Genomic DNA, 142,117 nt, shown 5'->3' on the forward strand with positions numbered 1-142,117 from the left:
CCAAAAATAATAAAATAAATAAATTTCAAGCAGCTTGCTAGGCTTAAAAAAACTCCTGCCTCCTCCCCAGTTACTCCCAACTTCTAGTAAAATTCTCTTACAAGTTCTGCCTTATGTTAGGAATGTTTTGGGGAATTTTAAAGAAAAGTCAGAACCATTGCACCTGTCACTTCTTCCAGGAAGCCTTCCTGGACTCTCCCTGTCCCCTAAGTCTGGTTTAGGTATCCCCTTTGTATAGGTCAACAAGAAGACAAAAAAGAACTGAGTCGAAATTAGATTGAGAGAGGGCTGGCCCGTGGCTCACTTGGGAGAGTGTGGTGCTGGTAACACCAAGTCAAGGGTTAAGATCCCCTTACCGGTCATCTTTTGGAAAAAAAAAAAAATGATTGAGAGAGAAGAGGAAACCAGAATGAGGGGGAATCAGGATAATGTCAGGTCTTGGCAATCAGGAATCTTGGAGAAAATGTGATGTGGAACCATTTTTATCTGAATACAAAAAAGTGTGACTCCAAAATCTTTAAAAGGACATCAAGACAGCATTTGGGTTACTGAGAATTAAGTTAAATGCCTCGTTCCAGCCAGCTGCCAAAATTGAATGAATGAATGAATAAATAAATAAATAAGCACAATGTCCCTAAATCTCCTAGCCCCAGGCCCAAGACAGGAAACTCTTAGAAATTTGGGAGTTACTATTTTTAAAAAAACATTATAATGTCCCATTTTATAGTTAACAAGGATGAGAAATCTCATCAGAGGCAAGGGGGACACACACCTATAGGAGCAGCTACAGCGTGGCTCCTTGTATCTTCCCTGGGCACCCAGTCCCCCTAATGGGGACACCCAGCTGCTGGTGACACTGTCCAAGCTAGGACAATCTGACCATATCTAGAAATGTCCATTTTTTTGTTATTTTCAGCTACTCTTATTTATTTAATTTTCTTTATTTTTTGACTAGTAAGGGGATTGCAACCCATGGCACGGTGTCGTCCGCACCACGCTCAGCCAGTGAGCGCACTGGCCATCCCTATATAGGATCCGAACCTGCGGCCTCGGCACTAACAGCACCGCACTCACCCGAGTGAGCCACGGGGCCGGCCCAGCTACTCTTATTTTTAATAACCCTGTTCTTCTTCCTCTGTGTTCCCAGATTACCTTCTGTCTGCCTCCACTCATCAGTCGTTGAGTGCCCATCTTGAATTACTATTTTTCTATTTAGATGTAAGAAATCTGGCTGATTTTCCCATGTGGCTTATGGAAATAGAATTACTACTTTTTGGTTCCATCATGTAGTCTGTCTTCCTTCTTCCAATTTTACTGTGAGGTCTTTGAGTCAGAAATCCAATGGACCATTCTCCTTGGGTTCCCGTGTCTTACACACGGTGGTGGCTCACACACGTCTGTGCTGCTGTGGGTGTTAATTCCACCCCTGGCTGGGTCCTGATTGCCCACACCTGAGCAGAAGGAGGCAGAGGTTGGCCCAGAAGCTCCTGTTCTGTCTTTGCCTGTGTCTTCAGTCAGTCTCTTGGCACAGTCTAAGCTGCCCAGATGTGGAGATGGAGAGAAGACACGGAAGGGGTTTTTGAGAGAGAGAAGGGTGAGTAGTGTCAAACCGAGGGACAGTGCTGGGGCACCGGAGTGAATTCAGCTAGTCACAAAGCCTACCTCATGAGAGCTGAACAAGAGACTTGGTCCCTTCTTGAGGACATGTGTATACCTGCAAGCTGCCCAGAATTATTGAAGTGTGGAAGATTGGCATCTTCTGGACTGGGACGGACTTCAGGTTTATCACACTTGACTTGAACCACTGCAAGAGTCTCCACTTACACCACTGGCAGGTTTTATTCAGGCTTTGCTTGAATGCCTCCAATGGTGGAGAGTTCACTACCGTTAGAGCAGGAACCTTTGGTCACATAATCATTCTTTTTTCCTTCCTAACTCAGAATCTGATTTTAATCAAGTACCCACCCTCCTCCATGTGCCAAGGGGAGAAGCATAACTGGTCTAAGGGGTTGTGGCGAGCCCATTTCCCTTCCCAGTGAGTGATCTAGGCCAGGGCATGCGCATGTGATACAACTCTAGCTAATGGGGTGAAGGTGAAGTCTGCTGGGGACTACTGGAGAAGGTTTTTTAAAAAGACACAAGAAGAACTGCCCCCCTCTTCTGTCAGAAATTTGAACCTAGATGTGAAGTCTGGAACTGTGGCAGCTGTCTTGTGACCTTGATGGTAGCTAACCTGAGGGCAAATTGGACAGGCTGAGGCTGACAGAACAGAAATGTGTGAAAACAAAACAAAATAAATAAGCAGGCTAGCAAGCAAATAAACAGACAAACTGGGGGCATTGATGTAGTCATTGAACAGCCAAGTGAACCAGCTCTGGGGCTGCATCTACCATTTTAAGCAAACCCAAAAAGCTGTTAATTCATTTTAAACATGTAGTCCATGAAATAGTTTACATGAAATGCAACTAAACCAGGAATCTATAATCCTAAATGTGTGTGGCCGAGTTTTGAACATAAATAAAATACTTTATTTTCATCTCTGTTACATTTTATTATCTGATGTTGATCTAACCTTCCATCTTTTATAAAGGTCTTTTTTTCTTTTTTTCCCTTGCCTATATAGATCTTTTGAATTACCAATTGAACTATATAGAATAGTCCTAATTCCTCTCAACTCTGTCTTTTTTACCCATAATGTTTCAATAAGCACAATTTCTTCATTTGGGGAAATAAGAAAGTTGAAAAGGACCAGGCCAAAGAGACAGAGCTCAGTAACACCACACTAGGAACTTCACAGCACCCATGGACATGCACTTCGAGTCCACCTAGCTGCATCACAAAGCCCAAGTTTCTCTGTCTTGTCCGCATTTGGACAGATGCCTTGCTGAAATCAGAGTATAGTGACTCTGATTGACTCTGACTGACCTATCCGTCCTTATAAAAGATGGAGCTAAAGTTGCAGTTCTAGGCTGGGTCTATTTGTCCCCAGGGTTATGACCTCGCTCGCATGTGGGGAGGGATGGTCAGTTTGGGCTTCCCCACACCTTTCATGCTGGGACATTGCTGTGGCTTGGGGATCAGGACTGAGCTCAGGTTGGCAGGGGACAGGGCTAGAGGCTGGGAAGGTGGCTGGAAGTTCAGATGACAGCATGAGCTTTTCTCGTCAAAGGACAGAGGATGCATCAGCCCTATCAGGCCTGGTTCCGTCTTCAACCTCCTCCCCTCCATGCTCCCTTCCGCTGTCCTGGCCTCCCTCAATTCCCCTTTCTCCTCCAGAGCTTCCTGACCCTCTGTCAGGGTAGAGCTCAATCTCTTATTGATCCCAAAAATAGATCTCGAGGGGCTTTTGAGAAGAGAAGTGTGTGTGTGGGTGGGTAGGGGTGTGTGTGTGTGTGCACGCGTGTGTGTGTACAGGTCCCCTCAAAGCCTCTTCAGCCCATGGGGATCTGTCTAGGACTAGGAATTTGGGAGAGGAAATCTGTCCTATCTAGGAGATGGAGGCTCCCTGAGCTGCCCTGAGGGGGCCCCATTCCTGCTCCCTACCCCTCACTGCCCACACGAGCAGGTCTGGTCTCCTCCCTGCATCCTTTGACCCCTCATTGACCCAGGAGAAAGGAGAGGACTGGACTCCTAGTCCAGTGCTCTGGTCACTGTGACTGCCAGGCCCCGTTGTCCCCTCCCAGCCCACAGGGCCTGCCAGCATGTGGGCAGGTGTGAGGTAGTGAGGACAGACAGCAGCACTTGTGCCAGAACTGTGGGCTCAGGGCTGCTGGAAGGTGGCAGTCTCTCTCTATGGCTTCCTGGGTTGGCTCTCTCTCAGCTGTAGAAGAGCCAGGTTGAAAAAGGACTGGCCTTGAAACTTCATAACCCCCAGTAGGAGGAGGAGCCCCCAGAACTCCTGGACCTCCTCAGCCCTGATGGTGGGCAAAGGATCTTGGCCGGATAGAGGCATCCCGGGCTCTGAGTGGCCAGCAGAGGCTGTGGTCTTGTCTGAGCTGCTTGGCCCATTTAGGAGATTTGCCCAGGATGCCTGAGATGGTGGGAAGGAGAAGGAAGGACCTTGGCATTTGAGTGTGGAGGTGATCTGGGGGGTGCTGGAAAGCTGGGGGAGCTGCCTCATGGGGCCTACTGCTTCTTCCTAATGACTCAGCTTCCCGGCTGGACAGGAAAGGCAGGGGTCTCAAGCCTGGCACCCTGGGCTGGTGCTGAGCTGGGAGGCCGAGGGGGAGTCTGGAAGCTTCAGAGAGAGGATGAGAGTGTGTGGGAGTGTGTGCACCTGCACACGCTCAGGAACCCCACTCCCTCTGCCACCCAGACCTCACATTGGCCTGGGAGAGGCACACTCTCATTCACTCACAGTTCACCTGCGTGTGCAGTCTGAGGGCTCTGGAGGTCTGGGTGGAGGGAACTGGGATGAGGCTTCTGTCCTGGGCTGGCCTAGACGCAGCAGGTGGCGGCAGGGTGTGTGTGTGGTGGGGACAGTGTTCTCTACAGGGACGCTGTTAGAGGGAGGGGCAGAGCCCAGGGAGGCCAATGAAAAGAGGCTGGAGGAAGTGGTCCCAGGCGACAGGTGGGCAGCCAGCTCCAGGTAGTTGTCCAGATGTCAGGGTAGCTCTGAGGTCCTGAGGGATGCTGGTTCTCATCCGGACATCTAGGGAAAAAGAGAGGGAGGTGAGGGCAGGGGAAGAGAGCTATGGGATGATGGATGCCTGCCATGAGCCTGCGCTACAAGCCACGCTACAAGCCACGGTACTTCTCACTCCGCCCAGCCCGTCCTCTTGACCATGCTGGGAGTGGGTCATTACTCTCCTCTGATGGGCTCAGAGAAGTTAACCCCCTCAACCAAGGTCACACACAAGGAAGTGGCGGGGTAGGGTTTGAACTCAGGTCTGCCACTCCAAAGCCCATGACCAATCTCTCCCCTGCACCAGAGGTGGGGTTCAGAGGAATTGGGCAGGGGCGGGGGTGCTGAGAAGGGCACCTCTGTGAGGAGGGGCATGAGTGGCAATGGGTTGGTGAGGTCATTCCTACCTAGGTCCTGAACTGACCGTCACTGGGTTCCCCACCACGCAAAGCCGTAGAAGGGATGTCTCCAGGTCCTAGTCACTCTATCCTGTCTCCCATCTCCCACCTGAAGTTCCAGGGACACTGCCCAGGGAGCTCACCTTGGGAAGGGGCTTCCAGCCCTCAATGTGTGGAGGCTGGGGCACATTTTCTGGGATGCCCAGCAGGGGGAGCCCTGCCCCCTAGTCGCTGTTCCCCAGGGCCTGGCAGGGCTGGAGGGCTAAGGCAATCAGCCTCTGCTCTACCCTCTGAAGACAGGTGAGGCCAGAGTTCCTCAATCTAGTTACTGGACAAGCCTGGCTGGCTTTGCAGAAGGCCTCCCGGCCCTCTCTGCCCCTGACCTGCCTAGCCTGCATAATTCCTGACCTCACATGGAGTTGGACATAAGATCCCAAGCCCCTTGCTTGGGTGAGCCTGGGCCCTCTCACCTCCTTCAGGTCTGGAGAGAAAGAAGAACATGTGAGATGGCGGAGGGGTCCCTGGAGCAAAGGCCACCCTCAGGAAGGGAAGGAAACACCGTCAAAGCTCTGGGAAGGGCTCAGGCTTGCGGGGCTCCCAGTCTGCGTACCATGACTCAGGTGTTTGCTGGGTAAGGTGGCCACTGGCTTCTCAGGGCAGCATCTTCCTCCCCCACACTTGCCCACCCCACCCTGTGCCTGGCCACCTCTGGGCAATGGGCCATTCGGGGCTTTATGGAGGAGGCTGCCCTGGGCTGGGGAATTCAAGAAGCAAGAATTTTTCTTGCCCACTTCACCACCCAATATATTCCATGGTCCTGCTTCAAAAGTATCTGTCTCTGGGCTGGCTTGTTCGCTCGGTTGGTCAGAGCGTGGTGTTACAACATCAAGGTCAAGGTTTTGAATCCGCTTACCAACCAGCCACCCAAAAAAAAAAAAAAAAAGTATCCATTGCTGAATGTGCCTGCAGAGGAGAGGGGCAGAGGCCAGACCTTTTGGTGGTACCTCTGTCTGTGTTGTCCAGTGTGGCAGCCTCTAGCCATGAGTCTGTTTAGATTAAAATTAAATAACACTAACATTCATACTAGCATAACAATGCCGTAAGTTCCTCTGCAGCACTAGCCACAGTTTCTAGTGCTCAATAGCCTCACATGGCCTGTGCTATGCATGGGAGAGTGCAGAGGCAGAACATTCCATAATCGCAGGCATTCTGCTAGACAGCACTGGCCCAGCCCCTCACTACCTGACAGACGCCTTGGTGTTGGTGTTGGGGTTTGTGGAGTCAGGAAGCTGGCAGAAGCAGGTGTGCTGGAGTTGGGGGGATCCTGCTTTGGGGAGCCCTGCAACTAGGGAGTCAGGGAGGGCACTGGACGAAGGGGGCAGACGTCCAAGGGAGGAGCCCGGGAAGGACTGACCCAGTGCTGGGCATGTGGAGAGGGGGCAGGTGGGGCAGGCTGGCAGCATTGAGCCTTGTCTGCACACCTTGGCTCTGACTGTCCATATGCCCATTTACAACCTGGGAAGAAAAATCCTCACCAGACGGCGATTGAGAAGAGCCCGAGAGAGGCCTCGGTTAGCTTCACGTCCTGCCACTACTTGCTGTGGGAATCTGGGCAGGTTCCTTCACCTCTCTGAGCCGCAGTCACTTGCTTGTAAAACAGGACCAAGAGAATCTACCTCCCAGGGCTGTGTGAACTCACAGAGAGAGATACAGCGAGTGTCCACGCCCGGTGACTGTGGGAAGCAGCCCAGACAAGATCAGCATGTCCCGTCTCTCCTGAGGGACCTTAGGGATCCTTGAGTTCTATCTCCTCGGTTCTTTAAAATTATAATGTGTTCGGCGTCTGCTTCCTAGAGAGGATTTGAGCCAGCTAACCCCTTATTTTACAAATGAGAAAACAAGCTTTGGGAGGTTTAGGGACTTACTTAAGTCACGTTGTCCCTGAAGTTCCTTGATGTTCAGAGCCAAGAAAAGTTCCATAAATGCAGCCTTGGCCTCTCAGGCCCCCTCCCACCCCATGCAGACGCCATCAGCTCCTAGGGGATGTGGGGCTGGGCTGAGGGTGAGGATGAGGACTTGGGCCAGAGGCTCAGGGAAAGGTGGCCGCCTGGGCAGGGGAATTGAGTGGGGGTAAGGCAAGGGTCTGGCAGGGGTTGGTGGGGGCTTTGGAGTGGCCACTACATCCTGCGAGGCTCAGAGAATGGGGTTCAGGTGGAGTCTCTGCGTGGGGTGTGGCCCAGAACTGGGGATGTTGGGAACCCCCTGGCCTAAAGGGCAGAAGGAGGCCTGTCACCCCCAGCACCTCAGCTCTCATCTCCATAGACTCCCATGCCAGGGGACTTTGTCATAGCAGTAATGTTAATAGTGACAATTTATTGAGCACTTACTATAAGACAGGTATAGTACTAGGTATTTTACCTGCATTCTCTCCTTTAATCCACTCAACAATTCTATAAGTTTAATAATAGCCCTGTTTAACACATAACATAACTCCAGGTCAGAGAGGTTCAGGGACTTGCCCAAGGCCACACAGCCAGTAAGGGGCTGGCTGTGTCAGCTTTCCAGCTGGTTCTCCGAATCCTAAGTGCTGAGAACTTCCCACCAAATACAGTGGCTTTTCCAGCACCACGGCTCTGGCCGAGAATGTGCTTCCCAGGGTGCTGGGATGTGGGACCCCGGCCTGTCAGGGAGAGTTACAGTCTGATGGGGGAGTGGGGGGGCTGCTCCTGGGAGAGCCTGGTCTTTGATGGGGGAGCCAGCTTTGATCTCCTTTTGAAGTCCTGGCCTCTGGAACTGGCAACTTCGGCGGGGAGAGCACCAGGGAAGGGGGAGATGAAAGGGCAGGGGGAGCCAGAGGACTGGGAGAGGGAAGGGAGGGGTGGGGGCGGGCGCGGAGATCGGGGGAGAGAGAAACAGATGTGCAGATGAGAACAGGGAAGCCAGGCAGCTGGTGAGAGGGAGAGAGAGAGGCTGGTGGGAAGGAGGAGCTGGGGGCGAGGAAATGCTGTGGGCAGACAGGGAGGGCTAGGCCAGGCCAGGCCAGCGGGGAGAGAAAAGGGGAAGGACTGAGTGGTTGCCGCGCGGTAGGGTATGGGAGAGAGAGGCCCTGCCTGGGGCCAGGGCGGGAGATGAGGCCCCGGCTTCCAGCCTCTTCTGCCCAAGAGCCTGGGCTCTGGGGTGAGCCTGCGCAGTGGAGCCCAGCAGCCCCTTCACCCGCCATCTCCAGCCTCAAACTCCTCCTTCCCCTCCCAGGGAGGCTGCTCTCTCTGGCTGGCTCTGCCACATGCTGATGGTTGATGTCTAATGGTCCAGAGGTCCCAACAAACTCCTGGCCAAGGCCTAACCGAGGCATTGAATGACACAAAGGACAGGGTGAGGGGAGTCGAGGAGCTCATATCTGGGACTGTTTTGGGGTCCATGGCCCAGGCCTGCACTCCAGTCAAGGGGGTGGGGAGGGACAGGGAGGGCTTCTGCCAGTGTGGCCGTGCACCTGTTCCTGTCTGACATCCGGGTTCCTCCTATGGGGCTGTCACAAGCAGGCACGTGAGAACACGTGGTGGGAAGGGGCTCCCTGGCAGAAAGGGCAAATTCCAGCTCAGCAGCCTCCCTCCTCCCACCCCACCCTGAACCTTTCTGTGTCCTCCCACCCCATACTCCCCAGGTTCCCTGTCAGTCCCTTATAGACCCTCGCCCATCCTGGGCACCCTGGTCCAGCACCTTTCAGACCCTGGATCCAAATGAAGTCCTCTCTGGGGTCCAGGACAGCACCCTTCGCTCTACTGAGGGTGGGATGTCTGGCAAGCAAGAGCCGATGACAGAGGACACAGAGGCCATCCGTTCTCTGGGTTTCGGCCAGGATGGCCCAGGATTAAACCCGCCCCAACTCCATGTACTTCAGACAGGCCGGGAGGGCGTCCAAATTAGGATTTATGGGATTAATGGATTTTTCTGGCCCCTCCCCGGGTCCCCAGACTGTCTCCCCCACTCCAAGCTTCATGCCTTCCTCCCAGGGGCCCAGACCTCACAAGAAGCTGCAGTAGCCGGGCATGCTTCCTTGGTTTATGGGGGCTGGGGAGGTGAGGAGCCCACACCTGGCACCCAGCCCCTTCCTCATGCCCACGGCACCCCTTCCTTGGTAAGGAGGACAAGTTGGAGTAGGGAGACAATGGGGTTCCAACGCCAGGTTCTCCAAGGACAGCTGTGCAGATGCCTTGGGGACACTCCTGCATCCCCTTGGCTCTCACTCCTCCAGACCTAACAGGAGGTTGAGGCTGAATGAGATTCCATCTGTCATGTGGTTGGGGATGACATGTTGCAGGAGTGTAGAGGCTGCTGATATGTAGTGGGGGTGGGGAACACTTGTGTGGTGTAGGGGAGAAGAGGCCTGGCTGTTTGAGGGTCCTGGGTTCCAAGTGGCTCCTGGTAGGTGGGAAATGTTCTGCAGGGGCCACACAAGCCCCACTTGGGTCCATCTCCCTGCACTAGCCCTGTGGGCCCCCCTCACGTTCAGCACCACTGTGTCCCTACTGGCCTGTCCTGCCTCTTCCATCTTGTCCTTTTCTCTACCCCCTGCCTTCTGTTCATCTCCAAAACCCAGCTCCGGCTCAAGGACCTCCAGGTCAGGTTTCCTCGTGTGTTTCCAGAGGGTGGCCTGAGTCCCCAGTCCTGTGACTCCAGTTTCTCAATTTAAAGTGTCTTCAGCTTCCTTTGAGACCCTTCAGGGAGGTCACATGTTTGTTGAAACTCCTCTGATCTTGCCATCTCCCTGCATCAATGTCTGTGTAACTCACGGTGTCTTCCAGGGCCCAGCCATGGAGAGAGCCCTGCTCATCCTGCCCCCTCCCCAGCATCCCTGCACCCCCCTCCCCTGTGCAGAGCCCAGCAGTTCCCCTTCCGCCCAGGGGCTGATGGGTCCTGAGCCATCTGCTCTATTGGGAGCCCCTCCTGGCCTGAGACATCCCTGAACCCTGAGCTCTCACCTGGCGTGAGCAGGTGCTCAATAAAATTTTGGTTGAATTAAACTGTTCAACTGGGCCAAAGAAGGTCAAGGGGAAATGTGTGTATGCAGCCTTGACCCTGGGGCCTCTTGGTAAGAAAGTAAAGTGGAGCCTTCAGGTGCTGGTGAGGCCTCAGGGGCCATCGTGATGCAGGGAGGAAGGCAGCTTCTGGGACCATAGAGGGATAAGGGGGACTATTGGAGTGGGAAGGAGCCCTCCTCGTTTCACAGGTGGGGAAACTGAGGCTCAGAGAGGAGACATGATGTGCTCAAGGTAATACAAATTCCTGGCAGAAATGGGACTACATCCCAGACCTCTGGGCTCCTGGGGCACATTCCTTGTCCTGCACCTGTCTGGCTGCTGCCCGCCTCCCTGAAGCTTTCCACTGCCAAGGCTCAGCTCCGCCTCCCTCCGGTCCCCAGGCAGTCGGGGCACAAGCACTGCCCGGAAGGGTGAGGAGGGGCCGACAGAGCAGGAGGGTGGGAGGCAGGTGTACCTGTAGTCCAGAAGTGGGGTGGGTGCAAGCCATCATGCATTAGGCTGGGCTCAGCTGGATGGTGGCATATTCCACAACCTCTCCAGGCCCCGGCACAGTGGTCCGCAGCCCTGGCATGAGTTCCAGGGCTGAGGTGTCCAGCTCTGCATATTGGATGTCAGTGTCCGTCAAGCCAGAGCCCTAGGAATGAGGCAGAAGGGAGAGACCGCAGGAAGGGGTAAGGGGGTGAGGACCAGGACAAAGCACCCAGGGCCAGGTGTCAGGATGAGATGCAGAGGCGTCAGAGTGCGGCGGGTGCACGAGGGAGAAGAGGGAACCATGGAGGATTGTGGCGGGTGGGGGGAGAGAGAGAAGCAAAAGACCAATTCATCAGTGACAAATGAGAAAATAAAGGTTTGGAAAAGGTGTTTACAGAAATCGACCACGAAGCATTTATGTGCTCTACTAAGCTGAGTCCCCTTAGGCCCTGGGCAGGGATGGCAGAGGCAGGTGGGACCCACTCCTGGCCCTACTGTGCTTGGCTCTGAGAGATTATTTAGTGCAATGCGCTCATGCTGCAGAGGGAAGAGACAGGCCCAGAGAGGGGACGTGACATGCCTGGGGTCACAGGGAAGGTTTTAGCAGAGTGGCGGTGGCATAAAAGACAACTTGGAGCAGAGGACCTGGCTTTGAATTTTAGCTGGGCCACTTGCTGTGGCTTGTCAGGCGGCTTGTGCAACGCACCGGAGCCTCATTTTTCATGTGTAAAAATGGGAAATAAAACTTAAAAGCACCATCACTATCATTAGAACCCAGGGCTCCAACTCCCGCCCCTCTCTACCCAGCGGCACTACCTTACTTTGACCCTTAGTTTGATTTGGAAATCAGTGGAATAAGTGTTCTCTGTGGCAGGGGCCACCATGCAGCGTAAAGGCAGAGGCCCTCTCTGCCCTGGCTGGGACTTAGCTCTACTGATAACTGGCACTGTGGCTGTGCCAAGCCCCTTTTTCTCCCGGGGCCTCAGTTTTCCCTTCAGCAAAATGAGAGGGTGGTTTGACAATCCCCCAGGCCCTTCTAGCTCTCTGCATCTTTCTTCATAACCTTCTCCTCTTCAGCTCAGTGTTTGATGCTGATGATTAGGTAGACTGACTGATCATTCTCTCCCCAGAGCAGGGGCTGAGGGAGAGGTGGGGCTCTCCCCAGGTCAGGGGGGCAGGAAGAGGGCTCCGTGCTATCGGAGGGGACCCTCGTGACCTAGGCTGTTGCCCACTCTCTTCTCTTTGGCTGGGCCATCTGGGAGGCAGGGAAGGCTGAGTGTCCTTATTTCAATTGCCCTCCAGCAAGGCCCATCTCATGTCCATCAGTGGCCGTGGTCAGGGCCACATGGCAGGGATAAGATTAGCACAAAGAGTTCCTGACTTCTCATAAGTGAAAGTCACACCCTGACGCCTGGAGTTGGGAGTGGAGAAGACACCTCTTTCCCAGAAGGAAGGAGCCCAGGGAGGAGGTTGTAGTACAGAAGGCCAGAGACAGAGGAAGGGGAGGGTATGGGACAGAAAGGAGATCTGGGTTCTTACCCACAAGCTGAGGGCCTCTGAGGGTGGCAAGTGGGGGAAGGTGGGGTCAAGACAGGCAGTGCAGCATGCGGAGGAGCTGTTGAGAGCAAAAGGCGGCCAGGAGGCAGCCCGGACTCACCTTGTCCCTGAGGGACAGAGGCAGCAGGAGTCCCACAAGATGGGGAGGGTGGCTGCCACTCTGGGATGGTGCGAAGACCATCCTGTAGAGGCAGGGGATGGTTACTTTGACTGTGTCCCCATTCCACGCACCAGTGACGTGGCAGGACTGAGTAGACCTTGGACCCCACCTCTTGCCCTGCCCATCATCACGAGGGTGCATGGGGATAGGTGCTTCAGGTGGATGGGAGGCCAGGCATGTACTGGGGTTGCCCAGCTATATAGACTCCCACCAAGGCTGTCCCTTGAGACCATCAGCATCAAGATGACTTCTCTATGCAGGCCCTTCCCAACTGAGTGCTGGAGGTATGGAGCAACCCTGGCTCTAACCCCCAGGAGATTGGGAAGTGATGGCGAAAGGTGGTTTGGGAACATCACATCCAGGTAAGTGGAGGGGGTTCAGCAAGATTTTGGGGGACCATCTTATCCAATTGGAAGGAGAGGTGTTCTCTAGTTCATCGTATAGGGTGTGGGGCTGTCCAGGGAGCCCTGGGCACTTTTCCTTTAGCCGTAATGGAATCTGTCTCAAAAGATGGACAGAGAGCAGTGACCTGTGACTCCTGCTGGGTGATACCAAGAGTGACCCAAGAGAACACATGCAAAAGGTGAAATGGAGATTTCGGCCAGGCTCACTCATTGCTGTCAAGGAGGACCCCCTGAAAGGAAAGTAGAGCACAGAGAGTCCCTGGCACAAAGTGGTAACCACGGCTGGCAGGTTAGCTCAGTTGCTTAGAGCACAGCCTTATAACACCAAGGTCAAAGGTTCAAATCACTGTACTGGTCAGCTGCAAAACAAACAAACCAAAAAACCCTGAAGTCGTAGCCAGTTCCTGGAGATTTCACAGTGGTGACCTGGGAGAATGTCCTGGTGGAGGGTAACACTCTTTCAGGTACAATGATGCAGACATTGAAAGACATGCAGAAAACAATGCCTACACGACTGCAGAGTGGGCTGGTTATTACTAAGTCACGTTAGCACCAGCATATGAATAATGAGAAGCCGAGGGCCAGCAATAGTTAAGGCCCAGTGTGAGAGCCACAGACTCTTTCACAGCTCTCAAAGAGGTTCCATCTCCTGCAGTGGAAGAGCAGACACGGTTGAGGAGCAGAACAGGATTTGGGAGCAGGTATGAGAGAGCTCCAGAGGTGCTCAGCCGCAGCAGGTTTGCTGTGCTAAGGGCCCTGCTTGGGAAAACCCAGGACCCTGCAACTGAGGTGAGGGTGAATGGGGGAGGACCCCTGAAGATGTGTCCCTCAGAGCACACAGAGGTGGCCCACCCTTCCCTAGTAAGAGCTACCGCCACCCCATGCTGGAAGACACTGCAGAGACCTCTCCCCTGCGAGACAACAGGTGCTCCCTCAGGAGCTGCCCCCACGTCTGTTCCTGGCTGCAGGTAGATACTAGGGGTAAAGCCCAGTACAACCCAGCTGGGGACATGCTGGTCCTGATCAAGGAGGGAAGATGACATGCCTGTAGGACAAGGAGTGGCAGGTATTAGTATGTACCAGCAGAAGCCATGTGAGCATGCCTGGGTTGGATTTTGAGGATTCTTGATCAAGGGGGCCAGAATGAAGACTGGATAAGCAAGAATGCATTGACTTGGGGGCACTTTCTCAGGACATGGCATTCAACACGCTGGCAAGGACCTCAGAGGATAGGGCATATTCGCTGCTAGGGACCTAGTGTTTTCCCAGTGCACAAGCACAGAATTGGGATTGACATACCAACTGGCTGCACATTGGGTTCTTGGGCTGTGGGGTAACAGCCAAGTGATACTACCCCCACCAGCCCCCACCAGCCAAGAGAATAAATCAAGAGTGATATTGTACTCAGGGTGGGAGAGGATGGCACAGACTAGTGTCATCATTAAAGACCTAAAGGATGCCTTATCTTATCTCCACTTAATTAATCAGTCTGGCCCCTACAGAAACCAGATGGCTCCTAGAGAATGATGGTTGATGCTATGGTCTGAAAGTTGTCCCTCCCCCCCGCAATTCATATGTTAAAATCTCAACCCCCAACATGATGGTATTAGGAAGTGAGTCCTTTGTGGGGGGGTTAATGGGATTAGTGCCCTTACAAAAGAGGCCTGAGAGAGCTCATTTGCCCTTCCACCATTTGAGGACACAGAGACAAGGTGCTGTCTGTGAAGCAGAAAGTGGTGCCCTCGCCAGACACTGAATATGCCCTCATCTTCATCTAGGACTTCCCAGCCTCCAGCATTGTGAGAAATACATTTCTGTTGTTTATAAGCCACCCAGTTTATGGTATTTTGTTATAGCAGCTCAAAAGATCAACTTGATAGGCTCAATCCAGTGGTAGCCCTGATTGCAGCTCCTGGAACAGTCTCCTAAGTGCCGGCTGAAGTTCCAGCTCAGTGGCAACACTCTGAAGGGCCTCTATGTTGGTGCTGTGACCCCATCAGGAAGAACACGTGGGTCTGGGAAACAAGGGATGAGAGCAGGAGTGGCCCCATTTGCCATCACTCCCAATGACCCAGTGGGGAGGTTTTGTACTTCCATCCCTGCAACTCTGGACTCTGTGGGGCAGAGAGTTCCATTGGACTATAAGGTAGGGCTGCTGCCTGGGCACATGGATGGATCAGGGGCCAGCAGGCAAGAAGAGGAGCTGTGTGACAGCAGGAGCACTTGACTCTGACCAGCAGAAAATGGTCAGGCTGCTGCTACCCAGTGGGTACAGGGAGGAATAGGTGTAGAACCCGTACTCGGTCTACTTGGGTGTCTCTTCTGCTTTAACTGTGAATGGACGCATGCCACAACCTGGCCTGGAAAGGGCATACTTATCAAGGGCTCAGAGTCCTCGGGAATGAAGGTTTGAGCCACACCATCAGGTTAGCCACCCTGCTGAGGAGGTGGAGAGCTGAGGAGGATTTGGAATGGATATGGAAGGGAGAGGATGAGAACCAGTTGTGGCCCTAAGACCTACTGGAACAATTGGGGCTGCATCACCCAGGAAGAGAGGCCCACTGAGTCATGGAGTTGCTGCTCGCTGAACCTGGAGGGACGAGAGATCCATGTGGGGCCAGGGTGGTCTTTGGCAGCTGTGGACGTGTGTGGCTCAGATCTCCCACTGCGGGAGAGTGGCTGGCTGCAGCCCTACCTGCTGTCCTCTGGATCCACCACAGCATTTGTGCTGAGATCACCCTCCCCCTAGCCTGCTCCTGCCAATGTCTCAACATGATAGGGACTGAGTGCAGGCCCACTCCTGGAGAACGCAACAGTGGTCCAAGGACTCTCCACTGCCTGGCCAAATTGCACTGTCGTCCTAAGACGTCCTACTCGCCCCTCCTTCCTCCCCCCTCTTCTCTCACGGGGGGCAGGTTAGTATCATGGTTTAACAGCGGTCCCCGCTACTGTGCTCCCTCCAATGGTGTCCCCCCAGTGACTCTTGCATACCCCATATCTCCTTGGCATCTGCCTCTTGGGGGACCTAAACTGACACAATAGCTTCAGAACTCCATCCCTCCAAAGGCCGTTGGGTTCAGTCTTCTGCTTCTAGCTTGGGCTGTCTGTGCTCACACGACTGAGGGTGGAAGCCCCTCTCTTCAAAGGTCAGGCAATGTGTCCTCCATCCTCTTCTAGACATTGGCTTTGGATCCTCTGGAAGTCCTTCCTAAGATCTAACCTAGATCCACTCAGCTTTCCAAATGGTACCTGCCACCCGAGTGGACTCCTAGCCCAGAAACCTTGGCAGAAATGGAGGGGAGCGCCATGGCTTTAGTGAAAACCCTAGGGTGTGTGCAGCATGGACCCGTTCCACACGGAGGGGCTGGGCCCTCTCAGTTTGGGCCCCCAGGCTCCCCACAGCCTTCCCAGCCCCTCCAGAGCCCCACCTTGGTAAACAGCGCATGCTCTCTGCCTGCCTGGCTCCCTCTCATTGCTTGTTGGGAAGGAGAATTGATGACAACATCAATAATGTGACTTGTATACAACCTGCACTGCCAACAAATCTGAGTTCTGGGGATAAATCCTTTCCTGGCCCAGTAATTGCTCTGTAAGCCAAAAGGAATTACATTTCTCTCAGCAACAACACCAGAGCCTCCCCAGGACGCCAGAGTTTCCCTTTCCCTGGTGACCTCCATACATGCCCCACAGGCTGTTCTTACAAACATCTACCCACCCACATGCCCTCATCACATGGCCCTGGGCTCAGGACATGGGGTGCAGAGGCTCTCCTTGCCCCATCGCCTGTCTACCTTGCTTGTGGCTGGTGGGTAGAGGTGGGCTCCCTCTGCTCCCAAGAGGCTCTTGAATGGATAAACTCATCTGGGAATTCCATCAACCCAACACAGGCAGAACTCAGGGAGGAAGGGCCATCAGGGTGGAGGGAGGGTGAGGGCACTGTGCTGAGGTCTGGTGCTGGCAAGGGGGCTGGGCAGAGGGAGGGGCGGAGGCGGTGGGTGTTGTCCTTGAGCTGGAGCTGCGGGGCTTGGCCTGGCTCCTCCTGTGCCCCCAGGGAGGGCTGTGCCTGCCAAGCTGAGGGGCAGCAGTCAGGAAGCAAGATGAGAAGTTGTTAGTGGGGATTAGGGCCAGCTGCAGCTGTCCTGGTACATCACAGCGATTTTCATGCCGCTCCTGGGCCCTCTCTACAGGGGATCCCACTGGAGTCTTCCACGACGTTGCACATTGCTAACTTCCATCATCTTACTTCTCTCTCTGTGCCTCAGGCTCCCACTCCTCCCCCACCTCCTATGCTTCTCCCTCTGACAAGTAGGGTTATTGACTCTTGACCGAGGAGGGCCCAGCGAGAAGGCAGGTTTGGAGAATCCTGAATGGGGCTTGGCTTTCTCTGTCCTGGAGAGAGTGGGTCTTCCACTCCATCCTACCTCACCTATTTTCAAGCCTGGGATAATGTCCTCTCTCACTATCCTGAGGCAAGGTGGGTGAGATGAGGCTCTCCAGGGGAGAGATCCCTTCCCTTGCTTGGTGCTTGTTGTGTGCACAAAGTGACATCTGACCTCCAACTTAGGACTCTGAACCCAAGTTCTCAGGGCTACCCTACCCGCTCTCTGGGCTCCTGGAGATGAGGGGCAGCCCGGCAGCAGACCTGGGCCCTTCTGCTGCCCACAGAAGCCTGAGGCTGCAGAGGGCTCTCCATTGACTGACCTGGGCCACCTGAGGCTGCCCAAGCTCCTCCTGGGCTGCTTTGTCTTGTTAAACTCCCCACACATGTGGTCATCGTGATGGCTGCGGCCTGGTCAGAGTCTAGGGTTTTAATTACCCTTTCCCCCAATTACTGACTGAGTGATCTTGGGCAAGCCTCTTAAGTTCACTGAGCCTCAGTTTCCTCATCTATAAAATGGGACAACAATGGGACTTATCACATAGATCATGAGATTCAGCAGAATCGTGTTTGGAAAGGGACTAGCAAGGTGCCTGGCACACAGTGAGTGCTCCATGCTGCCCTTCTGTTGGAACTGTGGGGCCACATGGTGCAGCTGGCACACGGGGGTGCTCCCTGGATGGGCAGGGGAATGGTACAGGGGTTGTCCAGCTGATGCGTGAGGAACGGACTTTGTGTCCACAGTGAGTTCCAGCTCACTGCCAAGTCTCTCAGTTGGTAAAGGAGTAACAAATGACTGGTGGTCTTTTGCCCTCCATGTAATGTCAGAAGGTGGAGACTGGATTGGTCCTCTGGGCTCAGCACCCTGGGCAGGGAATGCTACCTTCCTGGGGGCAGAACTTGGCACCTCAAAATGGGCGCACATTGCCACTTCCAGCCAAGAGGGACAATGGCTGCACCATGGAGACAAAGGCCGGGCTCTCCTGCCAGTGCCAGGAGAGAGCATGTTATCTTTGGGCCCAGGCGGTCTGGCCTGGGTCTCTGGGCTGGCATGATGTGGGTACCACCCCCAGCCTCCAAGTCTGCTGAAAGGAGCAGGTTGTGGGCAGAGGTGGCAACCATTCAAGTGGACACTGGTCCTCAGAGTGGCTGGGAGTGGGGCCAGGAGGAGGGGCCATGGCTGGCTATCTGGTGGCCGTTGGCAGGACTGGGGACTGTGGTTCAGGGTACAGAGCTGGGTGGTGGGACTTGGGGGAGAGAGAGCTGAGCGTCAGGCTGAGGCTCAGCCTCACTGGAAATCCCACGCTCCCCCACTGGCCTGCCCAGTGCCCAGTACCCCCTTTGGCCAATGTCCCTGCAGGGGTGCAGCCATGGGTGGCTGAGGCTCCCTCTGTGGGTGGGCTTCTCCATGCCTGTCCTGTCCTTGCCTCCTCAGCCTCTTTTGTCCTCTTTCTCTCTAAAGCAGCTGGGCTCATGGCCAGGCTGTGGGGAGCAGGGCTGGGATACTGCCCTCAAGGTTTGGTTGTGCTTACCAAGGGGTGGTAGGAGGGGGAGACCCCCAGGTCATAGTAGGGGGGCTGCTGGGGCAGCTTCTGCAGCTCCTCCTCTTCCTGCTGCTGCTGCCATCTCTCTGGCTCCAGGTGGAGAATCTGGAAGAGAAGGAAGTGAACACCACACAGACTTTTCCATGCCCCTCCTCCAGGCGGCCCTTGCCGACCCCCAGTTGGACTGGGACTCCCCTCCTTGGATCCCATGCACCCCCATCCTGGCATCTACCACACCGGCTGTCTGGGATGGCACAAGTGACCCTGAGCCTTTAGCTTTGCTGGCTCCACCAGGGACCAGAAAGAGGCCAGGCACCTGATAGGTGCTCAATGAACTTTTTTTTTGTGGCTGGGCAGTAGGAGGATCTGAACCCGTGTCAGTGCACTTTTTTAAAAAAGTGAATGAATGGACTGAGAGGTGGAAGAAGAGGTCCCCCTGGGGGCACTGGGTAGGGAGGGTCCTAATTTGTCATCTCTCAGGGTGGGGACAGGGGGATAGCCTGGACCCTGGCCTCTAGCCTGGAACTGGCCTTGTGGGAACACGAGGATGTGACGGCTCTGCCTACAGGTTGGGCTCCCTCCCTAGGGCCATCTCCCATGTTTTCTTCCTGTCCCCCAGTCTAGGGGTCTTGCTCTCTGCTGCCCCAGGCCCACCTGGATGTCCTCAGGTGCAAGGTAGCTCTGCCCTTTGGGAGGAGGCTCCAGCTTCTGGGAGGGGCGCAGGTCAGTCCTGGGGGAACAGAATGAGGGTGAGCTCAGCATGGGGGCTCACATGGGGGTCTCTGTCCCATTCAAGCTGCCTCACAGTTACTGGTCCCTGAGCCCCACTCACAATGATGGGCCTCAGGGCTCTGCTCCGAGTCAGCCCTTGAGTGGCCGGAGCTCGGCATGTGATTCCTCAGCATAGTGGGTTAGAGGCTGAGAGTGCCTCACCCCCATCTTTCCCAGGTGTCTGTTCACTGAACCCAGCCCAGCCGGTCCCTCCCTCTAGCCTGGGTACTGGAACCATGTGAGTCTCAGGTATCCTAGCTCAAAGGACAGTGGGAAATCCAGAGAATGCTCAGTGGGCCCTCACCCAGGCCAGAGGAGAGAGGCCTCAGGTGCAAGTATGGCGGTGCCCAAAATCTCAGTTAATAATATTTAATGCAATATTTCAAAAATGGAAATTAATTCAAAAATCTATGATGAACAAATATCAACATTTTAGGTAAAGCCACGATCAGTAATAGTGTCATGCTGAGCCATATTTGAGCCTGAGGCAGAAGGAAAAATCAGTAATTATAATCCTGTCTTTATTTAAAATGTTGGTATCTTGTTCAGCATGATTTTTTTGCATTTGTTTTGGTTTTTAGAAATATTGCTCTGGGGGCTGGCTGGTGAGCTCACTTGTGAGAGTGTGGTGCTGGCAAGGTCAAGGGTTTTGATCCCCGAACCGGCCAGCCGCCAAAAAAAAGAAAAGAAAAAATTGCACTGAAATACTATTTATCGTGTTGCGGGGGCTTTTGGCGTCCCCATGGGCTCCCTGCCTTTCTCGCCTCTTCAGCCCTAGCCTGCCCTCCCTGCATCAGTGGCTTGGAGAAGGTAAACTTGTGCGAGTTACTTGACCTCTCTCTGCCTCAGTTTCTTCAGCGGCAAATCATGGATTGCAATCATGCATGTATTTCTGAGTTGCTGTGAGGATAAAATGCATCTTCACAACACAGTGTGAACGCTGGGGTGGTGCCTGGTGCACAGAAAGCACCCTAGAGGGCTAGTTCTTCCTGCCAGAGCCTTAATGCCCCTTCCTCTCATGGTGGGGGTGGGGAGGCCCTTGCAGGGCCCTGAGCTTTTACAGTTCAGGTGTTTCAGCGTGTCCCCGAGTCTTGGGGGTGTGTATCGGGAGCAGAGAAGGGAGAGTTTGGGTGGAAAGAGGCTTGCCAACACTCACCCATCACTGTCCATCCCTGGCCGACTCTTCTGCTGATGATATAGAAAGAAGATGGCAAGAGCCACGCCAAGGATGAGCACCATGGCCACAGTGCCCCCCAGGAGCCTGGCCGCAATTCCTGGGCCCCCTTGGGGGAGGGGCTTTTCTGGAACCAGGAGACCAAGGAAGAGAATGAGAGAGAGAGAGAGAGACAGAGAGACTGAGACTCAAGTGAGCCAGGGAGAGTCAGAGAGGTGAGCAAAAAAGTAAGAGAATCAGACCCTAGGGCACACTCTGCCCTCAGCATCCCTCCCCCTCCCCATCTCCCCTATTCTCCTCCATCTCTCCTCCCCCTTCTGCTCCAGTTCTATGGTGGGACAGAACCTCATCCTCTAGTTCCCCAGGGCCCTGTAACCCCAGACCCTGTTCTGACCCTGGGATCTGGGACATGGAGGTGAGGGTTGGGGATGCAGGGCAAGTGGAGTGTGCTCAGATAGGGCTCCCACCCCCTCCTTCCATTTCTGGCCCTGCAGGGAGGATTCCTGTTGAGGAGTTTAATTTCCTTCCCCTCCCTACCCAATTAAACAAGCAAATGAACTAATTGGTGCTTTGCCCTCACAGCTCTGGAGAGAGGCGAGGATCAGGGAAGATGGGAGCTGTAAGATGGGGTGGGGAAGGGGTGCCTGGAGATGCTCTTCAATGTAGAGAGGCTGAGAATCCCAGAGAGAGCAGTCTGAGGTGAGGGGCTGAGCCTGCCCTCCATCTGGGCCCACCTGGCCATGGCCCCATGGCCTCTCTCAAATTGCTTTATGGTGGGGCAAGTTAGTCAACCTTGGAAAGAAAAAGGTCTTGGAATGAAAAGGGCTCTGGAGGTTTGCTCGGGTTTGTTTAGCTGCAATTTAGCATTTCTATTTAGTTGCTCTGAGCTGGAGACACTGGTCTGTTCTGGAGCCACCAGTCTGTCCCTAAGGATCACACATGAGGCTGCTGAAACAGCCGGTGACCAGGGGCACGTGCTGCTTTCTGGCTGTCCAGGCTTGGTGTGTGCAGTCACAGAGGGTGCCAGGCCTTTTGCCTTCCTCTCTCTGCTAGGCTCCATTTCTCACCTCTGACCTTTGCAGTACCCAGAGAGGAAGGGACTGAGGAGAAAATCATATCTGCTCCTTTCTCTCCTTCCTCCCCACCACCACAGTATATATAATTAAACACAGAGAGCACCTGAATAGAGATGCTAAATTGCAGTTTGCAATAAACATCATGGAGCCAATTTTCCTAAAGTAGGACTGACAAGAGCCTGCCTCTCTCTCCCTGCTCCTTCCTAGTACCCTGAAGGAGGGGGTGTCTGGCTCCAGTGAATCTGCAGCAGCCCCGGCCCTTCCCCTGACAATTGAAGGCAGGCCTCTCTGCAAAGGCCTGGCCCCAGCATCCATCCATCCATCCATCCATAGCTGGTGGGCTGTGGCCCGGCTGGTAGGGTCTGCCAGGAGGGGTGGCCTTGTGTGGGAGTCTGGGCTCCAAACAGGTGGGCTCTGTGTCTGTGTGTGTGTGTATCATAGTTGTCTAAACCTTGGACCTCAGCACCTGCCCTAACTCCCTTCCCTGTTCTCTTTTCTTTATCCCCAAGACTTCCTGCTTCAACTCCCTCAACCTCCCAACTCTGTTTCCTACTTTGGTTCAGCAAACACTTATGGAACATCTGCTGTGTTCCAGGCACTGTCCTGACTCAAGGCAACAGAGATGCGGGGGCACAGTTCCCTCCTCTGAACTTCGCTGATTCTCTTTCAGCTTGCTTCTACCTCCTGATCAGCTCTCAGGTGTCCTGCTGCTAGTGTCACCTAAGCTGCTGCAACTGTCATGCCAGCCTCTCTGCCTCCTGTCTTGTCTCCTCCCAGCCATTCTCCACCCTTGAGCCTGACCTGTCTAACTACAGATTTGATCAGGACACCACCCCATTTAAAATCCTCCAAGGGCCGGCCCATGGCTCACTCAGGAGAGAGTGGTGCTGATAACACCAAGGCCATGGGTTCAGATCCTTACAGAGGGATGGCCAGTTCGCTTTCTGGCTGAGCGTGGTCCTGACAACACCAAGCCAAGGGTTAAGATCCCCTTACCAGTCATCTTTAAAATATAAAAATAAAAAATAGATAAAATAAAATCCTCCAAGAGTGCATGGCCCTCAGCAGTGTCCACAGCTGAAAGTTTTGAGGCTTCATGACCTGGCACCTACAGGAAACTCTCCTGCCATGTTGCAGCCAGCCTAGACCACTTACGGTCCCCCACTTACAGGTCCCTGCTCCCTCTCATCCTCAGGGATTAGTAGGAGCTGCTGTCTCTACGAGGGTCTCCTCCCTTCTCTTTGCCAGGCCAACCCATCCTCCAGGTTTACGCTGGACATGCGTCCTCCAGAGAGCCCTCCCTGCCTCCTCTGGTCTTCCCCAGCACCCTCTTTTAATGTCTCTTTATAGACTGTGAGAGCACATCTGACTTGCTTGTCTATCTTGCAGCCCATACCTAATGTGCAGGAAGTGTTCAGCAAGTGTGCGGTGAATGAATGAAGGCTTGGCTGAATGACTGTGCATAGGGCAGTTCAGGAAGAGGGTCCATCTGCCCTCTGGAATCTCACCTGACACCAGGGGGTGCTCTCACCTTGAGTCCTCAGCCACTTCAGTGCTGGATGCTGGGAATTCTGTTTTTCTGGACACAACCCAAACCTATATCCCCTTTTCATCTCAGCACAGCTGAGGCAGGCTGGCATTTCCAAAAGACTGGGGTGGGGGGAGAGCAGGGAAATGAACACATACCCTTTCTGGCTCACAGAGGTCAGGTTTCTCTCCTACCATAGCCAGCTTGGCAGGCGAGCCCCATATGGGGTCCAGGCAGGAGGGAGAGATGGTTTCAGGACAAAAGGCTGAGATCTCAGACTCTGCCTCGACTCCCTGCTTCTGGTGCCCCTCTCTCGGGGACTCGGGCTATTTTAGCAAGAGAGAGAGGTAGCTGTCTTTATAAGGGGTCATAAAGGGCCAGCCCGTGGCTCACTTGGGAGAGTGCGGTGCTGATAACACCAAGGGCATGGGTTCGGATCCCATATAGGGATGGCTGGTTAGCTTACTTGGGAGAGCGTGGTGCTGACAACACCAACTTAAGGGTTAAGATCCCTTTACCAGTCATTTAAAAAAATAGATAAATAAGGGGTCGTAAATTATATCATTCCTACAGTGAAAATAAAAATACATGCACTGCATAATGAGGTTTTGGTCAACAATGGACTGCATACGTGATGGTGGTCCCATGACTATAATGGAGCTGAAAAATCCCCATCGCTTAGTGATATTGTAGTTTTCGTAACATCGTAGTGCAGCGTGTTACTCATGAAGAAGTCATGCAGCCTAGCTGTGTCATAGGCCACACCATCTAGGTTTGTGCAAGTACACTCTGTGATGTTCACACAATGAATGAATAGCCTTAATGACGCACTTTTCTTTGTCTTTAAGTGATAAATGACTGTATATGACAGATGAGTTTGTGAATGTACTGATGGGGCTGTTAGAAAAACCAAGGGCCAAAAAAGGTGGGGTGTGGTTGGCGGAGCCACAGTGGATAACTCATTTTGTTCTCTCCAAATTGCCCTCTCTCCATGTCCCACCCTCTCAAAATCTAAGTGCAACTTCCCTTGGATCCCCTGGGCCTTGCCTGATCCACCTGGAGGGTCCCAGACATCCTGGTGGGGGAAATACTAGTGGAGATAAAATGAAGAATGGGGACAGAGAAAAGGGAAAGACAAAGAGGGGAAATTGGCCTTGAGTCTATGGCATGCCAGGCATTGTGTTGGGTGCCTTTGCTGATTTGGGGTTTGTTTGATCCTCATATCAAGACTGCAAAATTAACATAACTACTGGTGAGCAAAATAAGGCTCAGAGAGGTTACATAATCTGTGCAAGGTCGCCCAGCTAGTCGGTGGCAGAGTGGGCGCTGGAACCCATGCGTGTGTGTGAGTCCCCTCGGCTCAGGCCATGAGGTCTTCTTAGTGGTCCTGGTCCCTCACTTGGCATGGACCTGCCATCCCTCTCTCATCCCTTACTAGATACAGCCCTACCTACCCCCCTGCTCCGAGTGGGGGCCCCCAGTTGCTATGTCTCTGAGCCTCCCCTTGACAGCTGTGAAGAGGGGACCTGGCGCTGGCCCCAGCTGGAGCCCTGGCATGGAGCCCCCAGACACTCTCTGGTTACACCGCGACGAATCCGTTCCTCCAGTACCAGCTCCACAGGCTTTAGGGCAGCCCCAGTCACCTGCAGGCAGCCGGCCTGGCTGGGCGAGGGCTGGAGCTGGGGGCCTGAGGGCTGGAGCCCGTGTGTGAGGGCGGGGAGCTCAGGACATCCCGAGAGCACCTTCTGTGTGCTAGGCTTGCTGCGGGGCCCAGTCCTCACAGCCGTCCTGGAGGTCAGCCATGTGCGCCTTATTCTACTGAAGAGGCTCTGAGAGTGGTCAGGTCAGCTGATCAGAGCCCCGTAGCCAGGAATGCCCCAGCTGAACTTGGATCCAGGCTGGCTTCTGAAGTCCCTCTCTTTCCTGTTGCATTAGTGGGGCCTGGTCTCTCAGCTGATTCCTTGATCTCCCCTCTCCGGGCAGAGCCTGTACTCTGTCGTGGCTCAGGCCCCAAGGATGGCCTCTGGCCAACTCCCTCATGGCTCTGTCTGTCTTTGGGCTCATACCAATGACACTCCCTGAGCCTCAGTTCTCTCACCTGTCACGTGACCACAACACGTCTGGTTTTCCGGTCCCTCAGACTGAGAGAGTGAAACCCACAGTGAGAAGGTGAACACAGACCTAGCTTCAGAGCGAGGGCTGCAGGTCAGGGACAATCAGCGGCTTCTTGGCTCTTCCAGGAATCAGAGCTGCCCACTTCACTGAGGTCCCACAGTCAGGGCATCCTGGGAGCTTTGGGTCACACCCAAGTGGCCAGCAATCTTAATCCACTTCTCTCCCTCTCAGCCGGACATCGGTGTTCCTGAACCTCAGCCTCCTCTCAGCAGTGGAAAGTGGTCAGACACCCTGCTTCACAGCACGCACCCTTGCCCTACCCACCGCCCTCCCTCAGTTGGACAAACATGTCCAGAGCACCTTCTGTGTGCCAGGTGCTGATGTCTTGCCCCAGGCTAATGGGGGTCAGACATGTACACAAATAGGTTCCCTATCTCGTGATTCATGTCTCGAGAGAAGTCTGTCCGAGGCTCAGGATGCGTATAGAGAAGAGAGTGATTAACTCTGGGAGTTCATGGCTTCACAGAAGAGGGGCCTTCCGAGAAGGGTTTTGAAAGCATAATAGGACTTCACCGGGAGAAGAAAGGGAGGAGAATGTCACAGGCAGGTTGAGGAGTGCTGCAGGGCCGCATGTGTAAGAGGTGGGGGGTATGAGGGAAATTCCAAGTATTAGATATGGCTGGGACCTGGGGTACAGGGAGAGATAGGGCAGGACTCTGGGGTGAGGGAAGCAGGGGACAGAGCATGCTTAGAGGTTTGGATTTTACCCACAGGTAGTGGTAATGCCCTCTTTCCTGCTGCCCTTGCCTGGGGACAGAGACACTGCCTTTCTCAGGAGCTGGACTGACTGGGGCTCTCCTGGAGTCGCCTCCTTCAAAGCTCCTCAGGGCAGCCACTTGGCCCTTTTACCCAGGAAGCTGTCCCATCTGCTTGCCTCCTGTGACACAGGTCAAACAGGTGTTTTGGTGGACATAGGAACTCAAAGGAGGCTGGGTTTTGGACTCGGCAGCCGGAGGTAGGATTGGCTGGAAGAGGAGCTGACTTTTACTGCCCAGGGCTCTTCTAGCGGGTCGGAGTCCACCTGGCCGTTTCTGCAGCCCACATGTGCAGGACTGACCTCCTTCCTGCTGGACAGAGGTAGGGGCTGGAGGGAGGGTGCTCTGGGCTCACTATCCTCTGTCTGGAAGATCTAATGGCAGAGTCCAGGAGTCTCCCTGGGTACCCCACATCTCCAAGTGCCAGATAGAGGCAGGGCTCCCAAGATTCGTTTTAATCTCATGGTTATATCGCAGACCAACTGTGAGAATGCAGGACCTGATCCACAGGGTTAGGAAGCTTCTGACCACACAGGCTGGGACAACACGGAGGCTGGAGCTGGGGACATTGCAGGGCATCAGGACTTCGGGCACAGGGACCCACAGTGGCTATCCCTGCAGCCCTGTGCCCTTGGCATCAAGGCTAAACTCCTTAGCCTGTCCCCTAAGGCTCTGCACAAACTTCCCAGTCAGGCTCCACATATTCCCCACACGCCTGACTGTGTGCTGCTTGCTCCAGCTGTTTCTCTCTGCCTCTGTGTCTCATTTCAGTTTCTTCCCAGGGACCCAGGCTGGGCTGGCTGCTGCACCATCACATTTGGGGTTGTGGGAATGTCATCTCCCCTTGTAGGAGTGGACATATCCCTCTCCTCCCCAGCTCAGCCCATACAGGAGGGGACTCTTTCAGGCACTTTTCTGTGACCCAGGGTGTTGAGGGAACCCACCTAGAGGCCTGGAACTGAAGGAGTCACAGAGCTCTTTCCTTGGCCTATTCAGCCAGTGACCTCCTGGCTCAGACTCAGCCAGGCTATGCCCTCTCCACCCCTTTAGCTATAGGGCTAGGAGGCCTGAGGTGGCCTGTGGCTGGCACTAGGCTGGAGCTGCTAGGAGCCTCCTTCCTGCCTCTTCCCTGGGGTGGGCTCCTGGTTACTCCCTCTGCCTGGGCTGGGTTGTGCTTCAGCCTTGTGTCTGCTCCGGAGGGCCCCTCAGTGCAAAAAGCTGTTTCTGTTTTCCCACAGAATTTGCTCTGGTCTGAACTCAGTTGGAGATCACTTTGAAGTCATCTTCTTCAGACCTCCTGGATGGAGGTTGGAGGCTCTGGGCTCTGCAGCCCCACCCTCTTTTCTCCCTTGCCCCGGACTTCATTCCATTTGCCTGGAGCAGACATAAATTATGTAGAGTGCTTAGCACAGTGTCTGGCACATAGTCAATATGTAATCAATGGCTCCTATTTTTGTGATTAGCTATTCAGTAAATGGGGATTGATGGTGCTGATGGTGCTGATGGTGGTGATGGGGGTGGCGATGATGACGGTGATGATGCTGGCACTTTTCCCCTCCCTGGAAGCTTGGCTTCTTCACCTATGCTGGCATTCTGGGCCAAATGATACCTGTGGCACATTACCATAATATTAATTATATCTTACATGTGCTTTTACTTAAACAATCTCATTTGACACCCCCACCCCTTTGCTTCTGTTGATGGATGGGTAACTGGAGGCCCAGAGAAGGCTAGTGAAATGCTCAAGGTCACACAGCTCACTGATGATGGAGGTGAGATAGGAACCCACGTGTACTGATTCTCAATGCTGTGCTCTGTGTGGCCCAGAGGAGGATCCTGCCTGGGTCCATTTTCATGCCCCCAGCTGTCTCCATCTCTCAGTTCATCTGCAGTGGAAGACAGGCCTCTCAGCCTTGAGTTTGCCACTCTTAGCTGTATAATCTTGGGCAAGTCACTCAAACCCTCCAAGTCTCAGTGTCCTTATCTGTAAAATGGGAATAACAACAGGATCGGTGTCAGGAATCAGTGAGGCAGCGCATGTCAGAGCCCTTAGCACAGTGCCTGAACATAGTGCTTAGGATGTCTTGGTTCTCCTGGGGCAGGGACATGTCTGCTCCTTAGGCAGGCCTTCCAGGTGGCCAGGGCTGGGACTCCTGCTCTAATCCTGCCTGCTGGCCTTTCTCATCCTTGCCCTCAGCTTTCCTGAGTCCTTTCACAATTTTGATCCACAAACCCCAACTTGTGTAAGCCTGTGTGAACCTCAGGACGAGGGGTCAGAGCATCCTGTGTGTGTGTGTTTGTGTGTGTGTATATGACTGTGACCCCACCCCTCCCCCCGGGGAGGGTTGAGGACTGTCACTTCCCACTTTGCCTACGATGTTCCCTTCATCTGGGATGCTCTCCCTAATGTCACCAAGCCCCCCCAGCCCCTCCCACCCAGCCCTTCATACCTTGAGGTAGGAGGAAGAAAGAACTTGAGGGAGACTAATGCTGAGCCCCCTCCAAGGTCAGGCCCAGCTGGAGAGAGTTACTAGGATTTCACGCACATTCCTGAGGGGAGGGACTATCCCCCTTTTGGGGACCCTGCTCTGCAGGGACCTGACCCTCAGCCCTCTTGGAGGTAGGAGGATGAGCAAGGGTATTGCCTAGCCAGATGGGGAGGGATGGGGGCCATGGGGAAGCCATTTACCTGTCACGCACCCCTCCATCCCACCCCTCCTGTGCGCCCTCTTCCCTCTCCTCTCTGTCTGCTCCCGATTCTTTCGTCCCCATCTCCCTCTCACAAAGGGCTTCCCTGAATGGGGAAAGAAGCACCAAATCTACGAGGTGCATAGTGCAGTGGGAAAAATCACGGCTGGACTCTCTGCTTGTAGCAGTGTGACCTTAACAGTGCTGAGCCCCACTTTTCTCCTCTGTAAAATGAGAGTAGGGTGAAAATAAGAGCAGTGATGCAGGCAGGGTGCCTGGCATGGAGTGACCTCTATACATCACAGGAACAGGAGCAGGAGTAGTATCCTAATACTGCAGTATTAAAAAGCACAGTGTGGTGGGCACGGGGAAGTTCTCCCATTTGCCTGGGTGGTGGAGGTGGGCCGGCTGTGTGCAGATGAGTTCCAGATTCTTCCAGCACTAGTAGGATTCTCCTTCATACCGCCTCCCCCACCCCACCCCTGGTTGCTGCCTCCTGGAGCCACCATCCAGCACCCAGCAGGAGACCTGGGTAGAGCAAAGGGCCTGAGACTGTCCCCACAGAAACCAAACCTCACTGTCCTGGGGTCAACGTCACATGACGAGCTCTGTAAACAGCCAGGTTCCAGGGTCCCAACTGAGACCCAGTCCTCCACCCTGTTAAAATCACTGCGGTGGAACCCAGGAAGCTGCCTGTGTAGCGAGGGCCCTGGGAGAGTCTGGGGTCTTTGCCAGCTCTCTCTGGCCACCTTCCTGCTCTCAACTGCCCGGCACAGTGCTGGGACTCCCCACACCCATGAAGCTTCTGTGTTCCCTGAGAGCGGGAATTCCAGTGGGGGGCTGGGGGGCCCTGAGGGAGCCTCCTCTCTCTCCATGGCCCACCTTCCTGCGGCTCGGGGTCTGAGGCTGAGGGCAAGAAGGCCAGAGTGACAACAGCATTAAATAGCCAAGTCTGACTCCTACCTGCTGTGGCACTGCAGGGGGAGTCAGAAAGATGTTGAGTTTAAGGCCAGCAGAAGCAATCCCTAGGCATTTGTGAGTTACAATCTCAAATGTGTTCAAAAGCAGCCTCCTCCCCACAGGGCATGGTCTGGACCTGGTTTGGGGGTGGGAGAGGAAGAGAGAACCTGCATTTGGGGAGGGGGTGTTAGTGGTGCATGAGGCAGGGAACAGCAGCCTAACTGCCCCTCTCCCCACCCCAACATACATACTGCCCCAGGTCTCAGAAACAGCTTGTCCTTGGAGCCCCCTGCTCCCTGTTTTGGGGCCCATCACTGCCTCCCAATCTTGTTAGGTGCTCAAGGAGACCTTCACCCACCCAAGCCCTATGGCTTCCCTGGATGGTTTGAGGGTGGCCTGGGGAGGGGCCGCACCTCTAGCTCTTTCAGGCTCTTTTCTTGGTCCCCTCTTAACAGGATCTGGCCCTGGGGAGTCCTCAATCCCTGTCCCCTGCCCCCTGCCTCTGCCAGCCTGAGCTTCTTGCCATTACAATCACTGCCAATGGGGGCAAGTTGTTCTTACACTTTATTTCATCTGGGACAAGATGAGCATTCGTTACCAGGAAAATAAGAAAAATAGGAACTACAAAAACGCAGGAATGGCCGAGCTCATGGAAAACCGGTTTCTTCTCCTGATGTAATTTACCATCCAGCTGCAGACTCACTGGAAATCTCTTTAAAAAAAAAAAAAAAAAAAAGATGACCAGTAAGGGGGTCTCAACCCTTGGCTTGGTGTTGTCAGCACCGCGCTCACCCAATGAACTAACCGGCCATCCCTATATGGGATCCGAACCCGTGGCCTTGGTGTTATCAGCACCACACTCTCCCGAGTGAGCCACGGGCCGGCCCTACTGGAAATCTCTGAACGTCAGTTTGCCTGCAGAGAGCTTGGGTTACCTGAGGAAGAAGTAAGGTTCCTGCCACTGGAGGTATTCTAGCAGGGCCTTGCGGGCTCCTTCGAGGGGAACAAACTTGAAAGGTCATTGGATAATTATGATTCTTTACACAGTTGACAAAGGGCTTTCAGTTTCATGTCTTTGCTAAATCCTAGGAGACAGGCAGAGCATGGGTTAATATTATTCTACAGATAAGAAAACTGAGGCACAGGAGAGAAGTGGCTTTTCCAAAGTCATATCGAGGTTGTGACTAAGCTCGTTGTGACTCAGCTCGCTGGGATTCACATGCGGATTCTGAGCCCTGCTGGGGCAGTGCTGCTCCAACTTCAGGGTACCCGTGTCTCTTTTCTTACTTAATCAGTGTGGGGATTCACCGCATCAACTTGCTTTCTGGCCTGTTTACCCTCTTCCAGGTAGGTCCGCCATTGCAGGGTGGTTAGGAGGTGAACAGAGGTGATTCTGGAGTTAACAGGTGACCAGCAGGAAGAGTGGAATCATCACCCTCCCATGGGGACAGAGGACAGACCAGGAGCTCTCAGGCTCCCAGGAAGGGACCTGAACAGCTTAGCAGTCCCGAAGCAGAAAGCTGGAAGCAGAGGGTCTGCTGTCTTCCTGGGAGTGATGGGTGTTGACGGTCTGTCCATCTGCCCATCTCAGCAGGGCCTCTGTCATCCCAGGACCCAGCACCATGGCCTAAGGTACTTGTGGAAAACCCCCCACATCGAGTATATATTTAGAGTAATTGAAATGAGGGGATTTAGATATGTAAATTATTATGTTAAAATGCAATTAAATTCAATGAAGTTTCTCTAGGCCTTGCCAAGATGGAAGACACAAATTCACCTTCCTCAGGAGTTCTGGTTCTGAGAGCGTGTGTTTTTTGAGATAGGGGTGGGAGGAAAGGATGAGCTCTAATACCCTGGGGGGCTGAAGACTCAAGAAATCTGGAGAACTTCAAGACCTGGACACATCTAGGGAGGTGATGAGGAGTGGGTTCGTTTAGTTCTGGAAAGTTCTTTGGGCAGCACCATATGAGGCTTCAGAGAATAGATGTGGTTAATTTGTTTACCCCTCTCAAATTGAGGGGAAAAGTCTCAAGAAGAGAAACAGGGACACCTGAACTCTGGGTCCTCCTTGGGAGAAAAGCTGGCTGAGGTCTGATTTGGACTGGGGGTAGGCGTGGGGCTGGGTGGGGGGCGGGTGGGGTGGTATTTACTGAGCACAGACCATGTGCATTGTATTTTACTTGCTCCGCGCTGCACCCTGGAAGTAGGCTTTTGTCCCTGTTTTATACTACTTATACTTTATACCCCAGATCACCAAGCTAATAAGAGGAAGACTTGGTGACTGAACTCAGGCCTGTCTGACTCTAAAACTGGACCCATCTGCAGTGTGTGAGTGTGTCCAGGCTGTGCTTGGAGATTGCGGAGCACTACCTCAAATGGACTGTATGTGTCCGATGCATTTATAACCCCATGGAAAACTGTGAGCTGTGGTAGTGTTTTGTCTCTTCTTAATGGGAGGTTCAGCACAGTGCAAAGAGCACTTGGCTTGGAATCAGGAGTCCTGGGTCCAAGTTCTGAGTCTACTACTCACCACCTGTGTGACTTTGGGCGAGACACTGAACATCCCTAAGTGTAGGGGCTGATCATCACCTAGATAGGGTTGGGCAGACCAGCCTCTCGCTTATCTCCCCTGGGGGTTGTGAGGATCACAGGGCTCCAAGGTCCCTTCCTAGAGCCCAAGGCGCCTGGTCTATTCTAGTCGATGCTTGCTGCAAGCATTTGCATGGAGGTCTTTGCTCCTCCCCAGTGCCGTGTATTCTACAACTTTCCCAGATCACTCCCATTTTACAAAATCATCTCTGATACCATCTTTTCCAGGAAGTCTTACCTCATGAGCCCTGCTTGCCTCTGATGACTGCATCTGATACCGAACATGGTTCCTACCAGCTCAGTTGTTCCCTGCCTGGGGCACTTGCTGCTTTGTGGGTGTACCGAAACATGTATTGGGCCTGGGATCCCCCACGAGTTAGGCTGGTATAGTTCCCCTCTCCTGGACTTCCTCCCACTCTGATACCAGGGCATGGCTCTTTGCTTTATAGTCTCTGTGGTGGCAGACAGAGGGTAGGATTGCAGAATGGTTAGAGGCATGGCCTCTGGGGTCACTTCCTGGGTTTGAAGCCCAGCTCCCCATCTGCTAACTCTGTGATGTTGGGCAGCTCTCTTCATTTCTTCATTTCCCTGTGTCTTGGAGATGATGGCAATAATAGGAATACCTGCCTCCTTGGACTGAGGTGAGCATTTAACACTGGAACATACTTTGAACAGTGCCTGATACTTAATGAGTGATATTGTAAGTATTAGGTATTATTAAAATACCTTGAGTCACCTTGTGATGTCCAAACATTATATAAATGTAAGGAATTCTTGCTGTTGTTAAGCTCCTAGGACTCAGTTTCCCCATTTGAGAAATGAGGAAAATGATCCTGGAGGTTCATCTGATTCTAATGGTCTCTAATTCTAAAATAGGTAGATAGATTTCTGCTTGGTTTGCATGTGTCAAGCTGTAGGGACAAGAAGAGTAGGGCTCAGGCCAGGACACCCATGGGCTCAGGCTTTGGAAAGCAGAACCTGATCTCTGGGAGGTGATGCAGAAAACACCCAAGAGGAGGCAGCAGGTGTAGAAGGTGAGCTTTCCCAGTCAGGGAGACCTTGGGTGCTGTCTCTGTCCCAGAGCCTGCAGCAAGTCCAGTGCCAGTCACCTGGGGCTCCAGTCCCATAGTGACTTGAGGATGTCTCCTGAAAGAGTCTCATGTAAGGGACCTACACTTGTCACTGATCAGCAACCCATATCTTCCTAGGGTGAGCAGACACTCCTCTGGAGGAAAACCTTGGAGACAGCAGCTGCAGTCTTTCCTGAGGGTCTGACTCCCCCCCTACTCCTTAAGTGGACTGTCTGCAGAGACTGTGGGAACCCACTCCCACCATGGTCTTCACTATGGGAATCCTTTCTCTGCTCACCTCTTGTAGAAGCTTGGATCATTTGTTTTGTTAGCAGGGAGGATCCTTCACTTCTCTGCAGGGAGGACAGAATGGGGTGCTCTCACCAGTAAGGGGGTGAGAACAGCCTGCTAGAGGCTGCTGCCTACCCTCCCCCACATTCCCACTGCTGCTACAAACTGGACTTTTCTAGAAGCTGCCCTTGGCCACTATCACCCCAGGCACCTGGTCTCAGGATCAATTGCAGCAGATAGAGGCCATGAATTGGGGAGTGGTGATCCATCACTGTCAGGGCTGTTGAGGAGCTGCATGACCCGCTGCCCCAGCTTTGCCGCTTTGTCTCCAGGAGCAGCCCAGGAGAGGCCACCTGGCTCCCATCTCCCAGGCTCTTTTTCCAGATGCAGAGAGGGGCCATGCCCCAGTCCCCTTGGTCATAGAAACAGAGGTCATAGGGCCTTGCTCAAGGTCGTCTGGTGAGAAGTGGCAGAACTGGAAGCAGAGCCCAGTCCCTTCTCCCCCCAGCTCCCCACCCTCCCCAATCCCAGTCCAGGACTCTATTCGGCATGTTACCTGCCTCCTTCCTGCATTTCAGTCCTGACCGCCAGCTCTTCCCCTCCAACCCATCGTAGTCATCAGTGAAAACCCCACCCGCGTGTGACTCACTGCCCCCTGCCTTCTTCTCATAAATCACCCCAGGAAATCTGCACTGCTATGGAGTCAATCGCGGGAAGCAGATGAAGGTTTCGCAGCAAGCCCCACCTGGCGTAGTCACCATGACACTTCAACACCTTATGCCAGCCAGAGGGCATTGCTCTGTGTTTTATGTCAGGATTCCTGTTTCCTGATGGCTGGTCTGTCCCTTTTGCTACTCTGGGATTCTCCCAGAGCCCTTATCATCCCTCTCCCCCTCTGTCTCTACCCATCCTGTCCCAGCCTCCTCAGTGCCTCCTACATCCCAGAATAGGGACCTGTCCTAGGAGGACCACAGTGAGGCTGAAAGGATACCAACCTCTCCTCCTGAGACCCCAGGAATGTATGACAATGGGTTTTCAAACATTCCTTTTTTTGTTTTTGTTTTTTTAAAGTCTAAGACCCTTTCAAAACCCCAGATCTCTGATAGCCCTTTCAAAACCCCAGATCTCTGATAGTCATATGAAAGAGTACTCAACATCATTAGTCATCAGGAAAATGCAAATTAAATATAAGATACCTCTACGCCCTTGCCAGAATGGCTAAAACTAAAGGGACAGATGATACCAAGTGTGGACCAGGAGGCAGAGCCATCAGCCCCCTCATACACTGCTGGTGGGGGCGTAAACTGGCACAGCCACTTTGGAAAGCTGGTTGTATCTACCAACCCTAGTTCTACTCCCTACAGAAATGAGTGTGATGGGCCCCAAAGTGGCATACAAGAATGTGTGTAGCAACTTTACTCGTAATTGTCCCAAACTGGAGACAACTCACATATGCACTGATGACGGATAGAGAAATGCACACAGTAGAATAACACACAGCAATGGAAAACAAACCTCACGGATGGATCTGATGGACATCATGTTGAGTGAGGGAAGCCAGACACAGAAAGAATGCACTTGGTGTGATTCTCCATCTGTGAAGTTCCTGAAATGCAGGTCTCGCCTGGGAGGGAGTGTGAGTGAGCCTCTGTCTTGATTTGGGGGTGGTAACATAGGTGTGACCTTGTGGAGCTAAACCCTTAAAATGTATATACTTTACTGTTAGTGGGGCATTCTTCAATAAAAAAGTTTAAAAATAACAGAAGACCAAAATCTTACATTGAATCATGGTAAGTAAAATAGACCAAAGTTAAGACTCATCCCCTTGCCTCCCATCTCAGGTGGCTCCTGGGCATTTCAGCAGATGAAACTTTGGAGGATGCACTGGAAGGCTTGCTTTGGAGTAAATATGGCCTCACGTTCCTGCAGCTGGCTGCAGTTCCTTGCTGTAGGAGGGTGGCCCTGCCTTGAGGGACACATCCCAGCTCCTCCATGCCAGCTGGTGGGTTGTTGTGCAGAATGATGCAAATCAGGGAGGAAGAAACTAAGGGGTGGTGGTCACCACATAGCCAGGAAGGCGCAGAACTGGGATACTACTACAACTTGGCAAGTGTCCTAATACCTGATGTCATTTCCATGACAGGTTCCCTTTCCCTGCTTAGGGCAGACACACAGTGGTGAAAATAATGGTAAGAAATAATAGTAGCCTAAATAAACTTGACCAAGCACTCAGTCTGTCCCAGGCACTGTGTTAACTGCCTTATAAGGAGATTATTCTCCTTTAATCCTTAAAGCAGCCCTCTGTGGTAGGTACTATTATCTGCTTTACAAATAACTTACTGTCTATACAAACTGTCTTTCTTCAGCCCAGCAGTCTGTTCACATAGATTGAGACATAAAGCACAGGGAAGACAAGCAACTTGCCCAAGGTCCACACAGCTGATAAGTGGTGAAACGAGGGATTGAATCCAGGTCAGTTGGACTCTAAAGCCCTGTCTCTTTTCTTTCACCAGATTTTCAATAAATGTCTGCTGTGAGCTAAACTGATGATAAAATCAACATTCGAAAGGACCGCAACAGGCTGGAATACTAACCCTGATCATCGAGATAAAACATAGCAGATATACATGAAAATCACCACATCTGGGGGGGAAATAGGGAAGTACAGGGTGAGGGAGACCTGCTTAGAGATGGCACACGTGAAAATGACTCAAAGGTTTACTGATCCATCCATCCATCCACCCACCCAGAAATTTGACCACCAGGATTGAGCCCCTCTGTGTTCCATGCAGACATCCTGCAGTCAGCTGGATCAGTTGTGTCCACTGGGTAAGAGGGGGTAGGCAGGTTCAGGAAGGAAACAAGGACAATCCCCCACCCCTCCACCCATCCCCTGCTGGCCAGACCATTCCAGGGAACAGTAGTTTATCCCTGGCCCTCAGAATGAGCGGGAGATGGTAATGGGGGGTTTTCAGGAAATACCTAGAGTAACTGGGAATGTTTTCTTTTTTAAGATAGATTTTATTTTTTTAGAGCAATTTTTGGGTTCACAGGAGACTGGGGGAAAGGTACAGAGATTTCCCACAGACTCCCTGCCCTCACAAACACACAGCCTCTCCCACTACCAAAAGTGAGCCTGCACTGACCCCTCACCATCACCTGCATTCCAGAGGTAACTGGGGCTGTTTAATGTGGATTTGAGTGCTTGTCCTGTGCTGGCCATTGTGGCTTTCTCACAGCTACTGACCCACTGAGTCAAGACTTGAACCCAGGTTTGCCTGACTCCAAAGTCTGGGCTCTTAACAGCTCTGTTGCTAAGTGGCCTGATGGCTATAATATAGGGTTACATGTATGAAAACGTGTTTTGGTGAGGAGCAACCAACCATCTCCCAATATCTGAAGCTCTGTCCTAGGAGGGCCGGACTCATTCTGTGTAGCTTCATAGGAAGTGCCTAAGCCGATGGGTGACATTTAGGGGGGGGGAATTTTGTCTGCACAGAGAGTAGTGCTATGATGGCAGGAAAGGTAACTTGAGAGCTGCTCATCACCAGAGGCACCTGGGATGCCTGGAGGAAAGCCCTGTCTTGCGGGGGTTAGGCTACACGACTGGAAAGGTCTCCTTTGACTCTCTTGGATAAATTCAATTTGGTTCAGCCTCTGCCGAGCACCCGCTCTGCCAGCTCTGGGCTAGGTGCTGGGCGTGTGTGAGGCATGCTCCCAGCCCTCAGGGGCTGGTGGCCTAGTGAGGAAGGCAGCCTGTGTCCTTGCTGGCCCTTGTCACCATGTGGGCCAGGGGGGCTCTCTCAGGGCCGAAGGTCCCAGATCGCTGTAAAATGAGAAGGAGCTGGTTACTAACTGAGGGGAGAGTGGGTGGGAGGAGGAGGTCAGGCTGGCTTCTGAGTCAATCCCTAAAAAGGTCGTTATTTACTGTGGAATAGAAAGCCCTCTAGGACCTTTGGGGCCAGTCCTCAGGCAGAGAGTGAAGGGCTTAATGGGCGCAGGCCCTGCCACCCTCTCCTCTGCCTCTCTTAGAGGTTCCTCCCTCATCTGCCTAACAGGGCTGTAAGGGAACTATCACCTTCCTTCAATGAAGCACATTCGCTTCTTCCAGGTTGGTGACACCACAGAACAAGGACCTGCCACTTTCCCTTCCAGCAGATGCCCAGAGACCAAGCACCCGGGAATGGTCTAAAAGCAGAAAGCCTGCTCGGTGAGGATTACAGCTGGGCTCCACCTTGCCTCCAAGGAGTGGCCTCCATTGTGTTCCCTGTCGTCCAGGGTCCTGCGTCTCAGAGGTGATGACGGCGATGAAGATGATGAAGGTGACTGATGATGACAACAATAAACAGCACATTTGGCACCCATATTTGCATTAACTCACCAAGTCACCCAACTACCCACCCCTTCAGCCCCACTTTCCCATCTCAGGACCCACCTCTTCCTCATGATTGACAACTGGGTGGCTCTGAATCTGGTTGTCTATTAGAATCTCCTGGGTAGCTTATTAAAAATATGTGTCTCGGCCCCAACCCCAGAGGTTCTCATCCTATTGTCCTGGGGTGGGGGCTGCTTTTTCAAATCCCTAGGTGATTCTGGTCTGTATCCTGGGTTAAATTCTCTGCGCTCCGTATTCCGGGTTAAGATGTACGTTGATGGTGCCCTGAGCTGGTTCTCCAGCCAAGCACGGCTATTCCTGTGCCTTTCCTAGTGTGGAGCTCAAGATGAGCTTGGATGCAGCGGAGCAGAGGGGCCAGCTTAGACAAGGCCCCAGGTTATGGCGTGTGTGTGATGGGAAAGGGGTGGTTGCCAGAGGGGAGGGAAGGGAGAGGACAATGCCTGCAGACTGTCATCTGGGAGTTGGTTCTGGGGATGGGGAGTGGGACCGCAGTCTCCCGTAGAGAAGAACTTGGCCTGGTTCTGCCTTCAAGCCTATGAACTGGGGTAGAAAATAGGGTTTGAGGGCCATGGAAGACAGCCCCAAGGTAGATCCCCAGGATTGTCCCCCAGAAGTGTTCTGCCGTGGGGGCAGGTGCAGAGGGGGTCCCAAGAGCAGGTCTCCTCTACCAACTTTCCCACCTATCCCTGCTCTTCCCATTCTTCAAAACCATCTCAGAGACCACCTGTTCTGGGAAGTTGTTTCTGTTGGGTCCCGTGTTTGGGGGTGATTCCACTCAACCCCAAACACAGCTCCTGCAAATTCAGTTTATACCCTACTGGGGGTTCTGGCTGCTTCGTAGGTGAACAGAAACTTGTGCTGGATCTACTATCCTCGTCTTCCTGCTTCCTCTGCTCCCTTCCCCTGGATTCATCCCCCTCCTACTGCTTTCAAGACATGGCCCTGCCCTTGAGCGTGTTGAGATGTGCTTCCTGGTGGTGTGATTGGGCCAAAGCGCAGTTTCCTCTCTAGACTTCAGTTCTCCACGTGCAGAATAAGTGTGCTGCACTAGGATGATGTCTTTTAGAACAACCAATGTAAGATGCTAAATTCTCAAGTTCGCCTGGAACACTTTTAACACACCTTTGTCTGGAACACTCCTATACATCCTTCAAGGCCTGGGTGAAGTGTCACCTCCGACCCTCCCGAACAAAATTAGCCACTTCCATCCTGTGCTACCACAGCACTTTACACACAGCTCTGGTACAGCCTGCAGCCAGTATGGCACTGACTGTTTTGAAATCTGGGATCCCTGAGGCTCTGCACTCTTTAAGAGCTGGGGCTTTGGGGAGGACTATCACAGTAGCACACAGTGCATGGCACAGAGTGGCCAAACATGTGACCTAAATGATTGAATGCATGAATAATAAATCCCTCAATTCATCAAATTCATTGCCTTAATCATCTGCAGCCAGGAGGGGATGAGAGGAATCGAGAGAAAGGCCTCCATGGTCTCCAGAGAGGAGCTTCTGGCAGACCAGCTATCTTACTCTTGGGCTCATCAGTTGAGATAAGGCAATGGTGGGCCCATCCCAGGGGACCTTAGCCACTCAGGAAGTGCTGCCTCCAGGCCATCCAGCATTTGCCTTCTCTGCTGAGAGTGGGGTGGGGGTGGGGGGCAAGTGTTGAGGTTTGGACAGAAGGAGCCATGGCCTAACTAGCAGAAAGTTCTTCCTAAGCCTAACTTGACTAGAAAACTAAGAGTGTGCCCCTGGACTCCTGGGGGCTGGGTGAGCTGGGGCACCCTGGCACCGGGGTCTGGGGGAAGGCATGGGGCCTGGCTTCTCCTGCCCGAAGCTCCAACCAGAGAGGCTGTGCCTGGGACTAATTGTCTTGCCCTCCTCCTGCTGCCACAGAAAGTCTTGGCTAATTTGCCGGAACGCTCTAGTTAAATGCCAATTAGGATGTTCTGTCCACTGCTCTCTTCCAATATATTAATAATGTAATTAAGCATTTATTGCCTGTGCAAATTAAAAACTAACTTAAACGAACAGCCTAGAAAACTGAGGAAGTGACCGCTTAAACAACCAATTTGCATCGCATTCGAATATCAACATCTCAACACAGCCCCGTCTAGGGTGGTGAGTTTGGCATCCTAGTGAGGGGCCCAGTCAGCCGTTAGCAGCTGCTGGCTTCTCCTCCACGCCTGACTCTGCCTGTCTATCCTGCCCCATCCTAGGTGTGGAGAACTTGACCTCACCCCCAAATGGGCAGGAGGGCTTTCTGCTAAGCAGCCACTTTGACTTCTATTGTCCCTACCCCCTTTCCCAGAGGTCTATGGTGTAGATTTCAGTGAAAGGAGATGCTACGGGGGTGGGGGATGGAGGTAGGGGGGTGGCTGGGAGGGGGCAGTCCCTACCACTCCCATCCCCAGGATCGATTTGTCCTGCATTCCAGCCCAGGAGATGGGAAGCAGATGGTGCTGGTGTAAGGAGGCGGGAGGTAACCAAGGAACAAGGAGACCTTCCCTCCAACCAGCCCCCTGAAGAGAAATGGGGCAGGGACTGGGTCTCAGGGAGAGCTTGAGGGGACGGGCAGGCAGTATCCTCAAAATAAAAGATGAAAGGATAAAGCTCCTGTCTCTTCTGTCCCCAGGGACCTAACACGGCAGGTGTGACACTGCTGGTTTTCTTCTCCAAAACAGCCACAGGAGGGGACTTGGCAGGAAGGCACAGGACAACAGGGAGTGGAGTGATAAGAGGAACTGGAGAGCTTAGCAGCTCTGGGGCAGGAGGCGCCTGCACTCCCCAGCTAGTCCTGGGCTCTTTGCTGTGTCCCCTGGCCTTCCTGGGCCTCACTTCCTTGAAGGACTCCATCCTGTGTCTGCAGAGGCTGCGCCCTTCCTGTGTGAAGGGTCCATGGTCTTTCCACTTGTGGGGAAGATGGTTCCATGGAGCCTGTGCACTTTCTCCTGGGGGCTCCTGCAAGCCAGCGGCGGGTGGGGTTCCTTGGAGACTGCCTTCCTGTCAGAGACCTCTGATAGGAGCACAGGGGCAGGGGCTCCGTCCTTCACTATCCTTCTGTGCCACCCTCTCCAGCTTTACCCCGTTCCCACCCCCACAGCAGGGAAATGAGGGGAGTGATCCAAAGCAAATGGATTTGTTTTAAACTTTATTTATAAAAAAGTACATTTTTTTTCCTCAGTACATTTTTCAACCCATCATTTTTTTTTTTTTAATACAAGTAAAAGGGGGTGATGCGGACACCCCCTGGGTCAGAACCAGGAGAATCTGCTGGGCTGTCCCCAGGACCAAAGGCGAAAAGGACGATGGAGAAACTGGAGCAAAGTAGCGTGTTACAGAGTGAGGGTGGCAGCTTCTCCTGGATTGTTTCCGTTTATACAAAAAAGGAAGCCAATTTGTTCGGCCAATAATCCCATCCTCACAGCAGGGATCAGAAGAGCAGCAGAACCCCCCATGCCTGGACCCCGGCAGAGGGGCTGCTTCCCGGGTGCCCAGGCACAGGGCAGTTTGTGAGGTCTACCTGTGGGTGTAGGGGCTTGGGGGGACCCACCTGTCCCTCACTAGGAGAGGGTTTCTTTTGGCAGTCAGGCTTTGGCGGTCCCTGTCAGGACCCCCAGAGGCCTGGAAGCACTCCCCTCCTCCCAGGAGAGGGGACTCCTGTGTCTGCTTGGCTCAGGTGAGCTGTCCACACTCACCTAACACAATTCCCGGGTCTTTGAGGATGGCAGAAAAATTATCGCACCAGTGACTTGGGCATGTGCCCAGGAAACAGGGCCCCTGTGAATGTCTCTTACAGCCCGAGCACTGGGAAACCGTTTCTCCTTAAGGGCTTTCAGCAGAAACACATTCCTCTGCTGTGTCTGTGCTGAGTGTCCATCTGGCTGCGTGTGTGCTGCATGTGTGTGCACACACATGCACCTGTGCTTGGGTGTGTTGGAGGTGTGCGTGCCCACCGTGTTCACGTGTACCGCACTTGCATTCACCTATTCTGTGCGGCTGCTGTTCAGATCCTTCTGATAAAAGGGGAATCGGATGATTCTGTTACACATTAGAGCAATATCAAAATCTGTATGGAAATACGAGGAAAGGTGGAGCAGGCGGGGGTCGGTGGTGAGGCAACGACAGGGAGGGCAACAGGAGGCAGGAGGACAACTGGGGAGGCCTTGGCATCATTAATACCAAGTTTTTTTCATTTATGGCAAAGCAGAAGCTCAGCTCACACTGGGGGCATAAGGAGAAGCAAAATGTCCTCATCTCTCTGCTGGACCAGACCTCCCCTGTGCCAGCTGGTTGTGTCTGTGGGCCCAACAGCAGTGCCCACCTTCCCATGGACTCGGGGCACAGAAAACCCCGTCTCCCAGGCCAAGTGTAGTCCCTGCCTCATCCCCACCCTCAGCCCAGGATAGCAGCTGCCCCAGCTGATATGCTGCTGCTGGGCTCCTGGTAAGGCAGGAACCTCCTACATGGCCCACGCGACATGGATCCCATAATTTGTGCTTTGCCTGAAGGGAGGGCGTGGAGGTGTCTTAAGGAGGACTCAGTGCTTTGGCTGGGCCTGGAGCCTCCTAAGTCCACCACAGAATGAGGAACAGGGGGTGGCAGTGCAGGATAAGGGAGACGCAGGAGGAGGAGTACTTTCAGTCTTGTGGTTTCAAGGAGACAGGTAATGCCTCTATCATGCAGGCCCCTGGGACTGCCTGCTGCCTGGGGGAGAAAGGGGGCCAAGGGGCCAGTGGCGTGAGATGGGATGGGGTAGTGATATAACATGGAAAAGGTCCCCAACCCTAGAGGGACACTAATACTGCTGGGAGAAGCAGCCCAGCTCCTCCACCTCCCTCTGCCCTGTGGCTAGAAAGTCCCTAGACCTTTCTCCCCTAACTCCACCCCATCCAGTACCCCAAATGCCAAGAGGGGAGAGCTGCCCCAGGGCTGGCATGGCTTCAGACTTCTGCTACGTGGCTACTGGGCGGCCTGGGCTGGGGCTAGGGCAGTGAGGACCGGGCAAGGGTGGCCCAGCAGGTGGGCCCAGGGTGGCCAGGGCAGAGATGGAGCTGGATGGGGGGGGGGGTTCAATAGCAGCACCAGGGAGCGGAGTAGGGTGGGGAGCTGGGGGGGCTCCCTTAAGAAGCCTATGGCAGGGTAGGTCAGTGCCCGTGGGGCACACAGTGGTCTGTCCCCCTCCCAACACTTGCCATCCTACGAGCCCCTGACACCCTGGGCCAACTAGAATCCTAATGGGCGGGCATGAGGGCCCTCGGAGCCTGCCTCTCCCATCCCAGGGTCTTTCCCATGGGCATGACCGTTTAGAGTGCTGGGGGGGAGCTGGGGGGCTGATGGAGGAACTGAGGCACTTTGAGCTGGGGGACAGAGAGGCCGGGAGTGATCTTTCTCCATGATATATGTGGGAAGACCAGTCTTGGGTGGCTGACAGGAACCAGAGTCCCATTCAAGGAGGAAATCTGCACTCAAAGAGAGGGCTTCTCCAAGGTCCTCTCCTCATCTCAGAATGGCGAGCAGGGCCAGCAGGGGGTGGAGAGTGGGCAAGTGGAGGTTCCCTGGCTGCTCCAGACACCTGCACTGGCCTCGTGTGTGAGGCGTTATCCATACTCCTGTTTGCAGACCATCTCCCACAAGGGCTTCCTTCTTCACATAGATACTTTGCCTCTAATTCCTGGAGGTAATTCCCTTCTGGGATTCCAGGCCTGACTTTCCAAGAGAATCAAGCACTTGTGGCTCTTGACAGATAAGGGAGAAATCTGAGAAACTTCTGTACTGTAAGAAGCCGTTTGGGGGCCACCCCGAGAACCTTGGGTGGAGGCACCAGGGGGGCCTGGTCTCAGCTGTTCCCATCCTCAACTGGGAAGGGGGAAGAGGTGGAGAAAGAGGGGCGGGCCTCAGGCAGTGTCCAGCCTGGGAGGGCACAGGACCCCGGGAGAGGAGGGGGAGACACGAGCTGTGTGTGTGCATGTGCTTGTGTGTGGATATGTTGGCAGAGGCATACGGAAAGCAGGAGCCAGAGTCCACTTGGAGCCCCACTGTGTGGGAATAGACTACGGGTAAAGAGAAGCGACAAACCAGAGCTGGGCCAACTTGACTCTCTGCAGGCTAATGAGGAAAAAAAATGTAAACCCAACCTCACCAGGAACACACTGCCCAAGGCCCCACTGAACAAATAAGACCCTCTGGGGTACTTTGGAGAAGCCACAGCCCTCCCCCTGCCTCCTGGGTACATGGGCTGTATAGACCAGGGGTCTAAACTCCCGGCTGCGTCAGCTTATGGTGGGGGGCACTGGGTTCTCTCTCCCTGGGAAGAGGAGCAGCATCTGGGGGTGGGCTGGGGCTTTTCCTCTTGGAGCCCCTGAAGCCCCCCACCCCCGAAGAAGAGAATACAAAGAAATTCCAGTGTTGGGGGGCGGGGGAGGTCTGGCTCCCCAAACCCTGGAGGGATGCCCAGGTACACAAGACAAGAACAGGGCTCCCTACACAGAGGGCAGGCGGGTGGGGCTGGAAAGGGGAAGATACAGCAACACTAAAGCCACAGTCGAACACAACACCATGGGGAAGGGCTGGGGGGAGGGAGGAGATAAAAAACGAAGCCAAGTCGTGTCTGCCCTGAGCTCCCCCGGCTCCCCAGGAGTTTGGGGCTGGCTTTGGGCAGCTGGGCGAGTCTGCTGCACTCCTGGAGGAGTGGGTGGTGGGGGGCAGGCAGGGGGCGTGCGGGTAGGGGCTGGGGAGAAGTGGGCACAGACAGAGGCTCTGGAAGGGGGACTACACATACCACTCCTTCTTGGAAATGAAAGACCCGTCGTTCTGAGAAACCATGTTCTCAGCCAAGTCCAGCTGCTCAGGGTCGTACTGGTAGCCCAGAGTCCGGTCCCTGTAGCCATCCTGACGGGCTTCTGCCTCATCCACTGTGAAGTAGGGCCGTTTGGCGTCCTCGTCATATTTGGGGTGGGGGCCGCCCACCTTGCGCTCGCCCCCACCGCCCTCTTCCTCCTCTTCCTCCTCGTAGCTGCTCCCACCCAGCGGGCCAGCCTTCTTCTCGTCGTCTGAGTCGTCGGGGTACTGCAGGTTCTGTGCCATGGGCGGGTGGTGCTGGGGGATGCCTGCCTTGCTGTAGCCGTTGCCGTACACGTGCTTCTTGGTGCTGTAGTCCCCCTTGAAGGTGTGCCGGCGCCGGCGCAGGGCCATCACGATCCCGCCGACCACAATCAGCACGAGCAGGACACTCCCCGCCACGCCCCCAATGATGGCCGTGGGCACCGGCCCGGCGCGCCGCCCATGCTCGGGAGGAGACGGGGTGTAGGGGAATTCTGGGTGAGGAAAAGAGATGGAGGGGACAGTCAGCGTGTGCTCCTGGGGTGTGGGCGGGGGGGGGGGAGGGAGGCAGGAGGCAGGGGAGGAAGAGGCCGGGAAGGACAGGCTGTCTGCACCCCAAGTTCCAGAGGCTGTTGGGCACCCACCCCTCCTGGAGCCCAACTGTGCCTCAGAATGGCAGCTGGAGCAAGAGGCAGGCGAGAGGAGAGAGAGGCAGGAGACAGCACCCACAGCACTAGGCCTTCTGTCCTGTCTCTAGACCTGCTGCCAACCCGCCCAACCCCCATTCGTGGTGCACAGAGACACATGTGCCAGCTCCACCCTTGGCACTGTGTCCAGTAGATGCCATTCATGGTCACAACCCTGTGAAGCAGGTATGCTATTCATGTCCATTCAATACACGAAGACACGAGGCTTAGCCACCCAGCCAATGATGCCACATTGTTTCTCTTGCATGTAAAGTCTGTGCAAATGTCACCAGTGCCCCTCTGCCCAACATCTAGTGGCTACTATGCCCCAACACCATTGCTTTGGCTTCCAAGATGCCTGATTTTGTCTGCCCCCAGGGTACAGGGAAAACAGGTTCCCAGGTTCTGGCCCAGTAGATGTCCCATGAGTGCCAATCAGCTGCTAAGGTGCCAGAAACCAGGGCTGTGGCTGTTGGCTGTGGTCTGGCCCTGCATGGCAAAGTGGAGGCCCGGCAGTGCTGCTAGCCTGGGCTCTAAGCATAATGTACGCAGCATGCAGGGCTCAGGCACATGCAGGGCTGGGCAGAGAGGGGGCATGAAAGTGCGTCTGTGTAGCAAAGGCGACAAGGACACACAAGAGAGCGTGTGCATGGGCACACACTCTTGTCATCATGGGCAAGCCCGCGACTCGGGAAGCACATACCTGGGGGAGGGCCCACATGCCTGTGCTGGCGTGATGGATGTCTGTGCACAGATATGTACACAACTGAGAGCAGAATTGACACAAGAAGGCAGGAGAGGTGAAAAGGAGAGAAAGAAAGCAGGTGGGACAGGAGAGGAGGCTGGGTAGATGACTTCTGTGCCAGTGGGGCTGGCCACAGTGCTGTTCTGCTCTGGGCAATGCTGCCCTTTCCCTTTTCTTACAGGGCCTGGGAGAGTGGGTGAAGCCAGGGTCATGCCAGTGGTCAAAGAGGTCCCAGGGACCTCTAAGGGAGGTGGTTCCCAGCACCACCACAGGGTGGCACCGGAGACCACGGCTGGCCTTGGTCAGGAGGAGCTGGGGTGTGGGTTCAGGGCAAGCCAAGAGGGCTGACCTCCCTCGGCTGCTCTGGCCCTGCTCTTTTCAGGCCAGCAGGGTCAGGGGTGGGTTTGGGGACATGTCCCAGCATTGGGAGTCTGTTGTTGCCAGCTCCCTTCCTGATTCAGCTCCCTGTGGGAGCCCATTTCCTCCTCCCAGGTGAGTGTGTGTGGTGCTGTCTGAAGCAGGCAGGGGCAGGGCAAGGATTCTAGAGAAGCGGAAAGGACTTCCTGGAGTTCAGGCTGGAAGGGCTAGTGAAAACACGGGGGCCCAGAGAAGAGGAGCCTGTGTGCCCAAGGTTACATGGTGGAGCTGGGACTACCCAGGTGCTTCTGCACCCAGACCCTAACGTGCAGGAGATGGTAGAGAAGCACGACTGCCAAGGACTCGGCTCCCCACTTGTCCTCAGTGCAAGTCACCAAGTAGCTGCCCAGTAAATATTTACTGACTATTTGTCTGGACTGCCTATCTCCAGAACACCTTCCCTGGAACCTCAAGCTTCTCCTGGCTCACCAAGTCCCATCTGTTTACTGTCCTTAAAAGGGCCCCACACCTGCGCCCCATGAGATGGGATTTCCACAGGCAGCTGAGAGGAACCCAGTCCTTACCTGTCCAGTTCTCATCCAGATCTGAATAATTTCTCTTCTCTACATATGTCTGCAGCTCTTCATCCACCCTCCAGTCAGTAAACATGTACTGAGCATCTATCTTGCTAGATGCAGGAAACAAGAAACTCAGCCTCGCTGGGGAACTGCATGACACTCTTAAGAGACATAGCAGCATGCAGCTGTGAAGGGACTTGGCAGTGAAGTGCTCAGGAGTGCAGGGGAAGAGGGCACTATGGCTTGCAGTTAGAAAAGGCATCTTGGAGGAGGCTGGTCTTTGTCCAGCCTTGAAGGATGGCAAGGACTTGGAGAGGCCAAGAGAATAAAAAAGGCATCCAGATGGAGGGACCTGCCTTTTTTCCCTGCATTATTTCCCTTGCCTTCGAACACAAGGATTCCTTGATCCCTGGCTTTCCTCTCTGAGTGTTCTGTCTCTGGCTGGAGAGCCGGGCTTTGTCTCTGCTCCAGTGTCTCACTGCAGGCTCCGTCCTTGTACCCTCAGCCCTCAATCTACTTTCTTTCCTAGTGACAGCCCCGGTCTCAGTTTCATGAGTTACTTTTGTCCTTCTGGCTTTCCAAACCATTTCAGGCACACAGCTCTCACCCAACTCTGGGACTTTATCTCCCAAGGCCTCTCGGACAGCATTTCCCAAACTGTGGTCCATGGAACCTCAAACCACCAGCTCAGAGGGTGAGCAAATATACTGTAGTCAAACACTTTGGGATACGTTGGCTTAGACAAACATCAGAGCCCTGCGCCTTCTCATGCACACTGTGAACTATAAGAGGAACGTATAGGATGCGGGGTTTCCCAAGTTACTGGAGCATGAACCCCACCCCGCTTGCTCCCAGGACCATCTCACAGGACTCATATTTAGGGGTACACATTTGAAAAACTGCCCTCAAGCACATCCTCGTTTGGAATCCTTACCATCACCTCAAAACCCATCTGTTCCAACCCGGCTTTCCACCCTCCCTCCAAATTCTCTCCATTCCACACGACACCCCCAGTTCCTCCACTGCCACCACCATTCATCCACTCTTCCAGCTCAGAATCTCATTCATCCTTGACTCTTCCTATTCAATGCCTATCACTTGATGCCAGGTTTTACTGTTGTAGTAGGTTCCTGAATCTCCCACCTTCATTTGGTCTCTGTTCCATGAGAGTCACCCCATCTGCAGTCACCAGGTTAATTTCCACTATGTAGACATGATCACTCCCTTTCTCAAAGGCCAGCAACGACTCCCCTGCTGCATGTTGGCCCATGTAGTCTGGCCTGCAAAGCTTCTGCCTTGCCACTTTCCTGTGCGTTTGGCTAGCTCGCCTTCCTTGCTGTCCTTGTTATCCAAGTTATCTTTGATTTGCTCTCGCTGCTCACCCTGCCAGGAATGCCTTTCCTCAGCTGCTCTCCCTGCCTACTGCAGTTCTTCAAGATTCCTCTGTCACGCAACCTTCTCTTCTCAGCTCACACTGATCTTTGTCTGCGCCTCTCATTTTGGTTTCAAAAATGGCTAAGCCCATTCCATGAATCACATACTGACTCAGTATAGTAAAGCCTGTACACATAGCAAATAAATGCAAATTAGGATTTGCCATGATTGGCTCTGGTTCTTCTGCCAACTTTCAAATGGCTAAAGTTCTTCTATTCTGTAGGAACAAGGAGAGAAGGTTGAAGAAGTGGCAGCCTAATGATACTTTAGGATTGACTCATTTCAGTGTGTTGCAATTGTGTACCATGTAAGGTACCCTATAGTTACTTTTGTGCTTTCTTCCATAGCAGAGACCCAATGACAAATAAAGTTCTCCTACATTTTTACTTTACTAGGTTGAATTTTTTGGACCCCATTAATCACAGTATAGCAGCGTTTACTATATTATCAGTTTCATGAGAATGATTGGTGTCCCAAACTAGTTTGAAAATTATAATTCAGAATAAACCTAGAACTTGACCACTTCTCGCCATCTCTGTCACTACAACCCTGATCCAAGACACCATCTCTCACCTGGATTATTTATTACAGTAGACACCTGACTGCTTTCCTGGTTTCACCCTTTACCTCTGTTTTCAGCACAGCAGCCAGATAGATCCTGTTAAAGTGTAAGTCACAACACATCACTTCTCTGCTCAGAGCCTTCCAATGACTCTCCCTGTTTCACTCACAGTAAAAGCCCAAATCTGCAGAGTTAAAAATGTTCCACACGACCAATGCCCTGCCCAACCTCTGATGCCATGTCTTCCTGCTTTCCTTCAGGCTTGCTCCACTCCAGGCACACTCAGGGCCTTTGTACTGGCCACTCCACACCCCGGGAGGCTCTTCCCCAGGGGTCCCACAGTCCACTCCTTCAGGGCCTGGCTCAACATCACCTTGTCATCGAGACCTTTCCTGACTACACTTACCCTATTTAAAATTGCAGTCTATAAGCTCCCCACCTCCCAGCACTTGTGATCCCCCATACCCTGCTCTTCTTTTCTCCATTCTACCTTTAAAATGACTACATGGTTTTTAAAATGTATTTTATCTATTGTTTGTTGTCTGTCCTCCTGTGTTAAAATGTAAGTGCCACAAGGACAGGAACTTTGTCTGTTTTGCTCATTGACATATCCCAAGCATCTAGATTGCCTGGCATGTGGCCAAAGTTCAAGAAATATTTGTTGAATGAAAGAATGAATTCTATAATGGCAAGGCTATATCTTAGAGGTGAGCCTTGCTCTAGGTAGAGCAAGTATTCAAGAAACAGTCAAACCAGGCAGGGGGCACACAGGAGAACTCATTTCACTGGAACAGGGAACAGGAGGTATAGAATGGTGGCTTGAGCCAGATCATATTGGGTTTCTTTCCCCTCCAGGCCCTCTGTTAGCTCCCTGCCCCCCAAGTCCTAAGGAGGTTTACTCTTCCCTGGGGATCTTCTGGGACCAAGGGAACTTAGGGCCAGGCCTGTGTAGAGGCAGAACAATGGCTAAGATGACCTTCCAGCACTGCATACTTCAGAGTGAAGGTGCCAAGCAAGGGGGCAGAAGAAAGGAGAGGGTGTGGGGACCAGACTCATTTACAAGCAGTGGGGCTGTCTGGTGTGGAGTGGAGCATCCTCTCCCTCCCCCTCTGTCCCTCCAGCTGTCACATTCAGCCAGGAGCTCCTGTCTCTGTGCCAGGAGCAAAGCCACAAGGGCCGCAGCTGGGAGGAGAGGGGACAGCCAGCAGTGGGGTCATTTGTGCTCGCTGGTGGGGCCCAGCCGGCCTCCCTTACATCCTCTGATAAAGGGGGCAGCTTGGCTCCATTCCTGAAGGGCTGCAGCCTCCCCTCTGGCATCCCTGGCTGGCCTGGTCCTCGGGGCACTGGGGGCTCTGCATTCCTTTGTAGCCCTGGCTCCCTGACTGAGGAGGAGGGCTTGGGTGGGGGTTTTGTGAATCTGAGGTGGAGAGAACGGTTAGGATTTATAGTCTAGATCCAGGATCTGGAGGAGGTTTGGGGTCAAAGATAATGTTTGGGCTTGCTTCCAAAGCCGATGCCTGGCGCTTCCTCAGGCAGGAAATGCTCCAGCCTCAGATTAGGCTGGGAAACTACACCTCCCAGCATGCAGTGCGGCTGGCTCAGGGAGCGTGGGAGGCCTGGGGTCAAACTCTGGGAAGCCTTCTGTCCTGCAGCTGCAGCAGCTGTGCATTGTGTCAGACCATCAGGCAGGGCCTCGGCAAGCTGGAGGAGAACTGAACCCTCCCAGAGGCATGGACGCAGCTGCCTTCTCAGACTCCCGACACACTGCCATTTGCTGGCCTGGAGAAAGGCACATTTACCCACACATGGCCATGGGCTCCCAGTTGTGCACTCAGCGTGCAGACAGTTGCTTGACTGCTTACACCCGTTCACATTTACACACTCACAGAGAGAGGCACATACCCATACTCACATCTGGGCAGACACACTCATAGGCTCACACCCCCCCTTCCAAACGGACACTGGCCTTGAAGGCCCACCACCCTTGGTCTGAAGAACTTCCCGCCTGATGGAAGACCCTGTTACTTTCACCCCCTAGGGATGTGCCGACTTCGCTGGAATGAGGGTTGGAGAGACACCCTACACCCTAGTTGCCTCCCTGCTCTGAGGAGTGGCAAGAGGCTGGGTCCCAGCCAGAGAGGCATGGCCACTCTCCTCCTGACACCCCAGGGATAGATGCTGCCTCGCTTGGTCTCTTCAGTCTGGTCAAGGCCACACCCTGGTCCCCTCCCCATCTTGAACATACCACCAGGGGGAGAAGGGAGGGGGAGGTCCACTGTGTATTTTGTGATGTTGGGGCCAACCTCATGAAATTGCTGCTCAGCATAAAGTCCTTTGAAGTAGGCTCCTCTGAGGGCCTGGGCCCCATGGAAATATATACACAAATTCCACTGAGATTGCCTCCTCTGTTTCCTCATCCCCATGGCCACAGCCTGGGCCTGTTGTTTCCCACTAGGGACTCACCATGACAGCCCCCAACTTGTGTCCCGGTGCCATCCACGCAGCCTCCTGAATGCTCAGTCTAACCCGCACGCCTCACCATGCTGCTTCTCTGCTGAGAGCCATTGAGAGGCTCCCCATGGCCACTGCAGAGAAAGCCCCACTCCTTCCATCCCTGCCTACTTGCTCCAGCCACTCTCCTCCCACAGACTGCCCCTGCCTGGACACCCTGACCCTCCATCTCTGCTCACTCGCCCATCCTTGCAAGAACCACTCAGTGCCACCTCCTCTGGGATCTGGGGCCCCAAGAAGCCTGTGCCAAAGTGACTCCTCCGTACACACCTCCTGCCCCGCCCTTGCTGTTCTTCATTTCCCTCTCCAGATGTGCCCAGGGCAAGGCTATTAACCCGAATGGATGGCCAGAATGAAAAATTAAATTTCCACTTATCCCTCTCACCCATGCATTCCTTCCAGACCAGTGGGGCTTGGAGCACAGGGCATGGCTATGACCCGCGGGATGGGTCCCCCAGAGAATGAGGCAGGCACTGGCTGATGTGGGAGGAAGGGTGGCGAGGTTGGCTGCTGCTTGGAAACTGACCAAGAGCATAAGAATAAATAGTTCTGAAAAGGTGCAGGCCTCCTGGCTGAGTCCTCCAGAGGGGGCTGAGAGACCCTCTCGCAAGAGGGCCAGACAAACAGCTCCTGGGCCTATCCGTGATTTGGTGAGCATCATGCTTCCCTGGTTCTACCTAACTGGATGCCAACAGTAGTCACGTTGTGACCTTCTCTTCCAGTTGGAACCCTGTATGGCCCTGGCCCACCTGCCCTCCAGCTCACACCACCATGTTGGTGACCCACCATTGGGGGAAGGTGTCACTGTGCAGGGGCACTGCATGGTCATAGAAGACTGAGGCTCAAAGAGGTAAGGAACCTGTTGAAGGTCACATAGCTGGGAAGAGACAGCACATGAACACAGGCCAGGTCTGTGCTGTTCGTCAGATGACACTGTCTCCCTGAGTGGTGGTCACGTCACACTCCCTATGACCACTCCTCAGGGGACATGACTTGCTGGTCCCACCAGATCTCAGTGTCTGTGAGGGTCTTTGAGCTTTGCTCGGACTTTCTCCAGGAGGAGAGACATGTGTGACTCTGGCCCTCCCTTACGCTTGCCAATCTGTGAAAACCCCCAAACCCTAGCCTGGGGGAGGGGCTGCCTCAGCTTTCCCCAGGCTCCAACCCTGACATTTGTACTCCCCTAACCAGTCTGAGAGCCAAGGGCGTGGAGCTGAAGAAGACAGTGAGTGACCCCGCCCTCCCGCCCCAGGCGAGAAAAGTGACAGAGGTGCCCTGAGGACAGGGGGTGTAGCCCCTGGACAGCTCTGGCTGCTCCTTCTGCAGCTGGGCTTTGAATCTACCCACAAACGAAGTCTCCCACTCCTGAGACACAGGCTCAGGGCTGATGAATCCTCAGGGCTTCCCCAAACCCCATGCCTGGAGTGTAGTAATCACCGCCCAGTTTCCTGTATCCCTGAGGTCACCTCCTGAGCTCATAACTTCCTGTCTGTCTCGGCAGCAGCATGATGCCACTTACTGTTCTAGGAGGTTCTTTTTGTCACTTTCTCACTCTGCAACTAGCTCAGGAACAGTGTTAAAGACACTCCCTCTTGTGAAGTTGTGATGGTAATTTACCCCTCTATTGACTTGTTTTGATGCTTCCATTAATAAGAACGATAATGATGGAGGTCATGATAATGACAGAGCATTGGCCATTTATTGACAGATTGATCTACGCTAGGTCCTTGACCTACATTAAGCATAATCCTGACAACAACCCTTTACGGCAGGCCACAGTTTCCTCATTTTATAGATGAGGGCTTGTCCGGGGTCACAGCTACCTGAGATCAAGCCCAGGCTCTTTCATGTCCCAGAGGCTGTTTCTCCTCAGCACGTCGTAGCCCTTGTTCTCTTTTTAGCACCTAAAGATAAAGTGGCTGGGCCCTCTCATCTGCACTGACAGAGAGAGTTGCAGGGAAAACAGCAATTCAGTTGCAGGGCACGCAAACAACCATGGCTTTGGGCTACAACCTCGCTTTCTCTCCAGTCTCCCTGCCTGACGTAAGCTTCACCTGTAGGCCCGTGAGGGTTTCCTCAACTGAAGGTGCACAGCTTAGAGGAGATGAGCTCCCCCTGCAAACCCCCATATCCCCCTTTGTCCCCCCGCCAAGCCAGCATCCCATGGCATGTTCTGCTGGCAGATTCATGGGCAGGCTCTACCTGCCCAAAACAGCATTGCTGTGAACCATACCCCCCAACCCTCGCTGACTGGGGATCACCCCCTGACTGTGCACATACCTTAAATGAAGGAAGGAGAAAAGCAAAGCAAGGCCAATGGCCAGAGCTCAAGAGAGAACCAAAGAAGCAGGAAAAGGAGACATAAACTTCCTGCAATGACACAACCCAAAGGTGGGAGACGTAGATGGTGGAGGAAATCCTGGGTGGGGAGAGGCAAGGGAGGACGTAGCTTCCTACCTGTGATATTGACCTCCACTTGGCCTGAGCGGGTGCCGATGGGGTTGGTGGCTTCACAGACATAGGTCCCTGCCAGGCTATAGTTGATGGGTCCCTTGAAGAAGAGGGTTCTGTTCTGGGCCTCCACGCCCTTGGGGAGAGAGCCATTCAGCCTGTGGGAATTGGAGACATCATGTAGGGTTATGACTCTCCAGCCCCAAGAAGCTGTCCCTGTGTCACCCACTTGGCTCCAAGCCCACCAACCCTTCCGCTGAGTTCATGTGGTAGGTCTGTCTTGGAAGGAGGAAAAATAACAATGTTAATAATCTCTTGCATTTGGCAGTTTTATATTATTCAGCATTTCATATTTGATCATAACACTGAAAAGGCAGGACAGGGAGGTACTGGTCCTACTTAAGAGATAAAACCTAAGGTTCAAGGCCAAGGAAACACAGCTAGGAAGCAATAGATCGGGAACTCTAGTCAGATCTCTGGGCTCCTGCTGCAGTGCTCTCTCTACTGCTCATGGTGGCTGATTGTTGGTCTTTGGTCTCCTGGGTAGCTGGTTAATACAGACACCTGGGTCCTAACCCAGATCTCCTGAAGCAGAACCACTGGGGTGAAGGCCTGTGAATCTGTATTTTAACAAACTGCTTAGGTGATGAGATAGGAATTACTGGGTTTCACTGTCTCATGTTCTTGCTGGGAATGTCACAAGGGAGCGTCCTGAGAGTTTGCTGAGGACTGGGGACCTTCTTCAGAAGCACTTTTTGTTCCAGGAAGTGGAGGATAATAGATACAGCACGTCAATGTCCTCTACTTCCTGGAAAAGAGGTAGAGACTCATTCTGGGCCGCTGTCTTCTGGCTGCCCATGTCAACCCTCTTCTTGGCTCCACCCATGCACTCCCCTGTCTTTCTGTAAGTTTCATCCAGCTCTTCTCTGGGAAGAACCTTGGCCCAGGCCATCAGAGCTGGCTGGAAGGGAGACGGGACCCTCTGAGGGCCAGGCCCAAAGGTCATACAGCCAAGAATTAGATGGTGGGACGTGGGGCGGCTGCTGCATGAGCACGGGCATTCTGGCTGACTGCTGCCTCCTCCTCAAGAATCTGGGGGTGCTGGAGAGAAGGAATAAGAGCAAAGAAAGATCTGGGATGCTCTACAATGCCAGCTTCCCTGGGGACACCTCGATAAAAATAAATACTGGGAGCTGGGATAGGAGTGACTTAGGCTGAGTCACCAAAGAAAAATGACAAAGTTCTTTCTTAGGGAGAGGAAGGGATCACGAGGGAAGCCCCCTCTGCAGAATGGTTTGTCCCACTGATCCTGACCCTGTCAAATGGAGGTTTATGTGTGTGAGGGGTCTCTCACATCCTTCCTTCTCACTGAGAAAACCGAGCCTAGCCCTGCCTAAAGCTCCTGGAGGTGGGGTTGGTGGGGCCCCTGTGATCCAGCAAGTCATCTTCCAAGGTGACCAGGCAGCCCTGCAGCACTTACGTGGTCCAGTGGTACTCGGTGGCCGGGGGATTGGCATCAGCTTTGCACGTGAGCTTCACGTCCATCCGCTGCAGGTACCAGTTGCCATCAAACCCCTCAATGGTCACCTCGGGCTCGTCTGTGGAGCAAAGGGTAGTGTTTGAAAAGGATGAGGTCAGGGGAACAGGACTTAACCCAAGGGAGCCTCAGATAGGGACAGATGGAAAGAGAGGTGACAGGCAACAGCAGAATGAGAAGGAGGGTGAAGATCACAGAGCCCGGAGCAGAAACAGCAAGGGGAACAAGGAGGGAGGGGACAGCACCCCCAGAAGGAACAGGGGGTGGGGGAGGAGAGGAAGGGAGGGAGGAGTGACAGAGATGGGAAGCAGAGCAGGAGGGAATGACGGGGAGGAGGTGGGAAGGGACAGTGGCGTCCACTGGGCAGGCCCACCCCGGCACCCGGCCCTGGCTCACACTGCACATTGAGGGTAAGGCTTTCCTTGAAGCGGTCCATGTGGTAGTTGACGATGCAGGCCAGGGACTGCTGGTGGGCTTCCCGGCTGGGCACCAGGCGGTAACGGCTGATGACCGTCACTGTGCCATTGGGGTTCCGGATCTCCTGGTACTCCGCCTCGCCCTTTAGCCGTGTTTCCCAGGATACCACGCTAGGAGGCTTGCCATTGGCTGAGGTGCAGGTGGCCACCAGGACCTTGTCATCCTGTCCCTTCTTGGCTCGAAGCACTGCTTGGGTACCCTCTATCCAGTTGGTGGGTTTGGCTGCAGAGAACCAGAGAGAGTCATGGGACCAGCTCTACTGCCTTGTCAAGATGCATGGGCCCAGGAGGTCACTTGGCCATCTCTGCCTCTCAGCTGTGCTTCACCAAAGCCCTTCCCAGAACTCCTTGTAGGAAGGTCCTCTGATATATCGCCTCCCTGTTCTACTTATATGCATCCTGTTGTGGCAAGCTTAGGCCTTCTTGGAATCTTGGCACGTTCAAGTCAAGTAGCTTAAACGGCTCCTGTCCTTACTGTAGTGACTGATGCTCTGGCCTGCTTCCTGGCCACCCACAAAGTGCCCCAAGGTGGGGCTCCAACCTGAATTCTGGTCCTCTGCTCTGTCCACAGCTAAGCCCCTGTCCCCAATCCCTAGTGAACTGTGGGACAGCCTGGCTAGAAGAGACTGGAAGCACCACTCCTGAAACTATGACAGCCCTGCCTACCCAAGGAGGACATCTGGGGCCACTGAGGCACACCAAGGATGGCCAAGCTCCCAGGTCAAAGGCCTCTGCACAAGATGGGAGGGGGCTTACCCAACACAGTGAGATTGAGCTGGCTCTCACGATTGCCTGTAGGGAACGTGGAGAACTCGCAGATGTAGACGCCCTCGTCCTTCAGCTCTAGGCGGGAGAGGCGAATGGTGCCGTCGGTGAAGGAACGCTGCAGGAATTCCACACGGTCGCGGTAAGGAGTCAGCACAGAGACGCCCATGACAGGGTTGTAGATGGCCACGTTCTGCTTGGAGCCATTGGTGGCCTTTTGCCATGTGACCTGGGTGATCTTCACACTGGGCAGTGGGTTGGCGAAGCTGCAGTGGAGCACCACGTCTGTGCCGATGAAGCCATACATGGAGTCATTCACCTGGACCACCTGGGTGTGCATGCCTGCACGAGGGGGAGGGCAGAGCGGTCAGCGCAGGCGCAGCTTGCCCGGCCACCCACACACTTCCTGCACTCTGGACTTTTCTTTCTTCTTTTCTCATTTATTTATTTATGTATTTATTTATTCTTACGACTGGCTGGTATGGGGATCCAAACCCTTGTCCTCGGTGTGGTCTTTTCTTTTATAGCTGTCATTCTTTTTATTCTGATTATAAAGATATTAATTATTTCATAAAAACAGGCTGGGCAATACTGAAAATACTGAGAAGAAAATGACAACATCCCATAATCCCACCACTCAGAAATATCACTGATAATCTTGTGGGATCTATCTTTTTTTACTTTTTCTCTCTGTATCTATATACATTTACATAATGGTCTATTTTTTTAAAAAAAATCAGAATCCTACTGTACATGCTGTTCCACAAGCTGCTTTTTCACTTAGTGACATATTATCAGTACCATTCTGGCTGGTAAATACACGTCCACACCGTCATTTCTGACGATGGTCGAACGCACTGCTTTCCAAGTTGAGCCCTGGCCTGGGAGCTTTACCTTCCTGGGCCTCGGTTCCCTCATCTGATAAATGGGGCAGATAATCCAGTCCTCTCTACCCCCCAGGGTTGCCAGGGGAGCCAAATGGTATAATGGCTGAGAAAGTGCGTCAGAAAGCAGGAAGCTCTGGAAGAACGTGAGGGCTGGTGGTGGCCCTCCCGCTGTCTTCTCCTGAGTTCCTGTCCCTTGGGGCGCACTGGCTCGGCCCCTCTTACCCAGCCAGGCAGAAGTAAATAGGCGCAGCACGAGGCTGGCCTCTGCTGGCTCCCTGTTGCCTTCACGATCGAGTCTAAATGCCTTAACTTGCACTCGATGTCCTTGTCATCTGCTTTTTTCCCACACATCTCCACAAACCATACTTTCCACCCTATCAGACTGGGCCCATCCTCAGAATATGCCATCTTTCTGTGTTTCTTTCCCTCCCTCTTCCCATTTATTTAACCACCATTTGCTGAATGACTATATTCCAGGATCTATAATCAGCACTTGCGTCATATCAACGAGCAATTCAGTCCCGGCCCCCAAGAGGCACAAAGCCTATTTGCACAACCCTTCTGACTCTTGCTCAGGCAGTTCCCTCAACCAAGACGGCCCTTTCCCTTCTCCACCTATGACAGCCCACTGAGGCCACCTGCTTTGGGGAGACTTCGCTGGTCCTCCCAGCCCGAGTTCCCTTGGCTGCCTCCAGTATAGGTCTTCTCTGCCTTGGAATGTGGTAGTTTACACATCTGGCTTCTTCACCAGACTGTCAACCCTCCCAGGGAAGGGTCTGTCTCTTTTCCATCTCTATATCCCCAGTGCCCAGCCTGGCATCTGGCACACAGTAGGTGCCAGTAAATATTTGTTGCCAGACAAATTGCAATGGAAGCCGAGAGAGGAGAGACTTGCAGGAAGGAGGGGGTGATTGGCGGCATCGAGTGACTGAATTCCCTCCAGCCTCCCCACTGATTGTTTTACCCCATCTAGAACATATTCAGCCTCACCTCCCTACACTCGGGGCAGCCTCCTGTCACTAGGCTCCGTCCTCCAGCTCTTTCAGGCCACGCTCAGTCCACATCAGTTCCCGCAGGCCGGGTCCCTGCCTCACATTCATACACATCATGTCTTTGCACCCTTACTTTATCAGTCAATGCATCAAGTGCCATCAATAGTATCAATAATGCCAGGTCCTGTACTAACCCAGAGGCAGGGGGATGGCCTAATGGCCCCCAAGGGAGCCTGAGATCCAGGAGTGGGAATTTGGGGTTTACACCTGCCTCCTCTACGTGACGGAGACATGGGAGCAGGTAGGCTCCTCTGAGGGCTCCAAAGACCGTGGTCAGCAAAGTCAGCTGCTCCCCTGCTCCTCCTATCCAGAGGGCACAGGCCAGGTCTCTCTCGGTCACTGTGGTATCCCTGGTGCCTAGCACACAGTAGGTACTCAAGATATGCTTGCGGAGTAAATTTATCCCACCAACCAGGCCCTTGGCACACTCTGGAAGTTTCCCTGATGTTCTCCCTTCTCTACACCTATTCACATCCACACAGGCCTTCACAACCCCTATCCCAGCCTCACCCCTCCGGCTGTCCTCTTGGCCAGCCTGTGGGGTGCTTTGGAGCTGGTGCTACTTCTGACATCTCTGCAGGCAGAGGCACTGTGGGCTGGTGGCAGTAGGATGGGGGAAGCACGCACCTGGGAGTCTGGAGGACTAGGCTCCAGCCTGCCTCTGCCTTTAGCTGGCTGTGGGACCCCGGCCAGTCACTACCCCTTTCTGAGCCCTATTTTCCTCCTCTCTCTCAATGGCCCCTCCTGGCCCTAACTGGCTGATGGCAACCCAGCCCAGCTGTGGCCCAGAAACAGTCCCAGGGTGAGGTCAGTGGGCCACACGGCTGAGCACTCTTGCTGGCTGGCTGGCCAGCAGCTAGGCCCCAGGCCCTCCCTGGCAGGAAAACTGGGTGCTCCCTGCCCCCCCACCTCGACTGCACTCACCAAGCCTGCTGGCGGCTGAGATAATGTGGGTATAATTGGGGAACTTGTGCCACACAAAGCCGGGAACAGGAAAAGCCAGTTGGGAGGGCTTAGGCCACAGGTGAGAATGGGGGGAAGGGATGTGGGCACCAGAAACCATCTTGGGATTGGTATCAGGCGTGGTGGGTCTGCAGAGGGACATGGCCCACCAAGTCCCTGGTGCACAGGCTGACATTCATTTGCTGCATCTTCTGTGGTGACCTCACCCTTCAGAGCCGCGTCAGTGCCAGGAGAGATCGCTGACAGGGGCCTGAGTGTGGGGTGGGAAGGGTGCTGCAAGAGGCTCAGGTGCCCCAGAAGCCCCATATCATCCACCAGTATATTACCAGGCAGGGGATGGCCCTTCCCACCTGTGTCTATTTTGGGGCAGAGGTTGCTCTCTTTTCTCCACTGTGGCTTCTCCAGAAGCAAAGTTCCTGGCGTCCCCTCACTGCATGTAGTGGGTGCTCCTGGCCTCTTTGCCCTTTGTGCCCCAGTGATAGGCAGGGTGGGGTGGGGCAGGGAGGATCCCTAAGCAGCAGGCACAAACTTACCCTGTTCTTTGCCTCTGCCACAGCTCATTCTTAGCAGGGCCAAGGGAGGTGGCCTTGGGGTGGGCATAAGGGAGCACTTGGAGTATGGGGCTTGGGGTCACTGAGGGTGGGGATCCCAGAATTCTGGAGTTGGAAGGGGCTGGAAGACTGGTAAGGCCTAAAGACTCCCCTTTCCCATCCCCTTCTTCCCTACTCCAGACTTAGGGACCTGGAACCCAAGCTTCTGGCTTGGGGCTGCCTGTCTTGGTCCAAGGATGCAGGGTGGGGGAGGATGTCCCTACTTCTTTAGATTGGGCAAATTGGGATGCTTCCTGAGTGGGGAAGACTCAGGCACCAGGAAGGGTCAGAATGAGTCAATGGGAAACAGGGCTCATTACGGAAAAGAGAGAGAAAGCGCTGGATGGGGGTAGGAATTCAGGATCAGGTGGACTATTAGTGTTACCTGGAAGGTCTGGAAGAAGGGGCCGGGATTGAGGGAAACCTGCTCCATGGGTGGGCAGCAGGAGCGGGTACCTCAGAGACTGCACAGCCCCTCTCCTGCCTGTCTAAGCAGCAGACATGCAGCCCTGCCAACCTGAAAACTGACGCTGGCGTCTCCCTGCTGCAGCACACCCTCAGGCAGTGTGGGGGGCTGTGTGAGCCAGGCAGTGGGGGGTTGTACTCTACCTCCCCTATTTATGAGCCTCTGACTTTGGGCAAATGATTTAACCTCTCTGTGGCTCAGTTTGCACCGAGGTTGCATGCCTACAAAATGGGGATTATAATAGTTAATACCTGCCCTATAAAATTATTATAAGGACTTAAATGAAGGAGTACATGGGAAACTTAGAAAGCAGCACTGAGTACAAATTAAATGCTCAATAAATGTCAGTTGCTATCATCATCACCATCACCATCATCATCATCTTTCATCTATGAAGCAGTAGGCCTCCCTTTCTGGAACTTCATTTAACAAATATTTATTGAGCACCTACCCCATACTGGGCACTCTACTGGGTATTACTAGCCCCCTCTTGTAGGATGCCCTTGTGACTCTATCCCTTCCTACTCAGCTGACACCTCTATTCATACCCCAACAGACTGTAAGTTCCATGTCAGAGGGAAGAAGCAGGCTTGGCCTTGGGTTGCACTGACCATGCCACGCCTGACGGTGGTAGGGTCCAAGGCTTGGAGAGTACCCTGCTGACTCTCTCTGGTTCCCCTTGCAGTTAGGGCTGGTCCACAGAATATACCCTCTTACAGGAGCAGAGGCTGGCCCAGATGTGGGACCTGGGACCACTGACATAGTAGCATATTGGAGCTCAATGGGCCATGCAATCCATCATTTACAAAGTCCAGAGACACAACAGCAGTGCCCAGCCCTGTGCCTCCATCTCCCCTTGTGAGAAATGGCGTGAACACCAGTTACAATACCACAGCCACCATGCCTGCGGGCCACCCTGTACTGGAGTCCAGTGATTGGGTGTCAGGTCATGGGTCAGAAACAGGGACTTGGGGATTCCAGGTGGGGGGCACCTGTAGGAGGCTGCCATGTGCAGAGGGAGAGCCAAGAGGAAGGGAGTGAAGGGTGAGGACAACTCAGGAATCCGTGCCCTCAGCAGAGGGGTTCTTGCACCCCAGGGATATCAAAGACCGAGTCCTTTTTTCCTGACTTCAAGCACTATCTATATTCTCCCAGACCACCCTATGAGCTCCAGGGTCTAGGACCCAGGCCCCTGGGGCTTGTGCTCAAGTGCCTCAGTTTCCCCATGAGAGCCCAAGTTGGGCAGTTCAGACTGCCTGGCGTCCCAGAAGTGCTGAGCCAGCATGGCCGGCATCAGGCCGGCCCCCTGAGACGTCACAGACCTGTGAAAGCCCAAGCTCAGCAACAAAACACAAAGGCTCCTCAGTTGTGGCAGACAAACCTGCTCCCCAAGGCCCTGCCCGCCTGCCCTGCCCGCTGTAGAGCTAATCCACAGGCTGGGGTCACAGGTTCCCACGCAGCGGGGTGCAGCATGCTCTGCTCCCCTCAGACCCACTTTGAGCAGTTTCTCTTCCTGCCGTTTTAAACCACAGACCCCTCTCTTCCTAGCCACGTGGGCTGCAACTGGGCCCAGGTGGGTGGATGAAAGGGGGTACCTAGGGTGAGGTGAGGAGGATCCAGGGCTTTCTGGCATGGACCACCTCTTCCTCTGTCCTGGCCTCCCCAGCCCTTCCCTTCCCTAGACTCTGCCTGGGTGCCCTTGTTTGGGTGGGCAGAAGTGGCAGACCTGGTCTGGAGTAAAGTGGCAGCACACTAGAGGGCGTGAGTGTGTGTGTGGGGGGGGTGTATGTGGGTGGGGGGTGCTGGGCTCCCCAACAAGGGCCTGTGTGAAACCAACATCCTTTGAGATCCACCTCTATGGCTTTCCAGGGATGCTCTCCCATCCTCCCCACCAGGAACTGGAAGCAAGGAACAGGATGTCCGGTGAGAAAGCAGCTTAGTGGTAGGTGGGAATGACTCACCCACTGGGGAGGTGGGGAGGGGGAAGGGCCTCCAGCCGAAATCCTGCTGAGTCAGCACAGTGACCTAGAGGTTATAGGCCCCCTCCTCCCAGCACAGACACTTCCCCAGTGTCAATCCCTGGCTGGCTGGCTCCTCACTTTCTGAAGCCAAGACTGGATCTACTTGGAAGAGAGGCTGGGGGAAGGGGTGAGATCAGGAGGGAATCCCATCTCTGGGGTCCCCTGCCCTCAGAAAATTTTGCCAGTCAGTGTCACCTGGACCCGATCATTCTGTCAGCAAGAACCCACACGGGCAGGGCTCTCACTGAAGTCCTTTGAACTTGTCCTGTCTCGTATCCATGCCCCAGGCAAGTTTCCCAATTAGTCCGGGAGCTCTGAGTGTCCAGACTGCAGCTCCTGCCTCCAGACTCCCCTCTCCAGCCAGGATGGGGTCCAGAGAGACCCATGTCGGAGGGCTCAGTGAGAACACAGCCACAGCTGGGCATGGCACAGGATGTGAGGGTCTCACAGCCCAGCATCTCTGCTCCCCATCTCCTGCAGTGCAGAGACTGGCTGGTGGGTGGTGGGCCCTGGGGGATCCTCTCTGGGGGTACTGCCTGCTGGAATGGCTCCAGGTGTCCTGGGGCCTCTGCGCCACCTCCACGCCTGCCTTGCCAGCCGTGGTGATAACATCCCATGATCCCGCAGCTAGGGGATAATTGCTACTGTCCAAGCCCAGGCGCCTGTGCCCCTCCTTTGGGGTCAGAGAAACTGTCGATGTTTTCCTCTGGCTGATGCCCTCTGCACCCCCCCCCCCCCCGATGGAGCTGGTTAATGATGGGCTGATGGGCTGTGGGGCTGGCGCCCGGCGCTATGGGCGGGTGAGCAGTGCGTGGGAGAGGAGGGGGTGCGGCAGCCTGGGAAAAGCCCCGAGAAGGAGCTGGAGCGGGAGCCCAGGATCTTCCAGACAGGCTGGGCTGGCCCTGCTCTCCCGGCAGCAGGTAAGCCCCGGGGTGGCAGCAGTGATGGGGGTGCTCTGGCAAGTCCCATCCCTCTCTGAAACCCAGCAGGACAGGTTGGGGGACAGGGGTGAATCAGGATGCTGGGTTTTTGCCTTCTCCTGCTGAGGAGCAAGTGGCTGAGGACACCTGGGCTGTTCTCCTGCAGGCCTGTTTCATGCTGGTTGCCCCATTCCCAGGGCCAGTCCTGAGCTAGCCTGACTCTGCCGTGGTGCCCCAGGACATGAAGCTCCTCTCCTGGCCCTGCCCTCCCCACCTCTAGCCTTCAAGGTGTCACTCTGGGTCCACTCTGCACTGCTCATCCTGTACCATACTTGCCACCTTCACTCTGGCAAAGGGGAAATTACCTACTGGAGGAGGAGACGAAATTACCTACTGGAAATTGGGAGGGGTGGTTCTGATGCTTACTACTTGGTCACTGTTTTTCTATATGGCCTTGAGTAGGGTTTCCCCTTTTATAAAATGGGAGTGCTGGACCTGATGAGCCTGGAGGACTGTACTTTGGAGACGACCTGTCCAGTTCTCTCTCTGCCCCAGCTCTGCACCTCCCCTGGATCAACCTCTAGACACCTGTCTACCAAGTGGCCTTGTATGCTGCCCAGCTCCTCCAGGAGTCCTCCCAGATTAAGCGGAATGCCAAAAGAATCCAGGCTGAACCATGGCAAAGCTGGGGCCCACAAGATTCTTCTACAGCCAAGCAATCACCACATCCAGCTGATACTGGCTCCTAAACAGTTTTTGAATTCATCTTTGTTCTCCATCCCCACTGGTCCCAACCCAAACTTCCTAAGCCCCCTCCCACCAGCACATCCCCTCCAGTCCCTGACTTCAAGCAGAGCCTTACTTTCTTATGTTCTCAACACTCCTGTGCTGGGACTCTGTGCTAAACCCCTTTCCTCTGAACCTTAGCACCCACCATCTCACGTCTCCTTCCTTCTCCCCCAGCCTTACCCCTTGTGAAGGCCAAAATCATGTCTTACTCAGTCTACTGCAGTGTAATGCTAAGTCTATAGTTCCCTGCCTCCAGCTCATTCTCTAGCCCATTCTCCAGTCAGCAGCCAGAGTGATCTCTCTAAAACGTAAATCACTCTCTACTTCAAATCCTCCCATGGCTTCCTGCAGCCTCAGGATCAAGTCCAAAATCCTTCTGGGCTCTGGACCTGATCTTGGGCATCCCCAGCCTTCAGCCACCTTCTCTCCCTACTTTCTCTCTCCTGCCACACTGAGCAATACTGTTAATTCCCTGTCATGTTATTCTCTCTGCTAAAAACACACATCCTGCTACCTGCCCAAGTAAGTCCTCTTCATCCCTCCTGAATCACCTTAGACTTGACTTTTGAGGGGCTTCCTGTAGTCCTCCGCTTCCCACCATCTCTAGTTAGGTGTTCCTGCATCCTGAGGGCCCCAGTACCTGAGCATGCATCTGTCACAGCGTTCCCCCTACTGAGCGCCTGGCACACAGTAATCATAAGGAGGCCCAAGTGGTTGGTGGAGAAGGCTGTAAGCCAGCTGGGGGCCTGGACCAGGGTTAGCCATTTCTCGGGTCTGACTGCAGCTTCCTGGAAATTGCACATTGGCCAAAGGGCAGAGAGGGAGGGTGAGGCCTCACATCTGCAAGGAAGGGAAGCAGGTCAGGATCTGAATCTTTTCCTTTCTTGACTGAAAGCAGGAAGCGACACCCCAATAGGGTCTCTTGCCCACCCTCCAACCCCACATCCTCTGCTTGTTCCCTAGTCACCACTTTTCCTCTCTCCTCTGCCCTAGTTCACAGCACCCAGCTCTTCTTCCTTCCTTATGCCAGACCATAAGGTGAAAAATATTTTTCTCATCCATGCAAGCTGCAGCCCTGAGGCCCTGCTCCCAAGATCTTAGCCTGTTTGTATCAGCACACTCCCCAGCTCCACAACCCTCCCACAGCCAGGGTTTCTCCTATCCTGGCCTTTCATGGCCTCACAGATCTGGAACCACCTGGCTCTAAGGCTAAGATTCAGGCAGGTCCCATTGTCTGCTGCCGATGCCAACTGTCTCCACCCCAGCTGCAGCAAAAGGCACTCTCCTAGCAGACACTGCAGTCTGGATTTCCCTCGGCAACTGTGCATTTTTCATGACACATTTTGGGGAGTGTAGGCAGCAGCCTCTTCGGAAGGCCGATGTGGGGGTGGTAGAGGCTGGGAGCTGTCAAGAAAGCAGAGGGAGAATCCCCCAGGCTTCCCCAGGAGAGCCTTTTAAAAGCTCAGTTTTGACATAGGCATTGTCTCCACTCTGTGGTTCTGAGCCGATGTTCAACATCTGTTTGGAAGTGGAGGGCTCTTCTCTTTAGCAAATGGTGCTGGGAGAACTGGATATCAATATGCAGGAGAATGAAACTAGACCCATACCTTTCACCATACACTAAAGTCAACTCAAAATGGATTAAAGAATTAAATACACACCCTGTAACAATAAAACTTCTTAAAGAAAACATAGGAGAAACACTTCAGGAAATAGGACTGGCCACAGACTTCATGAATATGACCCCAAAAGCATGGGCAACCAAAGGAAAAATAAACAAATGGGATTATATCAAACTAAAGAGCTTCTGCACAGCAAAAGAAACAATTAACAGAGTTAAAAGACAACCAACAGAGTGGGAGAAAATATTTGCAAAATATACATCTGACAAAGGATTAATATCCAGAATATACAAGGAACTCAAACAACTTGACAAGAAAAAAACAAGCAACCCAATTAAAAATGCGCAAAAGAGCTAAATAGGCATTTCTCTAAGGAAGATATACAAATGGCCAACAGACATATGAAAAAATGCTCAACATCACTCAGCATCCGGGAAATGGAAATCAAAACTACACTGAGATACCATCTCACCCCAGTTAGGATGGCTAAAATCCAAAAGACTCTGAACGATAAATGCTGGCGAGGTTGCGGAGAAAAAGGAACTCTCTTACATTGTTGGTGGGACTGCAAAATGGTGCAGCCTCTATGGAAAATGGTATGGAGGTTCCTCAAACAATTGCAGGTAGATCTACCATATGACCCAGCTATCCCACTGCTGGGAATATACACAGAGGAATGGAAATCATCAAGTCGAAGGTATACCTGTTCCCCAATGTTCATCGCAGCACTCTTTACAATAGCCAAGAGCTGGAACCAGCCCAAATGTCCATCATCAGATGAGTGGATATGGAAAATGTGGTATATCTACACAATGGAATACTACTCAGCTATAAAAACGAATGAAATACTGCCATTTGCAACAACATGGATGGACCTTGAGAGAATTATATTAAGTGAAACAAGTCAGGCACAGAAAGAGATATACCACGTTCTCACTTATTGGTGGGAGCTAAAAATAAATAAATAAATTCACACACACACACACACACACACACACACACACACAAAACCGGGGGTGGGGGGGAAGAAGACATAACAACTATAATTCCTTGAAGTTGATACGACAAGCAAACAGAAAGGACATTGTTGGGTGGGAGGGGGGAGGGAGGAGGGGGGAAGGTTTTGGTGATGGGCAACAATAATCAACCACATTGTATATCGACAAAATAAAATTAAAAAAAAAAAAAGGATATCTTTTATGTGTAAAAGCAATAAAGGACACTCTAAAAAAAAAAAAAAAAAAGTAAGCGGAGGGCTCTTGATCTGCCCCATGTCAGGAGGAACCTGTTGGGCCAACCCAGTCCAGCTACAGGCAGCTGCCTGCACCGATAGCTGTGGGGGAGAGGGGGAGGCAGTCAGATGGGTACATGGTGCCTGCCTGCAGGAAAGGCTAATTCTAAGAGGGAAATGGAATGAGGAGAGCTCTAGGGACTGTGTGGAAGACATGACAGGGAAGGGGTAGGGGTGTATAAAGATATGACATGATATGAAGATATGATAGGGAAGGGGTTTGGATGTATAAATTAATCCATGAGCATTGACTTTGAACTCAGCTAGACCTGAGTTAGTATCTGCTGTTTGTTAGCTGGGCGACTTTGAGCAAGTTGCATCAATCTCTCTGTGCCCCAATTTTCTCATGGTTAAAATGGACACAATAGTACTACCTCCTAGGGCTGATTTGAGGATTAAATGAGATCATTCACATATGCTCTTAGCATAGTGCTTGGCACATAGTTATGCTACATAAGTGGTTGTATTATTGTAGAGTAGCAGAAAGCATCTGCCTAGGGATCAGGTGAGCTGGTTACCATCCCCACTCTACCAACCCACCACGTGATTCTCAGCAAGTCCCCACTGCAATAAGGCCACTTCCCCACAGCATATTCACCTCGGCACTATTGACATGTTGGGCTGGATAATTCTTTGTTGTAGGGAGCTGTCCTATGCTTTGCAGATGTTTAGCAACATGCCTGGCCTCTACCTACTAGATGCTAGAGCACCACCTCCACGTGTGACAACCAAAGATATCTCCAGACAGTGCCTCATGTCCCCTGGGGAGCAAAACTGCCCCTGATTAAGACAACTGGCCTAGAGGAAGGGGTGAGCAGCTTAGGCAGATATGGTGGAGTTTGTGATAGATGTGAGGGTCGACCGTGGCTAGCTGGGTGCAGAGGGGAGTGGGAAACAGTTGGGGGGCACTCTTGTTCTGGTGGAGAATTGTCCTTGTTTGTCCTGGGGCAAATGGCCCAGAGGTGGGTGAGAAAAAGGGTGCAGGGCTTCCTGTCTGAAGAGCCTGCTCCTGGGCTATGTAGGATGGGTAGCGTGGAGTGTTTGGGGGAGACAGGTGGAAAGAACAGGGGGCCCCCTGGGGAGCTGGCTGTCAGACATGGATACGGAGCGGCCTGCATGTCCTCAGAGGATGGGGAGAGACAGCGAGGAGAAGGGACGCAGACAGGGAGGCAAGCAGTGGGAGTGTTGCCAGAGCCCTTAGACAGGGAGGGCGGGGGGCTGGGTTTCTAGGAGCAGAGACAAGGTCAGGCAGCATCCTCTTTAGGCTGGTAAACTGCTATCATTTTGGAAGGATTTTCACCTCATTTGGTTCCTGCTTAAGTGAAATCCACAACATGTGTTCTCTGCATTAGTGGAGTGTTTGTGCTTAATTAGTGGCAAATTCTTTCATATTAAAGTCATTAAGTTTTGCCGTTTGCTCTCCTCACCCAGGCCTGGCTCTCCTGTCTTCTCTTTTAATGCAGGAGGGCTGGATTGCAGACGCACAGGTTGTTCCAGCCTGGCAGTCTCCAGTGGCACATGTGGGCACACACCCTCCCTGTGGCATTCGGACCCTACAGCACCAACCCATATGCCCGTTCCACCCAGGGCTGGCATCTGTTGCTCCTGGCACCTCTGTCCATGTCCCAGACACCTCCACATGGCTGGCAGCTCTGTTTCCTGCCTCATCACCTCCTGCCTCTGGGGGCTTCCTCCTAGGCAAGGCTTTAGGGTCAGAATTTCACCTGCCCAGTGGGAGGGACATTCAAGGCTTCAGTGTGCGGGCAGGGGCCCTGCTGCTGAAGAGGCAATGAGGAGAATGTAACCTGACTGCTCATATTCCAACAAGGCAGCCTGACTAAGAGCTGGACGCATGCTGCTGGAGCAGCGCCGAGGCCACTGGAGGGAAGCTGGGATGGGGACTGGCTCTTGGCCCCACTGCCTCATGAAGGGCTTCATTTCACCAGTCCCCAGTGCTGAAATGCAGCAACGTCTGGGTGGATGCTTTGTAGCCACAGCACAGTGGTGACCCCAAACTCTTAGACAAGGAGGGGAATCAGTGTCTCGGGTCCTAAAGCAATCTCTTCCCCTCCACCTGCTTCCGAAGCAGCTTAAGGAGGAGGAGGTGTCTGCCACCAGCACCAAACCTGCTATTTCGTTTCTGGGCAGGGCTTACTGGTCCCGACCCGATGGGCGATACTGCAGTCAAATCACAGTGTGGAGTTTGGGTAAGACATCACACTCCCAGGCAGGGCTGGGTCTTCTGGTGGACCCTTTGCTGTACACATGATACAAGAAAACTGCTCCAGGCCTTGGGGATGAGGTCCTGGGGTACAGGGCCTCTCTCTGTAGAAGGCATTGCCACAGGGTACTGGGGGTTTGCAGAGGGGCATCCTCTGCACCCAGACTTACGTGGTGCCAGCAAGGGGAGCAGCGAAGTTGGAGAAGACAGCGGGAATTCTTCTCTGTGCACAGCCCCTCCCTGTGAAGCCTCGCCCTGCAGTTTCTCAGTTGGCACAACCTGGACCCAAACCCCAATAAGTCAGCCTCTCTCCATACCTCTGGTTCAGAGCGGTCTCCATCCAAAAAATCCCAGGAAGGTGGCTTTCCTTTGCTGCCCCATGAGGTCTGCTGCTAGACCAGGGATGCACCAGGGCAGACAAGAAGAGGCCAGAAACAGGGAACTGGCAAAGGCTTGGGTCAAATTTTGTCCTTGACTTTCCTCAGCTAGTCCAGCCCCAGGAACCCCCACCAAACAGTCTCCAGCAAGGGGCTAGAGTGGGCTAGGAGGGCAGGTCTGCCAGGCTCTGGCAGATGGTGGCCTCAGGACTGCCAGGGAAGGGAGGAGGCAAAACCCCTTGTCCTGTGCTCCCTTGGCTGATGACAGAACTGAAACCCCACAGAGGACAGACCTCCCAATGCCCCAGAAAGCCAGACTTACGTCTGGGTCGCATCTGAGTGGGACCTGGGGGCCGGGGACTGCACCACAGGATGCAACAGAGAAGGTGGAACTCAGAGAAAAGGAGAGGGAGAGCCTGCTAATGAATGGCCTTCCCTCGCTCCAGAACCCACCTGTCCTTCACACTCCCCAACTCAACCTGCTGTCTGTTCAGCTACCACGCCTAACCCCGATTCTCTCCCCTGGCCGAGGCTGCAATGAGAATGAACATTTCTCCAAATACAAGCAATGGCCTGTCGTTCAACGGGTGCTGGATCCTCAAACTCATCCAACCTGAGAATTTCAGCTTTATCTGTAACAACCCAACTCACTGTACCTACCTCAGTGTTAACCCCCCAAAGCATCCTCCCCAGCCACCCATGGTAAACCCCAATAGTAGCCCCAGCCCAGGTCTCAATGTCAGTGCCAACATAGACCACAACAAAAACCCAGGTCATGACCTAACACCAGTGCTCATTTCTTCCTGTTTAACCACAGAAAAAAGCACACACCAAGCACGGCCACCACTTTAGCAAAGCTCTCATCTCGACTCTTGTGCAGCTCCAGGTCTAAGCTCAGCCGCAGCTTGGTGTCACCCCAGAGGGAGGACAGTCATGGCCCACAGTTTTCTTTCCACTTGAAAGTAACCCCTGCCCACTGACTTGAGGTGGGCAGAAAGAGTGGGGTGTTCACAGGGTTGCTGTGGGGAGAGGCACTCTGCGTGGGTCTTCCGACCAGGGGCCCTGTGCTTCCCACGCTCTTTCTTGCTCCCTCTCTCCCACCACAGCAGGGCCTTGTGTGGGCCTTCCAGGGAGCTGGACATGCCCTCCCTGGCAGTCCCTTTCTCCAGTGCCCCAGAAGCTGAAAGGGGTTGTGGGAGGGTACAGGCTCTCCATATGTCCTGGTGCTAATGTCAGCTTCAGCACTTACTAGCAGTAGGACCCAGCCTTTTCACCTGTATAAAATGATCCCCACAGGCTCAGGGGATCTTCTGGGAGACAGACCTCCTGATGGGCCTTTTCTGCTCCCAGTACCAGGCTGTCACCTTCCCTTGCTCCCGCTTTCTCAGCAGCTCTGAAATCATCACCTTCTACTTGGCAAAATGCTGAGAGGAGCAAATCCCTGTTTCAGCCTGTCCTCTTCCTGCCCTGCCAGGCAGGGGAATGCAGGGTGAGGGGACCTGAGAGGCCAGAGGCCAAAACCCCAAACTCAGCCACTTCTCCTAGCCCTGCCCACTCTCCTCCAGTTTCCCCTGTCACCGCTGGTGTCAGAGTTTCTAGTGTGGGGTCTCCCATCCTCCCCTCCCCGACCATCTCTCTGCCCAACATGAATCCATTAGGAGCCTCGCCCTGTCCCACTTCCAGCTCAGACTTGTCAGGGTTTCAGGAGTCACTGGGTAGGGGCCTGGCATGCTGGGGCCTGCTCCTCATCCTGCCTTGCGGAGAGAGCCAGCACGTAGGCACAGGGCACAGCGCCCAGCTGTGGAGATGCAGCCCGGCCTCTGCGGCCACCTGCTTCCCTTCCCTTCCCCACCTTCCCTCTCCTTCCCATTCCCATGCCCTCCTGGCCCTGCCCACCACCCTGCTCAGAGTGGCCTGGAAAGCCCAGGAGCAGCACATAGCAGTGCTGTGTGTGTGTGTGTGTCAGGGGGTGGAGGGGTGGATCCCATGTTCGTCAAGTCTGGGAAGGGTGCTGCCTGCCACCTTCAACTGCCCCAATATTAGGCTCGTCTACTTAGCAGCAGAAGCCAGGGGTCTCAGGCGCTCCCTTTCCTCCCTCCCTCCCTGGGAGAGAAAGCACAAAATGGTCTGTTTCCCCGCCAGGCCTCTCTGAAGGGATGGCAAGAACAGCTGACATGTGTGCATTACTTATCTGTGCCAGGCCCAGGCCTGAACGTTTATATACATTAATTTACTTAATCTTTGATACAGCTCTGGGAGCTAGATGTCATTATTGTCCCCATTTTAGAGATGAGGAAATTCAGAGAAGGTAAGTGACCTGCCCAAGGTCACACAGTCTGGGCAGTCTGTCTCCAGAAGCTAGCTAGCTCTTTACCCAGCACGCCACTACCCCACAGCCTCCCTCTCCCCAATTCCTGAGGACATGAGCAGCCGGCACCCTCTGAACCCCAGAATCATGGGTGAGGGTGTGCACCACACGTGGAAACCCTACCAGGCAGGAGGAGTCCTGGCTGAGTCTGACGACGACAGGGCTGGTAAGGGCTCTCTATAGGGAGGGCAGGCCCCATCTCCTCTGCTTCACCCCTAGCCCCAGGCAGAGGCTGAGCCTCTGACCATCCCCCTCCACCCTGATGCCTTCTGACTACAGGGGCCAGCAAGCCCCAGGGCAGCCCAGCCACAAAGGGATATTACTGGGGACTCCAAACAAGTAAAACGTCTCCTGGGACTGTGGGGTTGAGGACCAGGTGAAAAAGTCATGCTGAGCACTTCCAGAAACTATAAAGGACTAATGTTGGCTACCATGTATTGAGCACCTATGGCGTCATCCATTTCCACGTACAATCTCATTTAATCTGCACAACCATCCCTGAAGGGGAGTCCCCTCGGCCTCAGGCCCAGAGAGCTGAGTGACTGCCAAGCTCTGTTCTTCCCCAAGGCCCAGAAGTGGAAGGTGCTGCTGTTCTCTTCCTCTGCATTTTTCACCCCAGCCCCTCCCACTCCAGGCTGTGACCACCCTGAAGCCCTGCAAGTGGCAGCAGGTGCTCATGAAAAATCAGCAGAGGCTCCTGACACCCCTCCCTGAGTGGGGGTTCGGGGGGCCTGTAGAGGGTATTTGGAGGCCTGGCTCAGCCCCCAGGTGACAGGTCCCAGCTACAGCCAGGCTTTTCCACCAGAGGTTGCTGGGATAGCATGCCAAATTAGCTTAATGAGTGCGGCCCCAGCTTTAATTGAGGCCCTCTGCTTTGCAGTGCCTAGTCTCCTGCTTTCATTTTTAATGCTGGGAAGGGGGGTTTTCCTTTTTCTCTCTCTCCTGTGCATTTTCACCCTGGCTAATGGCTCCTCACTCAGAAAGGCCCCTACGACTGCTTAATTGGATTTAATTATTGAGCTAATTAATGATTTGATTGGAAAACTGAAATGTTGTGGGTGAATTTTGTGTATAAGTCAAAGGGACAGGCAACTCAGACTGAGACCAGGGAGAGCCTGAGGCAGGAGGAAGGACCAGGTTGGGAATCGTTCAGCTGGCAGAGCTTAGATGGAGACAGGCTGGTCTAAGCACCCATTTATAGGTGAGGAAACAAGGCTGAGAAAAGCAACTAGTCCAAGGTTGCAAAGAAGCTGGTGGGGATCAGGGGGAGGGGGAGCTGGCAGAGACGAGGGTAGACAGGTGTGACTTGAGTCTGCCATGGCTCGATAATGTGATAATGGCCATGAGAGCACCTGGGAAATGGTTATCAGCCAGACACAGCCCATAAAAACATGCTGTGGTTGCTTCTCCTGTTGTGGTTACAAAGGCCCTGTCTCTGGGTCGCTAGATAAGCAAATGGCCCAGTCAGGAGTCAGCCAGGTATAGCAAGAAAGAGCAGTGGGCGGGCAGTAGTCTGGAGCCTAGGTCGTGTTGAAAGGTCACCACCTCTAGCGGTGGATCTTTCTCTTTTCTGGGCCTTGTTTTCTTGGTCTTTATCTCTTAGGCTCCTGACCTCCTATATCCTTCCTGTTTGGCTCACACCCACCTGCCTCAGCCAGAAATGATAGAGGCCAGGGAGGGCAGGGTGGGTAAGACATTTGCTCCTTGAACTTTATGGTGACCTACAGGTCTTTTACTATTCTGGGGAGATGAGAAGGGGTAGGAGAGGACTGGTCGTTGGGGATGGATGTTTGGTCCACTTCAGGGTGGGCCTTGGTGGCCTTGATGATGTCTCTATGCTGAGGGCCCAAACCCGTGTGTCCAGCTGTCAGCTGGGCATCTCGCCCTCCATGTGCCCACACAGAACGCCTCTCTAGCTGCTCCCTCACCCCACCCCTGGGCCCAACCATATCAGTCACATCATTATAGCCATTGGACTCTGTTTCAGAATTTCTAGAATACAGCCTTGAGCTCTCTATCCTTATTGCAGCTCAACTGGGAGTTCAGGCTCCCACATTTCTTATCAGAAATCATGGTAACACTGAAAATAGTGAACTTTTATTGGGCACTCACCATCTAATGGGTACGATGTTAGGCAATAAATCTCATTGCATCCTCAAAAAATCCTATAAGATAGGTCCCACTGTACGATGGGAAACTGAGGATCAGGATGGTGTAGTGATCTGTCCAAACCACACTGCTAATAAGTGAATTTGAATACAAATCAGATCTTGTCACACAAGTCCCCAGTCCCTTGCCACTGCCTTGGGGTAAATCTAAGCTACTTATCAGGTCTTCACAATCTGTCACTGCCCGTATTCCCAGCTTCCTCTCCTGCCCCTCCCATGTCCCCACCTTCTATACCAGCCCTCCCCACAACCTACCCGTGGAAAACTCCTGCCCATCCTTCAGCGCACAGGTCCCACAGTGCCACCAACTCTGTCCTCAAATTCCCACAGCACCTAGCTCCTTCCTCAAACAGCTCTCTCTGGCATACAGTGCTTGGCTGCTCCAGGAACAGAGACCCGTTCATCTCTGAAGCCCCAGCACCCAGCCCAGTATCTGGCACATGGTAGGCCCTGGATCTGGGTTTGCTTGATGAATTGTGAGCTGGAGTCAAATCTCAGAGGACAGACTTGGGGATGTGGGTCCCTGTCGACTTCTCAGGTCACTAAGATCTTTTAATCAAGACTTCTTAGGAAGCTGACTGATCAAAGGAGGCCCAGACCCCCTGGGGAAGGCCATTGAGTATCTGCAAAAGGAGATTCTCTATAAGAGAAAGGCTGGGAGGCTATATGTGGGGGAGGTGTTCAACTGAAACCCCCATGGGAAGCGGAGCACCCCCTCCCATCCTAGCTGTCCTGGTCAGCTTGCTGGGGTCATCCCATCACTCCCCTCCTCCAGCTCCAGGTACCCTGATGAGCACAGATTGTGCAGCAATCAAGAGTTATGGATGTTGAAACTGAGACCCAGAAGAGCCTCAAGGTTATAAGAAAAATCAGTTGAAAAGCCGAGGAGTACCCAGTCTCTCAACTGTTCTCCTGCATTCCTGGTCCCCAGGGATAAGGAAGAGGGACCGGGCAGACACAGCCCCTGGTGAGGGAAGGCGTCTGGGTAAGAGTCTTTGGGGAGCAGGCTGGTGTCCCATGCACTGGCCTGAGACCCAGGTAGCATCCCTCCCCGCCACACCACCCCACCAGGACTCAGCAGACCCAGGTGGGGCCTCTTGTCAGGAGGTGCTCTGGAGTTCAACCCCGCCTGCCCCCTTGGGGTGGGGATGGAAGAGGGAGGGAAGCCTGAAGAAGCAGGTCAAAGCAAATCTGCCCCACCTGCCCCACCCCCACTGAGAGCAGGCACAGCCGGAACCTGCAGGACCAGAACCCAAGTGCCCTGTCCTGACATGTCCCAGAGACAGTTTGAGTGGGAAGTGAGGGAGTGAGTCAGGGCTGGGAGGTGGGGGCGAGAGAGAGGGGCAGGTGTGGGGGCTCTGTCCCACCTCAGAGGACATGGGGACCAGGGCTGACAGGTACCAGGGAAAGGGTGGGTTCCCAGGGTGGGAACACAGCAGTATTGGCTTAGTGGGTCTTTGGCCCAAGGCCCTGCCTTCCCGTTACAGGCTCAGACAGGCCGGGGAGGCAGGGCTGCTGGCAGCAGATGGGGGGAGGTGGGGAGCCCCATCTCAGCTGCACTGTCCAGGGCAGAAAGGGCGCCGAGTCCTGATAATAGGGAGACAGCCGCGCCACTCCACCCTGACAATGCGCCACCACCAACAGGAGGCCTGGGGGGCCTGGCAGGTGGAGGTGGGGATGGCATCCTTTATCTCCCAGCCCCTCCCTGCCTCCCAGCAGGCCTGAGCGCTCTGGGTGCTGCCCACCATGGAGGGCAGAGGCTGGCCCTGGGAGCACCGCTGCTGTGGATGGTGTGGGGGTGGAGAGGTCGGGGTGAGGATCAGGGCGGGGAGACGCTTTGAACCCCAGAAAGACTGGTGGGAACTGGTTCTTGACTCACAGCCGAGAAAGGGGGTGGGGAATGGCAAGGGCTTGTGCTTTATTTTTGTTTCTTTTATGAGATGTGAACTCAAGCAATTAAAAATACACATTTTATTTTACACAATCTGCCCTGCTGTGTCTCTTCATCTTTGCTCCAGCCCGGGTCCCATCACAACGGTTGGCATTTCACAGCAACTTTTTATCTTCAAAGTGATTAGGACAGATTGAGTATCTGCCTGAGTTTTTACAAGGCTCAGCCCCCCTCCTTTGCAGGCTCCCTCAACCCTAAAAATAAATACTGGTGGACAGTATTTGTGGCTCCTGTCTCCCAGAATTCTAGCAGCAAGTTATTTTATTTCCGCCGACATTGCTGAACACACACCTTCCATGTGCCAGGCACTGGGAAGTGCTTCCCTTTCACATTTTCATTTCCATCTTCCAGAGCAAGTATCAATATTCCCATTTTAAAGTGGAGGAAACTGAGGCCAGCAGTTGAGAAATTTGCCAAGTTGCACAATGAAAGACTGGTGGGTCCAGAACTTGAACCAGTGTCTTCTGGCTGCTTGCTGTGCACTGTGCTCCCTTTCAGAATGACATTGCCCTCTGTTTTCCTGTCTCCTCAATTAGAAACCCTCTCCTAAGACAGATTCCAGCTTTCCAGGCAGGCAGTGCCTAACTCACTGGCTCGCATAGCGTAGGTTCTCAACAGATTTGTTGAGGTGATAGGATCGATTTCCCCAGAGGACTGGGTGGGCTTCAGAGGCTGAAGCCCTTGGTGACCTGCCCAGCCTGGGTCTCCTCCCAGCTCCTTTCTAGGGACAGGGAGGGAAAGAACAAAGACTGAGATTCTGGAGTGGCGGAGCTCAGCATGAGGCCAACTGGTGCCCAGACCAGCAGCTGCAGACCACACCTGCCCAGGCCCAGGCCCTGCCCTGCCCGGCTTGTTGCCCCAGGCACCAGTTGGCAATGGCTCCCAAGTGGACTTGGGCAAGGAAGTTCTTGGAAAAGTGATACCCGTGCCTGACCCTCCTGGCCAGGTGGCAGCAGATGGAGGTCATGCCCAGCCAGAGTTGAAGTAGGGACAGAGAGGGGCTGTCATATACTACCCTCTGCCTCTGATAAGGTTTAACCCCCCCAAAATGCCACCCAGATGATTAAATAAATCTCTTCCCCTTCTTTCAAAGTCTTCATAGTATGAGATTCTATGATTTCCCCTGGGAAACTGCTAAAATGTTCTACACCATTCACCGGTGAAGAAGTTCTTCCTCATGTCTGTCCTCGATTCCTCTTGCTGCAGTGGAAGCACACTCTATCCCCTGGTGTGTTTTGGCCTGTTGGATCAGGTGCCAGAGCTGGAGATCAGGCAGCTCCTCTCCTCAAGGAGAGAATGTGGTGGGGTGGGGGGGAGCGTAGGGGGAGATAGGGAGAAAGCTGGTGTGGCAGGCTGACCTAGGGCTGGGCTCTTCCTCTCAATGGCAAGTTGCCTTACCCCTGCCTCACTTTCCTCATCTGTAAAATGAACTTAATACTCTATCACAAAATGGCTATAAGCATTCAATAAAATAATGTATGTACATGGTTAGCCAAGTGCCTGATGCAGAGTAATTGCTCGGGAGATAGCGGCTGGTATATGTGTACTTTGGGATCATGGACAGAGCCACAAGCTGAGACCATTCCCCAGGGCTGGAGCAGGGCCCTTTCCAGCACCCCAAAGTGGGTTCCAGGCTCTACCCACAGGCCAACGCTACTCCTATTTGTCTGGACTCTCTAAGCTGCCCCGTGCTGACCTGCAGAAGAGTGGGCAGCCTCCAAGCTGCACAACAGGTCTCAGCCAGCTCAGCTGTTTTTCCCCCAAAATGAGCACCCTCACTCTGGCCTTTGGTGCCTGGCCTGGTCCTGGAGTCCTATGGCCAGTAGTCTGGTGACCCTGGAGAGTTCTCCAAAGTGCTGGGTGCCCTCTCTGCAGAGGATAAGGGGAAATTTCCGTGTGTCTCTCTACCAGCTGGACCTATGGGTGGGCACCAGTGCAGACCTGTGTTCACACTGTGACATGCCATGGGCCCTGAAGGTGTGAAGAAAATAAAAGATGTCCTGGAGGTTTGACCTGAGCTGAGGGGGCTTCCCCCGATCTCGTCCCCAGTTCCTGGAATCTAAGAAAGTTCTGAGTGTCCTCAAGGGAACTCTGGGACTCTTTCCAATGTCCAGCCAGCAGACGCCAACTCTCCCAGCTCCTCCCTGTCCCTGCGTCCTTCTCCACACTGCCCCAGGCTGGCCACACCCAGCTTGTTGGCACCCAGCCCCAAGTCCTGGAGAGCAGAGGCCCCCATCCCAAATTGCTGCCCCACCCTGCACTCCAGTACCTCTGGTGGCCAGGCCAGCCTGGCTGGAGTCACAGGGTAGCTGGGAGGGCCCCATTCCAACATCTCTGCCTGCTCCCTCATCACCCACACACGTGTGAGGGAGAGTGGTAGGAGCCTGGGGTAGGGCCTTCTGAAGGACAGTTGGTAGATTCAGTGGGCCTGGAGGTGTCACACACCTGGCTCGTAAAGTCCTCAGCACAGCCTTCCAAAGTAGGCATTATAAGACAGCTGAAGAAACCGAGGCTCCCTGCACTCAGGGACTTCCAAAGTCACAGTCAACAGTGGAGCCAGGACGAGATCCAGGTCTGCCCGACTCCAAATGCAGAACATTCCCGAGTGGCCACCCCTCTTCTCCAGGGCCTCCAGAGGCAGAGACTGCTTGCCATGCCTGGCTCTGCTGCTTCCAACCACATGAGGACAGGAAAACACAACCTGTCTTGGTCTCTGTTCCCCATCTATAAAGTGAGAATTTAACCACCATCACCCTGGCCCCTGCAGGTTGGTTGGAGCCATCAAATGAAACAAACTCTGGAGAACTGTGTTCCTGGAGAAGAGGGGCCAGAGCTACACCATTTTCATGATTTGAGGCTTGCAATAGGAGCATATGTCTCCTGTGGGGTGAGGACCGGGGGAGAATCTGCACTCTTGCAGTCACTGGAGGTAGGGAAGAGGTGGGTAGTGACCTTCTCCTACACACTGACCTTGTGGTCTGGCCCCGTTCGGCATATGCCCACCTCCCCTGGGAGGTCACCTGTTTTTGGCTCTGAGCATCTCTGATGTGAGAAATTCATGCCACCTAGTTCATGAAAGGGCCTGGTCTGGGAGTTGGGAGACGCAGGTTCTAATCCTGTTGCTGCCAAGAGCTAGTGGACTGTGTGGATTTTTATTTCTAGGCCTTGGTTTCCTCATTTAAAATACAGGAGGGCTGGCCAGTGGATCCTTCCTTCAGGTTGCCTCTGGCTTGGCCAGTCTGGGAGTCTCTGCTCTTCAGCCAACCCCCAAATGGCTCCAGGAGTGAAAGACAACAAGTTCTCAGGCCTGGGGTTGGGTAGGGGGAGTTCACCTCCACATGTTCCCAGGGTCCCGGGGGCTGCCAGTTGGTGGAAATGGAACCTCCAGGATGCTATCACAGCATGGCGGGACACAGAAGAGACTGGGTTTTGCAAGCCTCCGCCGAGGCGCCGCATGCAAGGCGCGGCTGATCCTCAAGGGCTTCTCCCGTGCCTCCTGTGGAGGGGCGTTGCCCAGAGCTGGTTGTCCTCTGAAACAGCAGGGCTGGGCCCTGTTCTGGGATGGGGCTGCATGAGAGAAGACACCGACTCTACGAAACGAATCCAGGCTCTCGCCCAGGTCAAGGGGCAGCCTGCAGAAGCACTGGAGCTTTGTAGCTTAGGGGCGGCCCCTGGGCTGGGAGACCTGGAACTCACACCCATGAAGTGAGGTGTCTGTTAGTAAGTGTGATTCCCGGCAGTGAGTCAGGGCTCTGCGGTGGGGTGACATGCGGCTGGGGTGGGTGCTCCGGAGGCCGGGAGCACAGCGCTTGCTCAGCTGAGTTCCTATTCTGCCTCTGCCAGCCACTTGCTATGTGGTCTCCGTAAGCTGCTTAACCGCTCTGTGCTTCAGTTTTGTTTTCTGTCCTCATGCCTCTTGAGGTTATTGCTAGGATCAAACCAAAGTGACCTCATAAGAATGAAGGAACTTGAGAACTTCCCGGTGCTTTACTCAAGTCTCCCAAAGTATACTGAGAGCTGACTTAGTGCAGACATCCTCCCAACAATTCCCAATGAAGCAGGTACTCTCTGTTTCACTGATGAAGTGATGCCAGCCCAGAGAAGGGGACAAGATGAATTGTGGGGTCCCTCTCAGCTTGCAGTCCCTGCAATGTGACTCTAGGGGCATCCCCCTCTGAGTGACTCCTCTTCTGTCTTCCCTACTCTGGGGGTAGGTACTGTAGGGAGAGGTCAAGACTGGGATCCCAAAGCCCAAACCTGGCCTCTCCCAGATGCTTCCCTTCCTCCTGGCTCTGGGGGGCATCTGAAGAGGAGACAAATCTAGGGGAGATGCTAATTAGTTCTGACAAATTAATAAAGAAATCCTAATTTATTCTCCAGATCTAATTTCCTTCCCTGTGCTTTACTTTCCTGCCCAACATGCTGCTGCTAGGGGAATGGAGGGGAAAGGTGGTGGTGGGGTGTCAGTCTGAAGACAGACATGGTCCAAATCCACCTGCCTCCATCTCAACCCCCCCCCCCCCACTGCTCCAGGAAGCCAACCCCAGACATTAAGCTGTCAAACCACTCCCAATTATCTCCCTCTATGACTGCTGGCTCCAGGGGCGACAGTTGTAGCAAGCTGGCGTTGACTCATTCTGTCACCAGCCTGCCCTGCTCTGGGAAAATGCAATTTAATGAAGTCCGATGGCAGGGCTGGGGCAGACAGGGTCCCAGGAAAAGGGTGGCACCAGCGTGGGGACAGTCAACAGTCTCCTCTTCCTGAAACACAGTGTCTTCTATCTGTGTGACATGACCTCACCTCCAGACCCTGGAGGGGTCCTCCTGTACCTCCCCCTGCCTCCACTCACCTCTTCAGCAGCTCTGAGCAACAAAAGCATTAACCTTCTCCACGAGGGCCTCCACCTCCCCTGGCTGCCTGTTTTAATAGCGTATGGTCATGACAGCTGGGAAATTCTTCCTGCTGTTTAATCTCGATGCCTTTTGCTGAGGAGGAAGTCCATTTCCCTGTGCCTTTTGATGCAGAGCCTGGGAGCAGGTCAGTCACTGCCAGACTCCATCCAGGCCAGTGTAGGGCTGGGGACGAGGCTGTTTGTGTAATACCAAGCCAGCTCTGTGCTGGGGAAAAGGAGGTCTTTCTTTTTGTTTTTGGTTGGGCCGGGCCTGGTCCTGCTGCTGTTGCCCTGGAGTCCTCCCTCGTCAGGGGCATTTGCTGGAGATCCTCGTTCTCTCTAGTTGTAGAGCAGAGAAGTCTCTGGCTCCAGGCTTCTGGGTTCAAATCCCAGCTCTGCCACTTGCTAGCATTGTGACTTGAAATTTTCTGTACCTATTTCCTTATCTATAGAAATGGAGAGAGAATAGTAACGTCCTCAAAGGTTGTTGGGAAGTTTAAGTGAATTTCTATAAGCAAAGGACTGAGAGCAGACCCTGGCACAGTGCAAGTGCTCAGGACATGGTAGCTTTTTAAAAAAAAAAAAAAAAAAAAGATGACCAGTAAGGGGATCTTAACAACACCTTGACTTGGTGTTGTCAGCACCATGCTCTCCCAAGTGAGCTAACCGGCCATCTCTATATAGGGATCTGAACCTGTGGCCTTGGTGTTATCAGCACCACACTCTCCCAAGTGAGCCACGGGCTGGCCCTGACATGGTAGCTTTGGGTGCCATGGCCCACTGTGCCTTCCCCGACCCCTAAAGCACCACACCTATTGACACGGGGCCTTCACAGTGCTCTCTTTTTTCCAGTGCCCTGTCATCCTTCAGGCCGTGGCTTAAACATCTCTTTCTCTGGGAGGCGTCCCCTGTCCCCCAGACTGGTTGCTATATGTTCCCACCAGGCCCAGGCCTTTGCCTCACCCAAAATAGTATGTTCAATGTCTGGTCCCCACGTGAGCTCCACAAGAAAACAGATGACACCTGCTTTGTCAAAGCTGGATGCCCAGCACCGGCCAAGGCCTGCACACAGGAGGTGACTGATAACTAAAAGTTGACTGATACATGGCGTGACGAGGAGGCCAATGTGCCTTAAAGCTTCCCGAACTCCAGAGGAAGGGTCTGGGACCTGGGTGGTTTGAGAAATGCTCCTGCCAGAAGATCTAACCACAAGTTTCTCCCACCTGGCCCCACTCTGTGTCCCACATGCTGGAAGTCCGAGAGACAGGAAGGGCCTTCATGCTGGTACCAAAGGGACAGATAAGCGTCTTACAGCGAGGAGCAGTTGGGCATGAGAGACAGGAAGGGCCTTCATGCTGGTACCAAAGGGACAGATAAGCGTCTTACAGCGAGGAGCAGTTGGGCATCTCCAGAGTTCACAGACTGGCTCAATGTTCAGAAGTCGTGGCACCACGCTCTCTTGTATCCTTCTGGGTATCGGAGTGCTTTGGACTTGACCAAGTGGTAGGAATACAATCGCTAGTCCTGCAGATCCACTGTGCACCAAGGATGGGCCATAAGAGACTCCCAGAGCTCCACAGGAGCAGCCAGCCCAACCCTCTTGCTGTACAGATGGGGAAACTGAGGCCAGAGAGTACCGAGGTTGCTTGGCCGGCAAATGGCTGAGGAAGCGCTCCCAGCTCCAAATCTGACGCTTTTTCCATGAAAGTACACTTGGCCCACGACAGTGAACCGCTCTGACTCCCACCCTGGATTCCATTACCCAGATAACTGTTAAAGCACCCTCACCCTATACTCTAAGTGAGATTCCAAAAGGATCAATCATGGAAAATGCAAGGTTGCTTATCACCAGGTTAATGAAACATGTGGCTCAGCCCATCCACCCTGTCAACCCCACTGTACCCATAGAGCTCGGGACTGGCATGGAGGTGCTCAGGAAACATGTTCCGAAAGAGAGAGTGGGCTTAGCATGCCTGTCCATTCACACTGGCTCCGAGTGCACACTTAGTGTGCCTTTGTCTTCTCTCAGGTAATCGCTCCTCCTAGCAAATGTCCCAGGGTCAGGGACCTTGCCTTGGCACCCAGGAACATGGTGTGTGGGGCTGGAAGGAGCCACCTTGGTGGCTCACCCAAGGTCACCTGGCTGGTGTCCCTGTCCCTGTTGCCATCATTTCCTGAATGTGCATCTAAGGACAGGGCAGCAGGAGCCAGGCCAAAGCCCAGACTGACCTCACCCATCCTGCTGCCTCCACTTCCCTATGTGGACTCCCTGCAGCCCAGGCAGGGTGAGAGGGCTCTGACATTCTTCCACACACAGCCCAGTGGGAGCTTCTGTGGAAAAAGTGGGCAGCTATGGCTAAGACCGAGTTTGAGTCCTGGCCCTGCTACTTATATGTGGTGGTATTTTCAAGCAAGTCATTAACCTCTCTGAATTTTCTTTCCTCAAGTTTGAACAGGATCACAGGCCTGAGCTTGGAAGGGTGCTAGAAGGATGAGGTGAGAGCACTCTAGACGTAGCAAGCCCTGAAGGAAAATGAGGCGCTGTCGGGGGCAGGCCACATCCCTGGGCCGGGAGGGAACGTGCCATGTGCTGGTCAGGGAAGGTTCCAGGAGCAGGCTGCTGCGAGCAGGATTTTTTTGGAGACTCTGTGTCTAAGAGTGTGTGTGTGTGTGCATGCGTACACACACGCACGTGCAGGAACAGGGCATGCATGGCAGGAGGAAGAGACTGTCCTTGGGGTACTCATTCATTAAAATACTACTGATATCATTGAGCACATATTAGGTATTGGGGATTAGGCTGGGGATACAGAACTGAACAAAACGGAAAAAATTATTTCCTTGTAGAGCTTATGTTCTAGCAAGAAAAAACAGACCATAAATAAGATAAAGTGTGGGCAGGATTATTTAATTTTTAGATCAAGGGTGGCCAGAGAAGGCCTCACTGAGAAAGGGGACATTTGAGCAAAGAACCAAAGGAGGTGAGCAAGCCAACACTGCAGGCAGAGGGAGCAGAAGGTGCAAAGGCCCTGGGGCAGGTGTGTGACTGGTAACTGTGGTTAGTATAGCTGGAGGGGGAGAGGTGCAGGGCAATGATGCAGGGCAGAGGCTTCTCCTCCAAGTGAGACGGGAGCCATTGGAGGGTGTGAGCAGAGGAGGGGCGTGATCTAGGCTGTGTTTGAACAAGATAACTGACAACTGTGGAGAATATGCTGTAGAGAGTGGAGGCCAGAGACTGGTTAGGAGGTTACTGCAACCGTCTGGGACAGCTCAGCTGCCTCTGCAGAGTAGGGGAAGGACAGCCAAGGCCAGCAGCAGGGGTGGGGTGCATCCAGGCCTGCAGGAGTCCATCTCATCCACCTGTCCCACCTCTCCAGGTGAGACAGCTGGCAGCCTACTTCTTCTCCGTGCAGACAAGCTGTCTTCCCCACCCTGGGCATGAAAGGAAGGTGGGGAGCGGCAGGGGTGAGGAGGAAGCCCTGCACAAAACAATGGCCTTGGGCCAAGACAAGAGAGATGCTTGTTCTCCTTTATTTACAACTGTTATGGGAAGAAATAAAGCCCTCCAAGGTGGGGTGGCCTCCACCCGGGCTGGGAGCCAGACCCTCGCTCCTTTCTCTTTCCTTCCACCTTCCACCTTCCCCTTCCGTCCCCACCTCTTCCCTGGGCACAGGCTTTCCTCCGACACACCAAGATCAAATAACTTTTCACTCAAAGGGAAAGATAGCATCTCCCCTTACTATTCAGCACCAACACCAGCGGACCCAGCAGCACCAGATTAAAGGCAATTAGATGCTTTGTCTGTGTAGGGGCAGAAGGTCTGCTTGGCACCTTCCCTGGGAACCGGATCCCACTGGGAGGAGGCCAGCAGCTCCCGTGTAACACCCAGCCGAGAAGGCTGCAGCCTTGCCCTTGGGCCCATCCCCATCTCGCACCCCTCAGCAGCAGGAAGGACCAGCCTCCTTTTGCTCTGAGAACTGCTAGGTGCCCAGAAAGAGGGAGGGACCTCCCCAACCAGGCACCGCTACATCTTCTCTCTGCATATCTGCAACCTGGCAGTAAGGGTGAAAGCTACGGTTGATCCCCTCCCCCAGGAAAATACAGTACTGATTGCTTTCAAGTCTATTTCAAATAAACAGCATGGTATTGCCCCCAATAGGGCTTCTAATCCCTTGAAAATGGCATAAAAGACAATGGCAAACAAGAGAGTAGAGGTCTTGGCGATTCCTTCCAACCAGAGACCTGGGCCTCCACTTCCTTCACTTGTACAGCTCGTGCTGATGGCATGCATGAGAATAAATGCAGCATAGGCCTGCAGGCACCTGCACGTGCTATCTCATTTAATCCTCATTAATCCCTTGGAGTTGGTATCATTATCCCCCTTTACCCTCAGTCAGTAAGTATTTACAGAAGACCCTGAGGGTCAGTGAGCTGCAGCAGGCTGTCCAAGGGCACACAGCTCATATGGACAGGGAACCCGAATCTACTACTATCCTTCAGTTCTTCCCCATGGGGCTGGGTGAGGAAGGAGAGGGATTAGAACACATGGCTTGCTTTCCAGTAGTTTCCATCTGGCAGGAGCAGTAGGACCACTGCCGCCCCTGCTGGCTGGGGTGGACAGGGAATGTCCATCCCTCCTTAAGTGACCCATGAAGGATGGTGAGGTTTTCATGGGACACAGGTGTTAAGGCCACCACCCCTACCTTGTCCTAAAGCTCCTGTTCACTATACCAGCCCAGCCTCACTGCTATGTTCTCCCTCTCCCATGCTAGGCTTTACTCCAGGATATTTTAGGCATTGGCTCTTGCTGGCCTCTGGGCCCCTGCACAGGCTGTTTTTGCCTGCTAGGAGCACCCTCTCCTGTACCCACCAAGCCTCTTTTCTGGCTAAAAGTCACCCCCACCCTCTCTTTTACAGCCATTCCCCATTGTGCTCCCTCTCCTGCCAAACCTTCCACCCCATTTCTCATTCTAGTGACCATGAAGGCTGTCTAACTGAGGGAACACCCCTCCCCACCTTCTCTCCCCTTTGACCACACACACAGGCAGTTTCCAGACCCAGTCACACTCCACCTTGTCTCTGCTATGCCAAGTTGCTGAACCTTCTCCTCCTTCCAGATTCTTCTACGGGGTTACCTCTCCCAGATTAAATCCATTGGCTCTGATTCTACTATTCCCCTTGCTTTTATTCACAAAGTATTACCAAGTACGTTAAGTGCCAAGTACTATGCTAGTGTCTTTTGGGGGCAGGTGACAGTGATAGTGGCAAGAGGTAGGAAGGTAGAGGAATAAGAAAGATTAAAGATATTTTCTTTTTCTTGAGAAACTCAGTCTAGCAGGGGCCCCAGACATGAAAACAGATAATGACTGAGTGATAAGTGCTGTTTTTGTGTGTTTGTTTTAAAGTATGAGCCAAAAGTGATGGGAATTTAGGAGGAGAAGTGAGTCTATCTGAGGGTGATGGAGGTATCACAGAAGAGGTGATATTTTTAGCTGGGTCTTGTGGGATAAGCAGGAGTCCTTCAGAGAGAGAGACAAGAGGGAACAGAAGAGAGCATCTTTAAAAGCATGGATGTGACCAGGCACCGGATATTTGGGGCAGAGGAGAGGGAAAAAGAAAGTGAATGGAAAGGGCTTTGTATCAGACAAGGGTCTGAACTTTACCTTGTAGGTAACTGGGGCCACTGATGCTCTTTAAACTGGGTGATAACAAGGTCACATCGGTGCTTTAGAAAGAGGCACATGGAATGCTAAGTGAAATATGTCAGTCACAAAAGGCCACATATAGTATGATTCCATTTGTATAAAATGTCCAGAATAGACAAATCTATGGACACAGAGAGTAGATTAGGGGTTGCAAGGGCTGGGGGGAGAAAAGAAAGGGGAGTGACTGCTAATGGGTACAGGGTTTCTTTCGAGGTGATAAGAATATTCTGGATAAGGTAGTGGTGATGGCTGCACAGCTGTGTGAATATACCAAAAGCCACTGAATTGTACTTGTACCCTTTAGAAGGTGAATTTTATGGCATGTGAATTGTATCAATAAGAAGAGAAGGAGGAGGCACATGAAGAAAGATTGCTGATGGGGAGCTAGACTGGAGACGGGCAGGCCACTAGGAGACATCTGCAAGGCTGCAGCACCTCTAAACGTGGGGGTCCCCAGCTCAGCACCGCTGCTGTGAGCAATGGCCTTCTAAGGCCTGAAACTCATCTTTCTCCCTCCCCCGCCCAGGACTGATTCTGCTGGGGTGGGGGTTGGGGATGGGGCTCTGGAGAACTCCTAGGACCCCTACCTCTGGGAAGGACCCCCACCTTCCCTGTAGCCAACGTATCGTGCAAATCCTGCCTGTGATGCCTGGGACCAGAGCGACAGACAGGTCACCTGACAAGCCACACCACTTATTTTTGAAGACAGGCGGGTCCCCTGATAATAGAGCAGGCACGAAGAGGCTTTGCAATAGATGGAGAAATTAGGGCAGAAAATAACACCATGAAACAAGAACTGTCTGTCCAGAAATGAGAGAGAAACACCCTCACTCACATGCCAATGTGTCAGGGCCTGTCTGAGCTCCTGAGAATACAGGATCATCCAGTAGCAGAGCAGGCGTGTCTTCTTTGCTATGCCCAGAGCACTTCTATCCGCTAGGCACCTGCTGGGCCTACTCTGCTGACGAGGGGCGGGGGAGAACATGGAAGGGGAAGGGGCTCAGAGGAAGCCAGAACGACCCTCTAGAGCCAGAGTCTGTAACCAGGCTATGAGAGGCACCATTTCCAGGGGGAGGGAAGCCAAAGACCCCTCCTGTCATCTGTGGGAACTGGGGTACTCCAGATATGTGCTGGGGAGGGCAAACGCACCAACCATCACAAGTGGAATTTCTGATGCTTGTACAGGAGGAGGGGATTCAAGATCCCTGGGTAGGGTAAGAAAGAGGTTGGAGGCAGGAGTGCCGAGCCTCAGAAGAATAGGCAAAACTGCAGGCTTTCATTCTGAGCTCCCCGCACCCCAATCCAGGTGCCTCCCTCCCAGGTGCAGGAGAAGAAGGGCAGGGCTGCTCTCAGTCTTCCAGGGTGGCAAGTACTTATGAATGGAAGTGGGGAGGGAGCCGTGTGTGAGGAAAGCCCAAAAGGAGCTTGGGAAAGAGCAGGTCTGGGGGCCAGGATAGGGGAGTGACGCTGGGGAACTCCCCAACTCTCAGGCGGGGAAGTTTTGTTTTCATGCTGGGTTTGGGGGGCAAGGGCAGGGCAGAGAGGAGAGGGCGAGGTGGAGCAGATTTGAGGGGGAGGACCTAGCTGTTTTTTTCCCAGCATCCCGCAGGCCACTTCTCTCACCACAAACCTCAGTCTCAAGCCACTTGGTTGTCATGGAAACAGGCCGGAAAAGAACAGATGGTCTCCACTAGCCAAATTCCAATTAAACAGGGCAGAGATGGATAGGGAAGGGGGTGTGATCTGACTGGGTTGGAGAGGGCTCTGCCCCCCAACCCAGCCTGCACACCCTGGGCTACCTTAGGATGGACAGGAAACCCCAGGTCACTTCCAGAAGACCTAGGCTGGAGTCAGAAGGAGATTCTGGGAGGGGGAATGCAGATGGGTAGAGAAAACTGCCCAGGAGGAGGTCACCACCCAGTCACCCCTACCCTTACCCATTCAATTCTCAAAGGCAGTGGGTGTGGAGGTTGGGGACTGTGTTTGGGGAGGAACAACATTGGGGACACACACCTTTAAATTTACGTGAACACTGAAATAGAGACACATGCACACACACGTATACACTTGTGCAATTAAACACTTCTGTATGTATACTTGTTTACATGCACAAGAATGCACGGAAGCAGCGCAAAAAGGTTATGCAAAGTCATTACACAGAGAGAGACTTTTAACACAGTACGAAGAAAATGCTTTGGAAAACAAAATAGACAATTTATTCCCACTTATTTAATAAACATGTATTAAGAATCTACCAAATGCCTAGAAGTAGGGACATAAACACACGCTTGTGCACATGCACGCACACAAAGGGGATCCATGGCCTCAAGGCCATGGGATAAATTAACTAAAAACATGATCACTGCTATGGTAAGATTGGTCACAAAGTGCCATGGCAATACAGGGAAGAAATCATGAATTTGGGGAGGGGAATTAGAGAAGGCATGTCCCAGGGGAGGTAAGCTTTCACGGGGCTTTGAAGGATGAGTAGAGTAGGAGTTCACGAGGCAATGAAGTAGAGCCCTCCAAGCAGAGGGGACAGCAAGAGCAAAGGCTTGACAGGATGAAAGTTCATGGCTCACAGAGGGGATAAGTGTGAGTGGAGTCTGGAGTGTAGAGCAGTTTGAAAGAGAAGACCCCAGAACAAATTCTAGTGTGGATGGGATAATTTCTGACTCAAACGTGAACACCCCACACAGAGAAACGTGTCAGCACAGAGCACCTGCTTGTGAAACCACACATCCACGCACAACTTCACATACAGCCAACCAGAGCTCCCTGGTCCTTAGCAAATGTTGAACAAATGGAAAAAAGATGATTTTGTTTGCTGCAAACAAAATGAGGTGGGTATGGGAGGTGTCAGGGAAAAGGGAAGCATCTGAAGTCTTCCTGTCTTGGCTTAGGAGGTTAGATAGGGTGCCAAGAGAAACACAAAGAGAAGGGCACAGGAGAAGCAAACCTCATAGTTTATTATGGTTGATAAGCCAGCCAGCTCCCATCAGTTTACTGTACATTTATGGGGCACCTACAGTGTACAAGGTACTAAGGTAACAGCTCAGTGTTTAGCATGAGGGGAGGAGAGAAAGTAAGTACTGAATAGTACAGTAGCAGGGGACAGAGGGGACGGTTCATGGGAAGGGGCCACTGGGAGACCAGGTATTACACAGGTGAGTGTACTAAGGCTCAAGCTTAGCCACAGCTTAGCCATCAGCAGGAGCCAAGGCCCAGGGGCAGGAGTGCACTGGAGGACCTGGGAGTGGTTAATTTTGGCTGGAACCTAGAATATGTCCATGTAAGGTTGTGGGAGGTATCTTTGGAAAGGTAGGTTGGGTTGTAGTGAAAACCTAGACCAGTGGTTATCAACTGGGGGTACCCTTGCCCCCCCCAGGACATTTAGCAATATCTGAAGACATTTTTTATTGTCACATTGCAAGGCAGGGTGAGGATGCCACTGATATCTATTGGGTAGAGGCCAGGGATGCTGCTAAACACCCTATAATGCACAGGGCAGTCACACAGCAAAGAATTACCTGCCCACAAACATCAGTAGTGCTGAGGTTGGAAAGCCCTGGCCCAGATCATAGAGTCTGTACTTAAGTCAGCAGCACTAGGGAGCCCATGAGGGCTTTGGAGCAGTACAGTGACACGCTCAAACTTGTCTTTGCTCTGTCAGTGGTGTGCAGGCTACCTAGCAACAGGGAGAGACATCTGGGAAAGCTAACAGTACCAGAGCTCAGAGGTTGGTGGTGGTGGTACTGGGGAGAGTTCTCGCCGAAATGGAATGATAAAAAGAACTGACAACAAATCAGATGCAGGGGATGAAGGAGAAGGAGCCATAGCTCCAGTGAGTGGCAGAACTGTGGTTCCAATCACAGAAATGGGAAGAGCCCAGGGAGGGCTGTGTCTTGGGAAGAAGAAGGTGAGGGTGGCTTTGGACATGTTGGGCTTGGACTGCACACAGGTCAGGCTGAAATCAGAGAGAATAGGTTGGGGGATTGTTCTCCTAAGTCCCAAATCCTCCCCATGGCCTTCCCAGTCCCTATACCGTGCCCCCATCCACAGGCTGGTCTTCTACCTGTACCCAGGTCTGGGCCTCCCCTGGGCTGTCCTGGTCACTCTCCAGCCCACTCCTCCTCAGCCTCCAGGTCTCAATACCAAGGTCACTGCCCCAGGTCAGGCGCTCTGTGTCTCAAACACAGTCCCTTGCATACTTTAATCACTTAAGTAACTCCCAGGATGCTTTGTCCATCTCCCCAGGGAGCAAGGACCACACCTGCATTGAGGATCCTCCTGTGCTTTCAGCTCCAGCACATGCAGAGCGTTAGAGCAGACAAGAGGCCCCCCTCCCCTGACCCCTTGCCTCCTTTCCCCCTTTCTTTGCCCTCTCGCTCTCCCCTGACCACAAGGCTTACAAAAACAGCTCTAGAAAGAACCGTTCTGACAGCCATCAGGATGGGATTACACCAAGGATCCCCGGAAACCTGGATGACCTCCAACCAGAAGTACCCCAGCAGTTAGAGATGAAAAATGCCAAACCTCAAGGACACTTCCCCCCTCTTCTCACCCTAAACCGCCAGTCCTGGAGTTACTCAGTCTTCAGGTGCCCCCTGATGCACACCCGCCGAATAAAGCCTTTAACTTCAATTTGACTCACTTAAATATTTTCTCTTAACAGAGTACCTGGCACACAGCAGATATACAAAGAACATGTGTTGACTGACTGACTGACCTCACCTAAACGATTAGGGAAGCCTACAGCCAAGTGAGTGGATGGAGGCAGGAGGTGCTGCCAAGGAGAGCACCTGGGGACGTCTCTGGGGTGGCCACGGGGACCTGCCCTTCCAGCAGGAAATATCTAGGGGCATCCAAACAGCCTGCGGGGGAGGGTGGGGAAAGCAGGTCACTAATCTCTCTTAAAGATTAAACACCAGGCTGGCTCTGGAGACCAGAAACCAGCTGTGGGAGGCCCAGGAGGGGGGAGGGGCACAGGGTGACTCTTGCCCTGGAGGTGGCAGCCCAGGGCACGGGTGGGGGTGGAGGCTTCTTTTCTGAGGCCCCAGGGCAGAGCTTAGAAAGAGCTCCAGGACTGTTGGGGGGAGGGAGCTAAAATTGGGGGAAAATCCACCAATGATTTATTAACCAGTGTTACTAATGATTAACCGGCTAGACTCCTGGACTTGAGGGCCCAATTTCTGGCTTCTCCTTCATCAGTATTCAGCACCCCCCACCCCCCATACTGTTTCCTGCCTGGCCTTGCTCTTATCTCTCAGTACACTGGTGGCTGCTGCTATTGAATACCAACCCCTACGCCCAGTCCTGGCCCTGTCAGGAAAGACAGTGATTGAAACCATAATTCAGGGCAGGTCTCTGGGCTTGGTCTGGGTGACCTGGAAGGCAGCCCTGTCCTTGGGACCCATCCCCTTTTCACTTCCAAACTCCCCCACTCTCAAGAGCAGCTCGGCTTCTTACCCCTCCTTGCTCAGCCAGGGAAGCCCCTAGGCATTGTCACTAGGGGCCACAGTGCTGGGTCCACATTTCCTGCTGGCGAGGGGTCTGATGCCAGGGAGGGTAGCAAGGAGCATCTGGCCTGGGGAACTCGGGGGAAGGGGCTCAAAACCCACCCTCTGGGCTGGGGGTAAGGGAAGTTGGTGCTGGGTAGGGTGGAGGCAATTTGGGGAGCCAATCCAGAGTGCCCCCACTCCTGACATTCAGGAAGGAGGCTTCTGAGTTACCTTGGGATAAAGGGAAACTCAGACTCTCCAGGGGTGAAAATCTCCATCAACCACTGGCCACGGGGATCCAACTGGCCAGTGGCTGGCATGGCTAAGGCAGTCTCACCAAAGAAGCAAAGTACCCTCTGGTGAAGGCCCCTTCCAAGGTGCAGTGAGGGCCTGCCTAGGGGTTGTTTTAGTGCCTGCATGGTACTTATGAACTGCCCGTGGGCTGGTAGCCCCTTGGACTTCCTTCTGACTGCAGAATTTGCCCCTGTATCCTAACACCAAAAAGCAGTTTGCCCCACCCTGCCACATGCTGTGGCTTGCCTTCCCAGCGCCACGACATGCCACAGAGTCACTGCGCCATGTCATGAAGCACCAACAGGTGACACGAGAGGCTGCCAGGAGATCACCCCACCTGCAGGAGCCCTGTGATGCACTTCCCTCCACCCCGTCACTGCACCCATTCCAAAGCACTCCGAATCCATCCCCACTGAGGCGCAGCCAGGTGGGGTGCACAGCCCAGTCCACCTCCAGGGTGAACCGATGCAGGCAGCGGGTCTTGCCCCATATTCTTGGCTGTTCTCTGCCCTCACGTGGTCCCCTCTGCATCCTGATCTGCTGAAACATGCTCCCTCTTCCCGTCCCCTCTCTCCCATCACCAACTTAATTCCTTAATTCCCACTAGAGATAAGCAGATCTTTCACTGAAATTTACCATTAATCCAAAGGAAAATAGGGGTGGGAAGGGGTGAAGATAGGGAAAGGGTGAGGTGGGGGAGGGGAAGTGTGAAGACAGCCAACCACTCTGCCCGCTCCTAGATCTCGGACAGTTGTGGCGGCTGAGGAATCCTAAACCCCTGAGCTGGTCATCCCACATCTGGTCACACAACTGCTGGGAGGGCTTCTGGGCCTGGTTCAACTCTGAGCACCACAATTGTTGCTGCGGAGCTAGACAACTTGGTTCAAAAGAGAACACCCGAGATGGCAACGTGTGTGAGACCATGTCATATGCAAAACTGGTTGTGCTACAGGGTTCCCAGGGCAGACACAGGACTAATGGGTGGGTGCTTCAGGGATACAGTTCTCAGCTCAGTGCAAGGGGGAATCTGGGGCAGTCAGAGTTGTCTGGGCTTCCATGGAGGGTGGCAATTGCCCCACCACTGGAGGTACTCATGCTGAGGCTGGATGATTGACCAACAGGTAGGGGTGTGGTTAAGGGGTTTTAAGAAGCAAATGGGTGTTATGTTATTTGATCTCCCTTCCAATGCTGAAACTCCAGGACTCTCTGAGTACCCTCTCTGCCATCCCCTGCATGGCAGGGAGGTAACTTCAGCTATGGGCCCAGCTGGGAGGCTCTTTCCAGACCAGGGTCTGGGAGTGGACCAAGTGGGCTCATGTTTAATCTGTATACCTATGAAGGGTGACAGAGGACACAGTCCCCTGCCTAGCCTACCTGCCCCTTCATGTCCAAGCAGGGATGCCACATGACCCCTGATGCCCCAACTCCTTTACCACCCAGCCGGGTGGGCCTCTGCCCTGAGGCATTCCTGCCTGCTATGTGAGGCCGGAAACCAGAGGGTGGATGCTATCCTACGCTGGAATGGACGTTATGTTTGCTGCTGTGTCCCCAGCTCCCATCTCTATGCCTGCCACACAGGAGGCACTCAGGGTTCATGCTATTGAGTGAATGCAGGAATGGCCTGTCCACCTCTCACCTAACACAGCCAGGACAGAGGGCTTCCCACAAGGGCTTGCAAGGGGCACTTGAGGTATCCAGAATCCTACATCTTGCACATAACTCTTGCTTCCAACTGTCCTTTATTTAAGAGGGGAGCACAGGATGGCTCCAAAGAGCTACCAGGCACCTTCCCACATAACCATCTGGGAGTGGGAGTTCTCCTCTGATATACCCTGCCCATGTTGACCATCGGGAGAAGTCACAGGAGCCCACCAGAGGGACTCTGAACAGCGTTCTGGGTCACACACTGCTGGGAGAGCTCCTGGGCCTGGCTTCCCCAGCCTCAGGGAAGGGACCCTCCCCTAGACTTGGGGTTTCTGGGCAGCAGTAGCTAATAACAGCCCAGTGGTGTGATCATGCCCTGTGCTAACCATACCACGTGTGTTATTTACCTTTTCTAAACCACCCATTATGTCACCCCCATTTTACAGTCAAGGGAACTCAAGTTTGGAGAAGACAAGACAGATAAACACACTGACACAGGTAAGTCACAAAAGGCTGAGACCATTTGGCTCCAAAATAACCAGTCGGTTCAGTCAATTTGGTGGGGAAAAAGTTAGCTGTGATCCTATAGACAAAACAATTATCTGAGACTGACCTTTCCTCTTCCCTAGCTGGCGGCTGGGGGGCAGTGTAGACCTTGCCTTGAACAGTCATTATCTTTGACTGCCTCCCCTTACCTCTCCTCCATTCTCCTCTCCCCCTGCCCCATCCTCAGTATCCAGGCTCTGCTCCCACCTCTGTGGGAAAGACTAGCAATAAGATTCTAATCAGGAGCAGGCGTGCACACACACTCGTGCACGCACACGTACACACACAAACCATAAACCTCTCATATACACACACAGAGGACATAGACACACTTGTAAAGAGACACATAAACCAGCACAGATGATCATTACAGTGCAAGCTGTGTACATAAGTACCAAGGGGACAGGAGCAATGGAGTGATAGGGGACGGGAGAGGGTAACTGGGGGACAGTTCCTGGGATGGGTGTCTCCTAGCCGAGCTTGGGGTAGGGGAGGCCACAGAGACCCTTCCCAGCTATCCCTGCAGCAGCACTTGGAGGTGGGCACCAAAGACTGTAGCAGCCACCCCTCCCCCATCATCACCACCCTCCTCTTCAGTACTGACCCCTGGCCCATTATCTGACTCATGGGAGGGGTGGGAAGAGTGCTGTGGCCAGGGCAGAGGCAGGCACAGGGGAGCAGGAGGCTGTCACATAAGTCCCCCCAAAGGCCCATCCATCAAGCCAGTGGAGATAATCAGAGTGCTCAGCTGGCCCAGGACACTGATTACTCTCTTGGCACCATAAACACAGGGAATAAATCTGGGAAGGGGCAGGGTAGGAGGGTGTCTTGGTAGCAGGGCTGGCCACCCTGCCTGGGAAGGGAGCCGTGGCCCATCCATCATTCTGAGAGATGCAACAATCTAGGCCAATGAGATCAGGACAGTTCAGGGGGCGGGGGAAGTGGGCAATCATAATAAAATAATCCAGTGCGGTGCGACTGCTCTGCTCCAATCTTATTTACACTCAGGGAGATGCCTGGCCCTGCCTCTGCTCCAATTTATACCCAGGAGCTGCAGCAGAAAGCCTCTGCCATTGATTCAAAACCCTGAAAGGAGGCCCCATCTCCTCTCCCAGGGGGCAGAGGAGAAGGGAGTAAAAGTGTCTTGGCTCAAGAGCCCAAGCAAGCATCTGCAGGCCCCAGGCAGACTCTGGGCAGAGCTGGTCCCTTTGCGCTCACTGGGCAATCCTTGTGTTTGGATGGGAGTCAGGTGGGTTGTAAGCTCTCCTTCCTCCTACTGCTTCCGAACACTTCCTGGGTGCAGGGCACATTCCAGCCTCAGGAGCCAATTGCACAGCTCTGGTCTGTGTCTGGGCCACAGAGGCCGCGTGGTAATTTAAGCTAACGGAGCATGGATAATCTAGAACAGCAGAAGGTCTAGGAGGAATTTCTCTTTGGCGTCGAAACAGATCAGATGACTGTTTTGCAGCCGAGTTACCTTCCTAATTAAGCAAGGGAGTCTGTGAGGCCTGAGCCCACATGGTGACCTGTAGGGTCAGGGTGTGCTGGGAGGAGCACCAGCCCTGGGTGACCCTTGAGAAGATAATCCGAGTACTTAGTCACAACACAGGGAATGCGTTTTGATTTCTCTGCTCCGATGACTTTCTTTCCTAGGATAGTTCTGTACTCCCACTGCAAGTCTGAGGATGCCTGGACCCAGGATCAACCGCCTCTGTCCCTAGCTCCCTGTCCTGAGCCTGCCTGGAGCAGAGGAAGCCCAGCCTTTTCATCCCAGGAGATGAAAGCAACTAGCACAGGTGAACACCTTAAATCCTCTCCCCACCCACACTCCCTAGTAGGGGCTTCTCCCTCGCCATCTTTTGGGATCTCTGGGTGAAGGCAAGAGAGACCAAAATCTTCCACGAGCTTAGGACAGCTCCAGCACAGGATCAGTTTGTTGAGCCCTGGACCCACCCAGAATCTGGGTCCAGCCTTGGAACGCTCACAGGCGGGGTGGGGTGGGGTGGGGCAGTTCCAGGCAGATTCTCTCGGAGAAGCTACACCTGCCCCTAGTCTCACCGTGAAATATGGTAGGAGGCCTTCCAAATGGCATCAGTGATGCCCAAAGACTCAGGGGATGAAACAGTGATAACATCAGGACATTCAACTCCAGCACAGCCACACGAATACTGCCCAGACACAACAGTTACCAGCAGGCTATACCCGAATTGTACTTCTGACACTTCTAAGGTATCCAAAGGATATAACAGTAATACTACCAAGACTCTCTGAAGATACAACACTAATAGCTCCGCAAATGCTCCAGGATGTACACTGCAGCACCAGGTTATCCTGGCACCATCAAAGGGACAGAAGTGTAAGTACTAAGATGCTAATAAGTAATAAGGGTGGTGGGCGATTCTGAAAGCAAGGTCTTGTGAGTCCTCCAGGCTTAGTAACACCCCACCCCCCCACCACTTCCCCCAGAAGAGGCAGCTTAGCCAAGTGTATGATCATGGACACTGGGACTGACTTCCTGGATCTGAATCCTGGCTCTGCCATTTACTAGCTGTGTGATCATGGGCAAGGGACCTAACCTCTGTCTGGGCCTCATTTTTTCATATGTAAAAATGGGGAGAATAGGAGTAACTTCTACATGAGCTGTTACAAAGATTAGGTAAGTTATTACCTGTTAAGATGTTTACGATGGTGCCTGGCACCCATGAACTCTCAATAAAAGTTTTCTATCATCATCATCATCATCATCAATGGCCCACACAAGCAACATCTATCTACCCAGCATGTACTACTGGCCCACTGTGTGGCCGGCCCTGTGCTAGGCCCAGGGGAAACCATGCCCTGTCAGTAATGGAGCTCTCAGTTGTGGAGAAGATAAACCTCAGGCCCAAATAACTATACAGCAAGATGGAGAGTACTTGGTGTCACGGTGGCATGGATGAGGTGCTGGGGGGCACTGAGATGAGAAAGGTTATCCTCAATTGGGGATGGGGGGAGGTCATAAAGGCTTCATGATAGAAATGGCTCTTGACCTCATATTTAGATTTAGTATCTGTGGGAAATAAGGGAGACTGCGGAAATAGCATGTGCAAAGGCACTGGGGTGGGAAGGCATAGATGGTAAATTGAGGGAGGGCAGCAGGAGATGAGCCAGGCATGGGGCAGCCAAATGCTCCTGGGTCTGTGAGTGTCCCTCTCAGGTGTGCCTTAGGTACATTCATCCAAGAAGCAGTGCGGGCAGACTGGAGCCGGGGCTGGGCAACCACCCCACTAGTGAGGACCTTGCTACCACCCTCCCCCAAAGTAAGACCCACATGACATGGTGGCAGGGCTAGCTTGGCTCAGAGACACCTTCTTCACTACACTTGTCCTAGGGGCTGACAGCATTTGTCCACAAGACACCAGGACTGAGGGAGGGGGCACCTATGGTGCAGAGACCAGAGCTCAGGGCAGCCACCTCCCCAATCCCACCTGCACTCCTGGCACACTGCAGGCAGAGCCTTCCAGGGATGCTCCCAGGGGCCAATGCAGGCCCCTGTGCCCTTTTCTCCAGAGCAGGGCTGACTTGTGTCTGCCTCAACAGATTGGCGCTCCCATGTCTGCTGACTCATTTGGCGGGAACACCAGCTCACCTGCCAAAGCGTGGGCTGACCCATGTGACCCCCCCATGAGAGCATACCAAGTGAGCCTGGGTGTGCTGAGAACCAGTGATCTGGGCTTGGCCCTCATTTTCTTCCACAAGCCTGAGGCACCGAGAAGGGGCCCGCTTGCGTTTGCCCTGGTCTTGTTTCCCATGGTGACATCCACAGAGCCATGGTGGTATTCTGGGGACCAGCAGGCATGCAAGATTATAGGGGAAGAAGAGAAAGCAGAGAGGGGAGGGTTCAGGCAGAGAGGAGGTAGCTGTCAACAGGCACTAGAATCTGCTAAGAAAGAAAGAAGCCCGACTTTGGTGCGAAGAACCCCAAGATAGAATACAAGGCCCCACCATGGCAACTGTGGACAAGGTACTCAACTCCAGGGAGTGGGTGGGACCAGGAAGCCCCCGTCAAGGCTACAGCTGGCTCTTGGTAGCAGCTGGCTCTTTCAGCCTTGGGTGAAGCTCCATCTATAGGTGAGGAATGCTCACCTAAGCGCTTCCACCACAGGGTCCCCAAGTCCCTACCCGTGCCTATTGGATGGAAAGATGGGCCAAGATTCAAGCCAAGGCCACTGTAAGGACTCCAGACCCATCTCTGCTGCTGGGACACATCTCTCAGAGCACCTCCAGATGCACGGGTGGGTGGGTGTGTGGTGTCCCCCATCCCCAAGGGTCCTCCTCCATGGAATGATTTGTTGAGCTTTGCAGCTAGCTCCTCCCAGAGAAGGCAGACTCCTCTGAACAGCCCTGGAGGGAGCTGTGTCCTTCTCCCCTCAGGCGGGGACAGAACTGAAAGTCCAAGTGGGAGGGAGGGACCCTGAGATTCCAGCTTTGGGGAACATGCATTCCAAGACTTTGGAAGGAGGGACTCCATTTAAGCCCATAGATGGAACTCAGACTCCCAATGGGACATGGTTGTGCCCACGGACACTGGCCTGTTTTGCTGCCTGGGCCACGCCTGCAGCTGTGTCCCAATGGAGCCACCAGCCAGCGGAACTAATGTCCTCTAATGAGATCCGGGCCAGAGTGGCCAGGCGGGTTTTATTGTCTGTGGCTTGGTAATGAGACTCCTCATAAACTGGGAATGAAATTGGGGTCTGTGCAGAGCAGAGGGGGTTGGGGGTGGCCCAAGAGAGGGAGTTGATTCTGTCTGGCAAATCTCGTCCCCTTTCCTCTCTCTGCTCCCCCATCTAGTCTACAATGCCTTCTCTCTGCCCCTAGGCCAGGCCCACACCCTGGCCTCCCTCGTGCCTGCCTGTACCCTTGGGGCTCCACACTCACACATCAGGGCCCTGCCCATGTCTCAGCCCAGATCCCTGGGGGGATGCTCCAGTGTCCAGAAGGATACCGCTTTCCCTGGCCCCCCAGCTGTTCTGTTGCTAGGCATCCCATACCCTGTGCCAACGTGGGCTCTGTGGTCGGCTCTGGCTGGGCCACCCTCCAACCTATATCCTCGACTTATCCCTCCCTCTCACAGGGAGACACCATGCTCTGGCTTATTGTGGCAGGAGAGCGTAAGCTCGTGATGGCTGGCAAAGCAAATGACCATCTCATGGACACATTCTATTGTGGCTGGGCTCAACTTCTGTCTTTCCATCCCAGTTCATTTCATCTTCCTGACCTACTGGACTTGCAGTCAGAATACCTGGAGTCCAATGTGGCCACACTGGCACAAGACGGTCAGCAAATTACTGAACCTCAGCCTCACGTTCCTCATCTGTAACGGAGTAGTAATATTAATACCAATGACATGCGTTACTGAGAGGATCAGCTGAAACTATGAACTGTAAACAGTGCTGCAAACATTATTACTGTAATGTAAAAGGATTTAGTTTGCAACAGGAAAAACTAAAAGGACTCTCTGTGGGTGAGAAGGAGGTGACCCCAGGAGGTACTATCTCACCAGGTGAGTGGACTCCTGGAGGGAGGGTCCTGTTGTCCATCCACCCCTCAAATGTGGAAGTTTGTAGGAAGGCAGGGGCTGAGTCCCAGTGTGCTTTCTGCCAGCCCTGGGCTGCTGCCACAGCAAGCGCTCCAGATGGGCAATGGTGCCTAGCTGGGCTGCAGCCAGGGAGCGAGGTGGGTGCCGGGAGAGCCTCGGTAGCGGCGTGCTGCAGAACAAAGGCTGCACAGCACCTGCTGCCAGTGCAGTACACGGCCACTGGGGCTGGGCCTGTGTAGGTGCCTGCAGCCAGCCATGCCACCTGAGCCCACCAGGGCTGCTGTGGCCTCAGGCACCATTTCCAAGTGGGTGCAGGGACTCACTCTCTGAGGAGCTCCTGGTTGGAGACAAGGGAAGTGAGGTCAGCAGAAGGCAGGTAGCTGAGTGGCTCTTTCTAAAGGGAACACAAAGTTGGCACTGCCCAATTAGCAGACTCAGAGGGGCCAGGACCATTCAGAGAAAAGGTGGAGGGAACAGGAGAAGTTACCACTTTATTGCATGTTTGTCACACTCCTGGCAATGTGCTCAGCACTTTTCATATGTTATTTTCAATCTCTTCATCACAAACCTCTTTGGAAATCTGTAGTAACAAAAACCCATTTTACAGATGGGAAAACTGAGCCTACAAAAAGACTTAACCAAGGTCACTTGGTTAGCAACTGGTAGAACTGGGATTCCAATCCAGTGCAGCTGGCCTCACTCTGCAGCCTCACTATACCAAGACGGAGGTAACCACAGGGTTGTAGGGAGAGGAACTGCGCTATCTGTTGCTCCCTCTAGACTAGGGCTGGGACCATTGCTGCTCTGCCCTCCGTTGGGAGACTGTGAAAGGCACAGATTCCATGAGCTCCTGAGAATACACGTATTGCCTCCCTCCAACCTTGCTCAGGATAAACCTGGAATTATCTATTGCCCTGAAAATTCTACAATTTGCTGTCAGAGTCTTTCTTTGTCTCCTTCTTGGGACTCTCCTGTTGCACTGAGTTCATCTCTATTTGTGGAATGAGTCAGTGTTCAAATGCTATGTGTTTGCTTATCTCTCTTCCCTTTCCTCATCTCCCAGCCCCAAACAGCACAAGAGAACCCAGAGCTTAAATGGTTAACTGGACTAAGGGGTATTATCTCTAGCTCAGGGCATTCCCTCTGCAAGGTGATCCCTGCTCAGATCTTAAGTTACCTCCTGCCCCAGCCAGAACATCTGCTGCCGGCTTTGCAGACCTGGTCTCTGTGGAGAGGGGTGGGCATCATGGGGGGGAAACATTTTCCAGCTGGGCTTAGGCATAGGGTGCTGGGTTCCTGGGACTGCCCTCACCCTCACTCCTAGCCCCTCATTCCCACTTCCATTTCCAACAAGGGGCTCTTGCTTCCTGCTTCTTGAACCTGGGTTATTTCCAGGCACACGTATGTTGCTGACCTGGGCACACATATGGCTCTGCAGGGCTGCTCGTAGAGGACCAAAGCCGACACTCATGCCCCCTTTTAAATGCCCAGAGTATGCTACCTCACCCTGCCCCCATCATGATTCTTTCTCCCACATACCCATGCAGGAAGCAAAGATGCCAAATTAGGAGCTGAAAATCTATCTCCTTTGGCCCCTCCCAGCCATTCAGGGATCACGAAAACCCATGGGGCAGGCCGGGTCCCAGTTAACACCAGGTTCCAGTGCTGCTCTGTTTGTCAGGGAACAACAGTAGGCTGATAAGAAAAGAAAGTCTCCCCAGGTATCATCATGGTCTTGGGCATCTCCCAAGTCTAAAGTCAAGGGCACAATGGAAAAAGGAAGCAGCATCTAGCCTTCTCATACCTCCAAGGACCTGGCAGCATGTCCTGGAAGGAGGTGGCAAAGGGCAAATCCTGGGTCTCCTCCTGAAGTCACTCTCACTGACAATCTGACATAAACACAGGTGTTATCAAAGCTCAGAACCACACAAAATCCTAGTCAGAAAGCCGTAAGAAATCAGTCATACGTGAACATACATTTGATATTATATATTTATGGCCCCAGTCCCATCAGTATCTAACCCACAGATACTAATCCTAGTCCCCATAGATCTGCCTGTGCACGGTGAATTGTGGATCACCAATGCAAACACACAAAGCACTGCACACATGTGTGCATGCACCCTCTTTGTACTAAAGGCAAGACTATATGCGGACTGTCAGAAATGTTATTATTACCTAAGTTCCACAACTGGCTAATGTCCATTCTAGCCTGGAATGCTGGCTAATGTTGAAAGTTAAAAAAAAAAGAAAAGATAAAAAGAAAAAAAAATCAGCAAAACAGGTGAATATGCAGACACCTCTCCGTCTGCCCCTCCTCCAGTTAGGAGACATTCAATTTACCAGGTTAACCAGGAAAGATACAATCAGAAAAATCGAAGACACATTCACACCTCCCTTGGGTGTTTTCTGTTTGTGCTGAACAATGAACATTAGTCAGCTGCTAGACAATGGCAGTATCACAGACACAGCAACTGGAGCCGACCCTCTGCCCCTCCAGCCTGGCCCACTTGCTCAGTTGTCAGCACTAGGGTTCTGGCCAGTGCGACCATCTTGGCAGCACACAATTGGGTCACGGGTCGGGGGGGGGGTGGTCAGGCAGTGGCCAAGGTGGATTCATTGTGCAAAGCTAACGACACCCCTGGTCTTAGCCAGCATCAGGCAACAAGGGGCTCCCTATCCCACATGCTCGGAAGTTCAGCTTCAAGACGTACCTTCTAGACCACTCAGCCAGGGCAGCTGGGCCCAAGCTCTACCATATCTCCTCCTCCCCTCCAGCCTTGACTGTGAGGCCTTGAGTCTGATTTTGAGCCCTCTCCACAGCGCTGCCTCACGGACGATCATGGAGATTGCCGTTTACTCATGCTGCAATCCCCAGGCCAGCAGGATTGGTTCTGCCAAAATGCCCTGCCCAGCAAGCCCAAGCACACCACTGTCTGAGAAATGGGGAGAGAGGAAGGTAACTCAATAGTCCTGACAATTGGAGTTTCAAAGGAAACCACCATGACAGCGAGCTCTGCACAGGCTGCAGACAGGGGTGTGCTGTGGCCCGACAGGTCTTCCGAGGGTGTGCATGACGCCTGGGGTGTGTGTTCTCTTTCCAGACAAAAGGTGTGGGGAAGCCAATTAGGGAGGGTGTGGTGTAGGTGGGACACCAGCTCAGCGCACCTGCTTCTCAGGCAGGTTCTCTGCCTCCTTTCTCTGGGATGCAGCCCACATGCCCCACTGACCCTCTCCTTTAAGTTAACCAGGAAGAACTGTAGATTGTCATCTCAGAGATGACAACAGAGGCTTATGGGGCTTCACCACCCTTCCTGGTAAAATCTGCTGTCCAAAACGTATTTCTGTCTTTACACTTCAATAAACCTGATTGGGAATGTTTTGAAGTTGGGGGCCATCACACACATTGCAGGCTCCTCTCCTCACTCCATGCCCATACTCCCTGTTACAGCTCAGGAGAACCCAGAAAAGAGCATCAGACTGGCAAGTCCCCAGAGAGAAGCAGTAGCGGGCAGCTGGGAGGAAGCCAGTGGTGGTGCAAGGTGGGGTGTGGGCTGGCAACTTCTGGGCCTACTGTGCTCTGTCCAAGTGTCAGGCTGGGAACAGCCATATCCACCTGCCTCCCTTCACAGCGGACCCCAGAGTAAGCAAACAGAGGAGGCACCGGAACCGGAGGCACCAGGTCGAGGAGCTTGGTGAGTTTGGGAACTTGGGCTGCCTCTGATGCTACCCATTCATCAATTACAATCAATAGCAGAGCACTTATTAAGTGCCTGTCTCAGCTGTGGTTCCTGTTCTCTGCATCCCACCCCCTCATCTGGATTATTGGTAGGGGGAAGTGTCCACCTTGAGTCAGGTGAGTGTCACCTCCCTGCCCCCATTTCCTGGGTGGGTGGAGCACAGCAGGCCTCCAGCCACCAAAAGAAGGAATTAACCACTGTGCATCTCTGGATTAGGTTAACCCCTAGTGTGCTGGACCAACCAGGGCTCCAGGAAAGCTGGTCTCTCTCTGAGTTCCAGATGTGGACATACAGAATTGAAGAGTACCCAGAAGCCCAAACCCGGGTGGTTGGGCAAGTCCCAGAGGCTGAGCTTCTGGATCTCCTGCCGACTTCCTAGGCAGTCCAATGTATGATGAAGACCTCTCACTCTCACCAAGACCACACTCTGGGGGAGGGGCTCTGTTATGCCACTGTGAAGTGGGCAGTGACACCTGTGGGCCTGGGACTGTCCCCCCCCTTCTCCCATCTCTAGCAGGGCAGCACCCCAAGCTGCAAGGGTGGGGGGCACTCCGTACCTGCTTTCACAAACTGCTTCCCATGCCATCCACCACTAAGCCAGATTTGCGAAGCCCTAGCAGCGAGCTGGCTGGCAGGAGATGGGGCACAGCAGTGAATGAGGCCAGGCTCCTGCCTTCCAGGAGTGCACCCAAGCCCTGCAACTGGACAGACAGGCTGGCCCCTTGCTAACAAACTGCTGTATCACAGGTGCTGGGGATCTAATATTCTCTCCCCAAGCAGAGCTGTTCTCTGTACTCCAAACCCCTATTCTCTCACACCAAGGCAAAGACCAGGTGCTCCAATTAAGCTCCCCCACCCTCTAAAACAACCTACCTTGCTAGGGCGGGAGGTCAACTCTGTTTTTTTCCCAGGGGGCTAGAGTAACACCCCCTTTCCTCGTCCCCCCCCCCCCACCAGTGTTCGTGTTGCCAGGCACCGCTTGCCGGGCATCTTCCCCAGGGACACAAAGGGTTAAATCCAGGCGAGGGGACTCGGTCGGATTTGCCTCCTAAACGCATTTTCCAGTTCATTCCCCAGCACAATATGCCTGGGCTGGCCCCAGCCTCCGCTCCCACCCCACCCGTCAGAATGGGCCACCGCGGGCCATCCCAGGGTCGGGCGCTGGGTTAACCCCTCGGTCGCCGGCAGCTCGCACCTCGAGGAAGAACACGCGGGCACCCTCGGGAAAGTGGGTCATGCAGCCACCTGGATGGCACGAAACCCTGGTCGCCTTCTCCAGGGAGAACCCCCCGACCTGGGAGCGGAGTTTCGAGGCGGAGCCCAGTCCGCGCAAGGCCCGAAGGCAGCGATCCCCTGCAGCCCGGCCTCACCCTCCAGGAAAGGAACCGCAGGTGAGAGCCAGGAGCCGCCTCTGCCGCAGGAGCCGGCTCTCCGCGCCCGCTGTGGGGCGATGTGGGGCGGGAGGGCGCCGGAGCGCCCGAAAACCGACTGGCAAAGGAGTCAGCGAAATAAACGAAGCCCCCCCGCCATCCTGCAAACCCACAGCCCTCCGGCTCCAAGAATGACGCCCTCCCCCTGGGGCTGTTGTCTCATGCCCCGAGATGGTGATTACGGTGATTATTTTGCATTTATGTAACATGCAGTGTTTCCAAACTGCTTTCCGAGCTGAGAGCTGGTTATTAAATAAATAGAACGCTATTACATATTATTACTTTGGTGAAGAACTGAACGGAGAAAGTGCTTTCTTGCTACATAGAGACGTGCACCCGACTGCTTCCCCGCAGGGCAGGCTGTTCGGCTACTCAACCTCTCCTCCGCCGTGCCACCTCCCAGCCCCCTTGCCCAAGCCGTGACCCAACTTTTCCGGCTCCTTTCTCTTCCTACAACCCAGTCGTGCCCGCCATCCAGCTCTCAGCTCGGGGGAGGCACTGGATGGGGGGTGGGGGGGTGGGAGGGGGCCAGAGGTGAACGCGCTTACCTGGGAGGAAGAACGCAGTCAAGCCGAGAGCGAGTCCCCACCAGCGTCCAGCGGCGCCCGCAAGCCCCATCCGAGCCATCGGGGTCCGGGGGTCCGGTGAGAGGGTCGGCGAGGAGAGCGCTCGTCGCGCTCCAGAAGCCAGCCCGGAAGACGAGGGCGGATCACTGGCGGCCGGCGTGCGCTCCGAGGATCCAGGTCAGCCGCAGCCGTCGGCCGGGGCGGGGTGGGCTGGGTGGGATCCGCGCGGCCGCACTCGGGCCCCGGGCCGCCGCCGGCTCACAGATGCCCGCCGCAAGTTGCTCGAGTCATGCCCCCTTCGCCTCCTCCGCTCTCCTCTCCTCTCCTCCCCGCGCCGGTCCCCGCCCTCTTCTTCCACGCAGAGCCGGGCTGGGGAGAGGGACCCACTCCCGGCTGCCCGGCTGCCCGGCTGCGCGGCGCGGGCTCCCAGCTCCGGCGCGCTCACACCCTCCCGCTCGGCTCCAACTTGCAGGCGTCCATGGCCGGCCGTCCTCCGAGGGTGGCGGGACGAGCCCCGGCGGCGTGGAGGGCTCGGGGCCCAGGCTGCGGGCGCGCGGCTCGGCGGCCGGCGGCTCGGGCGGTGCAGCTGGACGAGAGGAGAGCCAGCCGGGAGCGCCGCGCGTCCCCGTCGCCGCTCTGCCTGGGGCCGACGATCCGCAACAATGTGGAGCCGCCTGGGCGCCGAGTGCAGCCGCGCTCGCTCCTCTCCCTCTCTTTCTCTCACTCGCAGAGCTCCAGCCTCTCACCCGCTCGCCCGTGATGTCAGCCCGAGGGGGAGGGGTTAGCTTTAACCCCTTCCTGGCTCCGACGCACGCCCGGCCGGGCCCGGCCTCCGCCCCACGGTACCCGCCTTCCCGCCCCAGGCAGGGGCGGATCCCGAGAGAGGGCCGCGGGGTCCCGCTCAGGCCCCCTGACTCGCGAGATGCCCCTTCGGTCGAGTTTCTGCCCGGGAGAGGGCCGCAGGGCGAGCTGCCCTGCTCCGCCGCTGACAAAGGGAGGCAGTGACCCCTAGTGGCCGGCGTCGGGGGAGAAGCTGCTCGGTGGGGGTGGAGTTAAGATGGGGCGGGGGGGTGGACTCGGAGGAGCTTGCCGTAGGGAGAGTCCTGGATCTAGCAATGTCCGAGCTGAAAGGGCTTCCACAGGCCCTCTACTCCAAACCTGGCCCCGTTTTACAGATGAGGAAACAAAGGCCCGAAGAAGGGCAAGGCCACTCGCCCAGGGCAGAAAGTGGCAGAACACGGATTTGAACCCAGCAGCCAGAGCTCCCTCTCCTACGCATCACTCGGACGCTAAGTGGACAGGCAGCTCTGCGCCGGCCGCCCGGAAGCTGCCAGAGAAGTCGGTGGTGGGCATTAGTGGCTGGGACGGGACACAGGGGGTTTCTGGTGGGGTTTCTTTTCTAATCTTCGCTCCCTTCAGGAGTTCCTTTGCCAAAAATTGAAGCACCACCTCTCCTTCCCCAAATAGAGCACGAAACCGAGCGCTGCTCCCTTTGCTGGCACCTTTGTTTTGAGCTATTTGCGGGATTCCAGCGAAAGTGGCCCATCCAGTCAGTGTCCCCAGCTGGGCAGGGAACTCTCCCGTTCACCACCCTCCACATCCGGGAGTGTTCGGCTTCCTGCCAAAGCGACTGTACCTTCTGGGTCCTTGGCAGCCCGAAGCCTGTCCTCTCCCCCTTCCCTCCGGACCTACTCTCCCCGTCCCCTCTCCCTGGGGGAGGCGGACAGACAGGGCCGATTTCTCCCCAGACACCTGACCAGACAATGCCCCCCTGCCCTTTGCCCAACCCTCCAAGTGGGCAGAAGCAGAGGGAAAGTGACCTGTTTCTGATAAAAATATAAATTCTACTTCCTGATAGGAGGAGCAGAGGGGGGAGGGGCAAGGAGAACAGCACATTCTCACTATCTGGGATTTGGCCCTGGAGCGTCTCTTGTATTACTGCTGAAGCAGTCATATTTGGCACGCACACGTCCTCTCACCCACTCACAATAGTCTATTACACTTAATACATGTAACCTGGGCTTTCTTTATACCACTACACTGTGTCAGGCTTGGGGATACAGACATCGTCACTGCCCTAAAGAGAGTCTAGTTAGGGGGAAGAGGGGAAGACAGACATAGAAACACATGTTACAGGCAAACATTTAAATGTATTGTGGGAAAATGCCACCCCGGGGTGGGGTGGGCCTCAGGAAAGGCTTCAGAGGCTGAGTGAGTCATCTATCAGACGAAGCTAAGTGCAGCAGGGGAGGCCTGCAGGAGACTGGATGCAAGGTGGAGGGGTCTGCGTGAGGGAAGGCATGAAGGTGAGAAACAGCGGGGGAGTAGGGGGCCCACAAACGGCTGGTGGGCTGGTTGTAGTCTGAGCCTAAGACCTGATGAAAGGAGAGGCCTCTATATCTGTGAATCATGCTGGGTAGCCACTGGGAGGGTTTTAAGCTGGGCAATGCCCTATCAAATTTAATTTGTGGTAGCCAGTCCTGCAGCCAGGAATCTCCCATCTGGCTGCTACGTGCTTAAGGGGCTGGGCTGAATGGGGCTCATTGCTGTGGTCTCAGACTCTGCAACTGGTATGTCCCAGAGGGATTTGAGGGCCAATTCCAGATGCACCGATGTCTGCTAGTTCCCTGCTCTTGTTCTCTCACACTCTCCATCCTTGGGAAAGGGCTTCTTTGATCATCTGCTCTTAAATGGGCTTCCAGAGAGGATGGGGAAGGGCATTGCTGCCCCGGGATGGGTTGGGTGGAGAAGATGGAGGCAAGTAAATGAGATAGTATGATTGTTCGTTTATTTTTCAACGAGCCAGGAAGGCTGCTGGAAGAGGTGATATTTGACTGAGGCCCTGAAGGACAGATCCAATTTGGACCAAGGTAGGCAGAAGGGAGAATTTCAGGTGGAAGGAACAGCTTGTACAATGACATGTACGTATATGGAGGTGGGAGAAGTTCTGCCTGTTTTGGGACAGCAGGTGGTCCAGTTTGTTTTGCATTCTGGGGATGTGTAAGAGAAAGGGACAGGTAGGTGCAGCCAGATAGTAAAAGGTATGGAAGGTTTCGTTCTGTGGTGGGAGGAAGCACAGGACCCAAGCATCAGGAGAGTAGGTTCTGGTCCCTGCTCTTGAGCCAGAAGCCTAGTAGTCCTTCTTGCTTCCTACCTCTTTTTCATCCACCATATTCCAATTCAAAAGCAAATCCTGTTGCTTTTGCCTCTAATATATATCATGACATTGCTGATTTCTGCTGCTATCACCCTAGTCCGTGTGTTCCTGATTTCTGCCTGGTCCTTACAACACCTTCTGGCAGTATAGCCAGTACACACCGAGGAGAGGGAGTGAAATGTAATGGTCAAGCCCATGGGACTCTGGAGATAGACTGCTTGGATTTGAATTCATAAATTCCAGCTCTGCTCCTCAGTAGCTGTGTGTCTTTGGGCAAATGACTTAACTTCTCTGTGCTCAGGTTCCTCATCTGTAAAATAGGGGGAAATAAGAGCATCTACCTCACCTAGTTGTTCTGAGGATTAAATGTGTTAAACATGTTAAGCACTTGGAACAATGCCTAGTGTACAGGAAAAAACTGTTTAAGTGTTAGTCATTATTATTACTGTAACCTGTCTTCCCACATCCAGTTTTGCTCCTCTTTCCAGGGGTATATACATACTTTTAAAACTTTTTATTTTGAAATAATTTTGGATTTACAAAAGGGTTGCAAAGATGAGGCAGAGTTTTTATATGCCTTCCACCCAGTGTCCCTGAATCTTAATGTTTTATATAACCATGATATACAATCAAAACTAAGAAGTTAGCATTAGTATAATGTGATTAACTGAACTACAGAATTTATTTGGATTTCCTCAGTTTTTCCACTAATGTCTATTTTCTGTTTAGGATCCAATCCAGGATACCACATTGCATTTAGTAGGGGATTGTCTTCTAATGCAAGTGATCAGCTTCCAATGCCTGAGAACCCTTCCCTGGCCTGCTAGACTCTGAGACCGGTTTCAAGTCTTCAGCAAGGACTGTGGGTCCCCTACCTGCTTCTGCAGCCTCATCTCACCCTGCTGCAGGGCTTTGGGTAGGAACTGCCGGGCTTTCTGAGGTTTTAGCCACCAAACTTGCCTCCTCTGCCTTCCCCCAAGCTGTTCCATCTGCACCAACATTCATTCCCTTCTTGTTGGCTAGCTGCTTGTCCTTTAGGGCTCAGTTTACATGTGTCAATTCCTCATGGTAGCCCACTCGGCCCTTCTCCTTGGCATACTTGTAAGCACTTCAGTAATTGTTTATAGTGCTTGTTCCACTGTCCACTAGGCCGTCAGCTCCTCTAGGGCAGGGACCATGTCGGCTTGTTCTCTGCTATATTCCTAGCATCCAGAACGTGCTTGGTACCCCGCAGGCACTTAATGAAAATGTGTTGATTGACTAACTCACATACTGTGCCACTTTCTGTCAAACGCTTCCCTACTCCAGGCCTCAGTTTTCTCATCTGCGGACTGAGGAATTTAATTTGTTCAGTGGCTTTCAAATTGTGTTTTGAAAGCCCGAGAATTTCCTGGGTTCCTCACCCCCTGCTTCAATAGGAGCCATGTTTAAAGAGCATGTTTTCTTGCACTTTAAACATTGGACTTCTGGAAAGATCCTTCTTAATGGACTTTGAAGATTCTCTTGCTTAAAAAAGTTTGAAAATCCCTGACATATTATTGCATTATATGTTATGTGTTGCATATAGTTATGTGATTTTACAACTCCATGATTTTTTTTTTTTTGCAGGCAGTGGTGAGCCATTGAAGGTTTCTGAACAGAGCATCACTTATTGAGAGCTGTCAGAGCGGTGCTTTCAGGAGATGAATCTGGCAACAACGTGGGTAGGATGGACCGATGGAGATTGGTCAGTGAAGGAGGAGGGGAGAGAGGACAGAGGGTTGTCATGGAAGCCAAGTGAGAAGAGGATTTAACGGAGGAGGAGGAGGTTGCCAACAGTGTCTGATGCTGCAGAAAGCAGGTGGGGATCAGAGGGGGTCTTTGGAAACTGTGGCAAAAACACCTTTGAGAGAGTGATGTTGGTGGCTACCCAGGGGCAGAACCCAGATCAAAGGGGGAGGAGGAGCAAATGGAAGGTGGAAAAGCAGAGGCAGCAGGTGTCTTCTTCTGTGCTTTTGAGAAGTTCAGTGGTGCATGGAATGAGCGAGATGGATCAGAAGCTTGGAGAAGGTCAGCAAGAGAAGCCAAGGAGTTTTCCTTTTTGATTGGAAATCAAAGCTACCGAGGATCTTGTAGTCAGAGAGAAAAGAGCTAGTGGACAGTGAGAGATTGGAGAAGCAAGTGTAAGGAGAGGAGGAGGTTGTTATTGATGGAGCAAGCCTCAGAGAGGGGTGGGTAGTGGGACTGAGGGTGGAGGAGGGGTCAGCCTTGGAAAGGAGAAGACACATCTTTCTCTGAGCCTGGAGAAGGTAAAGAGAACAGTGAAGGTGGAAGTTTTGGGGTGGAAAGCAGGGAAGTTGATACTAAGTTTACTGCAATAAAAAAGTGGGACCTGAAGTTACATGCAGAGAGAGGTTGGAAGGTGGCTTCAGATTTCACAATTGAGAAGGTCACAGGGAGTGGAAGGCAGGTGTGATTAGCAGTTTTCTAAAACCTGCAGGGAGAAAGCAGCAAGTGTAATCTGTGTGCCTTCATCAGCAAGAATCAGGACCAGTGAGCGTACATTTGGGGCAAGTGGATTTCAGTCTAATCTAGGGAAGACGGTAGGGATCTGAGTTGACTGACAGCGGAATGAACTCCCTGTCACTCTTCAGACTGAGGCTGCGGGTCCATTTATCAGATTCTTGCACTGGCATGGACTGTAGATAAGTTCCACATTGCCTCCTGGCTATGAGACTTGGTGACTGCAGGAATGACAGTTCACTCATGGAACAGGCAGATGGGCTCCCCTTTCCCACCTGCCCCAGGGCTGGAGGCAGGGAGGAGGCGACCAAACAGAAATCAGCCCTGAGGAAGATGCCATTCCTAGGAAACTCTCCCCAAAGCCCTCCCTCAGCTTCCACAGGCTCTTTGAGAGAGGCAGCTGTTGGGCTTGGAAAAGGCCCAAAGTCAATACAATAATGACTTCCGCTCCCGGCCATATCCCAGGCCCCTCTGTGTCATTCAGTAATTGGCTAATAAAGCTCACTTTGATGTGAGGGGAGCCCTATTAAGAAGTCTCCAAGACCCCCCAATCCCCTAAAATCTGCTGATAGGAGCAGATATGTTGGAGTGGTATGCTGAATGTGGGTCATCCCCTCCTGTGTCCCCAGTCCTCAATCTGGGGTCAGTTGAGGCTGAGGACAAGGCAATAGGAGAGGAGAAGGAAGAATCCCACAGATGATGGCCAGAGCCCTAGCCAATCCCAGAGAGGACTCACCTGGCATGGGTACCCCCTTCCCTAACCTGACAGGCCAACCCCACTCCAGGCAGTGTTCCTGGGGAGGGGGGTAGTTGTTAAATCACAGCACCTAATTACTGTTATCATCACCCTGGTAGCTGTGGTGATTATGATGGTGCCTCCGTATCCCACAGTGCTTAGCAACATTTAATTATTGTTGTTCTAAAAGGGAGCACTGCAGAGCCTCCCTATTGTGAGGGCTGCCATTGCTCTCGAGGATGGACCAGCTGAACACAGCTGCACCCCACCCCTATGCCCAATGATCTACCATATTAAAGTGGTGCCAAGATGGATAACAGGCAGGTGGCCTCTCCTGTGAGGGCTGTGGTGTCCTAGGGATCTCCATAGCTTTTGGGCTGGAGCTCTAAATGACAGAAAGCCCCTACTCCTTTCTTGAACCACCCAATTTTCCAGAAAGAAGGGACTCCAGAAGGTAAATTAGTCTATGCCCTGCCCCTGGTCAGAAGACCTTCAGTACATTCCTGTGAATCACCATATCCCAAATCCTAAAGAATTCTGGATGCAGCAGTCCTGATTTGGGGTGGGAGTACTTAAAACTCGACAGTGGTACTGAGAGGAGGGTTCTACTGAGGCTCTGCATGAACCAAGGAGCTTAGATCATGAGGATGGGAAGGGACTGGGTAGAGCTTCCGCCTGGAGCATACCGATGGAGGAAGAGGTGAAAGGGGGAAGGACTTTGAGAAAGGAAGAAGACACTCAACCTCCCACTCACACTCTCTTCCCTTAGATGGGGCACTTATATCTAGGGGTGGGTGTTGTGGTCAGGATAATTATCAGGATGTATTACTTGTTTAGAGGAACCAGATTTTTCCTGGGTCAGCCCCAGCCCAGCAGAGAAGGACATGGTGGCCGCTTGCCCCGGGAGTGTGGAGGTGAGGCTGGGGCTGTGGAACTGTGGATCTTAGCTTCTTTGGACCTCGGACCTCTTCAGGATTTGATGAAAGTTACAGCCCTCTGCCCTGAAAACTGCACATACATGCAAGGACAGTGTTTGCATGGCAATCTGCTGAAGCCCAGCTGGGGCCCTGAGTTAGGAATCCCTGCTGAAGAAGGAGTCCTTTGGGAAGGTGGCTGCCCTGAGCCCAGACTCCATGTGATCTCTCTAGTGAGAGATGTTAGTGACATGGAGAATCCCGAATGAGGAAAATCCAAACTAGAGTTTTATAATGTGAGGAGAACAAGTATTATACATACGCTGCATTACAATTCTGTAAAAATATAAACCTATAAAGAGAAAAATGTGAAAGCAACATGAAGAAATGAAATAATTTGTGGGTGGAGATTTTATTTTTTTATTTTTTCCTTTTTTTTTTTTTGTCTTTTTTGTGACCGGCACTCAGCCAGTGAGTGCACCGGCCATTCCTATATAGGATCCGAACCTGCGGCGGGAGCGTCGCCGTGCTCCCAGTGCCGCACTCTCCCGAGTGCGCCACGGGCTCGGCCCATGTGGGTGGAGATTTTAAATTTTAAATTTATTTTAAAATTTTCTTTAATATCATTATGAACTTACATTAATAATAGATTTAATTTTTTCTATATATATAAAGTGCTTTTCCTGTAAAAATGAGCTTCTGAATTGTATTTGATTTAGGTTAATATTAATGCCCTGTACTCCTTGAGGACATTTCTGGAGAGAGGTGCTCTAGGAAGGTACCGGGTGGCCTGGAGGTGACCTCCAAAGGGTAGACAATGCCCATGCAGGTAATTGAACTTTGAGGAACCTGAGACTATGCCTTGCTCAGGAGGCAGCCAAGCAGGAAGAGGATATTGTGATCTGGGGTCTGGAGTACTAGGTTTGAGTCCTGGATCTGCCAATTACTAACTGTGAGACCTTGGACAAGAAGAGTGACCAACCATCCTGGTCTCCTGAGACTGAGGGGTTTCCTAGGACATGGGACTTACAGTGCTAAAACTGGCCAGGGCCTGGGCAAATTGGGACAAGTTAGCCACCCTATTAATGAGCTGCTTTACTTCCCTGAGCCTCAGTCTCCTCATCGTAAGATGGTGCTGATGACTCCCAGGACCTTTGGAAAAGCACCTTGTAAAATCTACCATCGTCACACCTGTTGGGGTGACGATGATGATTGGTGGGGTGGGAGGCAGGAAGGGGTGGGAGGGAGGAAGGGGTGGCTCTCCCCAACCTTGAGAGCTGAGACCAAGAGTCCATCTGGATGAACACCATGACTCATATATGGAGATCTTAAGGCAACCCATCTCTCACAACAGGCTTTTCACAGTAAATAATTCATTCAATAAATATTTATGGACTACCTCCAACCAGGCATTGGGATAAAGCCGTGAACAACCAGGACACGCTCCCTCCCTTCTGGGACTACAGTCTAATGGGGGAGGCAAGAATCATAAGGAAGTGAATGACAGAAATCTAGGGGCCTGTGGGAATGTCAGGTGGATGGGGAGCCTTCACTAGTCCAGAGGGTCAGGAAGTGTTCCTGCAGAGGCAAGCAGAGCCCCAAGGGGTGAGAAGTGGCTGGCCAGGTTGTCATGTTGTGGGGAGATCAGGCAGAGGGAGGGAAAGGCAGCGAGAAGGCCGAGGCTGAGTGCACTGAAGGATGGAGTGCACTTCAGTCTGGCTGGTGTGGTGCAAGAGCAGGGTGTGAGACAGGAGGTGTGTGCCCACGTCGTGTGGGCCTTGTGTGCTGCCTGGTGAAGTTTGGATTTCATCCTGAGGACGGTGAGGGGCCATGGTATGGCTGTAGCACAGCAGGAATGTTTTGCTCTTGGCCACTTAGGAGCCCCAACCCATACTGTGCTAAGAAGGTGGTCTTGGGCCAGGCACCAGTTTGGCCTGTTATGCTTAGGTCCTCTGGACCTGGAGGTGCTGGGTCTGTCTTGCTCTGAAGGCCCTTGCATCTAGCCCATGTGCTCCTGCAGCTCTAAGCCGTGTATAGTCTATCTGTACCTTCCCCTGGCAAGAGCCCTGCTTCCTGGCACAGACTGTGGCTCCAGAGAGCAGAGTGGCACCCTCTCTCCCAAGCACGCTGCTGTCACCACAGTGGGTCTGTGTGGGATTGATGGCTGTGTGGCCATGGCACTGAGGGCATGCGCACACATTCAGATTCAGTGACATTTATGCCCACACTTTCATTGAAACTCAGGCAAGCATACCGAGACAGTCCCTGCTACCTAGATGAGATGAATACACATTATGTTATATTACATTCATCTGAGACATGCCCCTTCCAGGACAGACACACGTATGTTGCGAATGCTCTGTACACTGCCTCACATAGATGCCTGCACACCGGTGCTGTCCTACACCCCCTCATGTCCTTACAAGCACATCACAGGGATTAAAAGGAAACATCTGTATTAAGTGTTTCACATGATGCCTGGCACGTAGGACTATTGTATTATATATTAATATGACATTATTACACTAAGACTCTTCAACGTGTTCACATGTACTAATGCACTCACAGACACATTGCCCCATACGCTCCTTTAAAAGCAGATGCAAACACAAGAACTCCACCCTTCCACAAAACTGGTACGAGCACTCCTTCCCATGTACACAAACAAGCTCACTCTCAAAGACATGCAGGTTGCCATAATTTGCTCTCCCAGTTGCACCTACACACAATCACAACAACCATAATAATAACAATAGCAAAACCAGGTTGGGTGATTGCTTTATATTTTCTAAAGGGCTTTCAGGCCTATAATCTCATTTGATCCACACAGCAGCCCTGTGATACAGGTGGGTGGAGCAGGCATCATTGCCCCAGGTTTACAGCTGAAGAAGCAGAAGCCAGCGAGGTGAAGAACACCATCTGGGAGGCCGCCTGGAACACAGGTCTGCCTTCTTGGTAGTGAGCTTCCCATGGCCCTTGGATGCCTGTTTGACAGCCTCCAGCTCTCACTATGGAAAGCAGCAAGCAGGACAGGGGGCTGCTAAATTCTTGACTCCGGGTCAAAACATTTCCCAGAGTCAACCCAAGCCAAGAAGTGGGAATTGGAGGCTGATAAAGGGAAACCACCATCATTAGAAATCCCATAAAGTCTCATTTACAACTCCTGGTCAGATGAAAGGAGCAATTGACTATGTTGGAGGGAAAAGCAAATACAGATTTCCTTTAGGGCTGCCCAGCCTCAGGCAGCTGATCCTGGGAGGGCCTGGAAGGTCCGTGATGGGAGGGGGATCCTGTCCCCTCTATGTTCTCCCCAACTCTGTGCACTTCCTCTCCCCGCTGTCTAGGCTGGCTTGGGTCCTTAAGCTCTGGCTGGAGGAGAAGGGAGGAGAAAATGACAAAGAAGGGGTCTCTCCCTCACTCAGAGCCACCCTCCTCCCACACTGCAGTAGAAACCTCCCATTTTTGCTCAGTCCTGGCCTGCAGGACTGTCTCTTACCTGGCTGGGGCAGAAGTGGGGGGACTGGCTGCAAGTGTTCTTCCACCTGTGCTGCCAAGTCCACAGAGGCCAGGCCCTTAGATCCAACAACTTTGAAAGGTGAAGAGGGAAGCTTCCTTCAAAGTCCCATGCTCAGGAGGGAGGTGGCCTGATGGTGAAAGGACAGGTGGAGTGAGTGTCCTTTTGCTTCTGATGCTGCGTCACTCTGGTTTCATCATCACTGTGTGCCTTACTTTTTGCATCTGCAACATGGGGATAGTAAGACCAAACTTACAGTGCTGCTGAGAGGATCGGATGAGATGAGGCGTGTAAAGCCCATGGCACAGTGCCTGGCACATTGCTGGGCTCACGGTGTCAGGCCCTGTCTCTTGCCTGGCAGCTTCCTGAGGAGTGCCGCCACTGCCAGGGCTGGAGGGTGGCATGGTGAGAAGTGCTTCCCCAGCCTCCTGGGTGTGCCGGCTCTGGCTGGGAGGGAGGGAGGGGCAGGGAGGGGACATCTGTTTGACACTCTTGTCAGCATCCGTTACCTGGTGTGTATTTTCCCAGGAGCTGATTACATTACAGCATGTGTTGATAAACATTTGGAGTCAGAGCTGAAGGAAACTGAGCAGAATGTTAAGCGGGTGGTGGTTTGGTCAGGAGATGCTGAGAAAGGGCTGGTTGTGATGAGGAACAAGTGGTGATGAGGGCCCCTTCTTTCTGATTTCTCTCTCCCCTACCACTCCGGCCCCCAGCAGGGCATATAGACATAGCCCCAGTGGCAGAAGAAGTGTGGGATTTGGGACTTGGGCAGTTATGGGTTCCAATCCTAGTTCTGCCACAGACTGGCTCTTGGCACTTGGGGCCAGTCCTTAACCTACCTGAGCCTCAGTCTCCTCCTCTGTAAAGTGGCCTTAATATCCTCTCCACAGAGTGGGATAAAGGTTAAATGGGAAGACATCCACCATGCCTGGCACATAGAATTAGGCACTCGATAAATGTTGGCTCTTTTCCTGTTGTCCCCAGTTTACCTGGAGGAAGAAGGTCACCCTAGTCTTGATTGTGCTTTGGATGTTGTCAGGCAACTATTTATTTCTACTCTGAACTAAGAAGTAGACTCATGATCTTCATAATGCAAACTTCTCCATTTCCAACCCTGGAAAGGATTGGAGCAGGCAAGAGGAGTGAGTGCTGAATCGTCCTCATTAAATCTCTGTATACCTGTGCACGTATATGACAACTAGCTGGGTAATTATTTGTATAGTTATCTGTTTGATGCTTTCTCCCTCACTAGTCCATAAACTCTGCGAGGCCTGGCACTCTTTGGAATGAATGACTCATTCATCTGGTTGATCTGGAGCAGAAGGGTCAGGATAACCCATCTCAGAGATCTGTGGTTGTTTCTGAAGCAGAGCACTGGCTATACCTTTCACTTGGCCTTTGGTATAGATTACCTTGGATGAACTTCTCTTGTGCATGTCTCTAGTCTCTCTGAGGTTGTGGCCTTCTTGAGGACGGGGCATTTAGACCTTCAAGAGAAGAACGTGCAACTGTCCCTCTGTCCAACTGTCCAATTCAATGGACAATGGACAGGGATAAATGAACGAATGAATGAGTGGCTGCAGAGTGCCGTTCCTATCTCCCTCCCCCTCTCTGTGGGTCCTTGAGTAGGCACGTGTCACTCCAGCCCACCTCCAGGTGGACCGCGCGCCTCCAATGCTGCTGGGGCCGGACGGAGGTGGGACGAGCACAATGGGCCCAGCGCCACCTAGCGGGCGTGGAGCCGGGGGAGAGCGCGTCCGGTTCTTCCCAGTTCTGTGGGACCCGCGCGCAGAGTCGGAGAGGCTCGAGCCATTGCTCCTGTAGCTCCCATTCTCTACGTCCCCAAAGCGTGGAGACCCTCCGGGGACCGTACTCCTCCCAGGTTCCGGGGAGCCCAGCCCCGACGGCGGTAAGCCCGGGTCGGGTGCGCCCGGGTGCCCAGCCTCCCACCCCTCCCCCTGCACTTAGTGTCGTCGTTCCGGTCCCTCTCTGCCACAAAGAGGCCATTGATTGGGAAGAGTAGCGGGATTGTGGTAGGGAGACTGAGGGTACGCGCTCGTGGACGCACACACGCCCCGCCTCCTGCATCGCCGTCATTCTGCGGGGGCGAAGAGGGTGGCGACGCGGGTGGCGCACGGGTCCTGGGGAAAGCTCCGCCTCCCGCTTCTAGCCCCCTCCTCGCTCTCCGTCCGCTCCCTAATCCCCCGCCCCATGCCCAATTTTTGTAAGTGGACCATCCACCTTTGGATGAATCCGCAGCAAATGGTTCATCCCAGGCTTGCCTACCTCCTAATCGCCCCCCAATCCCCCCCCATTGTGTGGTCGCGTCTCCCCGACGAAGATCTTCCGTGGCACTTAGGGGCCTTTTTTAACACAAGGCGAAGCCAATTTTGTTAGGTAGAAAGAACTGCTGTGGCAGCTGCTGCGAAGACAATATGCAGTAGTGCGTCCCGGACTGATAGGAAGGTTTGAATATGCTGCTGCTCTGGTTTACCAGCACCCCGTCCTCTCCCTAGAATGGCTGGTAGAAGGCACACAGCTCCCAGTGAGAGGAGTGTTGGGGGACTGTGTGAGGTGGGGCTAGGAGAGGCGAGAAGGCAAGGGCAGGAATAGTTTTGGCAGCAAGGGTTTCCTGAATCCTCTTCTCATCCTCCCCCTAATAGGAAACTGCCTGGACCTAAAGGTGGGACTGGATTTGAGCCTTTGCCAGAGGTGGGGCTTCTAGCCCTCCTACAAACTCCTGCTGAGTTCCTTCTGTGATAGGGAAGTCCTTACCTCTCACAGCATCTGAATTCTGGGCACCTTGACCTTTAGAGACCAGAACTGCCCCAGGTTCCCTATCAGTCCCTTACATCAGAGGTGGAACCAACACCTATTCCCTTCCTGGTTCCTGTCCCCACCTTGCCTCAGAGCTGGGCTGCGGTGAGGGTGGGAAGAGGCTGGCAGTTGGTTCCAGTGAAAAGAGAACTGGGAGTGATAGAAAACAGGCTTCTCGAGTCCTACATGGTAACTCCCTCAGAGCTCCTGCTTGCCACCTGGGTCCCTGTGTGTACACAGGAATTGGCTGGGGGCTGGAGTAGGGCCTGGGGTGGGGCTGGGTGGGGATTCTGTCTTACTTGGTTTATAATTCTTCCTGCTCCCTAAAGCCAGTGCAGAGTGTATCCCTGTATGTGTGAACTCATTTATGGGCAAGGTGTGCCAATATGGGTGCCTGAAGATGGGTTGTATTCATATATTCACAGGCCCTCAGGGTTGGAAGGGACTTTGGAAGACACCTTATCTCCCTCCGCCCACCCCTCCTCCTTCCTGCCACATCCATGGTAAATGCTCGCCTAATCTGGATTCTGCCTGACCACTCTCAGGGACTGGAAAGCTCACTTCTTTCCCAGGCAGCCCATTCCTAATGACGGTTGAAATACTGAGCTGGAGACTGCCAGGAAACCTGGACAAAGCCTGCGCCCCCACCCCGCCCCACCCCTCCTTCGCCATCAGTAGGAAAACAGGGCCAGGACAAGGTGTCAAAAAACAGCATCCTGAGGTAGTTATAGCAAATGTTTACTGAGCAACTGCTATCAGCCAGGCACGGTACTAGATGTTGCACAGTCACTCTAGCAATCTTCATAAAACTCTACAAGGTCGTTTGTTGATATCCCCATTGTATGGAAGAGGAAACTGAGGCACAGAGAAGTTAAGGCCCTTGCCTGAAGGCTCACAGCCAGGAAGTGGCAAAGCCAGGATTTAAAACCAGGAGGTCCAGCCCTGCCTGAGTTTAATCACCACATTATATCGTGGGCACTATCCAGGAGAAAGAGAGTACACGAGCACGCACACACCCTGGTACCTCTTCACCACCACTTCTGGGAAGCAGAGCTCAGTGCGGTTACAGGCAACTAGGAATCGTGGGCAAGAAATTAAGATACCAGGAGTTGCCTTTCTTTTTCTTCCTCTTCCTCCCCTTTCCCTCTCCTTCTGTTCCTCCTCCTCTTCTTCCTCTTCATCACCATTGCACTCACCTGCATCTAAATTAAGTCATCTCTCAGCACTGTGTTCAGGCATTCTCCTGAAGCAAGAAATTCCGTGTGAAGTTTCCAGGCCAAGACAGATATACTGGCCTAGACAGACATTAGGAGACACACTCATAATCAAGTAGCATAGGATACATGTGCTTGTAGATGGGAAATAAGTAGGGAAGATTGGTACTTAGTTCCACAGCAGCCGAGGGTTAGGTGGTACACGGTTCAGAGAGTTTTATGTTCAATTTTATGTCTAGGCAGAGTTTGATATGAGGTTATCACTTTTCTTCTAATTAGTGCAAGGCTTCCCCGGGCGCTGCTTTCAGGAGCTCTCCTGCTGTCTTGGCTTTGCCATCTGTCCCCTAGAGTGAGACTTGGGTAGAATGAAGTGAGGGAACGAACACTGGATTGGGAGTCAGGATACCTGGGTCTTCAACCTTGGTTCTGCCAATAGCTTGTGACCTAGGAGATTACTCCACTCTTCTGGGTCTTTACTTCCTCACTTGTAAGATGAGGGGTTAAGAATGGACTGTCTAACAGGACCCTTCAGTGGGTGCACTCCCTAAAGTGTGTCAAACAGCTGCTGTATGCAGGTGGGTAGGTTGTGCACTGCGCAAGGATCCCTGGCCAAGAGGGACATGGGGGCTGGAATTCAGTCTATGCTCTTCTCACCAGACCATGTGCCCTGGTGAAGCCTGCATTCATCTGGAGAAAGAGGTACTTTTTCTAATTCATGCAATGGTACCATATGGACTAGCAGTGGCCTTGCAGAGTCCCCATGCAGATTGGCTCCCTGTGGTTGGAGTTGGAGTTGGGGGCTGGTGGTAAGGGGAGTTTCTTCATCAGTGAGATTGTGTGTTGGGGGAGGGTAAAGGCTATGGAAGGAGAAAAGGGAAAAGTTCTGCAGTCCATGAATGTGGAGGTGGAGCAGGGAGTGTCAGGTACCCATCAGCTCGGAGCTAACCTTCAAACAGAAAGGAAGGTTGCGGGGGGGGGGGTGGTGGTGGAGAGGCAGGTCCAAACTGACACTGGGTGAACCACAAGGGATGGGCCATTTGGAGAAGTGGTTCCCCTGGCCCCCCAGCCCAGCTCACTCTTGTCTCCCGTCGCCCCAAGGCAGCTGGTCTCTTGGGAGTGGATCTTTCTGCCCAGCTTCCCTTTAGGGGGAGACGGGAGAGGGCTGGGTTTTTTCAGGGTTCTCTCCACATGATTTTGGAGGCCTACTCTGAGCCAGGCCCTGTGGTGAATAGACAGGTGTGGATCCTACACTCAGAGAACTTAACATCCAAGATGCTTTTGCTCAGGGGTCTAAAGGGATATGGCCCTTCTTCCCTGGGGCAGGGGAGGTCTGTAGATGTTGTTGGACTATCTGGTATCTACATTAGGCTCAGTCTGGCCTAAGGCAAAGATTCTTACCCTAGAACTGAGGACTACTGAGAGGCCACTAGTTTGGGCCTCACTGGCTCTTGAGAAGTAAAAGATTTATTGGGGACAGATTTCTGAGGCCCCCCAGTATTCAGGGAGGATGTGGGGTCACTGCGAAGAAAAAACGGGGATGAAACCTTTCTGCAAAGGAGGAAGTGTAGGCAGGTGGGCTGGGAGTTCTGTGGGCGGCCAAGGCTCACTTTCACTTGGTCAGGGGGGGACTGAGAATGTAGGACTGTGAGAGTGGGCACTGAGAGGGGTTCATTCTGTGAGGGTGGCCCACAGCTTATCAGCCAGACTGGGCCTCTGAAGCCACTTCGTGTCCCTCCTGTCCCCACCTCCAGCACACAGCTGTCCGGAAGGAGAAGGAGCCTTGCCTGTTCTTTCGCATCTTCCGAGTAAATCCCGCGTCATCTGGCCTTCAGGGCTCACTCACAGGAAAAAGTCCCCCCTTCTGTCTAACTCTACATTCTTCCTCCTGTGAGTCTTGCTCATCACCACATAGCACAGCAGGTACAAAGTTTGAATGGCCAAGTCTTCCCCGGCCACTCTGTGTCCTCAGCACTGCCAGTTGTGTGGGGATGGGATGGGGCAGAATTAAGCCCTAGGGCTGTCATCTCTGTCGTGATGACAACTATAGGAATGTCATCATGCCTATGCAAGGCAGGTCCACTCTTCTCTCCCTGGGTGCCCACCACTCCTGTTCTTTCAAAGAAAGGGACTGCGGGGGCTGATTGTCTTATGCTCACAGGGTGGCTGTGTCCAGTGATGCTGCATTTTGAGGCTGTCCCTACCCCCCGGCTGCTTTATTTTTAGTCTCCACTACCCAGTGATGTGAGATACAGGCTCTGAGCAGCTCGCACTGGAGACGTAGTTGCCCTAGATGGAAGCGATAATGTGTCCTCTACCCTGTACAATAACAATGATCACACAGATGCTCCTCAACTTATGATGGGTTACATCCTGATAAACCTATTGTAAGTTGAAAATATCATAAGTAGAAAATGCATGTAATACGCCTAACCTACCGAACATCATAGCTTAGCCTAGCATACCTTAAACGTCCTCACAACACTTATGTTAGTCTGCAGTTGGACAAAATCATTTAAAACAAAGCCTATTTTATAATAAAGTGTTAAATATCTCATGTAATTTATTGAATACTGTACTGAAAGTAAAAAGCAGAATGGTTGTGTGGGCGCTTGAAGTACGATTTCTACTAAAAGCCTATTGCTTTTGCACCATAACATAAGTACTCACGCATATGTATTAGTTTTCTATTGCTGCTGTAACAAAGTCAAAAACCATTAAGTTGAACCATTGATCAAAAGTTCGGACCATTTGTACTACTACTCATAACAAACAGCTTACATTTATTGAGCTCTTACTTTGTGCCAGACACTGTTCTAAGTACTCACGCATATGTATTAGTTTTCTATTGCTGCTGTAACAAATATCAAGAACTTAGTGCTTAAGGCAATGTAAATGTATTATCTTACGTTCTGTAGTAGAAGTCTGGCATAAGTCTCACTGGGCTAAAAGTCAAGGTGTAGAAAGTGCTGCACTCTTTTTAGGAGGCTTCAGGGGTGTCTTGTTTCCTTGCCTTTTCCAGCTTCTAGAGGCCACTTACTTCCCTTGGCTTGAGGCCCCTCCCCCATCTGCAAAGCCTGAAAACGTTGCATTTCTTGAATGCTTCTTCAGTCATCACCTCTCTCTCTAACCCAGCCAGGTGTGACTGGGTTGCTCCACCTAGTCCTAGAGATAGTCCAGGATAATCTCTCCATCTCATGGGCCATACTTCAAACACATCTGCAAAATCCCTCTCGCCATGCAAAGGAACATATTCGCAGGTCCCACAGATTAGGGCATGGACATCTTTAAGATTTTGTTATCCTGCCTACCACAACGTACTTGAACTTTTTCATACACAGGATGTATGGAAGTGAGGTCCTGTTATTACCCCTATTTTATTTAATTAATTAATTTGTTTACACTGTGATGAGCCATTACCCCCATTTTAAAGATAAGAAAACCGAGGCACAGAGAAGCTAAATAACATGCCTAAGTTTATTTTGACAGGAGTACTGTATTCAGGATTCATTCTGAGGCAGCCTAACTCCACGGTTGTACCATAGTCACTACTCCAGAGAGCAGGAGGCAGGAGATGTCTGAGTTTCACATGGAAAGGCCAAGTCCCCCTCAATCACCTGAGCCTGCTATGTGCCAGGCTGACACATGACAGAGCTCCGATCTGAATCTACGTGCTGAGCCCATTCTCTTCCCACCTCCTAGCACTGTACAAGAGGATGCAGGCCTCTCCTGCAGAGGTTGGATGGGAGAAAGGACTGAGCTCTAGTGGGGGCTCATGGCCCAGGGGTCTGCTTTGTGCCTAGGTAGAGGAAGAGAGAGGTGGGTTGTCCTGCTCCTTGCAGGATGCTGCTGGATCCACTCCGGGCCCGCGGGGGCTGGCTCCTAGGCTGCCTCTTCCTGCTCATCTATCATGATGGGGAATGGGCCCTTGGTGAGCCTGAGACCTGCAAATCATGGAAATTAAGACCAATTAGAGGGGGAACCAGCAGCCCCTGGCAGGTCTTCCGGCCTCAGAGGCAGCTCAGGAACTTTATGGATGTTTCCTCCCACTTTGTGGTCTAGTCGGGAGGCAGAAACATGCCAGCTCAGCACAAGGCTTTGTCAGGATGCTGTTGAGCAACTTGGAGGGGGTGCGGGGTGCCACCTTAACAGGATCCACAGCTCCCCCACCCAACCTGCCACCTGCCCTGCCTTGCCACCCAAGGGGACCACTAAAATCAGCATCTAGTCCATGGGGCCCTTTCCCAGCCTCACCCTGAGGGCTCCTTTCTCCTTATACGCTGGCTCTGTCCTCCACACTAGGCCTCTGGAGTATTGAGCCTGGGGATTTGGAGGAGGGAGAAAAACAATCTCGAGTCACCTTGGTGGCTGTGTGCACTCTGCCCGCCTCTGCTCCTGCATCCTACTCCTCTGCATTCCCTCATCACCCAGGCCAGCTGGAGGGTCTTTCCACTCTCCTGCCAGGGGAACTCTCCCCTTAGTTTTCTCCCCAGGGAAAAGGTGGCTAAACTCTCAGAAGGCATGCAGACCAGAGTTGTAGAGTCCCTGTGGCCTTCTGGTGGTGATGGCAGGATGGTGCCATGGCTGAGACAAAGGCCAAATGAGCTCTCCAGTTTCCTGAGCCCTTCGCTGCCTCAACTCCTTGCCCCTCGCCCTGTCCTTCACTCCACATCTTTTCCTGTCCTGTGGTAAGAAAGAGAGAGATGGGCTTGTGTGCCAGGGAGAGGGGCTGGCACCGTAAGGGCAGAATTTCTCTGGGGGGGGGCAGGGGTATCTGGGACAAGGAAGAGCTGGTCTTCTGCACCCTTTTCTGGATGGGAGCTAGGACACTGCCCCACTTGCCCCCACTCTTCTCTGGGGTCTGGCTGTTAGGATATGCTCGCTGTGCTGGGTTGAGGTCACCTTTGGAGAGAGAGACCCAAGTGGAGTGGAAGGGCTTCTCTGCTGCTCTGCCACCACCCTGCCTGAGGCCTCTGAGCTGGTTGTCAGCTGGCTTTCTTCCATCACTTCTTCTGTCACTGTGGGAGGAGCAACCCTGGACTCCCGGCCATACCTGACTCAGCTGCAGATGAGGCCTCATGATGGAGGGGACCGGGGCCAGGTGAAGGGAAACAGAGCAGGACGAGGCAGGGCCCACGCCCTCGCTAGCATGGGGGAACTTCAGGGGGAGGGGGAGGGGCAAAGTTCCCAGGGAAGCCTAGACCCCTGGATTCCTGGGAATGCAGGGGTGAGAGAGGCGGCATGGGGGAGCAGCAGTCTCTGCCCAGGGTACAGAGCAGCCCCACCACAGCCTCAGCCTCCAACTGAGGACGGCTAAGGTTGTTCCCAGCTCTACCATCCTGTGACTCTCATCATGATGAACACCTCAGGACTCATCTAACTGGCTTCGGGCAGGTGGCTTAACCCCTCTGTGCCTCAGTTTCCTCACCCGTAAAATGGGAAGAACAATGGTTCCTACCTGATAGGGCTATTAGGGGGATTGAATGGTTTAAATATATAAAGTGTACAGAATGGTACCTGCCATATAGAAAGTGCTATATATGTAATAGCTATTATAATAATTATCGCTCATACTATTTAAAAGACCATAATAGTAATAATATGGTTTTATGTCTTCAGGGTCTGGAGTTAAGCAGGCCTAGGGTGGAGTCCTAGATGTTCCACTTGTAAGCTCTGTGACCTTGGGCGAGTGGCTTAACCTTTCTGAGTCTGTTTCTTCATCTGCAGAATAGGTATAGTAATAATAACAGCACTGACTACATAGAGTTGTGATGGTTAAATGAGACAACAGAAACATTTGCTAAATGAACTGTAACATACCTAGCACAATACAGCATTCATCTTCCTGGCTGGGGATCAGATTTAGGACAGTATCTAAGAGAGTGAGTAGGACTCTGAAAGCATAGCCATAGTCTTTGGGGAGGCCAAATTGTGCCCGGAAATTCCACAGGAAGAGCGCCTGCTCGATTGGACAATGTGAGGACTTGGAGTGGGATCCTTGTTTCTAGGCCACCTTGGGACTCAGAAGTGGGGTGGTGGCAGGTGGCAGGTGGCAGGTGAGATAATGGGGCCTTGGCCCTGCCTGCGGTTCTCACAGTGAGAGTGTGAGCCGGTTCATACTGTGACCAGACCTGTGCAGGGCAAGGGTTGGGCTTTGTCCACACTGGGCACCTGCTGATGGTGGTGGCACACCAGGGTGGTCAGACACAGCAGGGAAGGGCGAGATATGCATCACTTCCCAGAGAGCCTTCCCTGACCTGCAAATCTCAGTTAGGTCCCCCATCGCTCTCAGCGGTCTCCATTCTCTGTCTTTACAGCTCTCATCACAATTTGTTAAGTGTGTACATTTTTACATGATCATTGAAAGTTTGTCTCTTCTGTTAAAATGTAAGTTCTGTGACAGTAGAGACCACATGTGGACTGTTTATTACAGGATTTAGGACCTGGAATAGCCCCAGGCATATGTGCTCAATAATTTTTTGATGACTGAATAAATAATAATAGCAGCTAGTACTTATTTAATTTTTATTGTGTGTCTCCCATTATTCTAAGTACTTAAATGTATTAACCCATTTAAACGTCCCCATACTCCTACAAAGTAGCTGTTAATATTAGCTCTATTTTGCAGATGAGGAAACTGAGGTACAGAGAGGTTAAGTAACTTGCCCAATGTCACACAGCCATCAGCTGGTGGATCTTGGACAAGCCCGGTAGTTTGGCTCTGGAGTTCATGCTTTTAGCTGCTGTGCTATGCTGCGTCCTCAAAGGAATGCAAAGATGAACCATGCTGGATGTGTATAATGTATTGTGCATTTGACAGCTGAGTTTTGTGGGAGGTAGTGAGTGGTATTGCTCCTCCACATTAGGCCTCCTGGTACTGATGAGCAGGACACAGCTGGCCCCTGCTTATCTGGAGAGACACAGGAAACCCACGAAGCATTCTTTGGTGGAAGTCTTCTTCCCCTTCCCACCCTTTCCCTTAACAGGTGCCGATGGGTAGCGGTGACTGTGCACTCAGGAGTCTCTAACTTGGGATTGGCTTCTGGCTTGCTCTTTCTAGGATTAAGGAAGGACCATAAGAGACCCGGCATGGGCACATGAACTCCTGAATTCTCTGTCCTGATCTTTGCCTCCTCCCAGGCCTCCTGTGTCCTTAGAAGCTCCTGCTGATTGGGTGGGGCTTCCTTGTTAGTGCAGGAGGGGCTTGAGGAAGGGGAGTCTGGAAATGCTTCTACACATCTGGTCCTGGTTCCTGCCACATGGGCTCTCTTTTATCTCTGCACCCCCTCAGCATTTCTCTTCCTAGCTGCTTGGTTCCTGGCATGTCCTGCTCTCTCCCCCTGCTGTAGCCACCTCCTGCCCATGCACTGGCCTCCCCTCCCAGAAGCCTTCCATCCTGGGTGAGATGAACAAACACAGGAAGGAGCACCACCTCTGCTGTCCTCTTGGTATCTGTCATTATCTCTTCCTTGGGATTCCTGCTCAAGGGAGGGGGCATGTTTCAACACAGTCCTGCCATCCTTTGCACTGTTGATCCTCTTGGCAGCAATTGAAGTGAGATAAGGACAGAGCCCAATTTCTTCTGAGTGGTGGGGGTGGGGAATGAAGAGGGGATTTGAATCTCTGCAGAGCTTTGGCTATGCTAAGTGGGAATGCAAGTCTGGGGCCAGAGCTGAATTGCTCCAGACTCTCGAGGGGGGCAGGACTGTATCCTGCAGAGTTCTCCTTCTCTGACCTCTGTCCCAGCCCACACCTTCATGACTCAGCCTCACCTCCAAACCAATAGGGAATGAACCTTTAAGGAATATTGCTGTGAATATCCTCTGGCTGAAGGCAGAAATCCAGATGCTGATGGATCTGCATTCTGGAGCCAAGTGTCCTCGTTTACAACATGGGAATGGGGTGGGGCTTGAGGCACATGACTTCTAAGATCACTTCCAGCTTTAGGATTTCAAGAAAATGGTGCTACTTGGGGAGTCCCTGGGACTTTTCACCAAAAACTTACCCCCTGGAAACATTGATTAAAGAGACCAGAAAGGGAAGTATCTACTTTGTGGTTGGTACAATGCCAGGGGCTTTACATTTGTTATCTCATTACCTCAGTTAATCCTCACAAGAACTCTGTTCTTCCTCTTTTTTTTAACAGAAGAAAACAAGGGCTTGGAAAGGCCTAAGTAACTTGCTCAAGTTCACATGGTATAAGAGGCAGAAACAAAATCTGCTGTTCTGTGTGATTCATGGTCCACGCTGGGTCTACTGCTTGGAGACAGAAACAGGTGAGATAGATGGGCTGGGGTTGGAGCTGTACTGACTGGGATGCCATATATTGTCCCCAAAGCAGAGAGGCATGTCCCAGGGCTGGGGACTGTCGTATTCCAAGGACATTAACTTCTGGGGAGGAGGGAAGAAACTCCCTAGCAGAGGGGCAGAGTGGCAGGCATGGGAAGCAAAGGTAGGAGAGGACCTGAGCAGCAGCTGAAGGAGGCTGCCAGCAGGGATCCCAGGATGGGCGCACTAGGGCTGCCTGGCCCCCACGAGTGTGACAGCATACCTGTAGGTGTGTCCAGTCCTCAGGGCTGCTGACTGCTGGAGTGCCCATGCCTGCTTACCTGTCCTCCAGGCCTCTGAGGCACACACCACACATGCACAGACATGCTCTGGCACCCTCTGTCATAATCTGCTATCACAGACACAAATAGGCCTGTGCTGCGCAACTTGGCTCTCCTGTGCTGTGCAACTTGGCTCTCCTGTGCTGTGCAACTTGGCTCTCCTGTGCTCAGCCCCATCCACATCCAGCCTGCATGTGAGTGTGTGTGTGCATGTGTGTATGTGTTCCTCCCCGGCCTGCTTAATTCTCTGCTGTCTGTTGGACTGTCTTGGGTTTGAGCAAACAGGAAACTCTGGTGCTAGCTCCAGATGAACCTTGGTTTCCTCATCAGGTATATGAGGTCTTTGGAACTGAAGAGCTTTAGTTTATTTCTAAAATTTTGAGAATCTAGAAGACTTCTACTTTATTTAGAATCTATGTGCACCCTGATCATTCTGATTAAAATTTCTCTCTGTAACTTATTAGTATCTGCAGACATCATGCAGACACACACATATACATCCCAGTGCTGCTTAGCTGCCCTGTGTTTTCCAGGACCTTCCCTAACTCAGCTGGGCCCCAGGCCCCTTCTTGGGGTGGGGGCTTCCAGCAGAGGGAAGTGTGTGTGTGTGTGTGTGTGTGTGTGTGTGTGTGTGTGTGTGTGTGTGTGTGTATGAATGCACATTCCACACCACTTTGTGCTATGTCTCTGGGTTGAAATGTGCCTCCCGGTGACAATGACCTGGGCACTCACCAGCTCTCCATCCATCCCCACACCCCTCCCCTAAGACTAAAGACCGGAGTCCTGAGCCTTGTTCTTGCTGCACAGCCTCTTTTGCTGTGAGGAAGGAAAGGGAAGTAGGAGAAGCCTGGGAGAGGTGTGGAGTGACCACAGGACCCTGCTATCTCAGAGCTGGAAGGGACTGCCCTGACCACTAGTCTAGTCAACAGGTTCCAAACATTTCACTTAACGCATGATGTCTCCCTCTGACCTGCTCTTTCCTGGACAAACACCAACTGCAGTGAACTGCTCTAAGGTGGGGGGAGCCCTACTCAGCACCTGCCTCCGTCACCAACCGTACTTGCTCCTGAGTGAGTTTCCTGCAACTCTTTAGGAGGTTGACGAATACTGCTTAAAACTCATCCATCTAGCCCACTGGTTCTCCAGTGTGCTCCCACAGACCAGAAGCATCAGCATCACCTGGAGACTTATTAGAAATGCAGATTTTTAGGCCCCACCCCGACCTGCTGAATTGGACATCTGGGGGTGGGATGGTGATTGATGTTTACGAAGCTCTCCCAGTGGTTCCAACGCACACTCCGGTTTGAGAACCACTGGTCTAGCACAGCCCCCTTGCTTTACAGATGAGGAGTCGAAGCCCAGAGAGAGCTGCCCCATGACCAAGGTCACAGAAGGTGGCATCATTGTCAGGCTACAACTGGAGGCCAGTCACCTGTGTGTGAAAGTCTGTGTGGTGAAGCCGTGGGTGATTTCCTCCTTCCTTCCCCTTGGCTGGTATAACACTCTGGGTAGGTGAGGATGGAGACCTTTTCCTTCAGGGAGCTGTACTGAATGTGGTCAGGGAGGGGCACTGCCAGGCCTGGGTGCCTGAGGAGGGTGTGGACAAGGGCTCAGCTGAGGGCAAGGACTCAGGGTGTGTCTGGTCACCACTCAGGTGGCACATCTGGGAAGTCTTCCTGGAAGAGGCAGTTTCCAGGGGAAGACAAGACATTAGGGAAGAGAGGTGTGTTTGAGGCTTGGCATGGAGGAGACCCAGGAGGGGCGCAGGCTGGGAGCCTGGCTGGCAGGGGAGGGGCGGCACGGGGTAGGGCGAGTAGAAGTAGAAGCACTGCCTGGTTCCCCGGGAGCCTGGGGACTTCTCCCATGGAATTAGGGAGCGTTTAACATCTCTGGCTAATTAGCCGCTGCCTGCTACCGATGAGGGAGGAGAGGGGAGCTGGGAGCCAGGCAGCTTTGAAAGGCAATGCTGCTCCCTGACAAAGCCAGCCTGGGGAGGTTTCAAAGACAGTTTCTGAGCGGCTGCACATTTCATGTTCATTAGATCCTCACTTCCCAGGCTCCAAAGACAAACAGTGGGATTTCAAGGTTTTCTTCCCTTTCTTGAGCCATTCCATTCTGAGCTGAGCTCTCAGCTGAGGAGGGGGCTGAGCTTCTTGCTCCTCCAAATCCACAGCCGACGCAGAGCCGGCTCCAACTTCTCTGCACACTGGAAGCGTCCCAGGGGCCTGAGGCTAGATGAGCAGGTGCCACTGGCTGGCTGGGGTTGGGTGATGAGGGGTACAACTCAGGTACTGCTGGACTTTAAGGTCAGTGAGGACAGGATGCAGATTCTGGTTTGTCACCATCTCCCCAGCACCTAGGTGCTCAATGAACGTTGACTGAGCTGGGGCATGAGTGAGTGAAAGGTGAGTGAATGTGCCTGTCACTTGCCTGATGCTCCCACACCCATTGCCTGCTGTTCCCTGACCTGTTTTATGTCACACGAACTACATTTCCCAGGCTCCCTTACCTCTGGATAGATTCAGCCAATCGGAGGCACTGGAAGAAGTGGATCGTGGGAGTAGGGGAAGAGCCAGGAAGTTTCTTTCCTCTCTGTCTCGAGCCATGTCTCTGTAGCACCTGTGTCTCCTCTTTGGCTCCTGATGAGCAGTCCCTCCCCAGTATGGCCCAGCAACTCTTGCGGGGCCTGCAGAGGTGCCAGCTCCTGTCTGGTGGCCTCAGCATCTAGGGTCCTAGAGCACTGCCTGCTCCCTCCAGCCCCGGGGGGACAACTTCCTGCTGTTGCTAATCTCTGGGTTGCCCTACCTCTTCTGTCACCTGTACAACCAAATCCCTCATTTAAATCCCCCTGCTTAAAAGGCCGAGAGTGGTTTCTGTTTTCTAAGTGGAATGAATGAGCAAATGTCCTGCTTATTCCCTTCAGAAAGAAGACTGGGTATGAGCGGCCAGGTCTGAGTGAGTATGATCTGCCTGGGACCTGCAGCCCTACGGACATGGTGGCCTTGCCCTGGGCAGGATACTCCATCTCACTTCCTATTCCAGTACTGTTCATTCCCTCTGAGTGTGAGGCAAAAGTATAAGATGTGACCCATCTCACATCTGTTAGGATAGCTGCTAGCCAAAAAAGAGAAAATACCAACTGTCAGTGAGAATGTGGAGAGATTGGAACGCTTGTGCACTGCTGGTGGGAATGTAAAATGGTGCAGCTGCTGTGGCAAACAGAATGGCCGTTCCTCAAAAAGTTTAACATAGAGTTAGCATATGATCCAGCAGTTCTACATCTGGGTATATACCCAAAAGAATTGAAAGCACAGTCTCAAAGAGATATTTGCACACCATTGTTCATAGCATCATTTGCAATAGCTAAAACGTGGAAGCAACCCAAGTATTCATCAACAGATGAATGAATAAGCAAAACGTGGTTATACATACAATAGAATATTACTCAGCCTTAAAAAGGAAGGAAATTCTGACATACGCTACAGCATGGACGAACCTTAGGACATCATGCTAGGGGACATAAGGGAGACACGAAAAGACAAATACTGTGTGATTTCACCTATATGAAGTGTTAGAGTAGTTCAAATCATAAAGATAGAAAAGAGAGTGGTGGTTGCCAGGGGATGGGCAAGGGGGAAATGGGGAGTTAGTGTTTAGTGGGTACAGAGTTTCTGTTTCACAGGATGAAAAGAGATCTGGAGATGGAGGTGGTGATGGTTGCACGATATTATGTGTTTGATATCACTGAACTATACACTTAATGATGGTTGAGATGGTAAATCTTATGTTATTTGTACTTTTGTGTTTTATTGTGTCTACCACAATTTTTTTAAAAAGTAAAAGAAGAGAAAAAGAAGGTATAAGATGTGGCATAAAGACACAGCAAGATGCATAGAGGAAAAAACCATTTACTGCCTGCCAGACACTCTTCAGGCCTTTTAGTCTTTATCCCTGTGAATGCTCACAATGACACTGTTGGGCAGACCATCTCATCCTCATTTTATAGAGGAAGAGACTGAGACTCTGAGAGCATAACTGACCTCTTTCCTCTTTCATAGCCAAGAAGTCACTAAATTCTGTCCATTCGATCTCTCTCGTGCCTCTTTTCGCCATCCTGCCTGCCCATCCTCATTGTTCCTGCTCACTTGAAAGACTCATAGTCTTTTTCACCAGTCTCCTTACTGGTCTGCCTGCCCCAAGCTCGGCTTCTTCCAACCCATCCTCCACACCCCTGCCAGGGCTGTTTTCTAAAACACAAATCGGACCACATACCCCATTGCTTAAAACCCTTCAATAACTCCTGTTGCTTAAGGAACAGGCTCCAATCTCCCTGGCTTGGCAGTCAAAGTCCCCTGGGATTTGGTCCAGCTGTGTCTCTTTGCCCCCCTCCCCAGTCCCACACATAATTCAGCCTCATGAAGCCATATAGAGCTCCTCCAAAAGAGCTGGTGTGTCATATCTCTTCCCTTTGCGAGGGCTGTCCTCTCAGCCCCATGGATTCTTCCCCCTCATCTTGCTGGGAAGCTCCTGTCCTTTCTTCAAGACCTGGCCTTAGCATCTCCTTCTCCAGGCCACCTTGCCCAGCTCCCTTGGGGGAGGTTGGATCTCTTTTTCCTACTCCTACTTCCTGTTATGTTCATCACACCGTATCACAACCATCTGTTTATATCTTGAGCTCCCCTCCTATTCTGCAAGTTCCTTGAGGGCAGAAACTATGTTTCATTTATGTAAAATCATTTATTAAGCACTAACTTTATGCCAAGCACTGTGCCAGATGCTGGGATACTTGGTTCATATCACGGAGTATACGGTCTAGTATGAAAAAAATCAATCACACCAATAACAATAATGATAAATATGTAATCATAGATTATGCATGAAAGGTAAAGGCTGTGATGTCCTGGTGTCTGGTACTAGTAGGTATACAGTACATGCTATTTTTTGGCTCCTGCCCCATCCTTGAGCACCCACGGGCCCTAAAGGTCCAGAGTATTTACGGTACCACTCCCCACTGGTCTGCGAGCTCCCTGTGGGAGAGACTCCATCTTGTGTCTTCAGGGCCTGGCACGTAGTAGATGTATGACAAATGTGGGTTGGGATAAAAATGGAATTGTATCCCTGTGTGTGAGCTGGGATGTGCCTTGCTGTCCAGAGGAGCCCAGGCTACCAGGTGGGGGGTCAAGGCTCTGCCTAGGGCTGTCCTTCCTCTCTCTGAATTCTGCCTCCCCTGTGGCCATGGAAAACAGGGAAAGAGGAGTCCTTTCAACTCTGTTACTTACTAGCTGCGTGACCTTGGGCAAGTCGTGTAGCCTCTCTAATCCTCAATTCTCTCATCTGTAAAATGGAGGCAATAGTAGTACCTATGTGGAGATTTAAGTTAATACACAGAAAGTATTAGAGCAATGCTTGGCATAGAGCATTTGTTCTGTAAATCTGAATTGTTATTCTCCTTATTATTTTTACTGCAGGTTCCCAGGGTGTGCCCCACTGTCATGGGCGTGCATCTCCCTATCAGGTCCTATAACCGACCCGGCTCCCTCTGGCCTGGCACGCGACTGGAGTCCCATCTTTTCCTCTTGCTAAGAAGCTGTGGGCAACTGGGGCTTAATTAAGCATGCTTGACTGGGGTGTGATTAGCGGCTGCTGTTTGAGTCAGCAGAGAGGATTGGGTGGAGGGAGACCGAGGGGGAGGGAGGGAGACTGGAGCAGAGGCTTCTGGTGCTCGGGGCTGTATTTCTAGGCTCAATAAGTCCACTTTATTTAACAATTGAGAGGGATAGGGTGAACAATCCCCCAATCCCTCCAGTTCCTCTAACAGCTCAACAGACACCTCATCTTAGCACTGAGACTGTAGCTGTGTTTTTGCTACTACTCATTCACTCATTCAACTCATGTTGCTTGCTTACGTTGCCAGGCACTGTCTTAGGTGCTGGGCGTGCTGTATTGAATGAATGGGTCATTGGCCATTTGTTCATTGTATTGAACAAATGGGTCATTGCCCTCATGTAACATACAGACTGGGGTGGGGGGCACGGATAAATGCAGAGAGATTCCTATACCCTGTGACATGTGCCATCATGCAGGGGGCACCCAGGAGACCCCAAGAAAAACTTGCTTTTCTTCCCCCTGCTGTCCCATCCTGCATAACCTCCTCCCACCCTGTGTTGGATGCCATTATTTCCTTAGCTGTCTACCTCCTCCACCAGACTGGCGGCATCCTGAGGGTATGGGCTATGTGGTGCTTTCCTCCAGGTCTCGGTACTGTGCTTGGAGAGTGGCAGGTGCTCAGAAAATTGGTTGGTGAGTTGGTTGAATGAACTCCAGCTTGGGAAGCAACTGGCTGTAGAATTCTCTAGAACAGAGGTTGACAAACTATAGCCTGTGGGCCAAATTCTGCCTGCAGCCAGCCTACTTTGTTCAGCCCTCAAGTGAAGAATGATTTCTACATTTTTAAAGGGTTGGGTTGGTAAAAAAAAAAAAAAAAAAAAAAAAAATCAAAGACTACTATAGAGACGTACGTGACCTGCATAGCCTAAAATATTTACTCTCTGGACTTTTACAGGAACAGTTCTCTGACCCCCGCTCTAGAAGCTTGTCCGCACCTGCTTCTCCATCTATGGAATGTGAGGCCTGGGTTAGACACCATGAAGGCACAATGTGGGGCAATCCTGCGTTTCACAGTCATGGTTTTTGTCCTTGAGGGTCCGTGTTGCACTCAGCCCGTATCCCGAGCGTCCCCCACAGCACCCCATGCTGGCTGGCAATATAGGGGTGTGGTCACCCTCCCTTCCCCATTTCTTCCCTTGGGGACAGACTCACACAGCTCAGGCACCAACAGAATGGAGCCCATGTTCTTCTCTGAGGCTCTGCCCCTTCTCAGCCCAGACCCTCTCTTTTCCTGTGGAGAACGAAGTTATCACGCACGCTCTCCTTGGCCTGCCACTTAGTGGGTGAAGTGTCTGAGGGCTCTGTGAGAGACTGCAGGGGTGTAAAAGATACATATGGGTCCTGGTGGGACAAGAGGGGGCTCAGAGCTTGGCTCTGTTGCCACACCACTGTGTGAGCTTAGGCAAGTAATTTAACCCTTTGCCTCCATTTTCTTATCTGAAAAATGGGGATAATAATTCAAGATGTTCTTCCTAGGGTTGCAGTGAAAATTAAAGGAGGTAATTAAATGCAGAGATGCTTTGTAAATTTTACAGTGCTGTACAAATGCTAATAACTGTTGTTACTGTTATTACTGGGCATATTATGGGTACTCAGCTTTGTTACTTGGTTCCACTTGATACAATTTAATGCATAAGGTGTTTCTGGTAACTAGGGTGGTTTTGTTCTTGAAGGTCAAGGTGGATTCTAAAGCTGCCCATTGGAAAGGCCTAGGGTGAGTGGGCTCAGGGGTGGGGGCATTTGTGGCCTTGGGGTACCACCTGTCTAATTTTTGCCTGCTCCTTTAGTTATGAGGGCTGAGAAAGACCGTGGGAAGGGACAGTTTATTAAGGCCTTTGGGAGGGTGAACCCCCAGAGTCTTGATCCCCAATCATTCCCCAGGGCAGGAAGGGAACCAGACCCACATGGCAGTCTCAGCAAGGCCCCCACCATCGTTCTGTCCACTGGGAGGGAGAGTCTGGCTTTGCTGCCTGGCCCCACTGCCCCCGGCCTCCTTCCCCGGTGGCGCATACTGTCGCTGTATCTACAGTGCCCAGCTTCAGCTCTCTGCAACCTTGATTGATCTTTGTTTAGCATTTTCTTTTCGATAAACGATCATGTATATCATCCCCTTTATTTTCCACAGGAATCCTGCGTGGTAAGATTATCATTTCCTTCAATTTATAGATGAAAATACTGAAGGAGGTTGAGTGACTTACCCAGAGAGAGTGGCCCAGGTGTCATGAGATCTGGACTTCTTACTTCCAGGGCTCTTTCTATGGCACCAAACTGTCTCCCTTCACCTGCCTCAGTTGTCCCCATGAATCTGCCTTCTTCTTGCCCTTCTCTCCATTCCCAGGCTGCCCTCTCTTTGCTTCAGCAGATGCACAGGCCTGGGAGAGCGTCCTTCTTCTACCTGCTGATGTGGGTGCAGGCTGGCCCTGCAGTGTAACCCCACTGTACAACAGTAGTGCTTTGGGGCCCTCCCTTGCCTGGCCCTGACCTTCGGGGTCCAGGGGTAGAGATGACTAGGGAAGGCTCATGCCAGGGGCACCAGGGAGATGTCAGACTTGTTTACCATGACATGGAATATTCATGCTGCCATGAAGGCCTGGTGTCATGCCACATTAAGCGGGCACTCAGGGCCTACTCCCTCCAGCCAAGAATCCAGCCGCCTGCCCCACCCTCCCTTCCCCCTGCTTGATGCCATACTCAGTGGCATTCCTGACCTTTGGGGATGCAGTCAGGGCCTCCTGGGTGCCTGGCTTTTGGGAGGTGCCACTTCATGGGAACTGAGTGTTCGACTTGGGGCAGGAAGCCTTGATTCCTCAACAGTTCATCTAGCCTCCCCAGGGCCCTGGCTCCTATTTCTTTGTTTGGTGGGGGAGAGTCCAGGGTTTTAGGACCAAACCACTCCTCTCTGTGGGCTCAGCTCACAGGGGATTCCTGACAGGAGCCTGGATGTGGGGGTGGACCACGATAGGGAAGAATTTCAGGCTGACCTACCAGAAGTAGAAGCCCCTTTTAGCACTCCAGGGAGACCTGGCAGCCCCTTCTTTCTGCCTTGCTCACTCCAGCATCATCATGCACCTTTCCCCCATTTCCTCCACACACAGCATGAGGGTGAGGATGGTCGGGGTGGGCAGCAAAGGACAGCAGGCAGGGCACATATCCACACCCTTGAGCAAGTGGATTTTGCGGGGGCACATGGCTCTCTGGACTGCCCAGCATGAGGAGTGATGGTTGGGGGGTAGAGGGCATGAGCTGGGCACAAGCTGAGCCCCAGAGTGCAGGGGCTGGCCCTGCCCCTCCTCACTAGTCCTCCTGACTGCCCCTGGGGTCTGACCAGAGCCTTCCTGTCCAGCCCCATCACTGCAGACCTCATCGCTGCTCCCCAAGGCTCCAGTCTTCCCAGTGCCCTTCCTGCCTGCAGCCATGCCCCTGGCGCCCATGACATCCACCTGGCTGCTGACACCCTAAAATGCTGTCCAGGTTTCCTCACTGCTCTGATCCTTCACTATCTCCCCATTGCTAAGAGAATGACATCTGAACTTTTGAGCATGGCATCCGTGGCCTGTCATGTGTCATGTTTCAGCCCCTGCTTGCCTCTGTAGCCACTTCTCTCTCCGCCCTCCACCCTCCACTGAGAGCTGTGCCCTAGCCATGACTTGTGCAGCTCACTGTGTTCTTGAGATCTTGGAGAGCGCTGACCTCTCTTCTGGACTAACTGTCACCCCCTTCACCACCTAGAGAGATTCCACGCATCCTTTGTGTCTCCTCTAGAGATTCATTGCCACTGGGAAGTGACCTCTGCTCCCACTGAACTGGCCACACAATTCGGCAGATATCTCCATTTTACCAGTTATCCGTGATGTGCTGGTTGGTTGTTTCTCCCTGACACTGGACAATGAGCGACTGAAGGACTGAGACAATGTCTTAATCACCTCTGTACCCTCAGCAGCAGCTCTATGCTTGGCCTACGTTGCTGATATTTAATAAATGTTTGGAAAATGCTTCAATTAACACACTAATTAAATGATTGGGGTCATTGGAGAGGTGCTTGAGGATTTCTTCCCATCCCCCTGTGCCTTCCCCAATGTCCCTGACACCTTGCCACGGGACAGGGAAGACAGGTCTTATGGCCACAATCAGGGATGCTGATAAGGGGCTTGGAAACCAGGTCCTGGGCTTCCAGGAAAAGAGCAGTGTTTCCAAAGAGTTACTAGTCCTGCCCCTCGTCCTGCCTGCCATCATTCTCTGATGTGCCTGCAGACAGTGCTCACTCCAAGTTGCTGACGTTCAAAGCTGAGTCCAGCCTCAGAGCCCAGCACGCTAAGCCCCAGCCTGAGGAACTGCATTTGCTGTGACATCACCAACCTTGGCCAGCTCCAAACTAGGTCAGGGACTGCTGGCAGGAGTCGGCCAGCGCCGACTGCCCAGCGGCCTGGCCACGTGGTACAGCTCCTGGGCAGCACAAGCAGGGAGCTGCTGAAGTTGAGCTGGCTAGCTGGGGGTGGGGTGGGGCAGGGGTGGAATACAAGAACTGACACTGAGGCAGAGACAGGCCAAAATGTCTCCCTTGCCCCACTTTCCTGAATTAATTAGCTAATCAGTCATTTTTCCTTCCACTTCTTCATTCAACAGACATTTCTCAGGTGCTTGCCTTGGACCTAGCACTGCACTAGGAGCTGGGGTAGGAAGAAGAGATCTTCGTCCAGAGCGGGAGACAGACACATAACCAACCACAGTACGATGAGCCACAGTGACTGCAGGGTAAGTGCCCAATGCTCTGGGATGCCCAGGAGAGAGGACAGTTGAGAGGGTCTATGGAGGTCAGAGAGCCACCACGTCCTGAGGGGCCAGCCTTGAAACTACCCCTTTTTTCCCTACTCACACCCCTCCCACCAGTATGTGCTCTAGACCCTATCTCTGAATCAGATTCCAAAGGCATCCTCCCCACCTCCGTTGCTGTCACTCTGGTCTGAGCCTCCTTCTCTTGCCTGGCAACTGCAGTGGTCTTTCCAGGGGCTCCCTGCTCCACTCTTAACCATTTGAAAATCTGTTCTCCACATGCTAGTGAGAATGACCTTGTTTTAAATACATACATTTAATTTTTTAAATAAGTAATACCTGCCCTTAGTGCAAAATAGAATGATTTTAAAAAACCAAACACACAGGAATCAGATCATGTCACCCCTTTGCTTAGGATCCACTTGATGACTTCTCATACACTTACAATAAAACCCAAACTTGCTGCCTGTCTTACAAAGCGCTTCCTGATCTGGGGGTCTACCTGCCTTTCTGATCCCACTTTGCACCACTTGTTCCCCCTGGAAGTGAACCAGTCTGTTCCTCAAACAGGCCAGTTCTCTTCTCGCCTCCTAAGGCCCTGCTCGTGCTGTTTCCTCTGCAGGGAATGCTCTTCCCCAGATCTCTGCTTGGCTGCTTCTTGTCAATTGGAGTTCAGTGTAATGTCACCTTCTCAGAGAGCCCTTCTCTGATTACTAATCTAAAGTAGCCACCAGACACTCTCTATCCTATCACTGTATTTTTTTGTGTGGGGGGGAGGGGCAGCTGGCCAGTATGGGGATCTGAACCCTTGACCTTGGTTTTGTCAGCACCACGCTCTACCAACTGAGCTAACTGGCCAACCCATATCACTGTATTTTAATGAAGAGCTCTATTTAGGTAGAATTGACATACAGTAAACTACACATATTTAAGATGCTCAATTGGAGAAATTTCGACATATGCATTCACCTGCGAAGCCATCACCACCATCAAGACAGTAAATGTATCCATCACCTCAAAAGTTTCCTCACATACCTTTGTAATCCCTCCTTTCCCTCTTCCCCTCCCCCTGCAACTACTGGTCTGCTTTCTGTCACTAGAGGTTAGTTTGCATTTTGTAGAATTTTGTATAGATGAAATCATACAAGATGTACCTTTTTGGGGGGGAGGGTTTGGATTTTTCTTCACTCAGCACAATTATTGGGATTTATCCATGTTGCATGTATCAATAGTTTATTTCTTTATATTGCTGGGTAGCATTTCATTGTATGGACATGCCACCGTTTGTTTATCCATTCACCTGTTGATGAAATTTGGGTTGTTTCCGGGTATTGGCTATTATAAATACAGCTGCACGAACATTTGTATGTGAGTCGTTTCTCTTTGATAAATACCTGGGAGTGGAAGGGCTGGATTATATTTAACTTTTTTTTGTCCAGACTCTTTTCCAGTGTAGTTGTACCATTTACATTCCCTCCAGCATCTCTGTATATACATATGAGAATTCCAGTTCCTTTGTATCCTCGACAAAAAATTGGTGTGGTCAATCTTTATTTTTAGTTATTCTAATAGCTATGTAGTGGTTTCTCATTGTGGTTTTAATTTGCATTCCTCTAATGACTAATAATGTTGAGGATCTTTTCATGTTCCTCTTTGCCATTTGT

General features: G+C 52.9%; 1 protein-coding gene and 1 non-coding gene across 2 annotated transcripts; both read right to left on the bottom strand.

The window, feature by feature from the left end:
- Positions 1-41,181: 41,181 nt before the first annotated feature.
- NECTIN1 (nectin cell adhesion molecule 1) lies at positions 41,182-106,652 on the bottom strand. The gene is made up of 6 exons (XM_063093512.1): positions 106,536-106,652; positions 56,963-57,313; positions 56,127-56,429; positions 55,674-55,791; positions 54,200-54,351; positions 41,182-45,363 (listed from the first exon to the last, which is right to left on the bottom strand). The coding sequence occupies exons 1-6, from the start codon at positions 106,612-106,614 to the stop codon at positions 44,819-44,821; spliced, it is 1,548 nt and encodes a 515-aa protein (XP_062949582.1). The 5' UTR covers positions 106,615-106,652; the 3' UTR covers positions 41,182-44,818.
- A 34,585-nt stretch (positions 106,653-141,237) lies between these two features.
- On the bottom strand, positions 141,238-141,311 carry TRNAV-GAC (transfer RNA valine (anticodon GAC)). Its single transcript has one exon. It is a non-coding gene; the product is annotated as a tRNA-Val (tRNA).
- Between the last annotated feature and the right edge of the window lie 806 nt (positions 141,312-142,117).

The sequence above is a fragment of the Cynocephalus volans genome, chromosome 4, assembly GCF_027409185.1.
Source record: "Cynocephalus volans isolate mCynVol1 chromosome 4, mCynVol1.pri, whole genome shotgun sequence".
Classification (NCBI taxonomy): domain Eukaryota; kingdom Metazoa; phylum Chordata; class Mammalia; order Dermoptera; family Cynocephalidae; genus Cynocephalus; species Cynocephalus volans.

Excerpts from the sequence above, each read along its gene's own strand:
- NECTIN1 (XM_063093512.1), bottom strand. The coding sequence starts at position 106,614 with ATGGCTCGGATGGGGCTTGCGGGCGCCGCTGGACGCTGGTGGGGACTC. Across the intron at positions 57,314-106,535 it reads GACTGCGTTCTTCCTCCCAG|GCATGCACACCCAGGTGGTC; the intron begins GTAAGCGCGTTC and ends CCCCTCGTGCAG. Across the intron at positions 56,430-56,962 it reads GCTCAATCTCACTGTGTTGG|CCAAACCCACCAACTGGATA; the intron begins GTAAGCCCCCTC and ends GGTTCTCTGCAG.